A 139902-nucleotide genomic window follows, 5' to 3' on the forward strand; every position below is an offset into this window, starting at 1 on the left:
GTATGTTACTGTTTTATCCTTTGTTACTGTAAATATGATTATTGACGTGTCCCATATCACTGTATGATCAGTTGGACGAAATAAAATACAATACAATACAATACAATACAATTTTCAGGTCAAGCCACTAGGAGCGCCACTTGCGACTTGTCTCCCATTTTAACAAGGCTAAATCCGGAAGTGTCGGGTATTGTCTCTATTTATATTTTTATGTTATCTCACACTGTGGCCACTACCCTTCGAGACGAGAGTATTTTAAAAGGACTTCAAGGAAATCGATATATGCCTAAGGAGTCAAGAAATGTATGTAGGCCTTCATAGTGCGTGTGGAAATTCGGCGGTGATGTAGTGGTTAGTGTGAATAGCTGACGCCCCCGGATGTCCGGTTCGATTCCCGACTCTGCCACGAAATTTGAAAAGTGGTACGAGGGCTGGAGCGTGGTCCACTCAGCCCCGGGAGGTCAAATGAGTAGAGATGGGTTCGATTCCCACCTCAGCCATCCTGGAAGTGGTTTTCCATTGTTTCCCACTTCTCCTCCAGGCAAATGCCCGGATGGTACCTAACTTTAGGCCACGGCCGCTTCCTTCCCTCTTCCTTGTCTATCCCTTCCAGTCTTCCCATCCCCCACAAGGCCCCTTGTCAGCATAGCAGGTGAGGCCGACTGGGCGAGTTACTGGTCGTTCTCCCCAGTTGTATCCCCCGATCCAGAGTCTGAAGCGGTGGAGGTGGGAAGTTTGGAAGGGATATGTAGCCTACCATCCCGGCATTTGCCTGCAGGAGAAGTGGGAAACCACGGAAAACCACTTCCAGGATGGCTGGGGAGGGAATCGAACCCCTCCTCTACTCAGGTGTCCTCCCGAGGCTAGTGGACCCCTTTCCAAATTTCGTGGTAGAGCCGGGAATCGAACCCGGGCCTCCGGGGTGGCAGCAAATCATATAACAAACAGTTCTGATGACATTGTTTTTAACAATGAGATATTTGTTTATACGGAATTGGATGTTCGGTCGAAGGGGTGTTGGGGGAGGGGTTCCGTTTAACCAAATACAGTAGAGTGGTTTAACCACTCGTTTAACGAGTTCTCTCCTTGACTTTGAATTCGACAGAGGTTTGGGGTTGAAGAAGTCAGCCTGCTTAATCTCGCGTCACTGAAGTAATTGGTTCCGGCATTAATTTGGTGATACTGACGATATATCAACAAATCATGAAGTCGTATGCTATAAATAGCTTGTAGAACCACCTCCTAAATGTTGCTTCTCCATGTTAAAACAGTAATGCCAATCTCTGAATTTATTGAAGGATTCAATCAAGAATTATAATTATTGTTTTTTAATTTATTCTGTGTAACGAGTGAGAATAATTTGTTATAAAACCAATCAGGCGAATTTTAAGTTCTGTGTTTTTTAGTACTTTATAGCAGGGGTTGTCGGATTTTTTTTTGTCACTGCATAGCTCGGTTTCCAGTACATTTTCAGTACACATGTACTTAACTTTCGCTGGCGATAGGAAAGGAGGCGTTCACTTAGTGTTGTTTAGCAATGCTGTGAGATGGCTGAATGTGTCGTCGTTAAATTTTCAAGCGAGTCTCTTGGTACGCAGGTTGAAGATTTTAGCAGCAATACACAAGATGAACCGGACAAATCGACAAAGACCCCGATGTTTGGGGTTTACCACATTGTATGCCTAACACTGTCAATAGCCACCTATCTGTTAGATATTGGTTTTGATTCTTGGCTGGCATACTTTTACTACATTCAAGGACAAGGAGCTTATTTTGCGTTGACAATTACCTTCATGATTATTCCAGCCTTAATTACAACAGCTTTTAGCATGAGATGGTTAGTAAATGCTTGTTTGTTTTGCTTAAACTAGAATTTCAGCTGAATGCCAGCTTGAAGTGTCAGATTTTACTCCCTGTTTCTGCTGTTTGCAGTCGTACTTAAACTCAATATTGTTCAGTTCTAATGTTTTAGAATTGATTGTTCTCAGTTTATCCTTCCGCAAGGTCAAGTTTATTAATTCTGTGACTAAATATATGATGCTATCTGTTTGAAAATTAATTTAGGAGTTCCTGTTTGCTGGTAATACCACCTGTCTTACGATATCTAACCAAAGTGTGGAAGTTCCGTTTTGGTTTAGTGCGACAAGAAAATTCTGACCAAGTTGTGAAGTTTGTGTTGTGGATTTTTTTTTTTTGGGGGGGGGGGAGTCTCAACATAATCAGCTACTCCAGATAGGGTATATTATTATTATTATTTTTTTATTTTTTATTTTTACTTGAGAGTATGAATTGCTACTGATTTTGTCACTTTGTTCAGACTGACATCTGGGGATCAGACATTCACATAATGTTTGGTATCAGTAGGAAAAGTTTTGAAAATTCTAAAAACATATTTTCTTGAAATAATTTTGTTAACCAGTTAACCTCTAGGATTATGTGACCTGAAAATACTGGTACCAAAGAAGAAAGCAATATTTCCTCGAATATTCCTTTCCTTCTCCTCCAGTGTGGGGACAGTCTGCTATAGTGACATATAGAAAATTGACTCTGTGGTGGAAAAGACATCAAATGGTGAGAAAAACTTGTTAAAATAAGGCATAAAGCAAATAATTAAGGGAATTGAAGACTGTTTGGTATGAAGTTTGTGAAGTATGCATAGGCCTACAAGGTCATACATCACAATCTGTAACCCAACTTGTTAAAGTTTCCAGCCTTGCTGTTGTACATCAGCACACCAAGCAACAAGTGGGCACTCTTTTTAATCTTCTGCCAGAAGTGTTGTTTGAAGACTGGAGTCATTCTTCAGCTTATCCCAGTTTGTTCTGGGGTCACTGAAGCCACCAGGCTTGTTTTGGAATTTTGGCAGGGGATTTAAGACTGGATACGCTTCCTGATGCCACATGATTTTTTGGGTGAAAATTCCAGGCCATGTTTCACAGAGAATCGAACTCTACCATCCAGGTGGAAAGTTAAAGGCTGCTGAATCACTACGTTAATCACACCCTCTTTTTGAGGACTGGATGACAGTTGGTTTTCTTACAGAGTCTAGCATATATTGTTGGTTTTGAAATAAGTCACTAAGTGCACATTTGGCTGAAGGTTTCAGATCGTAATATTCATTTTTCTGTCTCAAGAGGTCATCAAGTTCATAGGAAGGCTCCATCCCATTTTAGAAGAAATCACCAGTTGCATTTCTGGTTCAGTTATGCCAGGAAAAAATCTACATATCTCAGGACCATGAAAATGTCACTTAGTTTTTACCTCTAATCCAGCAATAAATTATATGGTTCTGTGCATTGTGACCATCCAAGAGGAAACAGAACTAGTCCAAAGGAAAGACTAGGTGAACAACTGGTAGAGTATCTGCCACATCAGGGATAGCATCAAATGTGGATCAGTGGTGCTTGATTTTGATTGATTTATTACTTTTTTTATATAGCATATTTGATACTGATTGATGTGAGTATCCCTGGCATAGTTGAAGAAAGTTGGTCGTATTTTGTCTTTCACGTAGTAGTGCCTGTTCGTTAGTGATAAGCAGGACAAAATTACTTCAGTTGTGTAGTAGTTGACATGGCTTGTAATTGGAGCTCCAGAGGCACCGCATTATTTCAACTATGTAGTCGATTGTACTGTAGGGAAATCGTATGATGCAGTTAAAATCCGTTAAAGATGTGTTTGAGTCATCAGTCCACAGACTGGTTTGATGCAGCTCTCTATGCCACCCTATCCTGTGCTAACCTTTTCATTTCTACGTAAGTACTGCATCCTACATCTGCTCTAATCTGCTTGTCATATTCATACCTTGGTCTACCCGTACCGTTCTTACCACCTACACTTCCTTCAAAAACCAACTGAACAAGTCCTGGGTGTCTCAAGATGTGTCTTATCATTCTATCTCTTCTTCTCATCAAATTTAGCCAAATCGATCTCCTCTCACCAATTCGATTCAGTATCTCTTCATTCGTGATTCGATCTATCCATCTCACCTTCAACATTCTTCTGTAACACCACATTTCAAAAGCTTCGATTCTCTTTCTTTCTGAGCTAGTTATCGTCCATGTTTCACTTCCATACAATGCCACGCTCCACACGAAAGTCTTCAAAAACATCTTTCTAATTCCGATATCAATGTTTGAAGTGAGCAAATTTCTTTTCTTAAGAAAGCTCTTCCTTGCTTGTGCTAGTCTGCATTTTATGTCCTCCTTACTTCTGCCATCGTTAGTTATTTTACTACCCAAGTAACAATATTCATCTACTTTCGTTAAGACTTCATTTCCTAATCTAATATTTCCTACATCACCTGCCTTCGTTCGACTGCACTCCATTACTTTTGTTTTGGACTTATTTATTTTCATCTTGTACTCCTTACCCAAGACTTCATCCATACCATTCAGCAACTTCTCGAGATCTTCTGCAGTCTCAGATAAAATAACAATATCATCGGCAAATCTCAAGGTTTTGATTTCTTCTCCTTGGACTGTGATTCTCTTTCCAAATTTCTCTTTGATTTCCTATACTGCCTGTTCTATGTAAACATTGAAAAGGAAAGGGGACAAACTGCACCCTTGCCTCACTCCTTTCTGGATTGCTGCTTCTTTTTCAAAGCCCTCGATTCTTATCACTGCAAACTGATTTTTATACAGATTGTAGATGATTCTTCGTTCTCTGTATCTGATCCCTATCATCTTCAGAATCATAAATAGCTTGGTCCAATCAACATTATCGAATGCCTTTTCCAAATCTACGAATGCCATGTACGTGGGGTTGTCCTTCTTGATTCGATCCTCTAAGATCAGACTTAAAGTCAGGATTGCTTCACGTGTTCCTACATTTCTTCTGAAGCCAAATTGATCTTCTCCCAACTCAGCTTCAACTTGTTTTTCCATTCTTCTGTAAATAATACGTGTTAAAATTTTGCAGGCATGAGATACTAAACTAATGTTGCGGTAGTTTTCACACCTGTCAGCACCGGTTTTCTTGGGAATAGGTATAACAACATTCTGTCGAAAATCGGATGGGACTTCTCCTGTCTTGTACATCTTGTACACTAAATGAAATAACCTTGCCATGCCGGTTTCTCCTAAGGCAGTCCGTAATTCAGAGGGAATGTCATCAATTCCAGTTGCCTTGTTCCTATTTAGGTCACTCACAGCTCTGTCAAACTCTGACCTCAAAATTGGGTCTCCCATTTCATCAGCATCAACAGCCTCTTCATGTTCCAGAACCAAATTATCTACATCTTTACCTTGATACAACTGTTGGATATGTTCCTGCCATCTTTCTGCTTTGTCTTCTTTCCCTAGAAGTTGCTTTCCATCTGAGCTCATAATATTTTCATACACCTAGATTTCCTTTCTCCAAAGGTTTCCTTGATTTTCCTGTATGCAGCATCTACCTTTCCCAGGACCATACAGCTTTCGACATCCTTGCACTTCTCCTTCAGCCGTTCTTCCTTAGCTATCTTGCACTTTCTATTCACTTGATTCTTTAATCGTCTGTATTCTTTTCTGCCCTCTTCAATTCTAGCATTCTTGTATTTTTGTCGTTCATCCATCAGGTCTAGTGTTTCCTGAGTTATCCACTGATTCTTAGTTTATCTTTTCTTCCTTCCTAACATTTCTTCAGCAGCCCTACTGACTTCATTTTTCATGACTCTCCACTCTTCTTCTATAGTGTTTCCTTCAGCCTTTTCATTTAGTCCTTGTGCAACAATGTTCCTTGAAACAATCCCTCACACTCTTTTCTTTCAACTTGTCTAGATCCCATCTTTTTGCATTCTTCAATTTCTTCAATTTCAAATGGCATTTCATGACCAAAAAGTTGTGGTCAGAGTCCACGTCTGCTCCTGGGAAAGTTTTGCAATCCAACACCTGGTTTCTGAATCTCTGCCTAATCATAATGAAGTCTATTTGATACCTTCCAGTGTCTCCAGGTCTCGTCCACGTATACAGCCGTCGTTTGTGGTGTTTGAACCAAGTATTAGCAAGGACTAAATTATGATCAGTGCAGAATTCAACCAGCCGACTTCCTCTTTCGTTCCTTTGTCCCAATCCAAATTCTCCTACTGTACTACCTTCTCTTCCTTGGCCTACCACTGCATTCCAGTCTCCCATCACAATTAGATTCTCGTCACCTTTTACATATTGTATTAAATCTTCTATCTCCTCATATATTATTTCAATTTCATCATCCGCTGAACTAGTAGGCATATAGACCTGCACTATTGTGGTGGGCATTGGTTTGGTGTCTATCTTGACGACAATAATTCTTTCACTATGCTGGTCGTAGTAGTTTACCCGTTGCCCTATTTTCTTATTCATTATTATACCAACTCCTGCATTTCCTCTGTTTGTTTTGTGTTGATAATTCGGTAGTCGCCTGACCAAAAATCTTGTTCTTCCTGCCAACGTACTTCACTTATACCAACTACATCTAACTTTAGCCTACCCATCTCCCTTTTCAAATTCTCTAACCTACCACAACGATTCAAACTTCTAACATTCCACACTCCGACTCGCAGAATGTCAGTATCCATCTTCCTGATGATCACCCCCTCTCGTGTAGTCCCCACCCGGAGATCCGAATGGGGGACTAATTTACCTCTGGAATATTTTACCCGGGAGGAAGCCATCATCAGTACATCGTTCATACAGAGAGAGCTGCATGTCCTCGGGAAGTAGTTACGGCTGTAGTTTCCCGTTGCTTTCAGCCGTGTAGCAGTATCAACACAGTTAAGCCATGTTGAGTATTATTACAAGGCCGTATCAGTCAATCATCTAGACTGCCGCCCTTGCAACTACCGAAAGGCTGCTACCCCCCTTTCGATGAACCATTCGTTAGTTTGGTCTCTCAACAGATACCCATCAGATATGGTTGAACCTGTGGCTCGGCTATCTGCATCATTGGGACATACAAGCCTCCCCACCACGGCAAGGTCACATGGTTCGCAGAGAGAGATAATCAAAGGTAAAGGTATACAATTTCCCTTCAACATGAAGTACACAGTTTAGGAACGTGAATTTTAGAATTCTTTCCTCGTATAATAGGTAGGAATGAGAGTTGTGTACATTGCCAGTGCTGGGTATCTATCAGCCTGCCCCAGAAATTTGTTTACTTTCATATCAAAATATCAGGAATCGTCCAACATTTTCCAAATATCCAGTGTCGGATTACCCATAGGCAGAGTAGTCTGCCGCTTATGAGCCCCGTGCTGCTAGGAGCCCCAATCCAGCAGGACGAATTTAGACCCCATGGTTGTGTGAACTGCGGATAAGTTTATGAACAAATGTTTGAGTAGTTTCTGAATTACAGTGGTGAGCTGAGTTAAAAAAAAAAGAAAAATTATTGTCGTGTGAATAGCACTGGTCTTTCATGCAGTTCATTGAGTATAGATATGAAAGGTAAGACGCATGTAGTTTGTCACCTATTGCCATGGTTGACACATAAGGATGCCCCTACTAGTCAGTTTTACTGTCCAGATTTCCTTCGGTGTCATATAGCATCCTTGTTTTAAAACAAGGTGCAATCAGTATTTCCATATGTCTTGACATTTAGGAATTGTAGGCGTTTCATGATAAATGCTTCAGCTCAATGGACATTTTTCAATTAAAACTACCTAAGGGCTGTCATCGAACTTCATTGGCCCAAGAACGACTAAATTCTCTTGTCATTATTTCTACTGAATGTGAAACCTTGAAAAAAGAAAAGAGAAAAAGACTACTTTAAAGATAAACTCTATTTCATTGTACAAAACAAGGAAAGAGAATGTTTAAAGTGATGTTAGTTTGTTTAGATTTACCATGTTCGTTTCTTTTTTGTAGTGCTGTATTATATTACATTGCATTACATATATTACATTATCTATATATTAAGAGTTTACTAAAAACAGTTTTGTCAAATCCGTCCGTCCGTTTTTCTAGACCGATTTGCTTCATTTTTGTTTAATTCTCTCTGGAATTATCTGCCGGTGAATCATGTAACATTGTTAGGTCTCTAGTTTACCCAACTTTGAGTAATCATAAAATCAAATCATTAAATGATCATTCCAATAATTGCAGGTGAAGGCTTACCCTAATCTGCAATACATTCTGTACTAGTTTGCTAAGTGACTAACTCTTCCATTAATATTCTGATATATGTGATTTCACCAGGGACTTAGTATTCCGTTGAGTTTCTATGGGTTCAGCCTACTATTGTATTATATTACAATATCTGGTAAGTCGACGTCGACGACGGTCACTACTCGTTTCCGAGTGTATGTTTTCACTTGCAATTCATGTACAGTCCGTTTTGTGTAAATAACGTTGATGACTCATCAGGCCAATTCTTGCATAGAACATGCGATCACATTTGGCACACCTGAGAGAACGGGGTGGACGTGGTTGTGTTTGTCTTCTTCTAAGACTAGCCTCTGTTTGCAGTGTTCGATGCTCAGTTTCAGAATGCAATACAGCAGTGGATGTGATTGCGCGCCAGCGAGGGCGATCTTCAGCAAGTGTGTGCCAATTACTGGGGTCAGTGTTTATGCTCTTCAGCGTTTTTTTTTTTTTTTAGCTGATCCTTGTAGCGTTTCAGAGGTGCACCACATGGCCTCCTGCCACGTCGGGGTAGCCTATTGTCATCCATGTGTTGGACATGACCAATCCATCTAAGCTGGTGACCTATGATGGAAGCTTCTATACTGTTCATCTGTGCCCTTTCAGGTACTACAACATTGGAGACATAATCCTCCCATTTGATATTCATAATGATCCTAAGCTTCTGCTGGTGAAAACGTTCCAATTTTTTTGATGTCACAATGGTATAGAGTCCGCGTTTCACATCCATATGATAAAATTTAGTGGATATATTTAGGTCTTTATTAGAAAAGTCTTTGCAAGATAGACGTCCAAAAGCACTATGAGCAGCTCGTATTCTATTTTTTACATCCATCTCCGAGGTACACCGAGATGAGAGAATACTCCCAAGTAAGGGGAAGAAGTCTACCTGTTCCAGAGATGGATCTGAGATGGTAATGTTGAAGTCGGCAGACTAGTTACTGGAGCAGGTTGTGCTAAAACCTTAGTTTTCTGAATGTTGATAGATGGGTCAAAATGCTCATAAGCAGCCTTAAAGCAATCGACTGACAATTGCATGTCCTCCGGAGAATGAGATGGAGTAGCATTGTCATCTGCATATTGCAGTTCAGTAAGCTGGGTGAGATGGGTAGGTCTTTTATGAGTCTTGACTGATTAAAAATCCCTCATCAAATCTGTAACTAATTTCTATACCTGCATTGTTGCCAGATGTCTCATAAAGCATACATGTCAGGTACAAGGCAAACAGTGTAGGTGCAAGCACACAACCTTGCTTTAGTCCATTAGTAATAGGAAATTCTTCTGACGCATTGTTTTGATAGAGAACCTGACCAATCATATTGTCGTGAAGAGCCCAGACGAGTCCAAAAAAATGTTCGGGGCAGCCAAACTGCCTTAACACCATCCACATAGCATCTCTAGGCATAGTATCGAAGGCCTTTTCCAGGTTATAAAACACCAAGAACAAGGGTTTCTGTTGTTCTCTGCATTTTTCCTGCAACTGTCTTGTACAGATCAAGTCAGTGGTACTCCTGGATGTGCAAAATTCACTCTGCGATTCGGGGAGTAACTTTTCAGATAGAGTTTGAAGCAGACTCAACAGGATCCTGGCTAATATTTTACCTACTATAGACAGCAGGGATATGCCACTGTAATTACCACAAATACTTTGATCGCCCTTTTTGAAGATGGTGACTATGATAGAGTTCTTCATGTTGGCAGGTACGTATTTGGTTTCCCATATCCTTAGGATCAGAGAGAAGAGCCTCGTTTTGAAAGGTAGGCCTCCTTTAAGAATGAGTTCTAGAGGAATATTGTCCGGTCCAGTAGCCTTTCTAGGTTTGAGGCTGAGAAGAGCTTTGTTACATTCATGAAAGTTCGGAGGAAATGACATCCAAGGTTGCATAGGATGTTGTGGGACATGCTGAAGAAAAGTTTCACCAGCAGTGGAACTGCAGTTTAAAAGTAAATTGAGGTTCTCTTTCCAGCATCTCAGAATGTCTTGATTGTCTGTAGGAATGGTGGTGTTGTCGGCAGCTTTCAAATTTCCCGATGAAGCACGGACAGGTCCATAAGTCTGTTTTAGTCCAGCAGAGAAATTTTGCAGGTCCCTGGCATCTGACAAGTTTTGTAGTTCTTTGGCTTTTTGTTACCATCAGTTGTTCTTTATTTCCCTAATTTTGGTCTAACATTTCTGCTTCAGCTCTTGAAAACGTGATCTCTTCAACTGAGAAGATGGATCTTGTACGGAGGATAAAAAGGCATCCCGCTGGCATTGATAATGTTGATTATGGCTTCATTATTATCATCAAACCAGTCTTGTCTTTTCCTTTTCTCAAAGCCAATAGCACATTCTGCTGATTGCTTGATGATTTTTTTGTAGTGTGATCCATTCACAATCTATGTTATTATTGTTAATTGGGTTGTGTGACAAGTGGTTTAAAATTGATTTCTGGTATTCAGAGGCAACAGCCTCATTCTGAAGTTCAAGAGTGTTGAATTTTCTTCTAGAAGGATGCACGAAATGAACACGTGGTTTCTGATGGATAGTAACCCTGAGTCGACTAAGTAGTAGTTTATGGTCTGTCCAACAGTCATCAATGTTTCTAGCAGTCTTTGTAATCAGAATATCTCTTCTGTCGCATTGCCTGGTAATGACATAGTCAGTGAGATGCCAGTGCTTGGATTGAGGTTGCATCCATGTAGTTTTGAAGCGATTGGGAAGTCAGAATTGTGTATTTGTGATAAACAGTTCATGTTCAGCACACAGGCAAAGTAGTAATAGACCATTTAAATTGAGATTCCCAACACCTTGATTTTCCATGACATCTTCCCATAGCCGGTTATCGTTACCCACTCTAGGTTGAAGTCGCCAAGCCATAAGATGTTATCTGTTGCAGGTATCTTGGTGAGAACTGAGTTCAGATGTTGGTAGAACTGATTCTTTGTATCTTCCTCATATTTTAGAGTAGGAGCGTAGGTGGAAATAAATGTAATGGCACTATCCCTAGAAAGAGGCACACGCAGGGTCATAAGGCTTTCATTTACTGCAATTGGTGTGAGTTGATGTTCATAGACTAACTTTGTCTTGACCGCAAAACCAGCACCATGAATACAATTTTCTCCTTCCTCCCTTCCTTTCCAAACGATGGTGTATCCGCTACTTGCCTTACTGATTTGTCCTTCACCAGATAGTCTTGTTTCGCTCAGAGCAGCGATGTCAATATTTAGCCTCGCTAGCTCATGGGTAATAAGAGCTGTCCTTTCGGGCCTAATGTCCTTCAGGTCAAGTAGCATTCTGACATTCCACGTGCTTACAGTTAAAATTGTGTTCTTCATTTTCAATTGATTTCGACCGCATGAATTGGGGCGACTCTCTGATTGCGTTTTCCCAGATGGGTTCGAATGTGACTACAGATATTTAGCCCACATTTTCCAGGGCCTTGTGCCTTCAGGGTTGACAGCGGTGATCCTAAATATGCCTGCCCAGTCATAGATGCAGGACCGGATCCCTAAGTAGTCACAAGGTCTCAGGAAGGCGACCATCACACATCTATCGCCAACGTGCAGGTCCAGACTAGAAGCTCCCAGTTTCACCCAAAACCTGCTCCCACCATCCTTATCCCATCGTCGTTGGACTTTTGAATAGCAAGTGAAATTGCCATCGGCGTGACGTTAAGGTGGACTACAACTTGCCGGGAAGTGGCCCACACACTATGATTCCAGAGCCATTCATCGCAGCACATATAGCATGAGACATGCGGGATCAAGCACCGAAACTGCAATGAGCTGCCGCAGACTCCACAAAGCACAGCCGTTGGGAACCAGGGTTATTATAATGGTTCCTCTTCCGTCTACTTAACCGTTGGGTGATTTTGTACTTGTATTAATCCCCAGTACGTGGGCTGCCTCATCCGTCATCTCCACTGTACCAAAGCACATCTTCTCCACCATAGATGCCGTTGAGGTCTTCACCCATAACCCAGGGCGGGCCCTCCATATTTATGACCCCTGGAGGGAGGGTGTCCCAGTACTGTAAAGTCCCCAGGAACTAGGCTACCTGTTGGTCTGCAGGTTGTATTGGGTATTTCAACCAGATCTATATACTGTAGGGGCCTCCTATCCGCCACCTGGGGACACGCTCTGTAGGGGTCAGGTTCCCCTGGTTACTTATTCAGTAATCGGGAGATAGTGGGTTCAAACCCCACTCTCGGCAGCCCTGAAGATGGTTTTCCGTGGTTTCCCATTTTCACACCAGGCAAATGCTGGGGCTGTACCTTAATTAAGGCCACGGCCTCTTCCTCCCCATTCCTAGGCCTTTCCTGTCCCATCGTCGCCATGAGACATGTGTGGGTGCGACGTAAAGCAAATAGCTAGTAGGTTACTTGTTGGACGTTAACCCCACCTACACTGGCTGAGGTTATTTGCAGTATATATCTGTTAAATTACTTAATTCTATTCCGTTCTTTACAATACTACTACATACAAATATTAGTGTTGAACTGCAGTGTTCTCCCTAGGACCCATTTGTTGGGCTCACCGCTCTGCCGTTTTTACAAACCGCCCGGTTAACATAATCGAGATATGTGCAACTTACGTAATATTACATATTTGAGCCATTGGGTGCTTCAAATTAAAATGTAAATACCCAACAACTGTTTATTTAGATGGTACATTTTCATTATTGTCTGCATAATTGCATCAATTACAAAAGAGTTTAAACGTTAGTTTGACTGTCGCGTAGTGTTGTGTGCAAGCGGTGTTGGATTAGCATAGAATGGTATGCGAGTACTCGATTCCACATGATGTTACAACCCGTATGGCACTCCACAATAACAGAGTGGTAAGTCCCTGTGTTACATGAAGTTCAAAATGCCCTGTCTTGATTGTGATAATAACACTTAAATAGTTCAGTTTTGCATTTAATGTTTACCTGTCTGATATTATTGTTAATGCTCTGAGGGGAATAAATTGAAATTTTATCATAATATATTCATTTTTTACATAGTATTCCCTGCCCAGCTACTCATTCCTGCCACTCAGCTGACGAAAATTTCTGGGGAGAACACTGAACAGTAGAAGTATTGTAAAGAAAGGAATATAATTAGTTAATTTAATAGATATATACTTACCAGATGTTGTAATAGGAGTAATAGGAGTTGAATCATGGCTGAGAAATTATATAATGGATGTAGAAATTTTCTCACGGAACTGGAGTGTTTTACAAATTAAAAACTTCATACTTTGTCCGTATTGAATTTGAGATACCCTAAAATAAAAGATTTGAGGATTTCCACCTTTTCATTACAATACAATGCAGTGATCTTCCCAGAAATTTTCATCAGCCAGGTGGGGAATTCTACTTAAGAAAATGAATATGATAAAAACTCAATTTATCCCCCTCTGGGCATTGAGATTAATATCAGACAGGTAAACATTAACTGCAAAATTGAATTATTTTAGTGTTGTCATGACCAAGACATAAGAGTATTTTGATCTAGTGTTCTACTGTTCGTTCATAATTATGTGACTCCGGTACTTATCACTTGGTTGCTGTGGAGTGCCATATGGCTTTGTAGCGTGATGTGGAATCGAGTGGTCGTATGCGATTCCACGCTAATGCATACACCGCTCGCGCATGACACTACGTGATAGTCAAGCTAAACATTTAAACTCCAAAGTAATTGATGCACTTTTTCTGACAATGAAGATTATTAAATAAACAGTTTTACAGTATTTACGTTTTAATATGTAGCAACCAACAACCCAAATATGTATTAATATTATGTAACTAGCGTATGTCTAGGTTATGTTAGCCGGACGGTCTGTAAAAAAGGCAGGGCGGTGAGCCAGTTAAAAAGGTCCTAGATAGAACACTGCAATACATTCATCTCTAAAGATAATAGGCAACTTGCTTTTTTTTAGTTTACAGACCGCTAAAAAGTGGCGCAGATGCTGATTTGGAATTATTTGATAAGATAATCAGTTATGTGGGACATGATATGGAAAGGAACGTGATTGTTGTGGGTGCTCTCAATTTACCAAATGTCGGTTGGGAAGGTAATGACCAACAGATGGCAAATAAGTTAATCTGGGAAGGACAGCTGAATCAGAAAGTGATATAATCAACTGGAGGGAAGAATATTCTGGATGTGGTGCTGGTAAAACCAGATGAGCTCTATAGAGAATCTGAAGCAGTGGATGGTATTAGTGATCAAAAAGCTGTTTTTGTCGTAGTTAAAAATAAATGTGATAGAAAGGAAGGTCATAAAAGTAGGACCCACCAGGTGAGTTGGCTGTGTGGTTAGGGGTGTGCAGCTGTGAACTTGTATCTGGGAGATAGTGGGTTCGAACCCCACTGTTGGCAGCCTTGAAGATGGTTTCCCATGGTTTCCCATTTTCACACCAAGCAAATGTTGGGGCTGTACCTTAAGGCCATGGTTGCTTCCTTCCTACTCCTAGGCTCTCCTATACCATCATCACCATAAGACCTATCTGTGTTGGTGCGACATAAAGCAAATTACAGAAAAAAATAAAGTAGGACTATTAGGCAGTACCATATAGCTGATAAAACAGGCATAAGGAAGTTTTTAAAAGTAACTAAGATCGTTGAAAAATGGTAAATAAAAATTTAAAATTTAAACAGACTGTGGGAGGGGTTTAAAGCAATTGTTGAGGAATGTGAAAACTGGTGTGTATCTTTAAAGGTGGTAAGGACTGATAAAGACTCTCTACTTTATAACAGAGAAATAGAGTGTCTAAGAATGAGGTGCAGGTTGGAAAGAAATAGTTAGAAATAGCTGTAGAAGTAAAGAGATTTTGAAGGAACTTACTAGGAAATTGAATCTAGCAAAGAAGTCAGCTAGGGATAACATGATGGCAAGCATAATTGGCAGTTATACAAATTTTGGTGAAAAATGGAAGGGTAAGTATAGTTACTTTAAGGTTGAAACATGTTCCAAGAGAATTAATGAATTCAGATGAATTTAGACTTTTGTTGCTTAGTCCATATCAACGCCGAGCATTGTTGACATGGAAATATTGTTCCATTATGTTAATTGGCGATGGATTTTGTCATGATTGTCTTAAGGTGTAAAAACGCATGGTCATCGGTCTATATAGACAAGGACAATTGTGAAGATGATTATAAAAATGAGAAAAAATCATGAAGGGGAACAATCGCCTGAATAATAAAGGAAGATCCTGCGGAGAATACTGGGACCCATAAGAGAAGAGGGAGGCACCTACAGAATTCGGTACAACGATGAGCTATCCAAAAATCAGAAAGACATTGTTACTTGTGTAGGAAAAAGGTGCCTGGTCTTCTATGTGCACCTAACTCGCATAAACCCTTGCAGACTTACCAATAGGATCATTGCTGTGGCAGGTGGAGGGAAGGCATCCAGGAACAAGTGGATCTCTTCGATCAAATCAGATCTGGAACAATTGGGATCCCGCATGAGTCCATACATGACCACGCACAGTTTCGGCATGCTATCCAGCAGGGAATTTTTCCAACGTCACTTACGGGTAGGAAGAACACAGGAACCAGCAGACGTGTGGACGGAGGAAAGAAAGCTGGTTCACAACCAGGAAATGAAGGAATACTGGACGAAGGGAAAACAGAAAGCCCAAGTGACGAGAAGAACCAAGCCCATCATTAGGCCCAAACAAGAAAGAAAGAAAGGCAAGAGGGAGTCATGGAAAAATGTAAGACTCGCTTTACATTAGATGCCCTAATATTACAGTCTGAAGAAAACTAAATATGAAGGCCTACAGTATAGAAAGCTCGTAAAATTGATCAATGATAACATTACACTGACCATTGTTTGTTGTGATGTGCTTTGTGTCCTCTGAGCCCCAGGGGCTCTAAACTTTGGAGCGTGGGTTGGCGACCACGGGGCCCTCAGCTGAGTCCTGGCATTGCTTCCATTTACTTGTGCTAGGCTCCTCACTTTCATCTGTCCTATCCGACTTCTCTTGGTCAACTCTTGTTTTTTTCCGACCCCGACGCTATAGTCCATCTTCGTAGTAAGCGTCTTTCTGGACGACCGGAGGTGTGGCCTAGCCTCGTGTGCGAGGAACTATGGGAGCGTTCGCGCTGGTGGTGGGGGAAGAACTTGAACCTTTCCTCCAGCTGACACAGTCGAGTTCAGGCAGCGGACGTAGCCCTGGGAACTGACTGAAATAGTGTGGAAAGCTTAGGTGCGATACGTTCCCGGGTCGGGGTGGTCATTATGCAATGGCTCATCGGTGTACATACATCACACTAACTCAAAGGTGTAGGAATTACTTAATATGATAAACTAGTGAAAATAAAATAGTACCGTACATTGTACAAATCGAGTCTTATATTTCGATTGTCTGCCTTAAAACCTTGTCACCGGGCGAGTTGGCCGTGCGCGTTGAGGCGCGCGGCTGTGTGCTCGCATCCGGGAGATAGTAGGTTCGAATCCCACTATCGGCAGCCCTGAAGATGGTTTTCCGTGGTTTCCCATTTTCACACCAGGCAAATGCTGGGGCTGTACCTTAATTAAGGCCACGGCCGCTTCCTTCCAACTCCTAGGCCTTTCCCATCCCATCGTCGCCATAAGACCTATCTGTGTCGGTGCGACGTAAAGCCCCTAGCAAAAAAAAAAAAAAAAAAAAAAAAAAAACCTTGTCAATTAACTACACAGGCCTTTGAGCATAACATTCTAAAATTTCAGTTCTATTCCAGTACGGAAATACTTCGTAACTTTCGTCGTAAATGTTGGTGACGTCAAAAAATCAGAGGGTTATGCCTAAAAGAATTCATATCGGATGTTGCTTTCGACACAACGTGAAATAAATCTCAGTGTATAGCAAAAGTGGAGGTCAATATTTTGGCACTCTGTAGCCTTTAATTTATTCTTATACATTCTTACGAATATGAAATCTGTTATATAAAATTGAAAGGTTTGAACCATTTGGTAGAAAATCAATTGAACATAAGACAGTAACTTGCAACTGGTAATACTGCGAATAAAGGAAGTTCGTTTGAAACTGTACTGTACTGTATACCAAGGAAAGGCGCATCGGTACGCGCTATCAGTTCATCAATTGCCTAACGAATAGGAGGAAGTTGTTTCCACTGACAGCCTGGAGATATCATCTACTTAACGTGATTTCTAGTGAAATACGTATAAAAGAGATTAATTAATGCAAATTTGTCGGGAAAATGCAGAGAAGAAGCATTAGTAGAAATACTTCAGCTACTTTCATAATAACATTAACAATGTCTACTTTTCTTGTCCATCAGAAGAAATATAATAATATATAATACTCTTGAATAACCTGCTATTGTTATGACTGAGAGAACAGGTCTCCTACAGCAACAGCAGCAACAAAAACAACAACGAAAACAGCAACAAAATGCTCCGGAACAATAGACAATATAAATCTGTCTCATAAAATCAGAGCAAAAATATTATCGGACTTCTTACGTGTTCTATGGTCACGTTTGTTTAATATTCGGAGTTCAGGGATCGTATTTACAAATTATTCAGAATAACCTTCACTCTCGTCTGAATCAGTGTCATCTGAAGTTTCACCGAGGTTGATGTCGGACTGGTCGAATTCTAATTCCTTATGCATGGTGTTGTCACGCTCCCAGTATTCCTGCTCAGTGTCTTTTACGTGGTCGCAACATTTTTTCCGTTTGTCTTGCGAATACTGTGCAAGCAATATCCGCAAAGAGCTTCCTTTTTGTCGAGTGTGTCTGCTGTCAAGTCACGAGTGATCTATAAGACAGAGAAATATTTCGTACAGAATAAGCATTTTTATTTATATTGGGAGTAGGAGCGCCCCATTTATGAACAGTGAAGGCATTAGAGATGCTATGGCACACATTTTTATGCTAAAAAACTAATTATGCTGTATTACTTTTAATTGAGATATATTCTTTTTTTTTGCTAGGGGCTTTACGTCGCACCGACACAGATAGGTCTTATGGCGACGATGGGATAGGAAAGGCCTAGGAGTTGGAAGGAAGCGGCCGTAGCCTTAATTAAGGTACAGCCCCAGCATTTGCCTGGTGTGAAAATGGGAAACCACGGAAAACCATCTTCAGGGCTGCCGATAGTGGGATTCGGATGCAAGCTCACAGCCACGCGCCTCTACGCGCACGGCCAACTCGCCCGGTGAGATATATTCTTATCACGGACCTCTCCTTTGATATCTCCCCAAACCGACTCAGTGTGATTGAGATCTGGATGATATGTTTCATATGTTCACTCATGGTATAAACACTTTCACGTGCCTAGCCTCGCAGTGGTCTCCCAGATTTAGAAGAGGACCTAGAAGCCATGCTCGTCACTTCAGTAATTTCAACTTAGCTCGCACGTAACAACACGCGCCGCTTGAAAGACGTTTTCACTTCAGCGCTAGCCTGGCGACTGGACCAGCTGTAGGAGTGGGGGGACGATAGCTCCCACCACTGCATGCGCAACCATTTCTCGCGCAGGACGCTTTCAACCAAAACGGACTATATTAGGTTTGCGAGGGCTAGGGAGTCTTTCATTTTCACACCCTTCGTGGCCCTTGTCTTTCTTTGGCCGATACCTTCATTTTTCGAAGCGTCGGATCCCTTCCATATTTTCTCTCTGATTAGTGTTATATAGAGGATGGTTGCCTAGTTGTACTTCCTCTTAAAACAATAATCACCACCACCACCATTTGTGTCTTCTGCCGTCACTCATCTCCGATAGATGAGATTACTGCAGCGTACCGAGTATAACAGCCTGCCTGAATATTGGCTAGAAGTAGCTGTGAAGTTAGATAAATTTCTTCTTTAGCGTGCCATTCCTCTGGTTCATAAATTTTCTGATAGTACTGGTACGTAACACAGGGGTTCATCATGGTATTCCACCTATTCGATTCCTACTCTGAGGCACTGATTGGACTGATCATTATGCACACTTAACAGAATAATAGCAGAGGAGTGTTCACAGCTGCCTGAGGCCTGGTCATTCCACCTGTGGAACTTGGCACTGTTAGAACGGCAGCATAGTACTGTTTGTTAAAAGTGAGAAAATGTGCGGTTTTTCATTTGATAGAGTATTTCATATGAAAGCATTGCTTTTAATTGCATCATTTTTACGGATGTCATTGTAATGACCTATGTTGACAGCTGGGAAAACCACAAAGGCAGTTTTTCTGAGCATGTAAAAACGACAGGTGAAGAGTGTGTGTCTGCTATTATAATGAAAACTGCCCAACTTGATTCTGACTGGCAGTAGGCTAGTGGGCCTGCCATCATAATGAAAACTCCCCAACCTGATAGTGACTGATAGTAGGCAAGAGGGCCTGCCATTAAACTGAAAATTACCGAGCTTGATTGCTGCAGTCGCTTAAGTGCGGCCAGTATCCAGTATTCGGGAGAGTAGGTTTGAACCCCACTATCGGCAACCCTGAAGATGGTTTTCCGTGGTTTCCCATTTTCACACCAGGCAAATGCTGGGGCTATACCTTAAGGCCACGGCCACTTCCTTCCCACTCCTAGCCCTTTCCTGTCCCATCGTCGCCATGAGACCTATGTGTTGGTGCAACGTAAAGCAAAAAAAAAAAAAAAAAAACCTGAAAATTCCCTAACCCAGTCTTCGCATGTGAAAAGACGTATGGTGACTTCCCCATTCTGGGGTATCATTAAGAGTTATGCAGTTTAATACAATCTGACTCCCAACATGTACACTACTTAACCTAGAATTCTGTATACAGTGTAGAATTCCTTAGCAAAGCACGGGTACATCAGCTAGTTTTTATATATAAAATAATAAGAAAATATAAAGGTCCAGTAATACTACCCTGCAGGGTAAACCCCTCTGAATCATTACAGGATCAGATAACACTTCACCTACTCTAATTCTCTGAAATGTAACCACCCATTCAACCACTCTTTTGACTAGTCCAACTAGTCCAACTTTTCCATACTCCTTTGTATATTTAATTTCTACAATATAACTGAAAGTTACTATTCATTTTCTGTGTTTATTTGGTAATGCCGGGTGTCAAATTTCTTTCTGAATGTGTGTGTACAGAATGCATTTAGCCTGATGTTTCGAGACACCTGTATGGTAGGATAAGAGACAAAAGAAACATGAGGGAATTGGGAAGGTTTTCATATCATCGTCATAATGCAGTTTCCAGCTGCTAGCTGAATCTGCTTAGAAGGTTTTCGTGTGATGTTTAAAAAAATTTATGTAAGTGAGATGAGAGTGAAATGAGGAATTTGCATCCAAAGAGTTTGTTGGCTGCAAAGAGTTGAATGTTGGACAGTAGGGTCTTACCACAGTTTAACAATAGTTATTTATTTCATTCTTTTCTCTTAAATTGAGTACACTATTAGTGTCCAAAATTAAAGCACCATATGGAAATTCTTTCCTTCTGTAGGCCTATTATTTTTTTAAATTCTCTGCTGTGCACATGCTACAGGGTGTACACATACAGCTGGTCGCCAACAGTGAAATCCTCTCTGTCTAAGCATTTTGTACACCATTTCCCTCGATTCACCTGTTGTAGTGGCGGTTGTGAGGTCAAATGCCACTGCTGTGTAGTCCTCTTTTGGTCTTTAGGACACAGTTTTGGACTCTTAAGAACTGGTGCCACATCTGAGAAACAACAGGATGATGCACATTAAAAAAAAAATCACAAAATAGTATCGGGTATAGTCAAATATAAAGTATTTACAAAGTAAACACTGTCCATCAGTATGAAATCTGGGCCCACAGCACCTCGAAAAAAGGAACATGAGGTGTCAAGATCTCATCGTGTTCCATGTTCTTGCGAGATGCAAATCCGTTTTGAATCATCCTGAAGATTGAAATGGAATTTATCTCCAAACAGAAAATTGGTCCACTGTTCAGCTGTCCAGGGGACATGTTGACTTCACTAGACATCTTCTGCAAACGTGCGTCAGGGTCAGCTGGTCACCGACATTGTCCTCTCTGCCTAAGCCATCTGTTCACCGTTTGCTTTGATTCAACTGTTGCATTGGCTGCTCTGAGATCAGATGCGACTGCAGTGTAGTCCTATGGTTGTACCGTCTCGCTCTTTTGGCCAAATAACGGTTCTGTTTTTTAGATGTCACTCCTGGTCTTAGGGACACAGTTTCCAACTCTAAAAGCTGGTGCCACATCCGAGAATCGATAGACTAATGCATATTAAGCCATGTGCCCACTTCAGCATGGGATTCTCCATCTTCCGCTCATCCAATTGCCCTCCACCGCAGGAAGTCGTCCAGGCGTCTTCTGTGCCATACCTGAAATCACAGTGAACGTGGAAGTTTGATGAATGTGACGGTACACACTACGTACACAAGCTGATAGGGGCACTGATGTCATCACTTTTCATGATTGGATGAAGAGAAGCATGCCATCTGCCAGGCAGAATACATGTCTAGTATAATTTGTTTACACGTTACTGTCACCTGATTTTATTATGTGGTCAAATGGACACGGGAGAAATAATTTCAGTTTGTTGCTTTAATTTTGGATACTAGTGTACTTCGGGTTCAAAGCAGAACCATTTCCTCAGGAAACTGTTTATTACCATAGTAGTATGTAAAGTTGTATAGGAAAACATAATAATGTAAACACCGTGACACAGTATGTTTGTTCCTTTCCATTACTTGTATGATAGTAGTAGAACGAGTTGATAGACATATAAATTATTTTTTGTGGATTTCTGTTTATACAGTAGTTACTGTACCTAATTGTCTGTGAGAACCATTATATAGAATGAGGATCATTGGCATAAGCAATAATTATAAAGGAACACTCTCGTTTCTGAAGAAATAAGGATGTTCCACTGGAAACTTGGTAACTTTTATGGTGGAAATAAAAAAAGTGACTGTGAAAGGTGAGGTGGGAAACATATACTGAAGAAACTGTGCCAAGGGAATTTGAGTGACTTTCGGTTGCAAGCCCTTAGTGAGATAATGGGACTGATAATCATGTTGTTTTGCCCCTTAAAACAATAATCATTACTACCTTAATCTCAGGAAGATCACCTGTTGCTTAATTTTATCCCATGTTTCTCTTTCAGCTGATGCTGCTTTCTGTTAAAATGAAAATAAGTTGTGTCCTTTGTATAGGTACATCATCGATGGAGATGAGCAGTCAGTGCCTAAACCTCCACTGTGGAAATGGGTCCTAAGGATTGTCATGTTACTTCTACAGTTGGCACCAATCCTCAGGTATTGATATACAGGTCTCAGTTTCACAAATATAAATAACATTTGATCTTTTTTTTTTTTTTTTTTTAAGTTACAAAAAATTCACATTGTATTTTAAGGTGGCCACTCAGTTTGACTGGCAGAAATACCCAGTACTTTAACACTTTTATTTATTTTGACATTATCTTATCGACAATGATGTAAACCTGTCTGGTTTTATTTATTTATTTACAAACCACAAATTAACAAAATAATGTAAACTTTCATAATAAAATATAACAAACATAATAAATTAGTAACAAGATCAGATACACAGCCTACTAATAACTGTCCAAATCAAACACCATGAGAATCCATGTTTATAGCCAAGTCATCGTGGGTCAACCACTACACATAAACTTATTCTGAAGATATTGTTTTACCGGACGAGTTGGCCATGCTGTTAGGGGCGCGCAGCTGTGAACTTGCATCCTGGAGATAGTGGGTTCAGATCCCACTGTCAGCAGCCCTGAAGATGGTTTTTCGTAGTTTCCTATTTTCACACCAGGCAAATACTGGGGCTGTACCGTAATTAAGGCCACAGCCGCTTACTTCCAACTCCTAGCCCTTTCCTATCTCATCGTCGCCATAAGACCTGTGTCGGTGCAGTGTAAAGCCACTAGCAAAAAAAAAGATTGTTTACACCCCTCTGGAATATACTACACTGAAACCCCTCAAATCAGAACTAATTTGGGCTGTGGCCTGTTCGGATTTCAGTTTGTTTGGAATAGCCAAATAATGTTCATAACATAATAACCAGCCCTCGTTACAATACAGGACTGTACATTGAGCAAGTCAGGCTGGATTATAATACCAATATAAATGGTCCGTTATTGGACATTATACATTTTCCAGCTTACTCATTCCGGTTGCCAGCGTTTCACTCCAGTGTGCTAAGTTGGGCTCATCAGTTGGTAAGTAGCACACCCACCAAGACGCATGGCTAGTGCATACCGTGGAGGCCACTGCATAGGCTACTTAGAGCCACCGGCAGTGCCAATGCATACTAGAGACTTTGTCTCATTACCAAAAATTGATGCCTGCCTGGCCATCAGATGATATAGATGTTGATTCCCATAGGGAATCAGAAATATTTGTTCCGAATGAGTAAATTTTATATAAATATAAATGAGTAAATGTTTATAAATATAAATATGGGAATCAACATCTATATCATCAGGCTGGATTGGCATGCGATGAGCGAGGTTAGTGACCTTGACTGGTGGGCATGTAGCCAACTATTGTTGTTTGGCAGGCCTCCGCTAAAAATAGAACACTACCCTTACAGTTTAGTTAAGTCAGCTCCAGTCTGTTGTTCTGTTCGTGTCTGCTGTCATTGCATAATTTATGTTTTTCTTTTTGTTAGAGTTGTGTTGTTGTTGTTGTTGGGATTTTATTTAAGTGAACTGTGTTGATTAATATTTTGATTTTAAGTTCTGGCAAGCAAACGAAAACACAGTTTTTATACTGTAGAGCAAAATCTGAAAGCTTTAATCCTTTGCCGCTCCTGTCTAAGGACGGATGCCTGGCCGTAGTTATCGTGTTTACAGACAGTCCTTTAAATCACAATAGACACAGCAGCATAAATACCACTCTTTAAAAGAAAATAGAAGTCATACGAATAAAGATATAAATGTAATTTCTTTTGCATTTCGTTCTTAAATGATTAGTGCATATAAATGTGTGCTCACCTTAATTTTGAATATTCACATTTTCCTGATGGTATTCCAAAATGCACTCCCTCCTGCACAGTGGTAGATCGCACTGCTTACGTTTCAATGTTGTTTGTTTGCCCCTCCCAGAAGCTGCCTATTTTTCATTTATAAACACAAAGCGCACATGAAATATGTAACCGTTACTGCAGCAGTTACACTAAACAAAACACCAAACACAGTAAAGGGAGGAAAATAAGTGCAATTACACACTACCAAAAACCACTACACACTTAGCGAAACATCGGCTGAAACTATGCGGAGCTCCGCCGATAACAACATTAGTAAATGTCAGTAGGGCAACTAGATAACAATAAACCAGGAAATTGGGAAGGAGCTGGGAACCTACCAAGGCCATGGAGATAGGTTGCAGTTTCCGAAATAATCAACCGTGATCCTTAATTTTCAAAATATTATTTACAAATGGTCTTTACAAATGAATTCTGAACAAATTCAGCCATGCGGAAGGTACAGACACACAACTCGTAAACTACGAATTACATGTTCTGTGATACACACAACTTACACGTTCCTTGATAATAGCTTCCTACAAGTTCAAAGAGTCAAGCCAATACAATATATCTAGTTACCAAACAGTTTGTACAATACAATTTAGAAGGTAGGAATAAACGTAATATGCAATTACAATTTACAGTGAAGTTAAACGTACCTTTCAAAACTCTGGCGTACATCAAGTGACATGGAACTACTTGAGGCAAAACCCCGAGGTAAATATATAAAACTACAATTTACATGTTTAGTGAAACAAGGAAAGGGGAATGCCTTGGAAACAAACAGGCAAGCCCAGCTGAAAAGCTAAGGCATCCAAAATAATTGAGTGGCGAATCTAGGTGAGGTTAGGGCAGACTCCTATATGAAAAAGCAAGCGAACATTATTGGAAATTTAAGGTGGAACGTAAATCAAGAGTGCTTACCCCAAAGTGGCCCATCCCGGTAGCGAGACGACGTCAAAACTTCGGACAACCAGACAGACCGCTCACAGACCACAGACAGACCACGAAATGCTGCCTGGCTCTCTTTAAAAGGGAAACCCTGGCCTTGGAGTAGCCAATCAGAACGCAGGGGCCTGCCTATCGTCACCCAGATTCACCAATCACAACTCTTACTTCAGTCGCAATGTTAAAATACTTTCTCGAATACATACGATCGCGAATCTTCCATTTCCAGAATAGTCAGAAAATACTTTCTAGAATACATAACCAACAAAAGGCAACACACCCTGTTCAAAAATTCATGTGACAACTTTCTGGACATTTCCAGTAAATATAGAAATGAAATCTACTAGTTACCAAAATATTACACTGTACAGGTTAGGTCGTTACCTGGCATACAAATAAAACATTATACCACCACACTTCAGATCATACAGTAAGTACTACGGAAGGTTTACAAATAAAGTCTTCAATAAACACTTTCCACTTCCAATACATTCTACACCTGTGACATCTTCCTCCTCCCGAAAGTCGAGCCACGCTCGATCATTAACATAATTGTACTGGGGAGAAAGCGATCAATTTATAAAACGTTCTCACATAGTATAGATAGGAAAGATACATGACCCTAACAATCGTGATTCCTTGAAGTTGACTTTCCAACAATAAACAAAACAAACTGTCGCTACACTAAAGGTCCTTTTAGTAGCCTGGAGTTTACGGTTTACCAATAATTTTCAAAAATAATAAAGGTGTTCATAGATCCACCTATTCAATAAATATCACATAAAGGTCCACATGGATAGTCACACTACACTTCAAAATGCCTTCAGAACCTTTTACAATTGCTTTGACAATTTCTACTCTGTTCACCAAAGGATGTACACTCATTCCTTTTGCCCATTGTTAATAATCCAGAACCAACTCGCTTTCTAGTCAGACAGTGTTCTAGGCCTCCTTAGTCAAGTTATGGACTAAATATTTTGCACCACTTTTTCACACCAGTCACAGCACAGCTAGCCCACAGGTTCTTGCTGCCGACACGGCCGTTTTGTCGCTAGCCTCCATTCAATTTCAGTCCAACCCAGGTAGCTATGTAAATTGCAGTCCAATGGTATCTTGCACCAAATAAGCAGATGGGTGAGACACCAGACTGCCACCATTAGGACGTTCATCACAGATCGTGGTGCCGGATGGTAGCGCCCAAGGCACAGAGAAACATATCAGATATAAAGCTTTTCAGGCGTTTGCTCTATTAACCAGCGTTTAGTCTTAGGTCTGACACTAGACTCGTCAGAGTGGGATGTGTCAGACCCTACCCACTGACGCTGGGTGTATGCAGGTGATTATTATTATTTTTTTTTTTTTACGGGGGGCCCCCGTAGTCCGCTCCCCCGCCGTGACCATCGACTCAATCTACATGGCCTCCGACATGCTATTAATTTCTAAGTAAAAAAGAGATAGCTGGGTAGAGTGGGAAGTGATACAAGGAGTATCTGCCTGCTTCCATGTCAGACACTTTACCAGGCGAGATTGTGTTAGGTATATGGTGTTGAAGTATGGTATTGAAGGGTCAGGGAAAAACCACATAGGCAGAAAGAAGAAAGAGCCTACATGTAAAACCTGACTTCTTTTGATAGCACATGCAAGGATGTGGGCTGGAGATAGACCAGAGGTTGTGTTAGTTAGGATTATGTGTCATGCAAACATAACCATTTCCTTGCCATTTTCTGTTATTGAGGGGATCAGTCCTTCTTGTCACTGCCTGGTGCAGCTCGGGTCTGGTAGCGTCTGGGCTCTGGGCCACAGGTTCGTCCCATTGCCCAGCAGCCAGCAGTCCCTGGTGCGAAGTCTCCTTTTGGAGAGGGGGGAATTAAAGCCAAGCCTTACGTAATGCAAGGGGCTATCTTCTTCCGCCTGTTGATGTCCCTCTATGCGGTGTTATTGGAACACACTTGTCTCTGCAACAATTTGTACATATATACATTTAAAACTTTAGAGTGCGAGCCGCTCTCTTCCGCTCTCGTGTCCTGTAAAACAAGTACATCGTATAATTAAATGATATTATCAGGGGTATGTTATCTGTCCACTCCCTTGTCGCTGGCAGGGGGCGGGGGTGGATTGGGTCGTCCCTTATTAAGGCTGAGTTGCCTTCGTCTTGATATATTTCTTATCTCAATCCTCCCTCGCTTGATTACCGGTGGTGGCTAGGTCTGTAACATAACATAACAAAAACATAACATAGCATAATAATAGTAGTATTGCTTAATCTAGGATATAGGTGATCAGGTATGTACATATATACAGGTGCTGCAGTGTGGTGTGTGGGCGGAATGTTAAGTGGAGCGGTATAGTGGGTAGGTGTCAGCTTAGGAGCGAGGGCGGCTTTGGCCCCCCGGCCTCCTAACCCTGTAGCTGAACAGAATGTGTTTCGGCGTGGGGTATTTTGTGTATAGGTCGACGTCATAGCGTCCGATTCCACTGACAAGTGGGTTGACCTTACTACCCCATGACTTCTTGTACATTCGGAGTGTTTGTTTTCGTATGTGTTGCCTTATCGAGCTGACTTTCGCAGTAGAGCGTAGATGGCGTATTGGCGTGTCGTACGGGAGTCTAGCCGCTGCTCGAATGCATTTGTTTTGTATTAGCTCCAGCTTATCCAGATTTGTCTTAGCAGTGTAGCCCCAGGCGGGGGCTGCGTACGTTATTATTGGCCTAATTAGGGCCTTGTACATGTTGATTGCTACTCTCTTGTTAATACTGGATCTTTTGTTCAGTATGGGATAGAGCTGTGACAATCGTGCATGTGTTTTCCGCTTGATCTCTTTAATGTGATATAGCATGGTTAGTTTTCTATCTAGGACTACTCCTAGATATTTGACCTTGTCGTGCCATGCTATATCACGATTGAATAGTTTGAGCGGTTTTATATTGGCTGGCCTGTGTGTGCGTCTGTTCTTCCTAGTGAACATTACAGCTTGGCATTTGTCTACATTGACCTTGATACGCCATTTGGTTAGCCAGGGCTCGAGGGTTCGCAGTGCTACTTGTAGTCTCTTTCGGGTGCATGCTAGTTGAAAGTGCTGTACTGTGATAGCAGTGTCATCCGCGTAGAGGTGCGTGGTAGTGAGGTCCGCTGTCGGCATGTCATTCGTAAATAGAATGAACAGGATTGGCCCTATTAGTGACCCTTGGGCTATGCCCGCCCTGATCGGTCGCGTGCTTGACAGTGTGTTATGAACGTCTACTTGGAACTCTCGGCCTTCCAGGTATGATTTAATTATAGGACCCGGGTAAGCAGTTGCGGGGCGGAGTGGCCGTTCCTGAAACCGAATTGTTCATTTCGAATGATTCCTCTTTCCTTGATATGTGCTATTAGCCTTTTCAGCAGTATTTTCTCGAATACTTTGCTGAGGGCGTCCAGGAGACTGATGGGCCTGTAGTTATTAGGGTTAGATTTGTCCTTGCCTGGTTGCCAAATACAAGGATTCTCGCCTTTTTCCACTGTTCTGGATAATACTGCAATTGGAACATTGCGTTGTATATTTTAGTGAGTAGTGCGAGGGCTTTCGGAGTTAGCTTTTTTAATATTATGTTCTGTATCTCGTCTGGGCCGGGTGCCTTCTTCGGGTTAAGGTGGTCTATTATCCACTTAATTTCGTGGATATTAGCCTTCTTAACCTCAGGTTTAGGTGCGTTTGCTAGGAATTCCGCTACCTTGGCCTCTGTTTGCCTAATGAAGGCGGGGTCTGACGGTTCGTCATTGGGCGAAAAGGCCTCTTCCAGTGAGTCGGCTATCACCTCGGCTTTATCTTGGTTTTCGTATACTGGTCCGTTAGGTCCCTTAATTGTTGGGATCACGTGTGGTTCTCGTGTGAAATATCTCGCTAAGTTCCAAACCGGCCTGGTATTAGTGTCAAACGTACTCAGTTTGTTATTCCAGATCTGAGACCTATACTCCATTATTCCGGTTTCGATTTCGACCCTGAGTTCATTTTTACGTATCCGGTCTTCATCGCGGTGGTATCGGGCCCAGTTACGCTTGTGTCTGTTGCGCTGTCGTATTAGATCTTTAATGTGGGCCGGTAATTCAATGTTAGTGTTTTGTCTAGGTTTGTGAACCGGGATGCTCGCAGTTGTGGCTGCCTGGATCGCATTTATGAGTGTTTTTAGGGATTCATCCGTTTGGGCTGGGTTTACTATTTGTATGTCCTCAGTCCCCTGTAGGAGTGAATCGAGTTTTCTTTCAAATTTACCCCATTTGGCTGCTTTATAGTTGAGTCGGCGCTTGGGGTTATTCTCATATTCCTCCGGGTTCGCTGCCAGTGTAAATATTACTGGTTGATGCCTCAACCCTAGGTCGTTAATGACCTTTATGGTGTGTCTTTGAGGAATATTTCGCAGTAGGGCTATGTCTAGAATATCATCGACTTGTTCATTTGGCGCTAGGAACGTGGCTTCACTGGGGGCTGTTACCATATAGTCCTGGGATAGCATGTGGTTGTACAGCCTTGTGCTGTCTGGGTTAGGTTTCAGGCATCCCCAGCTGGCGTGTTTCGAGTTTAGGTCTCCTCCTAGTATCGTGTTTCGATTTAGCCTTAGTACCGATTCGATGTCTTGTGTGTTTAGATGTTTAGGTCTGGAGTATGCCGATATGACATTGACGAGTGTTCCTCGCACTGGCATGGCAATTCCGCATGCCTCCAGCTCGACCAGTTCTGGTAAGTCTATTTCCATATGTTTAATGTCCTTCCTTACCAGAACTGCCACTCCTCCGACTTTGTTTGCCTTATAATACCAATATAATGGTCCGTTATTGGACATTATAAATTTTCCAGCTAACTCATTCTTGGTTGCCTGCGTTTCGCCCTCGTGTGCTAAGTTAGGCTCGTCAGTTGGGACTTAGCACACCACCCAAGACGCAAGGCTAGTGCATACCGTGGAGGCCACTGCATAGGCTATTTGAAGCCACCAGCAGTGCCAATGCACTATGAGAGCTATGTCTCATTTCCAAAAATAGATGCCTGCCTGGCCATCAAATAGGTTCCTTATGGGAATCAACATCTACATTATTTGTTTGCCTTGTCGCTACGGTGTATTTTATAGCCTCTTACGGTGAACTTCTTCCCCGGTGGGAGCAAGGTTTCTGTTAGGAGAGCTATGTGTATGGTGTTCGTGGCTAGGAATGCTTCGAGTTCATATTTCCTAGACCTGACGCCCTGGCAGTTCCATATAAGAACTCGAAGCTCCTGCGTGTTGTTATTATTATTATTATTATTATTATTATTATTATTATTATCTTCGTTGGGTTGTTCAGCCATCCGGGGTTAGGAGTTCGGAGATTGCATTAGCCAGGTCCCTTAGCCAGGGGTAGGGGAGCATGTTGGCCATCATAACACCAGTGGTTATGGCTACCGAGAGGTTCAGGTTCGGAAAGAAGGTTTTCAGGATTTCTTCTATCCTTTCCCTGAACGCCTTCACTGCCATGTTCCCCGCTGGCTGTTGTGCCTGTAACTGTGTAGTTGGTGTGATTGGTGTGGTGGAGAGGGGGTGGCGAGGGGGGGTGGTGGTGGTGCGGATGCTGATCGGCAGGTTCTCTGCGGGGGGCGGAGCTGGCCTGGGGCGGGCCCTCTAGCAGCTCGGGAGGTGCTGGCGTGGACTTAACCTGCCTTTGTTTATTTACATGGGGCTGGGCCTTCTTGTTGTTGTTGTTGTTTGAGGTCTTAGTTCGGATGGTGGTGGAGGCTGGTTGGGCTGAGGGCCCGGGGTTGTGTTTATCTACCGTCCGTATGGGCTTGAAATTTTAAGATGCCTCCACCTGATGGGCGCTGGTTGTCTGAAGGACCTTGTTTTCGGCTCTTTGTGCCTGACGGGCCTGGAGGACCTGAAGGGTCCTTTTTACCTGAGGGGCCTGGGTTCTTTTTGCGTGAAGCGCCTGAGCCTGAAGGGCCTGCTTGGGCCTTAGGGTTGCCACGCTTGTTACCCTTTGGCCCTTTGCCTTGATGGGCGGCTTCGTAGTCCTTGCGGCTAGGATAGTCTTTAAAATTGGCCACGTGTTTTCTCCCGCAGTTAGCACACTTAGAGTACGCTGGGTCGTTGCCGTGGGGGCAGTCGCGGGACAAGTGGGAGGCTGCGCATCTGCGGCATCTGGGCTCCAGTCGGCACGCCGCCCCTGGATGGCCATGCCTCTGACACACTCCACATTGGGGGCCAGTGGCTGGGGGGTGGTATGGCTTGACTGACACCAGCATGTTCGCGAGCATCCGCATTTTGCGCAGATTGTCCGCGTCTGGGGTGTCCGCCACGGCAACTAGGAATAGGTTGCCCTTGGCTGGCCTATTCCCTGCTCTCATCCGCACAACGGAGAATGCGGGGATATCCTGTGCTTTCAATGCAAGCTGGATTTCGTCCGCATTACTTCCGTTAACGGGGGTCCTCACTACGAACCGCTTCATTGTGCTGTTGGGCAATACTTTTACAAAATTAATATTTAGCCCTTTTAGCACGCCGATAGCAGTTTCGTAGCTCTCAAAGGTTTGCATGTGGAGCCGGATCGCTTCGTGCGCGTCAACTCTCGGCCTGGAGAAGTAATACTGTCTCTGGTCATGCGGTAGCCTTTTGAGGAGCTCCGTTTCGAGTGTCTTTGTGTTTGTAGTGTAGACCGTAAGGGGTGGGGGGGTTGACCCCTTACGGGTGACCTGTTTCTTTTGTTGTGGTGGTGGAGGTGGGCTCTGCCGAGTCTGCCTCTTGTGTGTGGAGTGCTGGGGTTGGGTTGAGCCGATAGATGTATCGGTGCTACTATCGACTCGGGTACTTGGCTTATTTCTCCCACCTGCCTGGGCCTTGCGGCTCAGGGGCTGGGTTACTTCCCCTTCCCCCTCCTTCTCCCTTTTGCCTCCCTGAAGCCGTCACCCTGGTTTCCCGGCTGGGTGGCTGGGACCTCGGGTTCGGTCACCCCGTGCTGGCTGAGTCTCTCTCCCTCGGAGCTCTCAGATTCGGCCTCCTGGGATGCGCCTGTAAGGTCGATCACCAGTGAGGCCTCGTCCGACTCCGAGTCCGAGTTTCCCGCTCACCCGGGTGGGGTGGGCTCTGCCGAGTCTGCCTCTTGTGTGTGGAGTGCTGGGGTTGGGTTGAGCCGATAGATGTATCGGTGCTACTATCGACTCGGGTACTTGGCTTATTTCTCCCACCTGCCTGGGCCTTGCAGCTCAGGGGCTGGGTTACTTTCCCTTCCCTCTCCTTCTCCTCTGCGCTCAGGTTGGCGGAACTGGGTCCCGCTTTCCCGGCGTCCGGCTGGCTGACCACTGGGTTGGGTGTGAGGGTTCGGTTCTTGTTAGGGGGAGAGGTAGCCTCCAGTTTGTGTTGGTGTTGCTCCACAGTCACTGACTCAACGGAGGCATGTGACTGTTCCTTCCCGTGCTCGGGTTCCGGCACTTCGGGGCCTAGCTCCGGTTCCCGTTTGACCGAGCACAACGTCACGCACCCCAGCTCGGCTTATATGCAGGTGAGCTTATCAGAAGTCTTATATGAGGCACAGTCTGATAACTGCATAAGGGAGATATATTTCCACAATGGAATTATTGCCCGCCTAGCAATTCCGAATGGAAAATTCTAAATTCCCGTAGAGGGAATTAGATATTTTTCACCAATAGAGCAAAACATATCAGATGTAAGGCTTTTCAGGCATTTGCTCTATTAACCAGCCTTACATCTGATATGTTTTTGACATGCTCTATTGGTGAAAAATATCTAATTCCCTCTACGGGAATTTAGAATTTTCCAAGGCACAGAGTGCGCCTCCCAACTTGACACTTCAGGTTGCCGTCAGAAGAAGCTGGTCACTGCAGCCACTGTAACATAAACCATCCGCAGCAGACAGGGGAATACTCGAGGTAAAAGTATGCTGCTGGGCTCAAAGATCTTGCGTAGTCACCCAATGGGTGGCTTAATGAGTATGCAGTAGGGGCTCTCCCTCGCACACCAGGGATATTAGGGCACTAGCCCCGGGGTAAGCACTATCTATAATTCATTCATTTGACAAGTTTACGGTTGGGGTGAAAGGAAACTACAGGAGTTTGGCCTGAATCTGAAAGTAAGGGGAATAAATTCCAAGCAGTGACCCTAAACTAAAACCTACCTAACTTATAATATTAAATCCATTACACTAGAGGATACCTACAGTATTTACCTACACAATTACTTACAACTAACTTACAACAAAACTTATTATTACCTTATAACTAAAACCTTATAAATACCTTACAATAAACTTATCATTATCTTATAACTAAACTCTTACAAATAGCTTACAACCAAATCTACATGGTCACCAACAGTGGTATTTACCCCTCCCTACCTGACTTAAGGTACCTTCACATGGGAGAGATGGACTCTGCTGATCCTTTTCCTTTCGGGTGCCCTTGTGAAAAGGGCGGAGTACAAGTTAGGTTAGGACTAACGTTAGCCTGCAACGTTACGGCCGCAGACAACCTCATTTGGCAGATTTACCAATCACCATCGATGGAAGCTTGTTTGATCCCGCAGCGTTACTGCAGGTTAAACCTGTAAGATGCAACTGCGTTCATCTTAAAACCTGGCGCAGAAGATTCCTCTTGAGAAGCAAGACTTTTATTGGGAAGGGCTTTAAAGTTCAACACAATCTCGTCTTCAATGTAAATTTACTGTGGTGAATAGTTTCCTTTGTCAAACTACAAGCTCTTTAAGAATATGAATATGAATTCTCTCCCTGTGTATTACAGGAATCAAAACAAGGCATGGATGACTAGTTCTCTTTTTAATGAGTGGTTTGCCACAAGTAGTTTGTTCCTTCGGTGAAAAATTTTAATGAAGAAAATGGACAAACACTTCGAGCCTTACTTCTGACAGACCATACCCCTTCTCACCCACCAGACTTGTGGTTGGTACGCGGGGGGGACATAAAAGCAGTTTTTCTGCCTCTTGATGTGACATCGCTTCTACAGCCTATGGACCAGGTTTTCTACAGAATATAAAACTAAGCTACTGAAAAATGCTCTCATGATATCTTATTGTAGAAAATGGTTCTCTTACTATCCTTGAGAAGCTGAAGAATGTTACAATAAAAGACGTTATTTACTGAGATGCAGAATCTTGGCAAAATACAAGTGTGAACTTACTGTGGAGATCTCGGAAGAAGCTTCGGTCTAGCCTCGAGTTTGAGAAAACACCTACCCCTACACCTGTCACACAAGATGATAACACTGAGCTCCTTCATTTTCTTCAACAAGTACCGGGTTGCGAGGATGCTGGAGAAGGTTGTCTAGAGGAGTGGGCAGTAGTTGATGTTAATGAAGAATGCAGCAAACATGAAATAGTGAGTTTGGTCCAAAGTCACCATGATGGCAATGTAGCTAGTGGCAGTGAGGAAGAAGAAACTTTGACGGACAATGTGACTTATACTGATGCTGCCTCTGCTATTGACATCGCATTGTGCTTCGTAGAACACCATGCAGCAGCCATGCCAAATGATGTCATGCTTATGCGACACTGGCACGCAATTGCCTTTGCGGGAAGGTTTTCGTCACTTTGACAGTTGAAGATAACTGATTCAAAGTGGAAGATTAAGTTATATTTTGTGTGGTTCTATTGTTTTTGCAAAGTGATTAATCTAAAGAATTTCAATAAACAACTTTTCCATTTTTTCAATCCTGGATGACATAAGTACTGTATGTAGGCACATTTACACTTTGTTAGGTATACTAACTGTACTTCTTTGTTAGTTCTGAATGAATAAAATGTATAAACCCAATAATCGCTAAATCACATGAACTTTTTAATCATCGGTTACATGAACATGCATTCAAACTGGTTACGTCACACCTTCAAGAATGGCCGAAAGAATAACAATCAGACACATTTTATAATTATTAACAAATTATGACAAGCCAGTGATTATATAATTTAAACAAGTAAACATCAAACTATGTACAAAGAAAAATTGCAACTATTTATTAGATCTTCCTACTTGAAAACAAACTCTACTCTGCGGCTTCTCTTTACAAAACCATCAATAACTTCATCATAGAAAGAGGACTGTAATCTAATTTTCGCAAGCAATCCTTTTTCAATCGACAACGTAGCTAATGATGATAGCCTCTCTTGACCTTGAGTCGATCTGCAATATGTATTAATGCGTCTCAGTGTTGAGAAAGAACGTTCTGCAGAGGATGTAGTAGCAGGAATTGTTGCTACAAGTTTGATGAGCTTGAAAATTTCTGGCATACCCATGTACAATTTATTAGTACGCATAAAATGCATTAAGTCTGAAACACTTTTCTCTTTAAAATCAGAAGATGAATACATCACACTTAATTCGGTTTTTAAGCGAACAATGTCGAAAAATGACCCATAGGTCTTTTCTAGGGCAGTAACATCACTGTCTGGAAACATATTTCTGTGCTTCTCAAACAAATCACAATCCAACAGCGAGAAGAACACAAATTTCTTTATGCATTTAAAACGCTCTCCTATTTGGACAAGTACATTGTCAATAATTTCATTGAATAGACGTTTGTAATTTGATTTTTCTTGTTCATCACTAATTCTTCGATTTTTAGAGCACGGCTGTCCTCCATAAACATCAATTTCAGTATCAACATGTCCATACAAACTATCAAAATCTTCATCTCTCATAGACTGGATATTTAAAAAGAGCTCCTCAACCTTCTTGCCACAGTACTGAATATCCAGACTTTTTGTTTGTAAAATATTGAACACAGTATCGGAGAATGAAAGAATCTTGGAGAACACTGCCAGCAGAAATCTAGTGTTGAACTTAAGTAAGAAGAACAAAAATCCTTGTGCCTTCAATGTAGTGTCTTCATCCCAGTCGTCTGAAGTATCCTGTACATGTTGAAAGAATTTCACCAGCGTATCATAATATTCCTTTACAGTATTAATAAGACGTGAAGCAAAATTCCATCTCGTTGGTACTACTGTTGGCAACTTCTTCTGAACAAAATCTCGAAGAGCAGCTGTTCTCTTTGTAGACTTTGAAAAAAAAGCAGCAAGTCCTGACATTGTTTGGAAGAAAATTGTACATTCTTTGATTTTTGAAGCAGACTGCTGTAGTGTTAAATTCAATAGGTGGCTATAACAATGCACAAATGTCGCGTATGGATACTGGTCTTGAAGTAGTTTATTAAGCCCATTCACATGACTGGCTAGGACAGCAGCTCCGTCATATGTTTGAGCCACAATCTTTTCCTCACAATTGAACTCTTTTAAAATAGCACGAACATGATTTAAGAGGGCTCCAGCAGTGCGATCTTTACTAACGTCAGCAAAACCAAGAAACCTCTCTTGAATTTCACCACTTTCATCTACAAAACGGAGTAAAGTAGAGAGTTGTGACTTATTAATAATATCGGACGTTTCGTCCAACATTATTGCCACAAAAGTTGCTTGTTTGAGCTCCTCCTTTATTCTTCTCACAATTACTGAACTTATTTCTGCTATTAAATCATTTTGGATTGCAAACGACGTCCCTCTAAAAATGGTGGAGTCTTTCAGATGAGCTGCCAGAAGAGGATCATATTCACTTATCATTTGTAGAAGTTCGATGTAATTCCCTCTGTTTACGGAAGTTGCAGACTCGTCATGTCCGCGAAATGGTAGTTCCTGTTTTGCTAAAAAACACACTGCATCGATCAGTCGTTTAAGTATGTCACGATTTTTCTTTACCTTTTCATTATGAAGTTGGTCACTGATGCGTTTCTGTTCATCCAGCTGGTGGTCGATCCTTGTACGCCCAAAGCTATTTAACTGCAAGAAACACTTCACATGGTTTGCAGATTTCTCATGTCTTGTAATGGACAGTGTCAGGGTGTTCAAATTGTCAAAGCCACTTTTACACCATACACCGTTATCAGCAGAAAATAGTAAACACGGCCAGCAAAACAGTCTATTCAGTTTCTTGGACCCTGTCAACCAGTGCGTATTATTATATTGAGATACAGAGAACGAACGTACATATTCTCTATTTTTCTCCCTGTGCTGTGTCTTTAAATCCGGCAGCGCCGGACAGGGCCTGCCATTCTTAATAATGTCTGTTTTCTCTTGGATATTCCTCCGAGAAAATGGATTTGATAACAAGCTGTCAATAATGCACGGTTCGGAACCCATTGCAGCACGTCAAATCATTCAGAATGGATGATCAGGACTGAAAGTACACTACTCACTGACACAACACACTAGCTCTGTAGCTCTCAGACCAGAGCTTCCAACTACACACTACAAACGTAACAGCTTGCAACCGGCCTTGGAGAGAAGAAACCTGCGCGCGCATACATTTCTCGCTGTGTCGACAGCTCCGCTGAAGCTCTTCAGACACGAGCAAGCCTCGCTGGACTCGCCAAGATATATGCAACATGCGATTTGTATAATGCAGATCTATTACAGATACGGTACATATTGTAATTTTTTTAACTCGCCTGCTTAAAAAAAATATTGCGCTTGCACAGCAAGCATAGCATGCTCGGAGAAATCGCCCCTGATGTTTAGGGCAGTCGCCTGGGTGGCATATTTCCTGCCAGTTGTTTTTTTACCTAGTCTTTTCTTAAATAATTTCGAAGAATTTGGAAATTTATCAAACACCTCCCTTATCAAACACCTCCCTTCGTAAATTATTCCGGTTCCTAATTCCTCTTCCTATAAACATATACACTCGCCGGCAAAAAAAAAAGTGAAACACTATGTACACCCATGTTCATGAAAACCAGAACACCTTGAAAGACTAGAGATAGGAAGTTCACATTCACAGGACATTTGCAATAGTATGTTCTGAAGAAATGATTAGCATTTGAACCATGTCGGCTGCCAGGTTCAAGGTCCACATCGATATCTTGGTATACCACCACCGACTGGTAAAATGTGCCTGCGGCTCTCATTGTCGCTATAAACTGAAGTTAATGGATCAGTGTAACTTGAGCAGACATGCAGGATGCCTCGCAGACGTATGTGAGAACCATACTGTCAAATGAGTGAGTTTGAAAGAGGGCGCATTATTGGCATGAGAGAACGTGATGCATCCATCCGGGAAATTGCTGCTCATGTGGGACGAAGTGTGTCGGCAGTGCAATGGGTGTGTACAGAATTGTTCACAGAAGGCCATAGAACATGACGAGATGGGTCTGGTCGCACCACACAGACCCCCCCCCCCGAGAAGATCGACATCTCATCCGAATAGCATTGCAGGACAGATCTGTGTCCTCCTTGGCTCTGGCGCAACAGTGGAACAGCGGAACATATCGTACACTATAAGGAGTGCCAGTCCGTCGCCGTTCATTATGGTCTGGGTTACCGGTGCATCGTCCACTTCTCCGCCTACCTTTGACTAATGTACATAAAAATGCTGGAATGGAATGGTGTATGGAATGACGTCACTGGGGGCAGGAATCGCAGTAGATAGTGTTTTCGGACTAATCCAGGTTCTGTTTGTTTGAAAATGGTCGCATTTTGATTTGCCGCAGACAGGGGGAGAGGCATCACATTGACTGCATTCACACAAGACATACAGCACCAACTCAAGGCCTTATGGTGTGGGGTGCTATTGGTACAACCACAAATCACAGTTGGTGTTTGTCCAGGGCACTGTGACCAGTTTGACCTATATGAATGACATCTTGCGACCCGTAGCCATACCCTTTCTGCACGACACCCCAGCAGGACAATGCGCGACCACATGTTGCTGCATGAACATGTGCCTTCTTGTTGTCACAGGATGTCAGACTATTGCCCTGGCCCACCCGATCACCGGACTTTTCGCCAACCAAAAATGTGTGGGATATGGTGAAACGACAGGTGTGGCGCTGTAACCCAATGCCGACCATCAAAGATGAACTGTGGAACCAGGTGAATGCAGCATGGATGTCTACACCCCAGGACATCATTCGTGCCTTATACGCGTCGATGCCATCACGTATGGAACAAGTTGTCGGTGCCTATGGAGTACCCAGTGTGTACTAGGCAACAGGACACATGCTGAACCTAGGTGACCAAAATGCTAATCGTTTCTGCAGAACATACTAATGAGCGTGTCCTGTGAATATGAACTTCCTATCTGTGGTCTTTCAAGGTGTTCTGTTCTTTAGGAACATGAGTGTATTTCAGACAAAATTAAATGTTAGTCCATTTGAAACCTTGTTTACCGAGCTCAATAGCTGCAGTCGGTTAAGTGTGGCCAGTATCCAGTAATCGGGAGATAGTGGGTTCGAGCCCCACTGTCGGCAGCCCTGAAGATGCTTTTCCGTGGTTTCCCATTTTCAGACAGGTTTGTAGCTGTGAAGTCTCATGCCGCTTATTTTTGTGGGCATTACAGCTTGTCTAGAACAGTTGGTCTCTTTTCTAAGTCAGGTCATAATGCCTCTTTCACCTGAAAACGCTGCAAGGGCCATGGCATTAGTGGGCGATGGGCACAGTATACGCTGTGTAGCAGATGTCTTGTTGTAATGTGTACAGAACTCTTAAAAGGTACAAAGAGGACAATATCTGCATTAGGAGGCCCAGTTCTGGTCGTAGGAGAAGCACTATTGAGCGCGATGATCGCTTTCTCGTAATGCAAGTTCTTCGTGATCGACACATAACAGCTGTGGAGGCCAGAAATCATTTGCAGCAAGTACGGGGTATGAAGATCGGTGAAAGGACAGTAAGGAGGAGGTTTTACAATGCGGATTTGAAGTTCAAGAAGTCCGCCGCAGGACCTTTGCTTACATGTGAGCACTGCACCTCTTGGATGCAATTTGCCAACGTCCATCAAAACTGGACTGTGGAGCAGTGAAGCTCAGTGCTGTTCACGGATGAATCCAGATTCTGTTTTAGGGCACCAGTTGGAAGGGAGAGAGTACGAATAAGGTCCGAGGATCATTATTCAGCCTGTACCTTCTCTGGAAGAATACCGTTCAATGGATGGTTTGTGTTGGTGCACGGAGCTTGTGTTCATTGTGAATGGAAGTCTGACAGCCCACCGATACATCAGAGATTTTAGTGGATCATATAGTGCCTTTTGCACCTGTCATCGACGAGAACTTTATCCTGATCCATGAAAGTGCTCGCCTACACATTGACGTTTGTGTACATGAGTACCTGGATGAAGTCGGAATCGAGCGCATGGTTTGGCCTGTTTAAAGATAAAAATTTCATAATGTTCCGTATTGAAATGTATCAATTAAATTGAAATAATAAATAAGGTAGTTCAACCTATTCAATACAAATAAATACGTGCTATGCTGCTGCTCAGAAGATTGCGCCTTGCTTCTTTTAAGTGACTTACCTTCTACTTCTTCTGAATTTTACAGTGCCTGTCCCCGTTGTTTTACATTGCCTTTTCAACTGTTTTTTGTGGGGACTTGATCTTTTATTTTCTTTCTTTCCCACCCATGCATTGTTTTTTGCATTTTATTCGGCGGATGATGACCCGGATTGGGGTCGAAACCGGTACCGATTCCACTTATAATTAAATAGGAATGTAACACTACATTTCGTATTTATTTGTATTGAATAGGTTGAACTGTCTTATTTATTATTTCAATTTAATTGGTGTGGCCTGCTCGTAGTCCTGTCCTAATCCTAATAGAGTATGCCTGGTTATGTTTGGGAGACGTGCTAGGAGTCATTCCTCTGACACATTGGCTCAACTTCGGGCTGTACTCCAGGCAGAATGGCAGATCATACCACAAGAGAACATTCGAGATTGCATCCTGAGCATGCCTGATTGAATCACAGCTGTAACTGCAGCTAGGGGTGGTAATACCCGTTACTGAGGCAGTGGAAATGTGTTAAAACATGTGGACAAAAGGACTGCATATGAAACTGTGAAGAGCTCCAGATTTTGACATTTCCAAATTCATGTAGAGGGACTGTTGTGATTGTCACCTTTATCAGTTATTGCACTGAAACTTCTCAAACGGGCTAATTGACTTATAATACGTAGCCATATTGTTGTAATGTCATATTATTTTATTTTTACCATGTTTCAAATGGGCTAACATTAAATTTTGTCTGAAATTCGTAATTTTCCGTTTTTTTTTTTGTTTTTTTTTTTACGGTGAGTGTATTTGCCTCAATTTGTCCTTGTTTGAGTTCCAACTTTATCTTCATATTGTGATCTTTCCTACTTTTGGAGACACCACTCAAGACTTATTAGTCTACTAATGCCATTCCATGCCATCTCTCCACTGATAGCACAGAACGTACTGCTTAGTCGAGCTGCTTATTTCCTTTCTCCCGACCGGGCTGAGTGGCTCAGACGGATGAGGCACTGGCCTTCTGACCCCAACTTAGCTGGTTCTATCCTGGCTCAGTCTGGTGGTATTTGAAGGTGCTAAAATACATCGGCCTCGTGTCAGTAGGTTTACTGGCATGTAAGTGAACTCCTGCAGGACTGAATTCCGGCAACTCAGCGTCTCCAAAAACCATAAAAGTAGTTAGTGGGACGTGAGGCTAGTAACATTTATCTTTTCTCCCGAGCCTTCCCAGCCCAAGCAAAAGCAAAGTCATCTCCCTACAGGCCATGAAGGCTCTTGGAGGGGTGGAAGGTAAAGGCTTTCACTCTTCATAACCTCGGCACTTGTTTGGGTAGAGTGGTTAGCTCTATGCCCGGCCAACTTTGCCGCCAGAAATTAACCTGGTACTCATTTTTGGTGTAGGCTGACTGAAGCTCATGACCATACGCACCTCAAAAAGTTGAAATCTCACTTAAATTTTTCAAATTCCTGACGGGGAATTAAACCCACGTCCTTCCGGGTGGTCCGAGCATGCCTTTACCACCTTGGCTAGGTAGCCGTTTTCCCATCCCAAACTTAGAAACATTTCGGTAACACTACTCTTTTGTTGGAAATCACTCAGAGCAAATCAAGCAGCTTTTCTTTGGAATTTTTCCAGTTCTTGAATACAGTAATCCTGGTAAGGGTCCTGTACGCTGGAGCCAAACTCTGATTGCGATCTTACCAGAGACTTTTATGGCTTCTCTTTTACATCCTTACTACAACCCTTCCATCATAACCATATGAAGAGATCTGTAACCTTTATTTACAATCCCGTGTATATGTGATTACCCCAATGAAGATTTTTCCTTATGTTGACACCTAGATACTTAACAATGATTGGCATAATGTATTTTCAAGCAAGTTGGCTGAATGGTTAAGGTCGCATAGCTTTAAACTTGCTTTCAGGAGATATTGGGTTCTAACCCTACTGTCAGCAGCCCTGAAGGTGGATTTCCGTGGTTTCCATTTTTCACACCAGGCACGCCTTAATTAAGGCCACGGCTGCTTTCTTCCCACTTCAGTCCTTTCCTGTCCCATCGTTGCCGTAATTCCTATCTATATTGGTGCAGCATTAAAAAAGAAAGTAAAGAAGAGAGGGAACTTACACCCCATCAATGCAGTCTGTTTTCTAGAAATTTAGCCACCCATTCCGCAACTCTTTTGTCTGTTCCAATAGCCTTTATTTTCATCAGTAGTCTCCCATGATCTACCCTATCAAAAGTCTTACATAGTTAAAATGCAATACAGTGCATTTGATCACCTGAATCTAAAATACTGTATCGTGTATTAGACCCCCCTGGCTTTTTGAGATGAAGAAAATGGAAAAAAATCTTGCATACAAGACCCTCCCAAGCATAATTCGTCAGAGAAAAACAACGATTCTGCTTCAAAGCGGGTACAAGTCTTACTGCAGCTCTGATGATATCGCACAAATTTGTGAACAGTTTCGACTGTACGACCTATGCAGTGAAAACACGCATTGAAGTAATGCTGTACATCTGTGTTTCGTAGTGAAGAAATGTCCACCCCCATAGCGCAGACCTACTGCAACTCTGATGACGTCGCACAAATAGGTGAATAGTTTCGTGTTCAACCTGCGCATTACAAGCATGCATCAGTCGTGCTATATGTCTGTGTTTTGTAATTAAGAATGCTAACCCTTGCACTGGCGGACACAATTAGCTGCCGTTCTCGGGAGTGTGGGTTCGATTCCTGGTACCATAGTGTCAGAGATTTACAAATGGCAGGAAGGTTGATATGCGGTAAAAATGGTACATATAACTCCTCTTCACTGGGGACATGTCTAAAAAGAGCTGCACCACCTCCGGATGAGAAAACGAGTTTAGTTGAGAAATATTTACGGTTGTTACCGGTACTATTAATATAGCAGGTGAGATCATTAACAAAGTGATTGTTTAATATCTCGTAACTCGGGCCAATATAGGTATTTTATGGAGAGGAGAAGGTTTAAAACATGATAAAATCTACCCAATCATAACCAATTATTTTACTCGCCAATGTACCTAACTAATAATAATAATGACGTGCACAAGCAAGACTTTTTCAGAAAAAACATTGTGACTTTTGGGACTTTCTGACATGCGAAGTGGACAACAGGTGTAAAGTGGTCGGATGAACGCCATCCTCAACACAATGACCTAATATAAACCTACTGGATCAGTCGAAAACCGAGTAAATGCCAGAATGTATAATGTAACCTATCGTGGTCCCTAGTTGGCCGATCAGTGAATAATAATAATATTTTATGTTTCCACTTGCGTCTAGTGATTTTCGGATGCGCCAAACAAAACATACTACCGTAGGGTATGCGTTAATAAGAAAATGGAGACAACGAACGTACAAAGTTAAACACCATGATGATTAAACGCATTACCGCTACACCTGCAGATATCCATAAATGCAGCAAACTTTCCTGTTCTTTATTTTTATTCTTTTTGTTATGGAACTTTCCTGTTATTTATTTTTATTCTTTCTATCGTGAAACTCTTGGCATTATCCGGGCGATAGCATACCTAACCTAAACAATGTCGTCTCTCTTATCTCATTTACAGCTGTTTGGGTAAATCCTGATGTGATAAATGTAGAGAACAAGCATGAAATATACTTAAAAATAAGGGTCTGGTTTTCAACGGCCACAGTTATCAAAGGAATGCTTCCAGTCACTATGTATTACATTCGGAAGTACAATTCATATTGTACGCTAGTTATCAGCTGGTGGTTTAGCACACTTTCTGCACGGCTTTATTAAAAAAGAGTGGCTTCTGCTACACATACACCAACTGGGAAAATCAGAGACTCTCCAGAAGCCATTTGGGAATAGATTCACACTGTTTGGACTCTATAGTCGGGAACGAAACTATTTTTAAAAGATCAAAAAAGACGGGACCTCGAATGCTCTCGATTGTAGTGCCTGGCTGATGAGATAGCGGTGAAGATGACGTCACTTGTAATGATGACACGCCGGTAGCAGGGAAGTTGGCGGCGCAAGACGATAATTCAAATGAAAGCAGTGATCAGATTTCCTGTGTGGTAGGCTACTGCTCAACTCACAGAGACAAATGACTGGCTATTATTTTGTATCAATATTGCATAATATAATAATAAGATACCCTTCTCGTTTTTATCTACGGGGTTGAGTATGAAGTGAGACGAATCTTCGTAGCAAGTTTTTACGGTATGCCCTTCCTGACGTCGACCTCATCAGAGAAATTAATGAGATGAAACAAATGATGTGATATGAGTAACTAAAACAGATTATATTTACTTTATATGTAGGCCTAAAAGTAGTGTTCACCATTTATTGATCTTTTACTGTACATTTAGAAATACTGCTTTCCAATGAAAACAGCCAGTATAACTCAAATACATTCATAGGTTTGTTAAAGAACAGTGCAGAATGTTTACATCTACAATTTATAGCTCTTTATAGCCTAGAAGTCATGTGTTTGCTGCACAAAATTTGAGGTTGTCGTATATTGGACCCTCCTTTACTTATTTTTCTTTCTGTAAAAGTGGGGGGGAAAGGGGTCTAATACGTGAGTAAATATGGTATCTGCTATATCTTGCTGGAATCCTAAAAGTTGAGCTTTAGTGGAATAACTTCGCCTAAACTCGAACTGCCTTCGCAAACCAGTTAGTAATTTCACAAAGATGTCTTAATGTAATCAGAAAGAAAGCTTTCCCAAAGCTTACATGCAACACGTGAAGTTGACTGATCTGTAATTATTGCCTTTATGTTTATCACCCTTTTGTTTGTACACACGGGCTACTATAGCAACCCTCCATCCATTTGGTATAGCTCCTTCATGCAAACAGTAATGAAATAAGTTCTGCAGATAGGTACTATATCCCAACTCATTGCCTTTGATATATCCCAAGAAATGTTATCAATTCCAGCTGCTTTTCTAGTTTTCAACTTTTGTATCTTACTGTAAATGTCTTCACAATAGGTAAATTTCATTAGTATTAGTAGCCTCCTCTACCTGGACATCATCCTATTAACCAACAATCTTTACATACTGCTGAATGAATTAATCAGGTTTGTCCTGTTTTAAAATAATAGGATTAACAGTCTAAAATGAAACTAAGCAAATGTAGTCCCGCTATATACATATTATTATTATTATTATTATTATTATTATTATTATTATTATTATTATTATGTCAAAATGATTACACAAGGATTACGTAGCAAGGCTAAATATGTAGACAGGTTGATGTTGTTGTTTCCTACTGTGCTCTAATAGAAATGAAAGTGAAGTATCAAAAGGATTACAAATGTACCAGGAAAGATACTACCTAATCAAATCTGTACACTACAATTCTCAACTGCACTTAGGCATATCATAATTATAACAGGTTAACCTGAAAATAGAACTGGAGTTAAAACTAAATGCATGATATGTAGATGGATTTTTTCTACGTATGCACTAAAAGAAATTAAAACTGCCCTTAATTGCTGAAATATTGAAAATGAATGAAAATACAGAGTAAGAAATCTAGAACAGTGACTCATTAACTTTTCTCAACTATGCCTGAGAATTGAAATACAGGTGTAGAGTTCCACGAATCAGCAGGTAGGGACCATCCTTGGAGGCAGCCCTGCCCAGGGAGTGACGCCTCTGCCTATATGAGTCCCAGAGCACACTGACCAGGAGTGTATCATCTGGTAAGGGTCCCAACTCAGGGTTACGAGTGAAGACCTCAACGGAAACCATAGTGGAGAAGATGGACTTTGGAGCGGTGGAGATTGTGGAAGAGGCACCCCAGTGTTCAGGCAATAGTATGAGTATACTATTCATCAGCAGCGTTTTTTTTCCCCCCCATTTAAGGAGCGGCTGCAAGGGCATCTGTGCCCCATGTAAGGGGCGGCTTGAATAATTGCTGGCAGTAGCTCTAAAATGCCTTCGGGAGTGGCAACCCCATTGTAACAATAGCCTAAAAATGAGTGATGGTAAATATCAGCTTCAGAAAAGGTTATGGCGTACCCTGCTAAAAGCATCGCACAGTTCTTGTGCTGGGGGAGCTGTGGTAGCTGGGCAACCAGGAACTAATATTGTGAGGGTGGGAATAATAAATGTTATAACCCTAACAGGAAAGTCAGAAGAATTAATTTTCTTTGTGGAGAAAGAGAATGTTGCAATTATGGGACTGAGTGAGGTCAAGTGGAATGGAAAGGGAGTGGAGGAGGCAGGGCAAAGAACGGAGTAGGAGTGGTTCTTAACAAAACCAGGATGAAAATTTGGATAAGGTAGACTATGTTAGTGACAGAATATATATATTTTTTTTTTGCTAGGGGCTTTACGTCACACCGACACAGATAGGTCTTATGGCGACGAAGTGACAGAATAATCAGAGTACGACTGAGGGCAGGAGTGAAGGACTTCATCCAAGTTTATGCACCCCAAACTGAAAACAGTGAGGAAAGTATAGAGGAATTCTTGAAGACACTCGAAGAAGTGATCACTATGTGGAAGTTATAGTAATGGGAGACCTTAATGTGCAGGTTGGAAATGACAGAATTGAGAAAGAAGTGATTGATTGGTCCTTTTGGTTATAGTAAGAAAAAAAAAAAAAAAAAAAAAACAGCGAGGGAGATAAATTGATTGATTTTTGTGAAATGGAATGATTGTGGGTAATACTTGGTTTATAAAGAAGAGTAGTAGAAAGATCACTAGATATGGCTGGAGTAAAAGAACAAAAACAGTTAAATTATTTTTTGGTTGAGAAAACAAATCGTTAACTATTAATGGATATAACAGCACTACCAGATGAGGCATTTGATGGAGACCACAAAGTAGTGGTAGCAAAATTGAAAATGGGTAAAATTGTGAGAGTAAAGAAATAAGACAGAAGAAAATAAAAGTTTGGAAATCTCTCTATATAAAATAACATGCCCTGACTGACTGACTGACTGACCGATCGACCGACCATCGCCGAGCCAAAACTACTGGACATAAAGTAATGAAATTTTATATTGGAGTGTAGGTGCTCGCTAAGGGAGGTTTTTTGGATATTCCGTCACTAAGGGGGGGGGGGGGGGAAAGGGGGATGAATTGTTGAAATGAGTATATCTGTATTTCAATAACTTAAGTTTGCAGACATGAAAATTGATATTTGGAATCTCCTTTTGTTTTTGGAAAATCTATGATGATGATGATGATAGTGGTGATGCTTGTTGTTTAAAGGGGCCTAACATCGAAGGTCATCGGCCCTGGAAAATCCATTTGGTGGATGGGGTGGGGAGAGTAGGATGACAAAGGGGGTGAATTTTTAAATGAATATATCTCAAAATCGTGTCGTTACAGATGTGAAAATTGGTATTTTTAATTTTAAAAATAGAGAAACTTGTATTTTTTGCTTTTGGAAATACCACTTAAGAGGGTAAAAAAGGAATGAAAAAGGAGTTTAATTCTTTTTATTAGGATACTGATATCTCAAACCTGAAGATGTTACAAATGTAGGTGTTTGGAATCTCCTTTAAAAATGAGAAACACATATTTGTTTGTTAAAAGGACTGAAAAAGGGGTTGAATTATTTTTATGTGGATACTTATATCTCAAAAATGGATGCTAAAGACGTTATAATTCATTTTTGGAATCTCCTTTAAAAATAAAGGAACTCGTATCTTTTTGTTTTTGGAATATCCACATAAGGGGGGTGGAAAGAAGTTAAAAATGGAATTGAATTCTTTTTATGAGTGTATATCTCAAAAACTGAAGATTTTACAGACTTGAAAATCTGTATTTGGAATCTCCTTTAAAAATAAACACATTTTTTTGTATTCTTTTGTTTTTGGATAATCCACTTAAGGGGTGGAGGGTGAAATGAAGTGAAGGAGTTGAGTTATTTTTATGGGGATACTTTTGTCTCAAAAACTAAAGAATGGTATTTCGAATCTCCTTTAAAAATAACCATGTATTAATTTTTTGTTTTCGGAAAAGCCACTTACAGGAGAAGGGGGTGGGGGGAGCTGAAAAGGAGCTTGAATTATTTTTATGAGGATACTATCTCAAAAAACTGCAAATATTAGGCATGGAAATTAGTATTTTTTTTTATATTCTTAGAAAAGAAACATTTCTTTTATTTTATTTTGATTTGAGAGTGGTCTGTTTCTCACAAGGACAGTTCTACGGTGCGTGATCCAGAGTTAGCTCTGTCAGTAGTCCGGTCATCTTAGCCCCAAAAGGCAATACCACAAGTGTGGTTTGCACAGCGGTACTGGGGTAAATGAAACTCGGTTTTTCAGAGAGTTTTTATACCTTACGAATTTTCAGAAAATGCCTTAGTGCAGTAGCGAGGAATGATTAATTTTATCAAATTGTGAAATCCACGCGAGTAAAGCTGCGGGTTACAGCTAGTTAGAAGATAAATGAACCCTGGAGGAATTAAAATGGCCTAGCCCTGTATCAAAAATGGAAAGTGTAGATGAAGAATGGACCAAATTTAAAAACACATTTGTAAGTTGTGCTGAAAGATTTGTGGAATAGAGACAGGAGAGAAGGAAGTAGTATTAAGTATCAGCAAATTATAACTAAGTGTAAAAAAAAAAGTGGTAAATGAGGAAAAGAAGAAATGTTGGGAGAGATTCACAAAAGAGTGGGAAAAGGATGTAGATGGTGGAAACAGGATGTTGTATGGATTGATTAAAAATAAGAGAAAAGAAAAATCTACACAAAATAAGTGAAGGAAGAGAGTGGAAAATCCCAGAGGAGATAGAGAACAGGTGAAAAAGGTTATTTCGATAAACTCCTGAATGTGAGAAATAATGCAGGAGAGAGTGTGGGATGACCCAGAAATGGAGAGAGATATTGTAATGGCAGAGGTGGAAATAAATGGCTGTTAAACAAATACAGGAAAAGCAGCAGAGATAGATGAAATACAGTATGTGTGGAAATGATAGAGGCAGCAAGACCTATTGGCCTACGTTGGTTATATAGGCTGCTAAGGTGTATATGGAGGGAAAATAAAGTACCTGATTGGTGTAAAGGTGTAATAATACCAGTATTTAAGAAAGATGACAGGGAGGTATGTGACAATTATCGAGGAATGACATTGTTGCCACAAGTAGCCAAAATATTGGAGAGAATAATAGAAAGGAGGATGAGAGGAAGGCTGGAAAGAAATTTAGAAGAGAAGTATGGATTTGACAGGGCGGGCCAACGATAGACCCTATATTTACCATGAGATTCCTGATGGAAAAGTAGTGGGAATATGGAAAAGATCTGGTGATGGTATTCCTTGATCTAGTGAATTTCGATCAACAGAGGAATACTCATATTCAACGAGCAATCGCTAAATATGAAAGACCGTTAATTACCTTTTACCTTTTTTAAAAAAAAAGTAGGCTCATGTTATGTGGATGAGGAAAGTTAATGTTGGAGAGTAATGGACTCTGCTATAGAGATTTAGTGAAGTAGATTTTATCACCTTATTTTGTCAGCTTATATGTCGGATGTTTTAAAACATCAGGATCTCTTGCTGTGTCCATTGCCAGAACTCTTCCTATAAATGTTTATTCAAAGAACAACACGAGATAGCAGCATCATTTAAGCTTCTAGCATTTCTTGGCCATTATGTCTATAAAGTAGCAGTTATCTTTCAAATAGCTTCTTCCTGTCAAGATAAGGAGTCACTGAACAAAAAACCCCCATATTTCATCTAGCCACGCACCAAGATTACAACAGACTGTGCTGAATATAGTAAGACAGGACAAAGGAGAGAACCCAGCTTTTCTTCTTTCCTGGCCATTATGTATGATCCTTAGAGATTACTCCCTGCAATTGTATGTCTCTGCCACTGGAATGCAGTTTCTATTCAAGGCCTTTTTGACTGTACGCCACCACGTTGCTCTCGGACGTCCGTGTCCACTCCTTGGTTCCTCGATTCCAAGAGCTCGCTTAACGGGATGATCTTCATCTCAACGTTGCACGTGCCCGTACCAGTGCAACTGATGCTCCTCCAAGTAATCACTGATAGGGGCCATTCTAAATGATCCTTCAAGCCGTTTGCGTTGAGATGTGCTACACGGAGTAAAAGTTAATGGGAGATGCCTGCATATAAATTCTACATTTTCTGCTTTAATGTAATCATATAAAGCTTGAGATTAGTTTTTGTCGTGTCGGAAGCACAAAAATTGGCTGCATATTAAAGACAATTTTTTTTAACAAAGACTTACATACATATTAACAACAAAACATAAATTAAAAAGAAAGAAAGAAAGAAAGCCCAACGTGGTGAATCTGGGCAGTGTAAGTGACTCCATATCAACCAGAGCGCTTAGAGAAGATGATGATGCTGCTGCATTCGTGTGTTGACTCCTTAATGTGAGGCCTGCCTTCAGAGGTGTACCATTCTGACAGAACAAATCTAACAAGTGTGACGAACATGGCGGATGAATAATCTTAGAGTTGCCGACCAGAAATGAGTGGCTTTCAGTGTGTCCATTGTTGTATTTGTAAGATCTTCCATAATGCCTGTTGTTGGGCACAATGTGCATTGAAGATGAGGTGTTGCCTGTGACCCAGATTCACATAACATTTGAGTCTTTTGAAAAACCGCACATAACAGATTAGATTTGCATCTCAGAACACCTGAGCACAGTCTTTTGAGTGCTTTCTGTGTCAACTCTCCTTCTGTATGACCAGGAGAAATTTACTCGCTTGGTGTCATCCATTCTTCCAGGACTATTGAGTCTTCCTTGCGATCTACAGTCAGGCTTGATGTGCTGTCCCTCCAGGAGCCTCTGTTATTAGGATATGTTTTCTAGAAGCTAGGCATGGGCATGCTGGCTGGTGTCCATACAGAGGTAAACTTCAGATGTGACAGCATTTTTCTACTCCCTCATTGCTGCTATCTCCTGATGGAAGTCAGAAGGTGTAATTCCAGGAAGGCAGTTAAATTTTTCCAAAGGCGTAGCCTATAGGCAGCCCGTTATGGTGTGGTGCGTCTCATTAAGTGCAACGTCCACCTGTCTTGTATGGCTAGATCTGTATCACACTGGACACGCATACTCAGCAGCAGAATAGCACAGCATGAATGAGAATGTCCTCTCCATTTGGCGCGGTCAGTTTAGTATGGAAACATTATAGCCTTAAGAACAGATAGCAATCCCATACCTTTCCATAAAAATATACATGAGTAGAGTTATGTAACTACCATATTTACTGGACTACTAAGGGTTAATGTCCTTTTAAGGTAAGAAAGGAGACACAAGATGTCATAGTGCTAACTGTGAAGGGGATTAATGTGTGTTACAACCTTCAAAAATTGGTCATTTAAAATAATTTAATCTCAGCCCCAAAGACATATACAATAATGAAACTTTCTAAATATAGAAATGTTATATTCATACAGTTGACTCGTATATTTCATAACTGACAGGGGCATTATCAAATGCACTAAATATTATTCAAAATGGTGGCTTTTTACATGTCAGTATTCACTGCTTCCTTAATTGCTGGGCCATTTATTAATATATTTGCATTCTGCTTCCTTAATTGTGTTGCATTAAGTCACAGCTCCAAAACTGATCACTTCTAGAAATATGTTTCAAAAATTAGAAATTTTTAATTTTGTGTTATTTAATGTAACTTATTTTGGTCAAATTAAGCATGCAGATAATATTTATCCTAACAGCTATCTACCATAAGCACCGACTCTGGTCAGTTTTGTAGATATTGGACCTATGAATACAAGGAACAAAAAACATAAATATACAACTCATAGTTTAGAAGATATGAGGGAAATGGTTTTGAAAAATCTAATTTGTAGGAAGTGAGCGATAACATTTTCTCAGACCTGCACTAACACACTATCCTTTCAGTGATTGTTAGAAGGAATCATCTTACTTTTTAATTCATAACATCAAAACTAATGTTTTATTTATGCAATCATTTCTCCAGAATGTACTGCTATACTTGGGCTGAAAATAAATAAAATAGTTTGAGAAATACAAATTATGAAGGCTTGAACATATACCAGTCCCCTTAATAGAGAAACGTGGAGGCTGTTTTACCATGCAGGAGTTGTAGACTGATTAGTGAAAGGCAGCATGGTCTATAAGAGTATGTTTCTTGTATAAACATTTTCTCATATTAAATTGTAAGAAATGTAAATAGCCTATTCACCACATCAGTTTTATGAGTAAGTAAATGAAGAAATAATGAACCAAATTCTGTAAACACTTCCATTAAATGCAACACTCACATATTGGTGAATTAATTTCATATACATACATATTTTTGAGATATACAGGTATTAGAGAGAAGATTAAGGATTGTTGTGTTGCTGCAGATATTGTGATGCTCTGGCATACGGCTGCCGAAGTCTGGTGGCCGGCAAGGCTGGCAACTCCATCAGGCAGGAGAACCTCTACAGAAAGATGTTGGACGAGGATTCTGATGCATCTCTGCTGAGGTTATTTCACTGCTTTCTTCATGCTGCTCCTCAGGCCATCCTACAGTTGATGATTCTCATTTCACTAGCCAACCACCAGCAGTACAGCTCCATTCAAGGTACTGTTTTGTATTCAGGAATCATTCAAGGCGAATATTTTCGCACTACAAGATGTGTGGTTAAGGTTATTTTTAATATGTATAACTCTTGCTTTCTCAACGATTCATTTGTTTCTATATTTGTCCCTGTTTTTATCTCCTTGCAAGATGTGTATTGTTTAATATAACGCCTTGTGTAATATAAATGTCTACATGCTAGCCTATTTCCCACATTTTGGCTGAAGATGACGCCAAACAGCGTCGAAACTAGTTCCAAATGTAAATATATGTTGTAATAAACTATAACAATTTTGTATTGAAAAGGTGGACCGTTTTAAGTTTCCTACCTCTGAACCATTTAAACATGTCATTATTTGTGTTTCTCGTTGATATTGAATCATGAGTGTCAGTATTGCGCAATCTATCTGTACAGTGTGCAATCTCGTAATTACTGTCTCCCTACATTGGTCTGGATATGTTAGGTCCGGGTAGTGACAAAGTGATTAGTCTCTGAACAAGCAAATGTTAGAAGCTGCGAAGTGGCTTTAGGTCTCTATTTCTTATTAATATTAAATCATAAGTGGACCGGGCGAGTTGGCCGTGCGCGTAGAGGTGCGTGGCTGTGAGCTTGCATCCGGGAGATAGTAGGTTCGAATCCCACTATCGGCAGCCCTGAAGATGGTTTTCCATGGTTTCCCATTTTCACACTAGGCAAATGCTGGGGCTGTACCTTAATTAAGGCCACGGCCGCTTCCTTCCAACTCCTAGGCCTTTCCTATGCCATCGTCGCCATAAGACCTGTCTGTGTCGGTGCAACGTAAAAGCCCTTAGCAAAAAAAAGAAAAAAAAAATCGTAAGTGGCACAATCAATGCTTTACAGTGTTCAGATCCGTAATTACTGCATGGTTAGTGACAAAGCGATTGGTCTGGGTAGGTTAGGTCCGGCTAGTTACAAAATCATTGGTCTGGATTCGTTAGGTCTGGCTAGTGACTAAATCATTGGACTGTGAACAGGCAAACATTAGAAGCCGCTTCTAACCACTGTTTCTTATTAATATTCAGTCATAAGTCGTGCGGCTTTAGGCCTCTATTTCCTATTCATATTAAAGCATAAGTGGTGCAATCTATGCTTTCCATTGTTCAGAATCATAATTACTGCATCGCTACGTCTGAACAGTTTCATCATGTTCTTATTTCTCTTTGGTGTTCATATATAATCATGGCTGGTTGTGGTTTGAATGGACTCTGCCATTGCCTGAAGATTTGCCCTGTGAAACGTCACTTATACCGTGTAAGTTGGTCATAACTTCTCGATCCTGGAGAGCCTTATCGGGAGTTATTCTGTAGTCTTGCACTATTCTTTGTGTATTCAAGGGCGTAGGTACAAATCAAAATTTACAGTCTTGATGAGATGTGGAAATGGGGATATATGCATAGTGTTGTTGTGGTTGAGGAGAAAAAGACTTTTGATATTCTTATCACTGCAAAGCGTAGATACTCTTTAAAATAATTCACAATCTTGATTAGATATAGAATTGAGCATATATGCAAAGTATTTGGTTGGAATGTGAGATGAACAAATATATTATTGCAGTGGAAAGAAAATTCTATATAGTTGTGTATAAAGAAAACAGTGTAAAAAATATTAAAGGTATCCATGGAGATTAATGACTTTAAAAATGAAGGTGAAAAGGCACTTGAAGATAAGAATTGTTTAAAATATTTATTCTTTGTATTAAAATGGTGGAATGTATTCTCATCTAATGTTGATATAAAGAAAGGAAAGATAATTAGAAAAATGTAGGAAATATTGATGAAATTTAAGGAATATAAAATATTAAATGAAAAGAATGAAAGAAATAAAAGAAAAGATAACTCAAAATGTGGCTCGTCTTATGTAACCAAGTGTTGGGGATGTTAGTAAACAAACTTAATAAGAAGTAAATGACAAGAAAAAGAAAAAAGAAAAATAGAGATTATAAGGAAAAATGGTAAGGAATTCAAGAAGGAAATAAAATAAAATTGTGTAAAAAATGAATGTAAAAGTAAAAGTACGAGATGGGAAACAAGACAAAGATGGATAAAATTGAAAGGAATAATGAAATGAAAGGTGAAATGATGAGAATAGAAAAGAAAGGAATTAGCGAAACGTTAAAATTAAATTATGTTGAAAAACAAAGGATGCTTCAATATATGGGCCGCTGAGAGCCAAAGTGGTCTAAGTCAAGAAATGTAATTTTTTGAGTTATACCACTCAATGCACTTATAACGCATGGAAATTTGTTGTGAAGAAGTGGTATAACAATAACTCCCATGGCAGACGCTTGAGAGCACTAGATGTATTCTTCCCATCACGCCAGAGTGGAGGGCATTTACAAGAACAGTGGTATAAGTCAAGCGTCACGGCCACGCGGTTGTGTTGTTCTATGTTCATTATCATTATTTATGTTCTAAAAATCTCTACAAAAGACATAGAGAAAAGTGTAACATTTAGAAAGATGAACATGCAAAATGAAAAGTTCAGTTGGCTTCGTGTTCAATGGCGTCGTTTTCAGAAAGACTCTTCTCGTCTCATTCTCTACAAGGAATCTCTCGTTGAAGGAACCCCTTTCAAAACTTTGGACATTTCTCTTTCACATCGTGTTCGTGGCCGTCCTCATTTTTCTGGTGTTCAACTCATCCCTCTCAACAACGCTGTGCGACCTGTCACCGAGACTAAGAAGACACGATGACCCTTCTCCCATACATCCCTCCGGTACACTGCACTTACTTCAATCAACTGTTACTATGAATTCAGCTGTGAAGTATGGACCTGATGATGTCGACCCATTACAAGAGGAAGATGACGTAAATTGTGAAATTGAGTAAACTGGCATCTTCCATTATAAAGTCTGTTTAAATTTCAGCATGATAATTTAATTTTCAGAAATTTTTACATCTGGGCAAAACAATTTATTTATAATTCATGAGTGTCCGTACTGCTGAACTATTAGACCAGGTTGCGTAGCTAGCATTTAACAACAGAGTAATTATTTTAACTCAGTCTGTGAGAGAAGAAGTTGTAATGGAAGCCGTACGTGCAGCTTCACATCTACTGTACAATACTATGTTTCGTTAAGTTATTGTATAAATACATTGTCATATTAGAGGTTAAAACACAACTTATACATTTTCCTTTTACTCAACTTCACCGAAACATTTTTCAGAAGAGTGGTACAACTCTTGATTTGTACCACTTTACCTTTTACTATGAGTAAACTGAAAGTGGTACTCCAAATTTTAGGAATGATAAAAAGCAATTTAAGGAACAAATAACTAAAATGTCTTTATTAAATATAATTTTAATATATCATCTGCATATTTCATAAAAAAATCATGAATTCTTGCAAAGCCTGAATTTACATGAAACGAAACGTGAAATCTTTAATTTCTCAGAATGGGAAAAAATTGACTTAGACTTCTTTGGCTTTCAGCGGCTCATATCTTCTTTGAGGGGAACGAGAGGAAGTATGAAAGAGGAAAGGATAAGAAATAGAAAAGGAAAATGGAAGAATCGAAAAAAGAAGTGATAAAATACTAAGGTTTAAAAAGTTGAAAAAATACAGTACATAGTTATAATGAAAGGTGTTGTGAATGGAGAGAAAAAACAACTTAAGGTGGGGCTGAAGAATGGGGGAAATGGGGTAAAAGTTTAAGAAAGGTGAAATGAATAGAATGGAAGATTGAATTTAGATGGGTTAAATTAAAAATTTTAAGAATAATGATAAAAATGTCAAAAAGAATGTGTTTTTTTTTTCCACATACTGTATTGTAATTAGAGTTAAAATATTGAACTAAATGTATGAAAAAATTCTCTGGTGTATCAAGTATTGGGCCTTTGTGTAATGTTTTAAGAATTTTTAGGTCTTGTTGAATATCGGTGAAATTGTGGTTATAGTCATGCATATGTTGACCTACAGCCAAAAATTTGTTTTTTATGGCATTCTTATGTTCTGAGTATCTAATGAAGTTTCTCCCTGTTTGTCCAATATAAGAAAAATTGCAGTCATGACATTTGAATCTATAAACACCGTATGTAGAGAAACAGTTACATTTATTAATAGAGGTGGAGTTGTATAATGTCTGAATTCTTATTATTAGTTGTGAATGCTATATTTATATTGTATTTTTTAAAGGTATTGGTGATTTTGTAAACGTCCTTATTAAAAGTAAAGGTTGAGATTATTGAAGTGTTAGGTTTATCTATTATTAAAGTAGTTGAAGGGCGATGTCTCTATTTATTAATTATTCTAATAATGAAAAAATTGTTGAATCCATTTGATTTTGCAATGAAACGAATGGTATTTAATTCACATTTTAGACCTTGTTTGCACATCGGAACAGTGAAAGCTCTATGAACTAAACTGTTGTAAGTAGCCCGTTTGTGGGTTATTGGGTGAGTTAAATAATGACGGATTGTGGAATTAGTTTGAGTAGGTTTTCTGAAGATTTTATTACCTTAAGAGGGAATGAATGTCAAAGTAAAAGTATGAGATGGGAAAAAAGACAAAGATGAATAAAATTGAAAGCAATAATGAAATGAAAAGTGAAATGATGAGAATGGAAAAGAAAGGAATTAGGTTAAATAGTTAATTTCTTGTTTTGAGTTCAGATTCAAGTGTACATTTCATGTGGGAGGAGATTATTATAAAGATTTAGAAGAGTGGACTTCGCACTAGAAATTTTTTCATCCAAAATAACTAGGACATCATTGACATATCTAACCCAAAAGAGGATATTGTTTAAATTTAGGTTATTTTCAATCTTGTTGCATTCCATGAAATCTGGGTAAATTTCAGCTAGTATGCCTGAAGCGGGTGAGCCCATAGCCACACCTTTTTGTTTACAGATGACATTATTCAAAGTGAAGAAATTGTTATCCAGAACTAATTTCAAAACCAAAATGAAATCTTTGATTTCTAATTTACTTAAATGACAGTGTTGATTTAAATTATTTTCAATAATGGGATAGAGTTTGATCTACAGGACCCAACAAACTTAATTGAGGTAGATAAAGTTGATGTTGGATTTAGTAAGATAAAGGTACTTTAAGAACTAAAATTGTCAAAGAGAGAAATTCTAGGTTTTAAGCATGAATGTCAGAAAATGTTAGTGGCAGTTGTGACAAAACTGTTGGATAAGTATCCTTTAAAATATAGATTTGTGAAAGGTCTTAAGAGTTTGAACCCACATATAATATATCAGCAACCAAGTTTTGGTCAGACCCAAATGGAATATGTCTTGGAAGTGTTGGATGAAGCTAACAGTCTGTAAAATGTGACTGATAGGGCTAAAGCACAACACATTTTACTGTGTTGTGAATCAGAGGAAGCTTTGGAAACTAAATTCAAAGAACATATCTCAATCTCTGATGATAGTATGGGTTTAGACATTTTCTTTGCTGACATTATAGCAGAAAACAAACAGTATATAGTGAACTTTGGCAAGTAATAAATCTTTGTCTTATACTGTCTCATGGAAATGCTGCAGTGGAGAGTGGCTTTTCTATAAATAAATCAATGTTGTTAGAAAACATGCATGAGGAGTCAATTATTGCACAAAGACAAGTGTACGATTCCATTTTGTACCATAGAAGCGTCAGATGCATACCAATTAATCGTAGAATGTTGTAATCAGTGAGATGTGCTCATAAGAAATACCAGGATTACTTGCAGAAGACACGCCTGAAGGTCAAGGAAGAGGTCAGAAAAAAGCTGAGAAATGAAGAATCAGTGATGAAATAAGAAAGTTGGAAGGTGAAAAGAAAGTTAAAAGGAATGCAGTCTCAAGAATGTGAAGCCAGAATTGAAGATAAAATATGCCTACTTGAAACCAGAAAAAATAATGAGTGTAATTTTGTTATTGTGCTGCATTTTTTAAAAACATTATTACCAACATTGTGTGTTCATTAGTAATTTTAATAGTAATACTTTCATTATTCATGTATAAATAAAAAGTATTAACATTTATTATTATCTGGCAGATCAATATTAAATTGTACATACTTAACTGTTCAAAATGTTGTATTTCCTGTGTAAGTAATAAATATCGTGTACAGGTGTGTGTTGGACAGCTAATGGGGATGGAGGAGGCTATTAAACATTGTGCAAATGCCAAATTTTAGTCAGGGAAAATTTCGGGGAAATTAGTTTGACTTTCTGGCTGGGAACCCTGTTACAGACTATGAATCTCATTGTTAAATCCGTATTGACGGTTTAACTTCTTAGAAAATTGTACAGAACTATTTTAAACCTCCTTGTCAGTACCATATATTTTTTACGTCCCAATTAAGACGAAACTTCACATATAGACTTTTCGACCTGGCATTTGGTCATCCTTAGTAAGACATGCATGATGAATTAAAAACCTAGGAAAAACACAAAATAAACTATTAGTTAACAAGTTATTTAAAAAGCAAGTTAAAAGTAAAAAAAATGTGAAATGTTGATCGATAAAATAGTCTTAAGCTGGAAATCTTTCTGTCAATGTTTTTTGTTATCCTTTGGTGTGGTTCAACTGGTATCTGTATACTATTGGCTTAATTCTTGTGTTCCAATATGGGCTGATATACTTAAGCATTATTGAAGTTGAGCCGTCTGATTTTAGTCTGTAAAATGGGTAATACAAATCGAATTAAGGTTGAAAAGTTGTGACTAACAGGAACAATATTTAGATTAAGTTATGAAGAATGAGAATTAACTTATGTTACATGGCCCGCTTGTATCACCCGTGTTCTCTGACTATGGAGTCCAGCTCTCGAGTGACTTGCTCCCACAGTCGAGATACAAGACGTGTTGCTACAAGAAAGTGGAGTGGGGAAATGGGGCAGGGCTTGCGGGAGAATGGGAGTGTGCGGAATAATGGCGGCGGTGACTGAAACAGAGTGTGATAATTGTGAGTTCTTATGTTCCTGTTTTTTACTACAGATGATCAGAATATGAATTTCCCATATTACATTCTTTTTTTCATTAGTCTTGTTTAAGTTGAGGGCTGGGTTTTTATATTGATCCATACTGATGTAAAACTTCTCTAAAATGTTGAGTAGTGGACCTTTTCGTTCACGTTGTAGAATTTTTAGATCTTGATCTATTGTTGTATAATTATGATTATAATCTTTGTGATGGTTACTCATGGTAGAGAAAAGGTTATATTTTAAAGCGATGTGATGTTCTGTATATCTTATGAGGAAGTTCCTACCAGTTTGTTCGACGTAACTTGACCCGCTTCCCTGACATTCCAGTTTACATATCCCAGAATTTTTGGTCAGGCGACTACAGGATTATCAACACAAAATCAAACTGGGGAAATGCAGGAGTTGCTTTAATCGTGAATTATTGCTGTCAAGATAGACATCAAAGCAATGCCCACCACAATACTGCAGGTCTATATGCCTACTAGTTCAGTGGATAATGAGGAAATCGAAAGAATGTTATGAAGAGGTAGGAAATTTAATACAGTATGTAAAAGTTGATGAGAATGTTATTGTGGTGGAAGACTGGAATGCAGTAGTAGGCAAAGGAAGACAAGGTAATACAGTAGAAGAATTTGGGTTGGCACAAAGGAATGAAAGAGGAAGTCGGCTGGTGAATTCTGCTCTGATCATAATTTAGTCCTTGCTAATACTTGGTTCAAACACCATAAATGACGGCTGTATACGTGGATGAGACCTGGAGACATTGGAACGTATCAAATAGACTTCATTATGATTAGGCACAGATTCAGAAACCAGTTGTTGGATTGCAAAACTTTCCCAGGACCAGACGTGGACTCTGACCACAACTTGCTGGTCATTAAATGCCATCTGAAGTTGAAGAAATTGAAGAAAGGAAGGAATGCAAGGATATGGGATCTAGACAAGTTGAAAGAAAAGAGTGTGAGGGATTGTTTCAAAGAACATGTTGCACAAAGACAAAATGAAAAGGCTGAAGGAATCATAGTACAGGAAGAATGGACAGTCATGAGAAATGCGGTCAGTAAGGCTGCTGAAGAAATGTTAGGAAGGAAAGATCAGCTAAGAAACAGAGTGGATAACTCAGGAGATACTAGACCTGATTGAACGACAAAAATACAAGAATGCAAGAAGTGAAGAGTGGAGAAAAGAATACAGGCAATTAATGAATTAGAAAGTGCGAGATAGCTAAGGAAGAATGGCTGAAAGAGAAGTGCAAGGCTGTTGAAGGTTGTATGGTCCTAGGAAAGGTAGATGCTGCATACAGGAAAATTAAGGAAACCTTTGGAGAAAGGAAAAGTAGGTGTATGAATATTAAGATCCCAGATGGAAAGCCACTTCTAGGGAAAGAATACAAAGCAGAAAGATGGCAGGAATATATCCAGTAGTTGTATCAAGGTAAAAACGTAGATGATTTGATTCTGGAACAAGAAGAGTCTGTTGATGCTAATGAAATGGGAGACCCAATTTTGAGGTCAGTTTGACAGAGCTGTGAGAGACCCAAAGAGGACCAAGGCACCTGGAATTGATGACATTCCCTCTGAATTACCGACTGCCATAGGAGAAACCAGCATGGCAAGGTTATTCCATCTAGTGTGCAAGATGTATGAGACAGGAGAAGTGCCATCCAATTTTCGGCAGAATGTTGTTATACCTATTTCCAAGAAAGCCGGTGCTGACAAGTGTGAAGACTACCACACCATTAGTTCAGTATTTCATGCCTGCAAAATTATAACACGTATTATTTATAGAAGAATGGAAAAACAAGCTGAAGCTGAGTTGGGAGAATATCAGTTTGGCTTCAGAAGCAATGTCGGTACACGTGAAGCAAACCTGACTTTACGTCTGATCTTAGAGGATTAAATTAAGGAGGACAAGCCCACGTACATGGCATTCGTAGATCTAGAAAAGGTATTCGATAATGTTGATTGGGCCAAGCTACTTGAGATTCTGAAGGTAATTGGGACCTGATACTGAGAATGGAAAATTATCTACAATCGGTATAAAACCGGGCGAGTTGGCCGTGCGGTTACGGGCACACGGCTGTGAGCTTGCATCCGGGAGATAGTGGGTTTGAATCCCATTGTCGGCAGCCCTGAAGGTAGTTTTCCATGGTTTTCCATTTTCACACCAGGCAAATGTTGGGGCTGTACCTTAATTAAGGCAAAGGCTGCTTCCTTCAAACTCCTAGGCCTTTCCAATCCCATCGTCACCATAAGACCTATCTGTGTCAGTGCGATGTAAAGGCACTAGCAAAAATCTGTATAAAAATCAATCTGCAGTGATAAGGATTGAGGGCTTTGAAAAAGAAGTAGCAATCCAGAAAGGAGTGAGTCAAGGCTGCAGTTTGTCCCCCGTCCTTTTCAGTGTTTACATAGGGCAGGCAGTAAAGAAATCAAAGAGGAATTTGGAAAGGGAATCACGATCCAAGGTGAGGAAATGAAAATCTTGACATTTGCCGATATTGATATTGTATCTGAGACTGCAGAAGATCTTGAGAAATTGCTGAATGGTATGGACGAAGTCTTGGGTAAGGGGTATAATATGAAAATAAATAAGTCCAAACCAAAAGTAATAGTGCAGTCGAACAAAGGCAAGTAATGCAGGTAATATTAGATTAGGAAATGAAGTCTTAAATGAAGTAGATGGATGTTGTTACTTGGGTAGTAAAATAACTAATGTGGCAGAAGTAACGAGGACATAAAATGCAGACTAGCACAAGCTATGAAGAGCTTTCTAAGAAAATAAATTTGCTCACTTCAGACATTGGTATAGGAATTAGAAAGATTTTTCTGAAAACTTTCACCTAGAGAATGGCATTGTATGGAAGTGAAACATGGATGGTAACTAGCTCAGAAAGAAAGAGAATAGAAACTTTTGAAATGTGGTGTAACAGAAGAATGCTGAAAGTGAGATAGATCGAATCACGAATGAAGAGATACTGAATCGAATTGGTGAGAGGAGATAGATTTGGCTAAATTTGATGATAAGGAGAGATAGAATGATAGGACACATCTTAAGACACCCAGGACTTGTTCAGTTGATTTTTGAAGAAAGTGTAGGTGGTAAGAACGGTAGGGGTAGACCAAGGTACGAATATGACAAACAGATTAGAGCAGATGTAGGATGCATTAGTTACATAGAAATGTAAAGATTAGCACAGGATAAGGTGGCATGGAGAGCTGCAACAAACCAGTGTATGGACTGATGACGAAAAAAAAAAAAATCTTCAATTTATATTGAAATCAACAGCAAACACCAGTCCCACACAGTCCACACACGAGCCGGCCAGACAACGGAGAGAGAGAGAGAGAGAGAGAGAGAGAGAGAGAGAGAGAGAGAGAGAGAGAGAGAGAGAGAGAGAGAGAGAGAGAGAGAGAGAGAGAGAGAGAGAGAGAGAGAGCTAAACGGGGTGGAGAAAACCTTTCACATACCGATAATATATTGATCGCACGAATTGTCCAACTATATAACAAACATATTGAGTGATTCCACCTAGAAAAACAAGCCCTGTTTAACCAGTCGCATACGTATTCAAGCTTCCAACTTGAGATGACATTGACCTAATTTAAAGATTTAATTCTGATTTTAGAACACTGTGATCATCACATTAATTTTTGAGTATCAAAACTCAATGGGACTTTCATCATTTAGTAATTGGTCTTAAGACAATTTTTAACAACATGAACTGTTTTTATAACTATGTTTACATATGAAAGATTGAGTCATCTTGACTCAAACATTTTAAGGATAAGTCATTGTATTTTAGTGTTAAGAATATCATATGTTTATCATTATAATGTTTTTAGGCTGAAGATGTCTCACTAGGAAGAAACGAAACATGTCCCTTTTTAAAAAGTAAAAAAGGAATAACAGTGTACTGTATTGTAAAGGTGGAGTCACTCAATTATTAAGACTTTCTATCTTGTTGAGGCTGACACTATGGATTAATTATGAAATTTATTTCTTGTGGTATTTGAGATTCTCATTTTCTGAGTTCTTTTCAATCACCTTCAAAGAAATTGTGTCCTGAGCGCACAGTATCCATTCACAAAGGAGATCCACTGGTGGTTGAAGCTTGTGGAAAGGGAAGTTTTCACACAGTGACAAGAATTTGTGCTGAGGTGAAAGAGTCGCTCCAAAAAAGGATTACTCCGGTATTCAGGTCTCCTACAAAGAAATACGACGTGCAGAAGTGTGCCACTTATCTCTGATTTTGAAAAGGATGTTTTGCTTTGGACTTTTTTCCTTGGTATTATGATCAGGGGAATTTCCTGCAGCAAAGAAGCTTACTTTAGAAATGGAACAAACGATTAATTACACAGGCTCAGTGTCTTCTGTGTATTCAGTGCTAAGAAGACAAATGATGGTCGGGAGTTCCTCCTGGAACGTGGGGATGTAGTTACTGCACAAGTTACGTTCTTAAGGGCAGTACATAATATGAGTATCAGGAAATGGACACTCTATATTTTACCCAGATGAAACATGGGTCAACCAGAACCACACACAAAAGAGGAAAAAAATGAAATTTGACGGAAATCGGCTGGGAAGAGAGATCTGAAACTTCCTCTAGGGCAGGGCCTCTGAAACGCCCAAAATCTCACACGTGCAAACTGAGGTGCAGAGGTCGTGTGCACAGTGCATTGGTCCCATTCGGTTCGGCTCGGACCAGTGCGTTGTCTCGGGGCGACTCGGCTAAGCTCGGCTCAACTTGGCTCTGATTTGGAGCGCTACGGAGCAAGTAAGGAAGAGGGAGACGGGCGTGGGGAAACAGAGACAGCGCTATTGTTCCAAATCGAAATCGTGGAGTGGGGGTCTTCACTCTGGTCAACCAAATGAAGTCGTCTTTTGCACCATACACCGTGCAATGCACTGGTGCATGCACCCTGAGAGGCCCTGCTCTAGGGAATGGAAGCAGACTTATTGTGTGTCATGCAGGTTTGGCAAAGACAGATTTCATTAAGTGGAGAAAGTGCATATTTGGTTCTCAACCATACTGTACTTTTGCAGTTCAGACTACCATCCAAAACTAATTCAAAAAGTTTTTAAGAATGATTTCAAAACAGGACTTCTAATAGGGCCTCGTGGTATTCCGACATTCTTGGAATCATTTCGTAACAAATTTAGATTACCTTAATCTTTACAAGACTAAGTTGTCACAGTAGTGCTATAGGAGACGGTTTTCAAATAAAATAAATAATAGAAGTATCCATAATAATAGACAATGCAAGTTATCATTCTGTAGTGTTGTAAAAAATACCCAACCGTATATCAATGTAAAAGATATTCAGGACTGATTTCATGAAATAAATATTGATTTTCACCCCACTGAAACAAAATCAGAATTATTTCTGCACATTGGGCCTTTTTAAACAGCAGGCAAAGTTTACAAAATTGATCAGATAACAGAAGAGATGGACCATCATATCATTTGACTACCTCCCAACCACTGTCAGTACAATCCTGTTGAATTGATATGGGCCAAGGTGAAAGGTGAAGTTGCCGATTGTAATTCTACCTTTCGAGTGGCAGATATTGAAAAATTATTGCACGATGCAATTGGCAGAGTTATGAAGGAAGACTGGGTTTCACGTGTTTATCACGCAGAACAATTGCAAGAGGGGATTCGAAAAAAGAACTTGTCCGAGATGAGACTTTGCATCCATTTATTGTTAATCTGAGCGATGACTGTGACGAGTCAGGTTTAAGTGATATCAGAAGTGAAGGGGAGGGAGAAGACAAGAACGACTTAGCAGTTGCATTATAAATCACATGCACGTGGAATATCTACTAACGCAGTGACAAGCTACGAACAAGATTTACGATAAGCAATGATTTACTGCCTGAATATAACTGTCACATTATGCATGCTGCTGCTACTGCTGTACTGTTTTATTATTTTTGCATATTAACGAACAAACTCTGGTCCAATGCCCACCACTAAGCTAATTAGTGGTAACATTAGTGTGAATTGATCACATGTCTTTTACATAAGGTACTAGTTTAGGCACTTATATCGTGCCATCATCAACCATAGAGGCAAATTAGGCAATCACAAACAATCTTAAAACAATTTAAAACACATTATAACACCTGCATAGATGAATATTAAATAAAATTATGGTACAAGATGATGTTGCACTGTAATATAAAATCCTTTTAGAAATGATGATGACTCTGTTGTTTTATACACATAGTGTATAGTCCGGCTTGTATATGTCTTTAGTCTTGTTGAATATAAGCAGCAGAATTTTATATTGCCATGTGAGGTTGACACTTGTTTATTCTGTGGTTCAGGTGGTTCCAAAAGAATAAACTGTCATGTGATGATCTTAGTTTGACCCAAAAATTACTAATTCGGTTTTTAATTTTGTTCTTCAGGTTCCAAACCACATATTGAAGTGGGAATGTGTTTTAAATTGTTTTAAGATTGTTTGTGATTACGTAATTTGACTATGGTTGATGATGGCACGATACAAGTGCCTAAACTAGAACCTTATGTAATCGACATGTAATCAATTCACACTAATAAATGTCAGTGTATTGAATAGGTGGACCCTTAATAATTTCAATTTATTGTAATCCCACTTCAGTATGGATCAAAATGAAATTTCTAAATATCAGTGAAATTATGAAGGAAGCAAGATGGTATGGTCGTATAATGCAAAGGGGCGGGAAAGAGGCTATTAGAAATGCGTGCAAGTTATCTGTTTTGGGAAATCATCTAAAGAAAGGCAGTGAAGAAGAAGAATTTTAAAGAATTTGTATTGATGAAACTCTGACTTGTAGTTGATCTTAATCACTTTGTAAGCAAATTCTCTTGGAATTATATTTTCATTCTCTATTAGAAACCTCGGTATTCAGAATTTTGCAATCTAGTGAGAGAGTGGGGAGGGTAGCTCAATTTGGAAAATTATCCCACATATTTGGGAAATAGTGAAGGAATTTGACATTGGTCTTGAAAGGTTATTGAATTAGAATAAAGTTTTAAATGTTTAAAAGGGAAAAATGTACCACTGTTCCCAAATACTGTACTGTTGGTTTGTAACGATGTATACTTATGTAGTTTTACAGACTTGGGCTGTAATCTGTTCTGTCGTGTCAGTCGCCTGGTCTCTTACCTCATATCATCGCTCAGTGCGTTTTGCTCGGGATGATAAGGAGAACCTGTCGTGGCAAGGGGCAGTGATGCAGTTCTGTTGGCACCTCATGAGCACAGGTAAGTAGACATATTGCAGACAGAAGAAAAATATATCATAAACTATTAACAAATAAAATGATACGTTTTGTTTTTGCACTTCAGATTTTTATTTCGTACTACTGCTATGTCTTTGTTGTTTTACCTGTGTCTGTGAAGACATAAAGGGAAAAAACAGCTTGATAAAAAAAAATTGGAACAGAGTATTTAAGTTGAGGGTTAGCTGGGTTTTACGCTAGTCTGTACAGTAATTATCACCATTTCAGACTAACAGGGGATGAGACCTAGCTAGAATTTGTGAAAGTCCGAATTATAGAAGTGTCCTATAAAAATTGATCTCTAAAACTATAAGTGTTATAATAATGACTTAAACAGAAACTACTCAATAATTATCTCAGTACAGTATCTAAATAAATAAAATACGGGTTTTTGTAGTTCAGGCATAATTTTTTAAACGGTATTTGTACGTTGGTTATGTGCATAAGAAGGAAATGCAAATTTTAAATTGCAGTTATGTCTGTCCATCCATATGCATTATTGCCTCAAAAGTAACTGGCCCTTGAGCAGTCTCATAAGAAGCTGAAGAGAGAGTCTTCTTACTTAACTTAGCAGGCTGTCCTGTGTCGTTTGCTAATCTCCTTGTTGGATGTCGCCCTACAGTTATCAGAAGTACACTCAGTATCTGCAGCAATTCAAGCTCACAATTTTTTTCACAAGATAACTCACTATATACCATAATTTATTTTGTATGTTAACTACTTGGGATAAATAGTGGGCACGCACACACATACATATATATTGTGGCATGTTGGCTGGGTAGATTAATAAGCACAGAAACTGGTACCGTTCTACTTAAATTTATTAACTAATTATTTGGTCTACACATTAACACTCACAGGCATGCTGAGATCACAACTTATAGTTCTCACTGTTCATTCACAATTCAAAGGTTGATCAAATATAAACGGGACTTTTGTTCCTGAACATCAACAGTTGGTAGGACTGGCCCTGCGCTTCTGCTATGCTTAGGCGGGACCGTTAAGAGTGGGGAGAATGTGCTGTTAGATATTTCCCGCTGGTATTTCAGTAACACTCACTATGTCGGAGCACAGGTGCACCCCTCCACTGTGCAATGCATAATTATAAAATTTCTTGCTCGTGAAGGAGTTACAGTGGCAGAAATTTGTCGGAGATTGACTGCACAGTTCGGTGATCAAATGTTGTCAAGGATGCGTGTGTTTTCCTGGCACGAAAAGTTCAAGGAAGGATGAGAACGTGTGGAAAATCAGCAACACGATTGCCGTCCTCGGACCAGCATTACAGACGAAAACATTTGTGCAGTTAAAGATATTATTGATGACGATCGACGGCGAGAGTATCAGAAATTGCAGAACAAGTTGGAATCAGTTATGGGAGCTGTCAGGTAATTATCACAAACAACCTACACTTCTATAAAGTGTGTTCCAGATGGGTCCCTCACCTTTTGACTGAAAATCTGAAGTTGAGAGACGTTTGGGGGTCTGTCAGAGGCTTACAGCGAGGTTTGCGGAAGAAGGTGGTGTATTTTTGAGTCCGATCGTCACCTGCGACGAAACATGGGTCCACCACTACACTCCCGAATCCAAACAAGCCAGTAAGGAGTTGCAGAGGAAAGGGGAGGCAGCACCAGTGAAAGCCAAGACTCTACTGTCAGCTGGCAAGGTTCTTGCAAAAGTTTTTTTCGATTGGCGAGGCATTTTGCTGATGGATTTTTTTGCATGAGCAATGCACAATCAATGCTGCTTACTACTGCGAGCTGTTGAACAAGGCGATGGTTGCATATCGCCGCAAAAGAAGAGACAAACCGATTCGACAGGTCATCCTCCTCCACGACAATGCGTGGCCCCGTACTGCAGCTCTGTCTTCAAGCTACAGGAAATGCACTGGACTACACTTGATCATCCTCCTTACAGCCCAGACTTAACGCCCTGCGATTTCCATTCGGTTGGACTTCTTAAAGAAGCTCTAGGAGGGCAGCGATTTGAAGATTACGAGAGTGTGGAAGACTGTTCTTTTTACGATGAGGGCATCAAAAAGCTGCTCATATGCTGCGACAAATACATTTCTGAAGCAGGAAAGCATGTGGAAAAATAAATTGTAATTGCCTTGCATTTTTCAATAAATGAATTTGAATAAAAAATAGAATCCCGTTTATATTTGATCCCTCCTGGTAATTCACTAAGTCTAGAAATGAATTTTTCAAAATATATCCTCCTTTCAAAACATAACATAATTCCATCATTAGATGGATTAATAAAATTTAAATATGCTTCGAATCGTTTGGGTCATCTTCAGTGAAATAAGTGGGGTTAAATTTATTTGCATAATACAAGCTAAAAATGTGCAAAAAACATAATGAAGAAAGAAATTAAAAACAAAAGACGCATGACAGAAATAATAAACAATATTTCCATCATTAGACAGAGCAATAAATAACTTGTTGAGACAAATTCAGTGAAAAAAAAGGTTAATACTATACATAATTGAATCTGAAAAATTGTGTTAAACCTAAGAAGAAAAGAAATGAAAACAAATGATACAGACAGAAACAAACAATAAGTGCTTAATACTGAGGTTTGCGGACCTCTTAGTCTAAAAATTTTGCAGTTTGATACAATTCAAAAAACAGGACAATATCACTGTGTTGAAAATTCAGAACTGACAGTCTGTCTTTGTAGAGTCTTGTTTGTCTTATTTTAAATGGTCAGGAGGGCAGCGACAAAATTGAAGCTGTGTTAGAGAAGATAACAGGTGCATGGTAAACTGTCCGGGACCATAGTGGAAACCGTTAATGAAGTTCCAATCTGTAATGGAAGAAATGAGGTTGTGTGAGAAACTTGGGCTGATAAGTAAAAAGTGTAAAATGAGTGTGGAAAAACTTTAAACTTATGGTACTTAATAGGTGGTTGTCCTCTCAAAACAGCCTGGCCTTCTCAAAGTTCACGGTCCCATTCTAGCGATCGTGTCTCTTGTTGGCTTAGCTATGTTTGCGAGGATGGGAGAAGTGGAGGGGGAAGGGGGTGCAAGGCTGGTGGGGAGGGGTGGGGAGTTGGAGAGATGGAGGTGGTGTTTGTTTTTATTATAGAAGTTCTGACAAATATATGGAATGAATGTTTCAAGTAGAACTTTTTATTTTTAATTTTTTTTTATTGATTTGATTTAAATTGTGAGAGGGGTTCATAAACTGATGTAAATCGATGTGGATGCTCTTGAGAACGTTGAGCAAGGTGCCTTTTTGCTCATAATGCAAGATCTTAAGATTTTTATCTATTGATGTGTATTCGTGGCTGGATGCTGTATGATGTTCAGCGTATCTTATGACAGAATTGTGGCCTGTTTGACCTACATAGCTGGCATTACAAGAAAACTTCTCTTTAGGGGCGGAATCTTTTTCTAGGGTAGTCTTGGGTCTGGTCTTTTATCTATTGATGATTCTGTTGATGAAGGATCTTCTGAAACCATTGTGTTCTGCAATATTGTAAATAGTATTAATTTATTTTTTTATAATTCTTGCGAGATAAAGGAACAGTAATGCTCTGAGTACCATGCAGTTGTAAGCTGCTTTCTTATATATGTCTGGGTGCACAGAAGTTTGTTGGATGGTATTGACGGGTCCGTATGGTGTGGGGAGCACGTCTAGGGGCACTGCTTCGACGCCCAGCAATGCTATTGTGGGACAGTTTCCGCAGACACTTGGTGGAAGACACGAAGAAACGTCTTCAGGAAATGAAAACTGATCTCGTAATTCCTGGTGGACTCGCGCATAGTCTACAGCCCTTAGCTGTTTCCATCAACAAGCCCTTCAAGGACAACATACGTGAATTGTACGCCAAATGGATAGCAGGAGGGGAGTATGATCTGACGCCAGCAGGCAAAATAAGAGGCCATCAGTTGAACTCGTGTATGATTGGGTTATGCGGGCATGGGTTATGGTGTTGACAGACGTTATTGTGAAGAGTTTCTTGAAGACGGGCATCGCAAATGTGTTGGACGGAAGTCAGGACGATGCAGTATGGGATGGTGACCAGAATGATGCACGTGAGAATAGCTTGGAGACTGAAGACAGTGACAATGAATAGGGTAAGTATGCCAGTTGTCTTGTTTTAATAGCCTAATGCAAATTCTACAAGTTTTTTCCCTGGGAATACGATTTTTTGCACACAAATCCCCGCATATGTCACGCACCGAAAATGTTCACACTTTTTTTTTTTTTAAAGTGCGAGTTACATGTGCGCAAATATGGTATTTTATGCACCGGGCGAGTTACCTGTGCGGTTAGGGGCGCGCAGCTGTGAGCTTGCATCTGGGAGTACTGGGTACGAATTCTACTATCGGCAGCCATGAAGATGGTTTTCCGTGGTTTCCACTTTTCACACCTGGCAAATGATGGGGCTGTACCTTAAGGCCACGGCCGCTTCCTTCCAACTTCTAGGCCTTTCCGATCCCATAGTTGCCATAAGACCTATCTGTGTCAGTCTGACGTAAAGCTACTAGTAAAAAAAATAATAAATAATGTTATGCAATATTGATACAAATAAACTTAATGGCCAGTCATTTGTCTCTGTCAGTTGAGCAGTAGGCCTACCACCAGTAAACCCGGTCTCTGTTTTCATTTGAATTATTGTCTTGTGCCGCCAACTTCCCTGCTACCGGCGTGTCGTACCAGATGACGTCATCTTCACTGCCATCTTGTCAGCCATGCACTGCAATCGAGAGCATTCGAGGTCCCATATTTTTGAAACTTTTAACCTTTATCGGACGAGTGGTCAAAATATCAACCAGAGAATTACACCTCGAAAAGGACGAGTGGTTGAAATTTCAACCACACCCAAACTCTTCCAAAAGGACGAGCGGTTGATATATCAACCACATAATTTTCCTCGCATTTTGCTGTTAATTCTTGCTTATGAAAATGATCTACTCGATTTGTTACTAATATATGAGTCACTACAATGGCACAATAATGCGCATAAGAATTTGGCGGCTGCTCTTCCTGCTACAAATAAAGCAGTTATTTCCTTATAAGCAGTGAACATGGCTAGACGTGCAGGAATGTTACGTTTCGTTACTTAGGACGAAGTGCGGGAAATTTTTATGGACTCAGATTCCGATGAACTTTTCGGAATACTTCTTGCAGAGACAAACAGTTATGCATTTCAGACTTTAGGTACAAATCATAAACAGCCGGAAATTCAGTTGCATGAACTGTACCATTTCTTGGCCATAATTGTACAGATGGGTCACTGCCAGAGAGACAGTTTGAAGGATTACTGGTCTACGCAAGAGCAGTATTACACGCCTTTCTATTTGAAGACTATGAAGTGTGAATGCTTTCTCCACATTCTTAGAGTTCTACATTTCGAAAACAGTGACAACGCCTGACAAAACTGACCCCATTTATGATCGACTATGGCAAGTACGAAACGTATTCAATTACCTCAATGACAAATTTTCTTCCGTTTACAACCCAACAGAACACCTGGCAGCTGATGAAGTGATAGTCCTATTCAAAGGTAGAGTGATCTTCAAGCAGTACATACGAGGACGGTTTGAAAAGTTCTTGGAATCACTGCTAGATGTCAGTGCTAGAGCAACGAGGTTCCCGCGCAATAATCACACATCCTTTGTGAGTGAGCACATGGCGCGTCAGTGCTGTAGCTGCAGGAGTGTGGTAGTGACGACTCTTTGTTGTTGTTTCTGCGTAGTGATTTGTGACAATGGAAAAAACTGAGATTCGAGCTGTGATTAAATACTTTGTAAAGAAAGGTATGAAAGCAAAGGAAATTCATGCCGACTTTCAGAACACACTGGGGGACTCTGCTCCTTCATTTTCAACTGTTGCCAAGTGGACCAGCGAGTTTAAATTTGGTCGGGAAAGCTTGGATGATGATCCGCATAGTGGACGGCCAAAAAGTGTTACGACCCCAGAATTTATCGCAAAAGTGCATAAAATGGTCATGGAGGATCGTCGACTGAAAGTGCGGGAGATTGCTGAAGCTGTAGGAATGTCTTCTGAATGAGTAAATTATATTTTAACCGAAGAATTGGGTATGAAAAAATTATCCGCAAGATGGGTGCCGCGGCTCATGACATTGGACAATAAACGCACCAGATTGCAAATGCCCGAACAAAGTCTGGCCAGTTTTCAGTGCAACCAACAAGATTTTTTGCGCTGGTTTGTGACTACAGATGAAACTTGGGTCCAGTACTATACCCCAGAGATAAAACAGCAGTCAAAGCAGTGGAAACATGCTGATTCACCACCACCAAAGAAAGCAAAGGCAGTGCGTTCGGCCAGAAAGGTCATGGCCTCAGTTTTCTGGGATGCAAAAGGCATTCTGATGATAGATTATCTTCCTACTGGCCAAACAATTACGGGGCAATACTATGCAAACCTCCTAGACCAACTACAGGAAAAGATACGCGAAACAAGGCCTGGTTTGGCAAGGAAAAAGGTCATCTTTCATCAGGACAACGCTCTGCCGCACACAAGTGTTATTGCCTTGGCAAAACTTCATGAACTGGGGTACGAATTGTTGCCATATCCACCTTATTCACCTGATTTGGCACCATCAAACTTTCATCTATTCCCCAAGCTGAAAATTTTCCTCGGTGGACGGAGATTTTCTACAAGGGAAGAACTGACAGCTGAATTGGAGAGGTATTTTGCAGGTATGGAGGAATCTCATTTTCGAGATGGGATCAAGGCATTGGAACATTGCTGGACCAAATGCATTAGTCTACAGGGAGACTATGTTGAAAAATAAAAGTAGTTCCACCGAGGTAAGATACTTAATTCTAGTACATTCCGAGAACTTTTCAAAGCACCTACGTACAAAAAAAAAAAAAAAAAAAAAAAACATGAGAATTTTGGTGTAAAACTGTACAAGCTCTGCGACAGAAATGGTTATTATAAATTTTACAGCTAACTCATTCCTGGTTGCCAACGTTTTGCTCCAGTGTGCTAAGTTGGGCTCTTCAGTTCGTAAATAGCACACCCAACAATTTGCGTGGTTAGTGCGTACCGTGGAGGCCATTGCGTAGGCTACTTGGAGCCACAGGCTCCACCGGCAGGTCCAATGTCCAATAACGGACCATTTATATTGGTATTATAAATTTACTCATTCGGGACAAATATTTCAGGTTCCCTGTGGCAATCAACATCTATGGTTACACATATGATATGACGGTCTACCTTGGGAAACAACGGCAAAATGCTACAGCAAACATCAATTCAATGCATGGAACATTTTTGCAGCTAACAAGGGAAGTGGAGGGTGTAGGCCATAAATTGTTCATGGACAATTACTTTTCCTCTCCTGCCCTCTTCAATGATTTGCATGGAAGAAAAGTAAACGGCTGTGGCACTGTCCGACATAACCAGAAGGACATGCTGAAAAAATTCAGACCTAAAGATTTGAAACTGAAGAAGGGAGATATTATTAGCAAAGTGAAGAGAAACCTGTGCGCAATAAGTTGGAAAGATAAGATGGAAGTGTATTTGCTAACTAACATGCATAACCCACCACCGTCCTGTCACTTTATTGATGACGATGGAATTGCACCGAAACCTGCAATAATCGAGAGCTAGAATGCACATATGGGTTATTCTGACAAGAGTGATCGTATGGCCAATAGTCACAATATTTTCCGCCGAACGTGGAAGTGGATAAATAAACTGTTTTGCCATCACCTGAACATAGTTATTTTGAATGCCTTAATCATTCACATGTCGTGTGAAGGAAAGCTCTCTCAAAAGGAGTTTCGTGAGCTACTTGTTAGGAATCTGCTCAAGACATGAATCCAGAACTACCATCCACCAACCTTGGCAGACTAGTTACCAGTGTTGCACGTCTCTCTCGCCTTGAAGTGAAAAGTTCTAAACATTGGCATAACAAGGGATCATCCTGCAGATGCAAAGTGTACTCGGTGAAGGGAAAGACATCAAGGTCAAATTTCCATTGGGAGGAATGTGATGTAATGCGTGAATCATAGCTTCAAAATGTACACTGTACATCTGTAACAAGACAGCAGTCCACAATAGTTCACTCCTATGGTGTAAAAGTGTTCACAACTATAAACAGTTCAATGCCATCGTGTGAGGATTACATTCATCATTCCGTGAGAATAATCATTCACAGCAACGCACAAATAACATTTCTTACCATTCACCTACGTTTCAAGCTATTTTAATGGTCATTAAATGTTTTAATAGACATTATATTTTTACTGATCATTTTTATATTGTTGTAATTGGTTTATCATTGTATTATTAGACTTTTTACGTTATATGTACTGGGATCAGGGCCCTGACCTACCTTGAATTAGGTTATTCTGGCTGATGATGCTCACAAAGTATGAGCGAAACATGTCCTAATTTTAATACCTGTTAATGGTTTTATCCTAAATATAAAGTATTACTATGTATTGGGAAGGTGGTTTTTATTAATGTATCAACTTCTTATTCTGAATTCCAATACGGCTCTACAATGAGATTCATAACTTGCAATGTAAGTGGTATGTTCCGAGCTGTCAGTGGAGAGATGATGTGGAATGACATCAGTAGACGAATAAGTTTGAGTGGTGTCTTTAAAAGTAGGAAAGATCACAGTATGATGATAAAGTTGGAATTCAAGAGGACAAATAGGGGCAAATATTTGTTTATAGGAAGGGGAGTTAGGGATTGGAATAACTTACCAAGGAAGATGTTCAATACATTTTCAATTTCTTTGCATTCACTTAAGAAAAGGGTGGATAAGCAACAGATAGGGAATCTGCCACCTGGGCGACTGCCCTAAATGTAGATCAGTTGTGACTGATTGATTGATTATCAGATTATATAATATGCTTCCAAATAAGGTTAAGGATATTAGTCCCTTCAGTTCATTTACAACACCACTAAAAAATTCTCCTGCTGAATAACTTTTTCTATAATACTGAAGAATACATGGAGAAGTGCTGGTAATCATGCTATTATTAAAATTGTAAACATTAATATCTTGTAAATAGCTTTAAAAAGTGTGTTGTCTCACTGGTTATGTACTTATTGTTAATACCGCCTTAATAGATTTATATTCTGTCTCCTGTGAATAGTGATTATTGGTAATTGTGCTATTATTAACTTTTAAACATTCTTAATATCTTGTAAATAGCTTTAAACATGCAGTTGGTGTCTTTTTGGTTATGTTCTTACTGCTAATACATCCTCATAGATGTTTACTTTGTTTCTCGAAAATATTAATAATTATTATGTTCTGTTGTAATGTCAAGATGTTCGTTTATTTACAAAGTATTCATCATTGTACATAGATTATTGTTAATTTTAGGAAATCACTTAATTCGTATACTGTTGGCATATTTCATATGTACCTAATTGTGCGGTCTATGGAAGCTACATAAATGAATACCCTCCTCCCCCCCCCATGGAAGTAAAATTTTTCACAAACTTCCATATATCTTTGCAATAGTTCTAAAATCTGCACATGACAAAACTGGTAGAGAATGCAATTTCTGATCCTTTATTTTTGATACATTTTTACTCTTAAAACCATAACAGAGATATTAACAGATGTATGTTCAGTACCTCAGCCTAAAGGCTGGTTGGATCCTCAGCAGCTCCACCATTAGATGTCATAGATGGTCTAGGCATCGCTGAATAGGTGTACTAGGGAAATGAGGAGTGAAGTAGTTTCCCATTGCTTTCCTCACTGAGCTAGAAGTTGCTATTACATATCAGTCTACCAAACCTACTAAAATGCATGCACCAACTGACCCTGTGAGCAACATTTTCACACCATTCATAGAAGGGCCTGGCTGCATAAGGAATGGCATTACTAGCATCACTCATACCTCAGACTTTTTTTAATGTCAAAACCAAGGGTAAGACTGAGACAGATCAATGAAAGTAACAAAATTACGCTAGCCCATACCAGAAGGCATAGTGCACTGTAAACAATTTAAGATTCATATTGCCAGTCCATCAATGGTAAACATCATTAACATGGAAGAATAGTTGTCAAAACAAGAGAAATTATGAAAGAACTATGGTTCCAAGAATTAGACAGTAAGGAACACAAAGGGGGAGATGTGGATTGCGTGACAAATTAGGTTTCAGATGCCCTAATATCACTGAAGTAGAAGAAATCATAAGTAACCATGGAGGCCAATAGGAAATATGTGAGGAGAAAGCAGAAGCTAAGACATGCTTGTTTGTATCCTTGGGATGAACAGTAACATTACTTTGTTGTTAATTGAGGCATGTTCTTTCTCTCCTCCTCCCACTTATCTCCACTAGATGATGTTACTTCTACAGCTGTACAGAATTTATTCCATCAGCAATAGGTAGTCATAAAAGCTAGCACAAATTTTAGCCAATTTTCCTTAATAAGAAAGAATACATTAGCTCATAAGAAAGGTTATAATATACTCATGAGGAAGAGGTGTGTAGTAATACTCTGCTTGGAAGGTGGTTTCAACGATGGATCACTGTACTGGAAACATTTTTTCAGTCCTTCACCAGCAGTCATAATTTGGGTAATTGTTAATCTTATAACTAACGTAAAAGTTTTAACTATCAGATGAAGTGAATTTTTTGTGATATAGGTATAATTGCTTTTATGTACATACTTTCAACACTTATGCATGATCTTAAGTTATAAAACATTGTGGTGGTTGCTCATAAAGGAGCTCCTTTTTTTGAGTTTTAATTTTCTCAGGTTATCACTGAATATGCCATCAAAGACCTTTCATGTGCTTATAAACATGGTGTGAAAATGGCCTTTTTTGAGCCCTTAAAAAATTCAGCCCAGTAAACATCTTGATAAAGGCAGGCAGAAAGAGATTTTAATAACACACTAGAGAAGTACACAAGGTTGAAATAATTTCTTCCACTAAAAATGAAATATTTGCTTACCAGTTTCAGCAAAGGAATGTAAATAATAATGTATAATGCAGTCAGTTTACATCAGATAGAGCTAAATTGTATATAACCCAGAATGATTTTCTGTTTCAGTATCTCGTGTGTTGGCACTGAGCTTACTCGCTTCACTGTATCCAGCCTGGATGGGGACAATATGTGTTTGTCACTGGGCTGTGATGTCAGCTTGGTTGGCTCTCGGGCATCAGCAGACTGCAGTGTGCACCAGTCGCTGTGAAGAGGTCTTGTTTAGTGCAGTTCTTGGTCTGGCCTATGTGGTGGCATTTATTGCTCCCAGAGATGGTCCTACTCGCTATTCGTATCTCGCATACTACCTCGTCTTTTTTATGGAGAACACGGGTGCTCTTGTTGTGTGGTAAGTGAACATTGTATTCTCAGAACTTATGTTCAACAAAAACAGGCCATGTTAAAAGTCCTACGGTACATGCTGGTAGATAGTATTTGGGTTTCTCTGTTAGTCTATTCGAGAAAATTTTTTTGATATTTTCCACATCATGTAAATGTAACTCTGGCAGACAGAACCTACCCAGACGGAATATCTTTTTTGAAAGTAGAATGATGACAAGGGGATTGTAGAATTACTGTTTGTATTGTCCTTATGCATGTACGGGTACTTCACAGTATTTCTTGTTTATTTCTTCTTATTAATAAAAACATTTTGCCAGAGAACAAAAAACTTATTCCTACCAAAATGTTAAAATGCATCTTTTGTACTGACAAGCTGCTGCTATTCTTCTTGTTCTTCTTTGTGTAGTTTAATAGCTGGGAATTTCTTCCCATTAAACTTGTACCTGATTAAGGACTTATAAGTCTGCTGTATTGTTGGAGCTCATGATCTCTTTGTTACATGTTACTCTTCTCAAATAATTTTCAACTCCTATGTTTTTTCGACTTCTTGTTAAATCATTAAACTACTTTATTTGGATTTTAAGAAAGGAAAGAAGTAAAATTTCCAATTTTTGTTAGAATAATTTTTACTCCTGTGCTCCCCTGTCCAGCCATTCACTCCACGCGCTTCCTCACCTCCGAGGTCTACGATAAATACCTCTAACCACGCTCTGCCATCACTTGTTACAGGGATTTACCATGGACCGCAGAGGTGAGGAAGCGTGTGGGATAAATGGCTAGACTGGGGACCGCTTAGAGTAAAAATTACTCTAACAAAAATTGGAAATTTTACTTCTTTCCTTTCTTAAAATCCGAATAGAGCAGTTTAATGATTTAACAAGAAGCAGGAAAAACATAGGAGTTGAAAATTACTTGAGAATAGTAACATAAACGAAGAGCTCGTCAGCTCCAACAATACAGGGGACTTGGAAGTCCTTAATCAGGTACAAGTTTAATGGGAAGAAATTCCCAGTTATTAAACTATGTATTAGAGAGCACAATTGCTTCTAACAGATACAACATTATAAAGTCTGAGCTCTAATTACATATAGGTTAGCCTAAATAAAGCAATATATCACTTGCTACCTTCTAAATTACACTGGTTAACAAATTTGGTGACACAATTACATAGTGTTCATAAAGCAGTTTGCCCCATGATGGGCTTTACATTTACAAAATTTCTCGAACAGTTGGAGTACAGTTTCCCAAGGGGACCTAAATGTAGACACGGTTAGCCGCAAAACCATAATGCGTATACAGGGGTATATTACCCATCCTACTAGGCCTTACGAAAAAAAAAAAAAAAAAAAAAAAGGCAAAACATCAGCACTCCTTACAAGAATATTCTGGAGAAATCAAGAACCTAAGGGGGCTTAAGGCCCAACGACACAGAGGCTCATCCCATGCTAAAAAGGATGACTAAAAGGGGAACATTTAAAGGCTGAGACTAACTTCCAAATTTAGAGGTTGAAAAACTTCAGTTGCCCCGCTCAAAGGTAGAAGAGGAGAGTTCCGAGGGTAACCACTCATGCTCCCTCACATAGAATAATTTTCCCAGTAGGGAATATAAAGTGAGTTTGAAGACTGCGCAGAAGGTTCTACATTACAGTGAAAAATGAAAAGCTTACATGATATATTTAAAGAAAACTGCTGAAATCTTTTCCTCAGAACACATGCCGGCACAATCACATATTTAGGTTAATTCTGGCCACCCCATGCCTGGTGCCCCCCCTCCAACCTCCGTCAAGTCGCGCACACAATCACCGGAGCAAATCAGACAAGACGGCCTAAATCCACTCGGCTGAAATAGATCCCCAGGGGAAAGTTCTGGACTATATTAGAATCCAGAGCACTGATTGGCTAAATTTCCGTTCACTAATCTGATTTCTGATTGGTTAGAAAACTTCATTACAGGCATATGATAGGCAGATTACATTAACACTGGAACGGCGGGGAATCTGACATTCCTAAACAGCAAGGGGTCATTTTGACCCATCATAAGAAATGCTTGGAAATGTTCACAATAGAACACAGTAAAACATGTATTTTCTTCTACTAGGTTTCTACAACTTTATTTTACACATTAGGACATGACATTAGTGTATGGACCTCTTATATTACTGATGGACACATGAATAATCACAACTGCACCATGTTTCTGTTTCTCTAAGGAGTTTTTGCAAAACCAGTTGAACACATTTTCTTTGTCAGTCATCCACACTGCAACAATTAACATTTTCAGTAATTCTTTAGGGTGCGGCCAGTATCCTGTATTCGGGAGATAGTAGGTTCGAACCCCACTATCGGCCGCCCTGAGGATGGTTTTCCGTGGTTTCCCATTTTCACACCAGGCAAATGCTGGGGCTGTACCTTAATTAAGGTCACAGCTGCTTCCTTCCCACTCCTAGCCCTTTCCTGTCCCATCATCGCCATAAGACCTATCTGTCGGTGCGACGTAAAGCAACTAGCAAAAAGAAAAGAATTCTTTAGGCAAATTAAAAACATGCTAAACACATTTTGCACACGCAACTTCTATTTTTCGTTCACATTTTCCGCACACTGCTTTGAGGCACTTGCTACAGGCATCGCTAGACTTGTTGCCTTTACACAGACCAACATGGCGCTTCTTCCGCTTTTTAGATGGACATGGTCCCGCAGCCTCCTCCTCTTGTTTTTGTTGTTGCCCTTGCTCATCCCACGTTATTTCACTTGCCAGCTGGAGGATGAACTTCTTCCGCTTTATCTTCCTACCTGTTACTTGCTTGTAAATGACCCAAGCATTGATAGCTGTTAGGTCTAGGATATTGTAAAAGACATGCATTGGCGACCTCGTGCGTACACCCTTGGTGGTGTATATACGGGACAGTTGGTTGATCACTCGGGCTTGTTTGTCATAAATTGGGTAAATCTGCACCTGGTTTTGCTGGGAAGTAATTGTTCATCGACTGTAATATTTTCACTTGGGCGATAACAGTGAAGGCAATTTTCCACGAATTTGTCCCAGATTTCAGAGACGAGCGAACTTGTTAGCTTGCAGGCGCTCCGCTCAGGTTGATTTCTCGTCGAAGCGGAGGAATCTGAGAAGCTCTCGAAATCTCTCTCTTGACATTGTGTCCTTCATGAATTACTGTCCACAAGAATGCAACCATAGTTCATCCACAGACACACCTTTCGAACACAGAACACCGCGGGTATACACGAAGGCAATCATAGCTTCCAACTCCTCGAGCGACACAGTCCAGTCCGTGAAGTTCTTTCTGAGCGTTTGATTCTGTGTGTCGTTTCATTAGACGAAGCATCGATTCATCAAAGAGGAGACGAAATACACTAATTGCAGTCGTAAACTCGGTGGTAAGAATATGTTGTGGGACCTCCCTGCTCTCCCTCAGGATGTTCACTGAAGTCCGTCTTCCAGATGAAGAGTTCGAAACCAAGACCTCCCACTCGGTTCTGTCTCAGGCAACCATCTTCACTGATGAAACACCTAACCATGACTGAGACATTTGGGGCGAGTTCGGAGATAGATTAGCATTTTCAACTTCTCCTGCGGATAATTTATCCTCTGTCTCGTTGTGATCTTCATCCTTACTTGTCTCTCTTGTCTCAAGCAAAAAATCACCATCTGAATCAGGTAGTTCACCTTCAGACTCAACGTCTGAATTTTCTAGCATAAGAGACACCACCTCGTCAGCAGAAAGATGATCGTAGCACAACATGACTGTAGGGAAAACACTTTCTAAATGATGAGATGAATACAATAATCCCGCTAACTGGAACACTCATCTGACAGTAATAATGTTATTTGCTTTATGTCCCACTATTGCTGTTTTCGGAGATGCCGAGGTGCCGGAATGTTGTCCCACAGGAGTTCTTCTACGTGTCAGTAAATCTACAGACACAAGGCTGATGTATTTGAGCACCTTCAAATACCACCGGATTGAGCCAGGATCGAACCTGCCAAATTGGGGTCAGAAGGCCAGCGTCTCAACCGTCTGAGCCACTCAGCCCGGCTCATCTGAGAGTAAGAGCTCAACAATACTAATAATAATGGCCAGAAACACACTGTTGTCTGACAATGCAAACTGCTGTAATAAGGAATATCGTACAAGTGTCAAAATGACGCCTCCCGCTGTCCAGGTGTGCCATATCAGAAATCAATAAATATTTTGCAGGGTGCGATCCAGCACCGTGAACGGGACGAAAAACGATGAAAAGTCGAGATATTTGAAGAGAAATGATACAAGAGTGCGCACGTTATTAAAGAAAAATTGAAGGTGTGTGTCATTTTGATCCCTTCTGCTGTTCTAGTGTTAAGGGAGGAACCAGGAAAAATGTTTACAACTTAAGCACATAAAAAGCAATAAGAAGAAAAAAGGTTTACCAACTATAACAAATTAAATTTCTCAGTAGATTCATTGGGGCTTAGCCCGGCAGAGATCACTAGAAAATAGATGCCAGAGCCATCTAACCATTGGAGAAGAAAGTTTTATGAAGTCTAAAGCATTCTTAATCACTGTCAGTGATGGCCGTAGTGGAGAAGGTGTACAATTTAAACACCTGGGGAAGATGTTCCCCTGGTACTATTATTATTATTATTATTTATTTATTTATTTATTTATTTATTTATTTATTTATTTATTTATTCATTCATTCATTCAACTTCGCTAATCGGCCAACTAGGGACCATGATAAACCTCACTTTACATTCTGGCATGTTCATTTTTTGCTTGATCCACACCGTCTTCATTAGCTCCCTGTGTTTAGCACGACGTTCTTCTGTCTATTTAGCACCAGTTGCCCATTTTTTCATCCCGGAAAGTCCCAAAAGTCTTGATGGCTGCTCTGAAAAGATTTTGGTCTTGTGCATCTTCTGCTTGTAGGCCCAGTTCTTTAAGACCTTTCTTGACATTAACGTACCATGGCATTGCCGTTTTTTGTTTTGAGTCAAATATACTGAAGATACGCTTCGTCCATCGAGAGTCATCATCCGTCATATATGACCGTAGAAGTGAACTCTGCCTTTACACATTGTGTCCGTGATTTTCTCTATCTTAGAGTATACTTCTTGCCTGGATTTTCTAATGTAGATGCCATTTTTGTAGTTTAGACCAAGTATGGTGTGTAGGATCTTCCTTTCTTTCCTCTCTAAATCCGCAAGCAAACATTTCTCAGACAGGATAAAGCATTCAGATGCATACAGCGATACTGGTTTGATGACAGTGTTGTAGTGGCGAAATTTTGTGTTCAGGGAAAAGCCCTTTTTGTTGTAAACGTTGCGGGTGGTTTGGAAAGTGACTTCCAATTTCTTGATTCTTGCTGCTATGGCCTCTTTGTCAAGTCCGTTTTGCTGAATCCATTCCCTACAATAAGATACAAAAGTTGAAAACTAGAAAACCGGCTGGAATTGATCAGATTTCTGGGGATATACTGAAGACAATGGGTTGGGATATAGTACCATATCTGAGGTACTTATTTGATTATTGTTTGGTCAGTGGAGCTATACCAGATGAATGGAGAGTTGCTATTGTAGCCCCTGTGTATAAAGGAAAGGGTGATAGACATAAAGCTGAAAATTACAGGCCAGTAAGTTTGACATGCGTTGTATGTAAGCTTTGGGAAGGCATTCTTTCTGATTGTATTAGACATGTTTGTGAAATTAATAACTGGTTTGATAGAAGGCAATTCGGTTTTAGGAAAGGTTATTTCACTGAAGCTCAACTTGTAGGATTCCAGCAAGATATAACAGATATCTTGGATTCTGGAGGTCAAATGGACTGTATCGCGATTGACCTGTCTAAAGCATTTGATAGGGTGGATCATGGGAGACTACTGGCAAAAATGAGTGCAATTGCACTAGACAAAAGAGTGACTGAATGGGTTGCCATATTTCTAGAAAATAGATCTCAGAGAGTTAGAGTAGGTGAAGCTTTGTCTGACCCTGTAATAGTTGAGAGGGGAGTTCCTCAGGGCAGTGTTATCGGACCTTTGTTTTCTTATATATATAAATGATATGAGTAAAGGAGTGGAATCGGAGGTAAGGCTTTACGCGGATGATGTTATTCTCTATAGAGTGATAAATAAGTTACAAGATTGTGAGCAACTGCAACGTGACCTCGAAAATGTGGTGAGATGGACAGCAGGCAATGGTATGTTGATAAACGGGGTTAAAAGTCAGGTTGTGAGTATCACAAATAGGAAAAGTCCTCTCAGTTTTAATTACTGCGTTGATGGGGTGAAAGTTCCTTTTGGGGATCATTGTAAGTATCTAGGTGTTAATATAAGGAAAGATCTTCATTGGGGTAATCACATAAATGGGATTGTAAATAAAGGGTACAGATCGCTGCACATGGTTATGAGGGTGTTTTGGGGTTGTAGTAAGGATGTAAAGGAGAGGGCATATAAGTCTCTGGTAAGACCCCAACTAGAGTATGGTTCCAGTGTATGGGACCCTCACCAGGATTACCTGATTCAAGAATTGGAAAAAATCCAAAGAAAAGCAGCTCGATTTGTTCTGGGAGATTTCCAACAAAAGAGTAGCGTTACAAAAATGTTGCAAAGTTTGGGTTGGGAAGAATTGAGAGAAAGAAGAGGAGCTGCTCGACTAAGTGGTATTCCCTCCATGGGAACTTAGAATTTCCATTTCTAAGTGGTATGTTACATGTAATAAATATCATTTTTGGTCCGTATTGATGATATTTGATTGAAATAATAACATTAAGTTATTTATTAGACCACCTAATCAATACAAAATCGTCTTGGATGATTTACATAAATTTGTTAGCTAATAGTGGTACATGTTTCGCCTTCCCTGAAGGCATCATCAGCCATAGTCTTAACCTTAAATTAAAAATAAGCGTCTAAATAACATGTAGTAATGAAATGAATTTTAAAATCTTGAAGAGATTTGAAGTAAAATAACATTAAAAATAACAATGATGGTTTGAAAATACAGTGTGATGAGATACAATAGTGGAAGTATTAACAAAATTAACATTAGAAGGCTGCTAAAATAAGTACAATGGATAAAACAACAGATTGTTATACAACAAGTAGTAAGATTGCATAAAAGTAAAGTTGATAGTCTGGCGGTTATAATTGGACGATGGCGAAAAATCTTATATAATCAAAGTAAAGAAGAGAGAATAAAAGTCAAAGTTAGTCGAGAGATCCGAAGTTAATCATGATCTTGAAGATAAAAGACGAAGTCAGATGCATATGGTGAAGTTGTAGAATACGTTGAGGATATGAAGTTGGTGAATAGAAGTTGAAGAACAGTTTCAAATAGGATCACTATGGACCATCTCAAAATTTGAAGTGATGTTCAAATGTTGTAAATTGTGAGTTTGTAGATATTCTAGTTGAAAAAGCATATATAAGTGGAATCTGTAAATGGAAGCAAGAAACGTAGAGTTAATTGTGTGAAAATATATTTGAAAAATATTGAAGTAGAATCGTATGCACTTACCATTTGACGGTGACAAAGATAGCTTGTAATATTATGAGTTAGAAGTATTTGCAACAGTAGACTTCTTGCTACGTGTGTTATAACTGAAGTTTTGTGCTGGAGGGGGATCTGTTTGCGTTGACGTAACTATTGGAGGGGGGCTGCTATTGGTGGGAGGGAAGGAAGAGAGTGTATTACTGCGCGTGTTGTAACGGTGTAAGGCTATTGGAGGGAGCGATGTTACGGTGGGTGTGGCTATGGGTTTATTGGTTGTATTTGAATTAGAGGTACTAGCGGCGGGGGGAAGGGAGGGGGGTATATTAGCTGTAGGGGAGGTGGGAACTCTAATTGATGTGAGGTTGAAAACAAATTCTTAAAAATCTTCAACCTCACATCAATTAGAGTTCCCACCTCCCCTACAGCTAATATACCCCCCTCCCTTCCCCCCGCCGCTAGTACCTCTAATTCAAATACAACCAATAAACCCATAGCCACACCCACCGTAACATCGCTCCCTCCAATAGCCTTACACCGTTACAACACGCGCAGTAATACACTCTCTTCCTTCCCTCCCACCAATAGCAGCCCCCCTCCGATAGTTACATCAATGCAAACAGATCCCCCTCCAGCACAAAACTTCAGTTATAACACACGTAGCAAGAAGTCTACTGTTGCAAATACTTCTAACTCATAATATTACAAGCTATCTTTGTCACCGTCAAATGGTAAGTGCATACGATTCTACTTCAATATTTTTCAAATATATTTTCACACAATTAACTCTACGTTTCTTGCTTCCATTTACAGATTCCACTTTTATATGCTTTTTCAACTAGAATATCTACAAACTCACAATTTACAACATTTGAACATCACTTCAAATTTTGAGATGGTCCATAGTGATCCTATTTGAAACTGTTCTTCAACTTCTATTCACCAACTTCATATCCTCAACGTGTTCTACAACTTCACCATATGCATCTGACTTTCGTCTTTTATCTTCAAGATCATGATTAACTTCGGATCTCTCGACTAACTTTGACTTTTATTCTCTCTTCTTTACTTTGATTATATAAGATTTTTCGCCATCGTCCAATTATAACCGCCAGACTATCAACTTTACTTTTATGCAATCTTACTACTTGTTGTATAACAATCTGTTGTTTTATCCATTGTACTTATTTTAGCAGCCTTCTAATATTAATTTTGTTAATACTTCCACTATTGTATCTCATCACATTGTATTTTCAAACCATCATTGTTATTTTTAATGTTATTTTACTTCAAATCTCTTCAAGATTTTAAAATTCATTTCATTACTACATGTTATTTAGACGCTTATTTTTAATTTAAGGTTAAGACTATGGTTGATGATGCCTTCAGGGAAGGCGAAACATGTACCACTATTAGCTAGCAAATTTATGTAAATCATCCAAGACGATTTTGTATTGATTACGTGGTCTAATAAATAACTTAATGTTATTATTTCAATTAAGTGGTATGTTCCGAGCTGTCAGCGGAGAGATGGCGTGGAATGACATTAGTAGACGAATAAGTTTGAGTGGCATTTATAGAAGTAGGAAAAATCACAATATGAAGATAAAGTTGGAATTCAAGAGGACAAACTGGGGCAAATATTCATTTATAGGAAGGGGAGATAAGGATTGGAATAACTTACCAAGGGAGACGTTGAATAAATTTCCAGTTTCTTTGTAATCTAACAGGAAAACAACCGATAGGAAATCTGCCACCTGGGCGACTGCCCTAAATGCAGATCAGTATTGATTGATTGATTGATTGATTGATTGATTGATTGATTGATTGATTGATTTACAAGGTATTTAAATTTACTAACATGGTTTATCGTTCCATATTTGGTGTTTAGTTGTGCCGTATCATCTTTGATATTTGACATTACTTCTGTCTTTTGAAAGGAAATTTGTAAACCTGTTTGTTCTGCTACTTCCTTCGACACATTGATCTGTTCTGTTGCACTTTCAAAATCTTCTGTCATAAGGGCTATATCATCAGCGAACGCTAAGCAATCTATTTCCATTCCATTTTCTTTGTCCCAATCCTTACGGGTTTGTAAAGGTTTCTTTCTTTTAACATCTTTCGCCACTCCTGTATTACCTTCTCAAGTACGCAGTTGAACAAAAGAGGTGACAGCCCATTATTTCTTCTTCTTCTTCTTCCTATTATTATTATTATTATTATTATTATTATTATTATTATTATTATTATTATTATTATTATTATTATTATTATTATTATTATTGCTCCCTGTTAGGATTGGATCTAGTAATAATGGGAAGGGTGCGCAGCAAACAAAAAAGTGATATGAATAATAAGAACCTGGTCTAAAAGACGCAACACGACCTCGTGCGGGTTTAATTTAAAACCTACTAAACAGTAATCCATACAGATGAATTTCAAACAACCAGTGTACAAATTCATGTTTGTAATGTTGTGTGAAATATTACTTTTTAAATTAGTGAAAACCAAAAAATGCCATGTAAACAATAACAATGTATCCGAGAACAGAAAATAAGTAATAAATAATAATGCACTAGTAAATGACAGTAGTACAATAGAGTAATGTTTCATTTCAAACAACCCGGTCCAAGAGACCCTGCGGGACTTCTCGTGGGCTTACCCCCTGTGGGTGGGGGATGCAGACGAAGAATACACCCACTGTATCCCCTGCCTGTGGTAAGAGGCGACTAAAAGGGGCGGCCAAGGGTTGATCAAATTAGAACCATGAAACTACTTTTGATTAGTACCATCATGCAGGGAACACCATGGGTCGCTTTTACTTGCGTGTCGTACCGCTATGTTGGGTACCAAATAGGTTTGTCATTAGTAGCAACCGTGAGCGCGACAGCTTTTACAGTACCTGTGATTGGTAACACTATATGAGCGACACCATGGAATGACGGAACACATGGTTCTGACTTGCCTATGATTAGTACCCACTTTGTGAGGAACACCACGGGATAGTACGAGTCCTTGTGGTTATTACCCTTATGTGATGAAAACCATAGGTTTGTGTTGCCTGTAAATGGTGCCGCAATGTGCGAAACAGCGTACGCCTGTAATACATCTGCAAATTTCATTACCTGTGGGTAGTACCATAATGTGTGGAATACCCCGAGTCTACGCTACTCTTGATTAGTACCGCAACATGACAAATACCATGGTTCTACTTTCCTAGCGATAAGTATCATTGTGAGGGGCCGCTGACTTGGATTTTGGAACCATTTTGACTACCATTATCATCGATTCAGTATTGTGCTATAGAAGCAGTACCTTGGTCAGTAATACTATTGTTCTACGTCAGCTTCTGTGCATGTGAGGCACTGTGGGTCGGTTCCATTGATTGTTTTAAATTCAGATCCATCCATTCATTCTTCGTCTTCTCGTTTTGAATTGTAGTTGGTGGACGTTGTGGGGCTTTTAATTTGTCATTTCATTTCGTCTCATTTTGTACCATTAGGGGCCGATGAACTGGATGTTAGGCCCCTTTAAACAACAAGCATCATCATCATCTCGTGGGTTAGCTGCCTCTGCGGATCAGTGGTAGAGTGTCGGCCTCCGGATCCCAAGATGGCGGGTTGAAACCCGGCAGAGGTAGTCGGATTTTTGAAGGGTGGAAAAAAGTCCATTCTACACTCCATGTCGTACGATGTCGGCATGTAAAAGATCTCTGGTGACACATTTGGTGTTTACCCGACAAAATTCATTAAATCTCAGCCATAGACGCCCAAGAGAGTTTCGGTTTACTCGGTCTGCCATCTAGTGGGCCTAGAGTAAAACGGAACATCGAAATTGATGAGCGGACAGCCAGATTGCGTCAGATTGAAATGTCTGCACACGGTAGCTGAGGCCGTACGATTATTATTATTATTATTATTATTATTATTATTATTATTATTATTATTATTATTATTATTAATATTATTATTATCGAAATTAGAAAGATGTTTTCGTGTGGAGCGTGGCATTGTGTGGAAGTTAAACATGGATGATAACTAGCTCAGAAAGAAAGAGAATAGAAGCTTTTGAAATGTGGTGTTACAGAAGAATGCTGAAGGTGAGATGGATAGATCGAATCACGAATGAAGAGATACTGAATCGAATTGGTGAGAGGAGATCGATTTGGCTAAATTTGACGAGAAGAAGAGAGAGAATGATAGGACACATCTTAAGACACCCAGGACTTGTTCAGTTGGTTTTTGAAGGAAGTGTAGGTGGTAAGAACGGTAGGGCTAGACCAAGGTATGAATATGACAAGCAGATTAGAGCAGATGTAGGATGCAGTAGTTACGTAGAAATGAAAAGGTTAGCACAGGATAGGGTGGCATGGAGCGCTGCATCAAACCAGTCTATGGACTGATGACTTAAACAACAACAACAACAACAACAAAAATTTTAAAGAACAAGAAACTTGATTCTTTCACCATTTGGGGATGATTAACTCTCCTCAGCTACTGCCTGCAAATTTCGTGGCTAGCAGCTGATTCTGCTGTCATCATCTCTGATCTTGGTTGATCATCTTGGGCTAGATTAGGTAATCCTGGGCAGTCCGTTCCCTCATCATCTTAGAAGTATTCCATGGCGACAGGCTTGTTCATATAATGACAAAATACAATTATTATCAGACAGTACATGGTGATGATGTTCTTTAAGTCTTCTAGTTGATTAAATATTAGCCTCTTATAACTTGCTTGCTTTGGTCTCTAGTTTTCCTACAATTGTTTCTTCAAATATCTCTGCGGTGTTTAATGAAATTGATGAAGACTGGATTTGTTTTATGGGCTATTACGATATTAATGCGTAATTCAAATCTTTCTCTTCTTTGGAGGGCTTGATTGAATCCGCGTATAGCGTTCTGGTCTACTTCCGATCCTTTTTAGCAATTTAGGTGAAATTATGTGTTTTCTATCCTTATTTTTCTTTGTCTATCGATAACTTGACAGAATATTATCACTGATATTCTCGTGGATCAATTTTCTTCTTTCCTTGCGAAGTTTCATTATAATATTTTATCCTCTTGGCTTAAGTATTTCTGTACATTGAAACTGCTGATAAAGAAGTCATTCATTTTTCTCTAGTATTGTCTTGTTTCAATAATCCAGATCCCATTTCTTTGTCTTGTGCGCGGACATCGCGATTTTGTGTATTCTGCTATTATGTTAATATGGATTTCTGTGATACATTGTAAGTTCATTTACTCTGTTTAACGTCGCTGCTGGTAATCGCATTTACTCCGGTCTCGTTAGATTTCCACTTTAGGAATAGCATAATGATAGAATATATACAGTAGAAGTCCGCTATAGCGACTACAGTATATAATGAGAACCCCATTATAACGTCAATTTTTGTATGTCCCTTCAAAATTCCTATATTAAACTGTGTGTTATCTTTCGGTTACAGCGAGAGCCTTATCATTGACACATCCGTTATTGCAAGCGATTAAACGCACACGATTTTTTCCGTTACCGATATTGATGCACCCCGGCGATTATATTGCATGCAATTGATCACCTTCGGTATCCTTTCCTCGCTATGTCCAATAGCGAGTTCTCTCATCGACATTGGAAGGCAATGTCGAAGTCTATTATTAATACCTGTCAACTGCTGTTCCATAAAGAAAATTCAAAATGAAAGAGAACTTTTTTCGTAATAAATGCGTGAATAACATGTTCGATTACAGTTGTTAACTCATCAAAAATAAAGGCTGAATAAACGATCACTTAATTTTAATGCAAAATACGGCAATTAAGTAAGAATGGGATACACCTGAAGATATGGCAGAATGCAGAGGTTAATTGATATTTTCTCACATCTGTTATCTTACGGAAAGGCTATTATCACATAAATTTATAATGAGAAGGTTATCATTTCTCTACTGGCTCTTGATGTATGTATAGAACAGTAAAGTTGTATCAGTGACTCTGTTTGAATAAGAAAACTGCCGGGCTGAGTGACGGTTTAGGCGCTGGCCTTCTGACCCCAACTTGGCAGGTTCGATCCTGGCTCAGTCTGGTGGTATTTGAAGGTGCTCAAATACGTCAGCCTCGTGTCGGTAGATTTACTGGCAAGTAAAATAACTCCTGCGGGACTAAATTCTGGCACCTCGGCGTCTCCGAAAACCGTAAAAGTGTAGTTAGTGGGACGTAAAGCAAGTAACATTATTGTTATTATTATTATTATTATTATTATTATTATTATTATTATTATTATTATTATTATAAGAAAACTGAAATGTTGGCCACAACATGTGATAGATCATCTTCGGTACGGACTAGTTTTCTCGCTATGTGCATTTGCAAGCTCTCTCGTCGATATTCGAAAGCGATGTTGGGGTCGGTTAATAATACCAGTTGACTGCTGTTCTCTAAAGAAAATTCGAAATGGAGGATAACATGTTATCGTAATAAATGCATAAATAACATGGCCGACAGCAGTTCTTAACTCATTAAAAATGAAGGCTGAAGTAAACAATCTCTTAATATTAATGTTATATACTGCAATTAAGAATGTGATACACCTCAAGATATGGCAGAGTACACCACTGATTTCAGAGGATAGTTTATATTTTCTCGCATCTAGGTAAATTTTGGAAAGGCTATTCCCATGTAATTTTTTAGCAAGGAGATTATCATTTCTCTACATGTGTTTGAAATATGTTTTAATGATACATATATGGTTAGGTTAGGTGACGCCGTTTGAAGAAGAAAACTGAAATGTTTGCCACAGAAGCCTCTGGATTGATAACATATTTCTCCGAATCCAAGATGACTGTTTTTTCTCAGAATCTAATTTAAATAATCAAGGGTCGCCTTGCATTCACGGCCTAACAGTAATGGCATCTACCGCAGTAACCACGTTGCTTCTTTTCGCCCACCACGCGTGCGCACACAAAACTCGTTGACAATAAACGACCGCCTCTTTATTATACATTGCTAGCTGCAGCAACCAATTGTACAGTGCCTATAAGTAACGTCACTGGATCTCGGGAAATAGTGAAGGGAGAATGACCTTCTATTAGCCTCTATAAAAAGGTTTCTCAAATCTGCAGAATGGCATCAAAATATGCGAGCCTTCGAATTCTTAGAAAGGCCACCTATACTAAGTAGTGGAGTTATAACGCGTCTATATACTGCACCTGACACTTAGTAAAATAAAGTTTTATAGACAGCATGATTATTTTCATAATGGATTGTCATATTGTAAAGAACGTAGAACAGGCATTGCCGGCAAATTTTCAATGGGTTCTCGTCAATGTTTTGATTTTAAGTTAAGTTAATGGTTTGTGGATTACTGTAGTCACGTCCTAGTTCGTGAACCATGGGCAACGGCTGAGTGGTCTAGTAAGTGGTCCTGAGAGTCGGAATACCAGTTACTATGGAATGGGAGTGGGCATCTCGGACATATTCTGAGTCATGGCCCTCCTTATGCTCAGGCGGGTAGGACTATACAATTCACCGGTGGTCCATAACCCGTTAGAGGAGAGATCCTCACTTGGACTATGTGCAAGTAGGGTAGCATCCTGCTTCATGAATTTACCGAGCTCAGAACATTTTAAGCAAGCCTCGGACCTATGGGAGTAATGGAGTCCCACCCCCATTTGACAGGCGAGGGACTCCTTGGAAACAACTTGGCGAACAAAATGGAATTCGATGGGGAGCTATCAATATTAATGGGGCTTATGGAAGAAAGAAGGTAGAACTGGCTGAGTCAGCAAAGAGGATGCATCTGGATGTGCTAGGAGTAAGTGATATTCGGGTAAGATGAGATAATGATGAAGAGATAGGAGAACATAAAGTGTACTTGACGGGGCTTAGAAACGGAAGGACAGAGTCTGGGGTAGGGCTCTTTATCAGGAATAACATTGCACGCAACATAGTTTCTGTTAGGCATGTAAATGAGCGAATGATGTGGGTAGATTTGTCAGTTGGAGGAATTAGGACAAGAATTGTGTCCGTGTATTCACCCTGTGAGGGTGCAGATGAGGATGAAGTTGACAAGTTTTATGAAGCATTGAGTGACATCGTGGTCAGGGTCAACAGCAAGGATAGAATAGTGCTAATGGGTGATTTCAATGCGAGAGTTGGGAATAGAACTGAAGGATACGAAAGGGTGATTGGTAAATGTGGGGAAGATATGGAAGCTAATGGGAATGGAAAGCATTTGCTGGACTTCTGTGCTAGTATGGGTTTAGCTGTTACGAATACATTCTTCAAGCATAAGGTTATTCACCGCTACACATGGGAGGCTAGGGGTACCAGATCCATAATAGACTATATCTTAACAGACTTTGAATTCAGGAAATCTGTTAGGAATGTACGAGTTTTTTGCAGATTTTGCGATGATACAGACCACTATCTGATCTGTAGTGAACTAAGTATCTCTAGGCCTAGGGTAGAGAAAGTGAAATCTGTATGCAAACGAATAAGGGTAGAAAATTTCCAGGACGAGGAAATTAGACAGTAATACGTGGATATGATTAGTGAGAAGTTTCGAACAGTAGACAGTAAGCAGGTTCAGGATATAGAAAGTGAATGGGTGGCATACAGGGATGCTGTAGTAGAAACAGCAAGGGAATGCCTAAGAACAACTGTGTGTAAAGATGGGAAAAGGAGAACATCTTGGTGGAATGATGAAGTGAGAGCAGCCTGTAAACGTAAAAAGAAGGCTTATCAGAAATAGCTCCAAACAAGGGGTGAGGCAGACAGGGATTTGTACGTAGATGAAAAAAACAGAGCGAAACAAACAGTTGTTGAATCCAAAAAGAAGTTATGGGAAGATTTTGGTAATAACCTGGAAAGGCTAGGTCAAGCAGCAGGGAAACCTTTCTGGACAATAATAAAGAATCTTAGGAAGGGAGGGAAAAAGGAAATGAACAGTGTTTTGAGTAATTCAGGTGAACTCATAATAGATCCCAGGGAATCACTGGAGAGGTGGAGGGAATATTTTGAACTTCTTCTCAATGTAAAAGGAAATCATCCTGGTGGTGTTGTAAACAGCCAAGCTCATGGGGAGGAGGAAAATGTTGTTGTTGAAATTATGCTTGAGGAAGTGGAAAGGATGGTAAATAAACTCCATTATCATAAGGCAGCAGGAATAGATGAAATTAGACCTGAAATGGTGAAGTATAGTGGGAAGGCAGGGATGAAATGGCTTCATAGAGTAGTAAAATTAGCGTGGAGTGTTTGTAAGGTACCTTCAGATTGGACAAAAGCAGTAATTGCACCTATCTATAAGCAAGGGAGCAGGAAGGATTGCGACAACTATCGAGGTATCTCATTGATTAGTATACCAGGCAAAGTATTCACTGGCATCTTGGAAGGTAGGGTGCGATCAGTCGTTGAGAGGAAGTTGGATGAAAACGAGTGTGGTTTCAGACCACAGAGAGGCTGTCAGGATCAGATTTTCAGTATGCGCCAGGCAGTTGTGTTTATGTTTCGTAGATCTAGAGAAAGCATATGACAGGTTACAGAGGGAAAAGATGTTCACTATACTGGGGGACTATGGAATTATAGGTAGATTATTAAAATCAATCAAAGGCATTTTTGTTGACAATTGGGCTTCAGTGAGAATTGATGGTAGAATGAGTTCTTGGTTCAGGGTACTTACAGGGGTTAGACAAGGCTGTAATCTTTCACCTTTGCTGTTCATAGTTTACATGGATCATCTGCTGATAGGTATAAAATGGCAGGGCGGGATTCAGTTAGGTGGAAATGTAGTAAGCAGTTTGGCCTATGCTGACGACTTGGTCTTAATGGCAGATTGTGCCGAAAGCCTGCAGTCTAATATCTTGGAGTATGGTATGAACATTAGCCTCTCGAAGACTAAATTGATGTCAGTAGGTAAGAAATTCAACAGAATTGAATGTCAGATTGGTGATACAAAGCTAGAACAGGTCGATAATTTCAAGTATTTAAGTTGTTTGTTCTCCCAGGATGGTAATATAGTAAGTGAGATTGAATCAAGGTGTAGTAAAGCTAATGCAGTGAGCTCACAGTTGCGATCAGTAGTATTCTGTAAGAAGGAAGTCAGCTCCCAGACAAAATTATCTTTACATCGGTCTGTTTTCAGACCAACTTTGCTTTACGGGAGCGAAAGCTGGGTGGACTCAGGATATCTTATTCATAAGTTAGAAGTAACAAACATGAAAGTAGCGAGAATGATTGCTGGTACAAACAGGTTGGAACAATGGCAGAAGGGTACTCAGAATGAGGAGATAAAGGATAATTTAGGAATGACCTTAGTGGATGAAGCTGTACGTATAAACCGGCTTCGGTTGTGGGGTCATGTGAGGCGAATGGAGGAGGATAGGTTACCTAGGAGAAAAATGGACTCTGCTATGGAGGGTAAGAGAAGTAGAGGGAGACCAAGACAACGATGGTTAGACTCAGTTTCTAACGATTTAAAGATAAGAGGTATAGAATTAAACGAGGCCACAACGCTAGTTGCAAATCAAGGATTGTGGCGACGTTTAGTAAATTCTCAGAGGCTTGCAGACTGAACGCTGAAAGGCATAACAGTCTATAATGATTATGTATGTATGTTATTAAACACTCAGAAATGTAGAATTATTGTGCAGCCGCAAGAAAATACAGCATAAGCCTAACTAAAGCCAATATTTGGCGTTAGCATGAAGACAAAGATAGCTTAAAAATGCGTACTGTACACAAAAAAATGCGTTCAGTGGCCCGCAACAAGGACGATTTAAAGAAGTCGGAGATGAAATTGTGAGGTATGTGCACGAAAAACGCTAGTGCGGAATTGCCATACTGCGGTTCAATAAATTCGTTTGTTGACCTTCAACGTCCACGATCAGGCCTACACATCGCTAGTCGCTGAAGTTGACCGAACCCAGCAAGGGAGACGTGCGTGTAGCGGCAGCCAGTTATATCTGAAGCTGAGTTAACAGAATATTTTCCTGATGGATCGTAGTGTTTTAGAGACCCGTGGAATAGGTATTGCCAGCAAATTTTCAACGTGTTCTCTTCTATATTACGATGCCAATTTTAAGTTAATGGTTGTTAAACTCGCTGAAATAAAGAATAATTGTGCAGCCGCAAAAAAATACAGCATAACTAAAGCCAATGTTCGGTGTTTAAAAATAGTCTAAAAATTCGTACTGTATAAGAAAGGCATTCATATAATTTTACAAAGCACTTTTTAAACCTGATTTAAATTTTTTGAAGGAGAAAGTGCGGGTTGTCTTGGATTTGGAGAAATACGGTACTATAATTTTTTTCAGAATGAAATTAAACTCAAACTTTCACGTAGTATTGGATTTCGAAAAAAAACAAGTAAGCCGTGGTGTGGATATTATCCACGAAAATGCAAGTTTTGAACAAACTGATTGCCGTTTCATACTGATTTTTAAAGTGTATGGTGGTTTTCCCGGCTTTTACAAAAAATCGGATATAACGACAACCCGCTATAGCAAGTAAATTTTTCGCTGTTGTGAATTCTTGCTATAACGGACTTCTATTGTCTGTGTATATATCTGCCAAAGCTACACGTGCCAAACAAGCAGACACATCATCTCTGTCAGTGCAACATGCTTCGTGCTGTAATCTTGTTGACACCCTCCCTCTGGAAGGCATGGTGGTTTGCCTGCTGTGGATCTATCAAGGTGGCCCCATCAGTGAGTGTTGAATAATCTGAATATGGGGTGCAGAAATTGGAGCTAAAAAGAAATGTTGGGAGAAGAACTGGGATTTATGAGGAAAAAGCTTGTCTACTTCAAGATGGCACTATATGAAGATGCAAAGATTCTTTGTCCTTTTGTGTTTTCTTGTTTGACTTTGTCTCCTCTCTGTTTCTCCCTCTTCATTGTGTTTATCGTATTTTGTGTTACCATCTTTCTAGATATTATGTAGTTGTAAGAGAAGGTTGTTCTAAATTCTGTGGCTTGGTTCTAAAAGGGCCAATGTCATTTTTTATGGAAATTGAGATATTAACTGATACAAACACGTTATATCCTGGCTTACAACATGTTAAAAGGGCCAATGTCTGTTAAATACTAAACGAACAGTTAACGTTTAATTAAATAAGCCCTTGCAAATGATGTTAGATTACCAATAAAGATTAGAGACCTAGCAATTTTTAAAGAACACGGTAGAAAAAATGAGCGTTTAATCACGTGACTTCCACAAAGAAAGTATAAAGTTGTTTAAAGTTGGTTGTTGAAAAAATAGTTGGAAAATGATAGGCAAAACTTCAAATGCTCATAGCTCAAAAACAAGTTTTTTGACATTGGCCCTTTTAGAACCAAGCCACTGAATTATGCTTGTCTGTGCCTTTGTTAAATTTTAAAGGTTTTTAATTTAATTTTTAGGTGTGTTGCCAGCAGTTCTGTGACCAACCCAGTGTTGTACTATGGAGCTGTGGTGGCTCAGACTACATCTTTCTTCCTGGCTCTGGGCTTCATGCTCTCCTACTACAGGCACTTCCATCCTAGCGGTACCTCTACCACTCTGAGCCGCAGTGTAGACTTGGATCAGGATCTCGGGAAGCAGTTCTCCACAGTCATGTAAAAAATCTTTACCTGTGTAGCTTTCAAGTGGGACCAAGACAAAGCCTTTGACGTCATTTACTCTTGCAGCCGTCCGCTTCCATTGTCTCGAAGTAATTGGTTTATTTTTGTTTTCATTCTTTCAGTTTTTTAAACCAATTTACAATTGCCTCCAGAGGAAGTTAATGTTAGTCATGTCTGGTATTCATTCCAGTTATAAGTGTAAACAGTATTAAACTCTGAGACTGGAAATATCCACACAGGTGATCAGCAGATCAGCATATGAAAGAAAGAGGAGGTCATACATACTGTATCTCCATTAACTATATTAATATTGAAAGATCAGCAAGTCATTGCTGTATTCATTTAATGATAGTCAGTTCATCACATAATGGTTATCATGCATTTTTCTCTCTCATAAACTGCTGTAGGTGACGTGAAAAATGTAACCCAGGGTGGTTGGTGGGAGAGATCGGACTGATGAAAGACCTGCTTCGTAAAGTTCTGGGAAAATCTTCCCTGACATCTGAAGAAGTAATGACTGTTTTATGTGAGTGTGAAGCAGTTATCAGTAGCCGACCCTTGACTGCAGACACAAAAAATCCTGATGACTTGAGACCAATCACACCAGCGAGGGAATTAACATGAAAACAAGAATATATATTCCTCCAAAACCACTTTACTTATGATAACTAAATTCCAAATGGCAGTATTTATTTTAGATCCTGGGTGTAAAATAGGAAATATTTTAAACCATTTCTCCCCTAAGGGGTTAAATAGGGTTAGCTTCGGAAACAAAATGATTTAACCCTCCAAAACAGTTTGATGTTCAAAGTTGTAATTTTAGGAGTTGTTCTTTTATGTTCGAGGTGCCAGGTATCATATGCTTCAAAATACTTCTCCCCAAGGTGTTAGATTGGGGTTGACTCTGAAAATCACAGTATTCATTCTTCTGAAACTGTTGCAAAGCACAGGTATTTTGGTAGTAACCATTATGTGATGAATTTACTATTATTCTCTACTTTCTCACAGGAAGTATTCACTGGCTGATCTTTCTTGACTTCATTTAATATCACACATGAAATTGAGTATAATGCCTGAAGTTGGGTGTCTTGGAAAATGTGCTCCGTAGCATGATTGGTTGGGTTCTCACATAGTGTGCTACAGGCTGCAACATATAATCTTGACTCAGATGATAGAAATTTAAGCAGGCTGACATGAAATACTTCTCAGTAGATTTATTGGTCTGTTAAAAAATCCTTTTAGTACGAAACTGTGGCAACATGTCTTCTCTTAAGATATTTGCCAGTTTAAGCCATAGTTAAGTAAGTATTCTATAGTAGCTGGTAACTACTTCATAAAAAAGACAAGGAGAGACAAAATGAGACTTGTGGTAGTCTACCAACAATTTTGTATAGAAAATTCAGCTAGGTTTACTGTACTATTTTTATTTCATGCCAGAACTTGCTGCGCATTCAATTGTGTTATTTTCTATTGGCAAGGAATAAGATTATACAAGGGTAACCCCAGAAATAAGGCCTATATTTTTATAAATACAGAACTCTGTTCATTTGTCTGTTGGTCACAATATTGTGAAGAGTGTTTCCCGCGCTCACATAAACATGCACACACCGCGCTGAGGCATTCGGTCTTGGCTTGGCAGCCATTGAGAATGGAGCTCCCGTTGGATGTTACCGCCAAGTGCAAAGTGTGTGCAGTTGTCCAGTTTTAAACGCAAAAGATACTGAACCGATTGAAATCCATCGCCAATTGACGGAAGTGCATAGTGAGTCGTGCATGGAAGTAAAAAATGTTCGTAAGTGGTGTAGAGAGTTTGCAGCCGGTCGGACTGAAATTCGCGACGAACGAACAAAGGAGCGGGAGACAGTCAATTTCCATCGAGACAGTCGTGCAGGTTGATCAAATCGTGCGTGAAGATCGGCGGATCACCCTGGATGATCTCTGCACTTTGGTTCCTGAGGTTTCCCGAAGCACCGCTCACAACTTCCTGAACAGCATGGCAGCGAGCTGGTATGACATGGGCATACAAAAACTGTCACAGCGTCTACGAAAGTGCATCAACCAAAATGGTGATTATGTAGAAAAATAGCTAAACATTCAAGCTGTAAAATGATGTAAACCATTGTAGAAATAAACAGTTGTATGTATTTATTTAAAAAAATAAGGGACCTAATTTTTGGGATTACCTTCATACAAATGGCAGAAACTTAAAAGATAAAAGATTGAAATATTGCAAGTTCATATTCAAGATAATAGAGCAATTAACTATTCATTGCAAAGTTTCATGTTTCTTTTTTTTTACATTGACTGACTTAGAACAAACAGCAGAAGAAACATTTTCATTGAAGTCACCATCTAATAATTTGTATTCTCTCATGATGGTCTTTTGTAACTTTCTTTTATAATCAAGTTTGCATAATGTACAGAAAGTATCCTGATCTCAAAGAACATGTTTTCACTGTTTCTGTTATTGATTAGTTCTTTATATAGTGCCTGTATGGCCTTATTAAATCCCTCAGAATTGGTGTTCAGTATGACTACAGTTACACACACTTTACAACAGGAATATTACTTTCTATGTTCAGGTAAGAAAGCTCACTGGAGCATATATATGAAACAGATGGAGATAAATAACACTGTGAAGGACACATGGATAAATTGCATTCTTACATGGCAGATCACTGCTTTCCAAATATGATTTTCTGTTACTCTTTTCATTCTACATACAGGATAAATAATTATCTCTTTGAATGTTACTTTGGTCACTGTTGCATATTTTGTAGACCTGTGGTATTAGAGCAACTGTTAGCTATTGAAAATGATAAATGAATTAAGATTATTTCTTGGCTGTTAGTTAATTATAAGATTCTTATATTAGAAATTATTTCCTTCCTTTATATAGGAAAAAAATTTTAAATGGTAATCGAAATAGCCTTTCAACCTATTAGATTGTCTGGTTGGCCATTTTTGTTCTGTACTTAACATCTCTTCAACACGTACTCCATGTACGTAGCACAACCTAATAGGTTGAAAGTTGATTTTTATTACAATCGTGAAAATTCAAATTCATAAAAGAAAAGTCTTATATTGGAGAAATACAGTAGATGAAAGGAAGTGGTAAAAATATTAACTTTTGTACTGTTGTTTACAGGGAGATAGCTTCTTTAACTACTCCAGAAATTAAGGTATCTAACTAGCAGTAATCCAAAATATACTGCTGTAACAAATTCTTTGCTGTATATGAGAATTCTGAGCCAAACAATACAAATTAACATCTCAGGATTATATTATAAAAACATGGTTGCTACTGCTTGTATGAATTTTCAGAAACTATGTGGAAAGTGTACATCTGTAGTTAAATATTTAAATTGCTAACATGGGATTTGGAGATATTATTTTAGTTATCAAAATTACCATGATACTGAAAGCCAGGGCTGGACAAATATAAAGGGGGAAAATCTAGGAGCTGCGCATAAAATAAAATCACTTTAACCAGTTCAGCCATCAGTACTGCTTCCTTTTTATTTACTCCTCCAATGTGTCCATATCTTTCTGTTTGAAAATACTAGTGTTGTGCTGGTTTTGTTGGTCGAGAATTTTCTAAGCCTGGGTCATTCATATTGATCATCATAAGATGATTCAGCTATCTCTTAACAATGAAGATCTCAACCTATTTTTGAAGATTCATAGCTGTTGAGGTTGGTGGTATTGGAACAATGCTGATGAGTTTCCTGAGAAGAGGAAATCTTTTATTCTTTGGCAAGTGGATCATGTAGTGGTAGCTTCTGTCCAGTTATTCAAAATTCTACCACTTTATAGCTTTCAGCTTTCTTCCTCTTCTTTTGAAGCCAGCTTTGACTTGAAGCAAGTCCAGTAAATTCTGCTCTTCATTACCAAAATTTGTAAGGACACTTCTTATTGGCCAGTGTAAGTGTCTAAGAATCCTCTTGCTTGAACTACCTCATCCCTTTCTTTAATTATTACTTATAAGTCTGTCCTGTAAGTGCTTTATGTCTACTTCAATAATTCCTTCTCTGCCTGCTGCCAAATAAAATGTTATGTTATTATTTTTAGAGTGGCAATAAATCCAGAAAATATTGTGTTGCCCTCAGACTAGAATTCTAAGCAGTCACAATTAGAAAACTTTTAGGTGCCTTCACATTTTTTGTCATCATGGCGACTGGGCACCTGGGATTTTTCTTTTCCCAGGCCTGCTGATGAAAGCTCTTACTGTATTTCATTATAAATTCTCAACTTTTTGTTCTCTTTTATTGAAGATATTTTCAAAGTAGCAATTTATATAATGAATAATGAAGATAGCACTCCAAAATAAGAAAGTGTGGATATTTCCTGACTCAAGTTGTAATAAAATAACTTCCACTTGAAGGTGATAAGATGGTAATCTCCAGTAATATCTCAATTTTATTGTACATATAGTGTTTCTTCTTTTGTACATAGTAATTCTTCCAGATACAGAGCAAGAATATTTTTATCTTGTCCAACAAGTACAAATGTATGATCCCTTTTGAGGCAGGAAGTGTATAAGAGTGATTATTGAACTGTTGCCTTATTAAGATATTTGTGCCAAATTTTGTCATTTTTGAGATCACAGAGTCAGTTGTTCTTTGTGAATGTTGTAAGCTACAAGAGCCTGCTCTCAGACAAGGTGCTTGTGTGACAGTACTTGAGTACTTCATGATTATGTATAAGATGATAATTTCATTAGAGTTAAACTTCAATCTCAGACAATACATCCGAAGTAAGTTTCTGTGTACCTTATGTAGGTTGAGATTTGGTCATATGAAGGTATAGATTTTGTCCTCTTGGGAAGCAATGGAAGGATAAATATGTGCTTTGTTCTTAAAAGGTGTGTGGATCTAGGCTTCCTCTTGGACTTGAATTGTTACTAGCCTTGTTTGTGGCAGAAATTATATTTGAAGCTGTAAGAAAACTGTGAAATATCATCCTAGCTTTTATAAAGTGCAGCAAGAAATATTAAGATCTGTATGAAACATATGTTAGTCAAGAGACTTCGTCCACAGAGAATTTTAGAGAATTCTCTAGACCTTAGCTTTATTTTCAAACCAGTTCAAGGTATGGGAAGATAGTGTCAGACTCAGAGTTTTGGGCTCTAACATGGTGAATGAGGCTTATGTCAATTTCCAAGTCTATTCAGAACAAGTGAATCCATGATATCTATGCTTCATAGGGAATTGTATTGTTTGTGATGAGAATCTTTTATTAGACTGTTGGAATCAGCTGATTGGTAAGAGAAATGTTTTATGTATGTTTTAAAACAGCTGACTCACTGGTAACAGTCCTGCTTCTTAAGAAGTGGAATGGAAAAGAAGCAGCTGGTGTGAAGTTTAAACATCACCTATCAGTCACACTTGAACCTGTTTGGAGGTTTTTTTCTTTTGGAAAGTGCTCATATTGGCCACACACACATACAAAAAAAGAACAAATATTCTTGCAGCTTACATCTTCTAGTGTGATCCTCTTAAGGCATTCATTATATCCAAGGATGTTTAGTAATCTTGAGATCTGCTTGGCAGTGTATTTAATGCACGTAGGATTGGCCTAAATAGGTGTTATCTTAGGTTGAGCCATTTTCCTGTTGCCAACAAAAATGTATGCATTCCATCATTGAGCCTTTACTTGTGTGCTCTTTTGTATAACATGTATATTTTTGTAATTTTTGGTATTAACTTTTTTTTTAAATTAGTGTATCATAGAATATTGTATGCATTGAGATCTACATTTGATTATCTCAGGTAATGTCTTCCTCTGACAGAACAGGATTGGACTTTGTATTCTTTAATGTATTGAGTATGATAACTGCCATGAAATGGGAGCAATCCCTTGATCATCATATGCCAACATCTTCCCCTTTAGCCTGTCTAGTTGTTTCCAGGATGTTAGCTTGCCTCAGGATGAGACATCCCACTATCCATGTCTATTTCTCATACACATCCCATCATCATCATCATCTTACCTTTAGGCTCTTGATGGCACTGCCCACCATTTCGGATGTTTTAGGATGAGTAGGCTTGGTGCGAGGCTTCTTCAGTGTGGAAGCTTTGCTCTTCTTGGACGAAGCCTGGGCTGGAGCCGAGGCATGGCCTCGATTAGTCTCCTCCTTTGCATCTCTCTCTTCTCTATTTTCTTTTAACTTGGATATTAGGAATTCTCACTGTATGAATTCATGTCATATTTTAATGTCTTGCATATCTTTCATAGAAGAAGGTAATGTCATTCGGTTTATAATGTATGTACCCATACCCATTTCTTTTCATTGAATTATTTTGACCTTCGATATATATACCTATTAACCATCTTCAGGTCTTTTATATTTCTGACCTTAGATAACCTATTTGCTCAATGAACCTTACATATTGTGTAATATCGTTTTATAATTTCCTTTATTAGGATATGTACATAGATGTACATAGATTTGTCTAAAGTACAAATATCTGAACAGTATTCCCATTGTGTAGTGTACATAGACTTGTACAGTTTGTGTATATATATATATATATATATATATATATATATATAATTAGCAATTTGAATTCAGAATAATAATTTAGTTAGTAAAGAAATATATTTATTCTGCAGACTTGTAAAATAGGAATAACTCGATGTTACATTCTGTGAAACTTGTCTGCTGAAAAGTTCCTACCTACCTCTAGATTCTCGTCTCCTACAAACTGTTGTCAGCTACCAAAGGCCCCTGTGTTAATTTGACCATTAACAGAAACTGGATCAAATTCATTCCACTGTTACTAAAATTAGGATTTGCTGTTGTAATTACTTTACATAAATCAGTTGTGCAAGGCAGTATATATAAATAATTTCACTTTTATATTCCTTCATCAAACTAATTCCTTCAGTAAAATTATACAGATTATATAAATAAAAAGGTCTTTAATAAGGCCAACAGCTTTGGGCAGAGGAACCCCTTTAGTTGGATGCTTGTCCACCAGGGAAGGAAATACTACCGAAATCCAGCAGGCAGCGTCTGTTCTCCAGGTTAGGGGCGGCCTCATTGGAACCTGGCAGTTAGGTATAAAATGCTTTTAGATGTGGCAAGGTAAAAATATGCAAGAATGTTTAATTTGGTCTGGTGGGTAACAGAATTTGATTTATAAAAACATTATTTTCTTGGAAGCATTTTAAATTTTAGTCTCTCATAACCATGTTTGAATGTAGGCCTTGTCCATGACTGTGAATTCATTCTTTATGAAATAATTAATGCTGTTACCAGTTTCAATTGTTATTTTTTTTCCATAATGCGTTACAGAGCTTATACTCTATACTCTTCTTAAGAATTGGAATGGAAAAGAAGAAATTAGTGTGAAGTTTAAATGTCTTTTCTATCAGTCACACTTGAACTTGTGTGGAGGGGTTTTTCTCTTGTAAAGTGCTCATATTGGCCACACACACAGAAAAACAAATATTCTTGTACCTGATGACAGAGTATAAACTCTGAAACATGTTGTGGAATACAACTTAATAAAAATTGTGCAGTATTAATTATTCCATAAGGAATATATTGAGATGCATTGGTTCTTAATGTAAAAAAAAAAGAGGTGATGTTAAAATGAGTACTCGTTTATGCTAAAGCATCACATGCATAAAGTACTTTTGGTTGAATTATTTTAAATTGAGAAGAGAACCAATGTAATGACCTACCACACGCTTTTTCTAGAAATGTATGCAAATGTTTACCTGTGCTTAGGACTGAGATGGATGCACTAAGATTTGAAACAAGCTATCCCAGCATATATCTGGAGTGAACATCCAAGAAATCCTGAATGACACAACAGCTGTGGCATAGTATCAAACCATCTTTGGTTCGGTTCAGGTAACATGCCCAGGCATACTTAAGACAGAAATTACCCAAATCAGAAATACGTTATTTCAGTGTCATTTTTGTCTGCACTTAATTTTAGGAGAATTGAAAAAATTACCTTTAGGGAGACATTTGATATAAATATGACTAGAGATTCTCAGTTGAATTCTGTAACTACAAACATCCATTATTGATGTGTATCAAAGCTGGGTTGAGGTCACAATCTGCTGATTAGTTCTAACCCTACACCTGATCCATATGGTCTGTTGGATTAGAAAAATCTGCTCTACCTTGTGAAATCCTTCGTGCGTAATGATAGTTGTGGGTTCCTAAGATGATGTTTTTGGGACATCAAATTTCTCAATGGCAGAATTTATCAGTCACTACTACAGGACAATGAGTCATTGGACCATATACTAAAATACTCAACAGCATGACCAGGAATCTTGGAAAATTGTCTTGAAAATTTTATTCAATTGTCCATTCGTTCTTGATAAGGAATGTTTTGTGTTATTCTTGCAGAACGATGAGTAGCAGTACATTTTGTTACCATCAGTAGACTGATCGGTGTGGAAAAGGAAGAAAAATTATAAACCCACATGCTTACTGTATTGTGGGGGATAAAATTTCAATTGCATGGATTTATTTTGAAACAAACATACAACTTGAACACTTAGATTAAATTGTTAAAAAGTAGAGATAAAGAAATTGTCTTACAAACTATCACAAGTCTGCTGAAATTCACAGAGTTATAAGAACTCAACTGTATTATTATTATTATTATTATTATTATTATTATTATTATTATTATTATTATTATTATTATTATACAATCTTCATGCAACAGCTGCAGGTTGCCCAAGGACAGAGTACCTTAACAACAATAATATAGATACAGTAGATAATGCGATCATACGATAAGTGTAGGCAAACGAGTGAGGCACGTCAAACATTTATTTGAGGTCCGCCAGCATGGTTCATGAAGATCATGATGGACTTCTTGAGTGTGGTAATCGCGATGTTATTGCACCCGCCCCCTACCCTATGGTATATGGCGTTAAATCTAGAGGGTAGTTATTGGGTTAAAATCAAGTGGGCATCAAATATAAAAATAACTTAGTGACATAAAAGGTAGGAAGTTATTTGTGATACTTTACATTACATGATTCAAAAATAAAACAATACCATCACAATCACATAAATTGTCCCATGCTGCAGAGCAGCTTGTGAGTGCAAGTACAGGACGACAGTCATTTGGAACGTTTCTCTCGAGCCACACAAGGCAGACTACATGCTTGACCAGTGCGCAGAGTTCAAAAATGTGATGCTCTTACTGCCCTCTAGTGAGGGTAAGAGTTAACTTCAGAAGTATTTTACACTGTTCTCCCTAGTTGGCATCACCCAGTATGTGTGCAAATTTTCAGCACGATCTGCAATTTTCCAGTTCAGATGCTTCCCTCTACAGTTACAATTAGGTCAATAACCTTGTCATCAATAAATAATTAAGAAAGGTATCAAACACATTGTCAAAGCCCTTTTGAATCCCTCTGGTTGACCTGTGATAGGTAGGCTACTTGTTTGTAGTGTTCAGATTGTCACACCACACCCTCTGTAGATTTAGAGGCACTAAATTATCGTATTCATCTTCCTGGATTGCTGACTCTCTTCGTCTAAATCGTCATTCGTAAGAACATGGGATAGCCCAGTCGTAAACTCATGGGGTTCTCCTCCCTACAGGATGAAAATGCGCTCTATGTAGTTTATGCTGCCTTCAGTGTAGGTGGCAGTAGCAGTGTTCTTAATATTTAGATTAGTTCATTGGACGCTGAACAGGTGCAGTTTTACTTTGATGGAATTCACTGATCGATATCAAATTTCCCCCAGTTCCACAGATGGTAAGAGAAGGATAACTTAGAAGATTGAAACTTCACAAAGAATGCGTTTATAGGAGCATTGGCTTATGGCATATAAAGTCTCAATCATTACACTGCTCCAGATGTATGTCGAACTACCAGTATGGGGAGCCAGTGCTGGACGTACAAACTGGCTTAAAGAGTTAATGGAGAAATTTGACATGTCATGTTTTGGTCCCTTTAACCCGTAAGAGGGTGCTTTGAATGTTCGAACGTCAGAGGTTGCTCATGGAGTTTTCCTCTGTGATCATGAAAAAGACAAAATGTATCACAATGATATTTCTTTATAGCTGGAATATTACATTAATATAAATACTCATAGGCATCATACGTAAGCATTTACCAATGTTTTCATACCTTTTTTTCTAAAATTAAACCCAGAATTATTAAAATTTATTCTGACAACAGAATTGTTTTCAAGGTATGCATATTTTACAGAAGTAGTAAGACGTTATTAAAACAGCAAGAAAACACAATAATTACCTACTGTATAAATGCGTTATATAACTGATCATAATTACACTGGCAGTTTTCCACAAATTTCTCTATGTATATTATCAAATCTAAGATCTCGTAGTAAGTAGGCCTACTTGAAATGCTTGAGAGCCATACAGTTTCGAAAGAATTTCACACCAGTACCATCTGATGCCAAATAATCTTCCAAATTCAGAGGGGAAGCTTTCAGAAATCCTGAAAAATACAAAAGACCAAGGATGGCTTGAATTTCTACAGTCGTATTCACAGCGGGTCTTTCCCAAGAGTAATTACTTCGATTTTTCTCTTTCCATATGTTTGTAAATTTGGTTATGTCACTTGCCATATCGTCGGTGAAAAATAGTTTCCACACATTTTTTTTTTTTTTTTTGCTAGTTGTTTTACGTCGCACCGACACAGATAGGTCTTATGGCGACGAATTCCACACATTCAATGGAGTCCATGCTTCAACGGCTTGTCTCCGCAATTGAGGTAAATGGGTTGATATTTTATTGTGAGCTAGAGTCCTAACATTTTTAGGCCATGCATGAACGTTCCGCTGTGTTGTCCCATCTCTTCAAGTATACTTGTGTACACAGGTTGGTTTATTGCATTTACTTCCGTGTCTAGTTCACCTAGTTCCTGTAATTCATAAACAGAAATCTTGGAATAAGAGTCGTCTTCCAACACATCGGCGGCAGCATCATTTACCCCATCAATTTGCGTCTCTTCAGCGAATAACTGTCTTCAAAATGAACCTTCCCCATTTTCATTTAGCAGTTCCTGCTGCTCCTCACGTACCATCATTGTCCAACAATCTCTGAATTCTTTCGTTTCCTTCCTCCATTTAAACCTAAGAATTTCATTTTTTGTCCGTATTGAACTGAGAAGGATGATAGGAAAAACTTAAAACGGTCCACCTTTTCAATACAAAAAGTTATATTTTATTTATAACATGTATTTGTACTTGGAACTAGTTTCGACGCTGTGTTTGCGTCATCATCAGCCAAAATGGGAAACAGGCAAGCATGTAGGCATTTATGTTACACAAGGCGTTACATTAAACAATACACATCTTACAAGGAGATAAAAACAGGGACGAATATAGGAAACAAATGAATCGTTGAGAAAACAAAAGTTATACAAATTAAAAATAACCTTAACCACACATCTTGCAGTGCAAAAGTGTTCTTCTTGAATGATTCCTGAATGTAAAACACACGCGCACACATATTTCTGAGGAGCCAGCAGGCAGGACAAAGTAAAGTGAAACCTTAAGAGTTCTTCTGAGAAGAGTTCATCATTTTTCTATGTTCCGACTAACTAATGAAGTCTCCCTTGAGTTCCTGATAAACATATACAACAGGAAATTCTCCTTCACTCTCCACACTAGCTATAAAGAACAACGGTAAAATTTTAAATATTGCGTAGAGACGTGAAAGCATGATTTTGAACATGATATAACTCCTTCAGATAACCCAGTTTTTACACAAGGTGTTACATTAATTAATACACGTCTTACGAGGAGATAAAAACAGGGACGAATGTGGAAACACATGCATCGTTGAGAAAGCAAAGTTATACATATTAAAAATAAGCTTAACCACACAACTTGCAGTGCGAAAATATTTGCCTTGAATGATTCCTGAATACAAAACGCACGCGCACACACTTCTAAAGAGCCAGCAGGCAGGAAAAAGTAAGGTGAAACCTTGAGAGTTCTTCTGAGAAGAGTTCATCATTCTTTCTATGATCTGACTAACTAATGAAGTCTCCCTTGAGTTCCTGATAAACATACACAACAGGAAAATTAAACAATACACATCTTACAAGGAGATAAAAAACAGGGAAAGTTATACATATTAAAAATAACCTTAACCACATATCTTGTAGTGCGAAAATATTCGTCTTGAATGATTCCTGAATACAAAACACACGCGCATACATTTCTGAAGAGCCAGGAGGCAGGAAAAAGTAAAGTGAAACCTTAAGAGTTCTTCTGAGAAGAGTTCATCATTTTTTCTATGTTCCGACTAACTAATGAAGTCTCCCTTGAGTTCCTGATAAACATACACAACAGGAAATTCTTCTTCACTCTCAACAATAGCTATAAAGATCAACGGTAAATTTCATTTTAAATATTGTGTAGAGACGTGAAGCATGATCTTGAATATAATATAACTCCTTCATTTAACCCAATTTTTTACACAAGGTGTTATATTAAACAATCCACATCTTACGAGGAGATAAAAACAGGGACGAATGTAGAAAAATGCATTTGTTTCTACATTCGTCCCTGTTTTTATCTCCTCGTAAGATGTGGATTGTTTAATATAACACCTTGTGTAAAAAATTGGGTTAAATGAAGGAGTTATATTATATTCAAGATCATGCTTCACGTCTCTACACAATATTTAAAATGAAATTTACCGTTGATCTTTATAGCTATTGTTGAGAGTGAAGAAGAATTTCCTGTTGTGTATGTTTATCAGGAACTCAAGGGAGACTTCATTAGTTAGTCGGAACATAGAAAAAATGATGAACTCTTCTCAGAAGAACTCTTAAGGTTTCACTTTACTTTTTCCTGCCTCCTGGCTCTTCAGAAATGTATGCGCGTGTGTTTTGTATTCAGGAATCATTCAAGACGAATATTTTCGCACTACAAGATATGTGGTTAAGGTTATTTTTAATATGTATAACTTTCCCTGTTTTTTATCTCCTTGTAAGATGTGTATTGTTTAATTTTCCTGTTGTGTATGTTTATCAGGAACTCAAGGGAGACTTCATTAGTTAGTCAGATCATAGAAAGAATGATGAACTCTTCTCAGAAGAACTCTCAAGGTTTCACCTTACTTTTTCCTGCCTGCTGGCTCTTTAGAAGTGTGTGCGCGTGCGTTTTGTATTCAGGAATCATTCAAGGCAAATATTTTCGCACTGCAAGTTGTGTGGTTAAGCTTATTTTTAATATGTATAACTTTGCTTTCTCAACGATGCATGTGTTTCCACATTCGTCCCTGTTTTTATCTCCTCGTAAGACGTGTATTAATTAATGTAACACCTTGTGTAAAAACTGGGTTATCTGAAGGAGTTATATCATGTTCAAAATCATGCTTTCACGTCTCTACGCAATATTTAAAATTTTACCGTTGTTCTTTATAGCTAGTGTGGAGAGTGAAGGAGAATTTCCTGTTGTATATGTTTATCAGGAACTCAAGGGAGACTTCATTAGTTAGTCGGAACATAGAAAAATGATGAACTCTTCTCAGAAGAACTCTTAAGGTTTCACTTTACTTTGTCCTGCCTGCTGGCTCCTCAGAAATGTGTGCGCGTGTGTTTTACATTCAGGAATCATTCAAGAAGAACACTTTTGCACTGCAAGATGTGTGGTTAAGGTTATTTTTAATTTGTATAACTTTTGTTTTCTCAACGATTCATTTGTTTCCTATATTCGTCCCTGTTTTTATCTCCTTGTAAGATGTGTATTGTTTAATGTAACGCCTTGTGTAACATAAATGCCTACATGCTTGCCTGTTTCCCATTTTGGCTGATGATGACGCAAACACAGCGTCGAAACTAGTTCCAAGTACAAATACATGTTATAAATAAAATATAACTTTTTGTATTGAAAAGGTGGACCGTTTTAAGTTTTTCCTATCATCCTTCCTCCATGTCGGCACAGAATTTGAGAAAGTACTTGACTGCTGAAATATTTACACACTGAGCATAAAGTTTGCATAATTTCTGTAACATAAGAGGTCGCACATGGATGAAAACTCTGGCTCTCTGAGAAACGTGTGGGGTCTCACACAGACGAATGCTCCAGGCATTCACGAAAAGCATGCTCACACTGACATAATTGTTGCCTAGCTAAAACTTCCTCCCCTACTAGTCAACAGTTTGAGGAAACTGTATTGAGAGGAACAGCCCATAAGCACAATTCTATAACATTACACATTCATAATTATTTTGAGCCCAGATGAAAACTCTATAAGCGACCTCTCACCGGTTAATGTTACTCTGTTGCTGTAAAGTAATCAATAATACATCTCCTCTCCCTGAACTTAAATACGGGGTTTCGAGAAACCCTTCAAAAGTGTTTCCTTGCCGTGGTGTAAACAAATATCAAACAAAAGCAGTACTAATTGGTTTTGGATGAACAGACTGATCTCTGTATAGTTCCTTTTCCAATAACAAAGGAAAAGGAATATGACGGACTTCCAGTACTGAACTGCTTATCAGTGCACCATGCCTATTTCCAAAGCCCTAATTATCAGTAATACTGTTGAGGACATAGACCCATTGGAGGATGTACTACATGAAAAGGAGTTAAATGGACTTAAGCTTTGTACACAGAAACATATAAAATATTGGTCATTTAAAGTAAAATGACCTAAGTCATAATCTTAGACAAAGTGGTGCAACTGTTCCAGCACAAAGCCTTTAATTCAAATCACTTTTAAAAATGGAAGTTGGTTAAAGGCAGCAATAATGCACCTTCTTAAATTTTAGTTATCTGCAGTACTAAAATATTAAATGTTGATATCCTACATATTTTTTATTTTGAATTCTTCGTATTCTAAATGCAGGTTAATGCGGAGAGACAGACTGCCAATACAAGACTATTGTTCTGATGTCCAACTTACAAATAGTGTGGTTGTATTAGTTTTCAAAGGAGTGGTGTCTCAATATTTCAGTAGGCATCTTAGTACAGTAATTGTTGTATTGTCTTTGACAAAAGCCTTTGATAACCTAACTGCTTGCAGAAGTTTTCAAAGAAGTTGAGTGGGTAGTCAGCCACCAATCACCAAACTTGATACTGTAAAACCATATTGGCCTGAATATAAGAAGATTCTGAATTATTAGAAGATATTAGAAAAAGAATAAATTAAGGTAATTGCAACATATTCAAGCTCTCCTAACTAATTTAATGATTCTGAATTATTAGAAGATATTAGAAGAAGAATAAAATAAGGTAATTGCAACATATTCAAGCTCTCCTAACTTAATAATCTCTAAAGTAAATACAAGAAAAAACAATTTAAAATTTTGTGGCTTTCCTCAATTTTATTATGTAATGCTAATAGGTGCACAAATTTATAGACGTGATCTGCCTGTAGACATTGTGCAGTAGTAGTGTGATGTCATAAATACAGTCCAGAATGCTGCATCTCATTTGTTTATACAATTCCCAGCCTTTTCTTAAATTCAGTCAGACTGATGCATTTTTAAATGTAACCATTTTTATGGAAATGAATGCAGTGTTTTATTCTGTTCACCCCAGCTAGATCACTTGTCAAATAATTCAATTATCTATGCATTAAATGGAGCAGGTTTCCAACCTGCTGACTGCACAATGTATTTTTAATGTAGTTACCTTTGCTCAAGGGCCTCAATAGACTGTTGTGTGCATTTTCAAAGTCATGACAATATTAAGCATAACATCAAAAGCAATTATTGATCAATCTAGTCACTCATACCCTGCGTTAGTTAACACGCATAGCCACTAATAGATGCACCCTTTACCAGAAGATTATGGGCTGTGACGATCCATTTGTCTGCGGTGTGAACTTAAGGACAGCTTTGTACTTCGATATTGTGTGATAACGTCCATAGCGTCTAGCCACGGCATTTATCACACCACTGTGTGCATATTACTTGTGTTATTCAATGGATAACTGTTACATTGAGAAACTTTCCCTGAAAGTTTGCAGTCTTCTTAATTATTACAACATAGAATGACGACTTTATCAATTCACAAAGGCATAAATGAGTCGTTATTAACGACTCATATCACTCGGAGGGTTAATAAACATTCAGTCAATGCTAATTTACGGGGAGAAAGATCTGTTTTCTTACCCATAACCTCACTTTTGCAAGAAGATACAACTTAATTCACCGCTTCAAAAACTCACTAGGAAACAAATTCAAAACCCAACTTTATCCCAAACTTGGATTACACAGACATATATAAACAATATAAAACATCTGGCATAGGAACTCAACACACTATTAGAAAAAGCTATGGAAAACTACATTCAACAATTGCCACATCAGCTGATTTGATAAACAGTATTAGAAACCTCTACAGAGAGGGAAATGATTTTCCCTCAGATATCCCAAAGATCCATCAGTGGACTACATGAGCCAAAGAATACATAAACAGATTGAAACATATTTTTACATTCATATGTATAAAGGTTTTTGTACTAAATGAGGGAAGAAACACAAAATTCATGCATTATTCTAATAATTTGCATATGTCTGTAGGTGTAGATGTATTAGTTACACAGAAATGAAACGGGTAGCACAGATAGCTGCATGAAACCGGTCTATGGATTGATGACTCAACTAGAGTACATAGTGTCCGAACATTCTTTAGTTCATATTCCTGTTGAAATGAAAGTGCAGGATCTCTTATATGAAATGGATCACCTTTCTCTTAATTCACACAGTTGGAACAAGATGTCAAAAGTCCCATACATGGAGAATTTAGCAGTATTTGCAGTATTAAAAAATAGGTGGGAGGCAGAAAATGCACATACATGGCCATCTGTGCACCTTCTCACTGCACCCTTCCTTGCTCCCGTGAATGCATTATATCCTTGGTGATAGTAGTACTCACAGACACGATATTATAAATCCTTAAACTTAACATCTTATTCACACAATAGTTATTTACATTACATTAGAAGGCCAAAAGTGAGGTTTTACTTTTATCTGTCTAACATTTCATACTATGTTCAGTTTTTTTTAAATGTAAATAATATTAAGATGAACACTTCTATACAGCTGGCCCCGTGGTGTAAGGGTAGCGTGCCTGCCTCTTACCCGGAGGCCCCGGGTTCGATTTCTGGCCAGGTCAGGGATATTTACCTGGACCTGAGGGCTGGTTCGAGGTCCACTCAGCCTTCGTGATTAGAATTGAGGAGCTATCTAACGGTGAGATAGCGGCCCCAGTCTAGAAAGCCAAGAATAACGGCCGGGAGGATTTGTTGTGCTGACCACGCGACACTTCGTAATCTGCAGGCCTTCAGGCTGAGCAGCGGTCGCTTGGTAGGCCAAGGCCCTTCAAGGGCTGTGGTGCCATGGGGTTTGGTTTTTTGAACACTTCTATGCCAGGTTCAGGTCTCAATGACATAGAAAACTACTTCCCATACCACACTGGATATGATCTAGTGTAAAGCTTCACATATACAGGGTGGCCCACTTAAACCTTTCACCGCACATATATTTGGAACAACAAGATATTGAAAAATGACTTTCACAGGCATGAAGGCAGGGAAGGGGCTAATTAAAATAAATACTATGAGCCCGTCAAAAACGTAGGAAAATAGTATTTTCAACATCAAATTGCGTCTTTAAATGGACATCCTGTATTATTTCGTGCGCAATCGTTAACATGAAAAATCACATAAGTAATGGCGTTTGTTTCATCGCAATAGGTCAACTACATCCCGAGATATTGCAACGTGAAGTTGACGCTTGAGATAAATGAAACACGCAGCAGTTGCTATTAAAGTTTCTGTTTCATCATTTACAATTAAAGATTGTCATAAGGAATATGCTTATTTAAAAAATTGGAAATTGGATTTTCAAAAATTTCATTGCATTTGTAAGTCTCATTGACCAAAATATGTTGTCATACATATTAAACACCATCAACATTATTCGTTAAAAAGCATCATTATAAATACTCATTTTTCTGCCTGAGATAATCACATGTGTGTTGACAGTTGAATCAAAGCACAGAAGTATACAGTGAAGGATTTATCACTTTAGATTTATTTTTTTATGTGTATATCTTTTTGTAACCATTGTATATGCACAGAAAACTGCAGAAATGCTTTGGCTTCTATCTGTGAAATTAATATATTTTGTTACGTTTGTGTGGAATGTATGATATTTTACCTTACATTTACTGTGACTATATTTGTAAGAAATACAAAAAGTGAATCTCAACAGCAGTTTTCTTTTGTCCCTAGTAGACTGGTAGTGTTTAGAATGGTGACCTGAAAATGTTACTACACTCTGTTAAAATGGCCTATTCTCATTATTTCCAAGGATATGGTAGAATGTAAAGTTTAAATTCTTAGCCAGGCTGAGTAGCTCAGACAGTAACATGCTGACCTTTCCAGCTTTAGTTGTTTGGTTTGATCCTAGGTCAAACCAGTGGTATTTGAAAATGCCTCCTTCATTTTTAACACTCCTATTAATACACATGCAGATGAGACCTTGTCTTTCCCGTGGACGAATGAAAACTTAATACAGGCAGCAGAAATGATTTGGATAAGCACGTTAGAGAAAAGGAGATAATATTGTGAACGCTAACACTCTTCGTTTCAGTTCTCAAGAATTTTAATTTACGGGTCCAGATTTCAATACTTGACTGGCTGATGATGACCACAATAGATCGAAACATGTACCAAAGAAAATATGAACATTTCTCTCTTAAATTGTGTTAGTCTATCAAGTATTGAAAGGTGAACCTATAATTCAAAATTCTTGAGAATGGAAACCAAGAGTTTGTAAGTCATTACAGAACAGTCAGAAGTTTATTGTTTGCAATACAATGTATATGCATATAATCCACACACCCTAATTTTAGGAGAGAATTTTGTTTTTTTAAACCTGAAATATCTTCCCTTACAAGAAATGAATCCTACATAATGATTTACTCCAAAAACTGAATACAGTAATATATAAATTTGTTTTTAGAAGGAATCACCATATGCTGTAGGGTAGGCAACCTTATCAGAATTGTCATGCAGTTTGCTTATCTTCCGCTAATTATTTGTAATTAGCTGGTTTGGTCTATGTTGTTGTAACACGTGTGCTGTCCAGTATTAGTTGTATATGAATGTGGTGCACAAAATGCCCAGCAATTACTATTTGTTTTGTTTAGTTTTTTACCAGTCACGAGTAAAACTTTCTCTGACATCGTACGTTCTTCCTATGTTCTCTACATCTTCAGTAATCCTAAGCTTAACTATAACTGTGAATGAGTGATTGCAAGAACTTATAGCCATACTTAATACGAGGTTCATATTTAATTTCTACTGTGCTACTGATGTCGCACAGACCAAGGACGAACAGCGCTCTGTATAACAGGACCCATTGTTTGAGGTGAAGCAGCACAATCTTATTTCAAATGAGCTCATTCAAAGAAACACAACCTGATAAAGAGTCCTTCCGAGGCTGGAGGAGGGGGAATATCTCTTTCAAGTCACAGAACTATAATATTAAGTTACTACCACCAGACAACATATTCAGTGATCCATCTTGATGTTTTCATACTGAGATCAGATATCAAGGTCAACTGCATAAGATAAAAGGAAGTTCTCTCCAGCCTATTATGACCTTTTAACTTTTTTTTTCTTGCTAGTGGCTTTACGTTGCACCGATACAGATAGGTCTCATGGCGACGATGGGATAGGGAAGGCCTAAGAGTTGGAAGACAGTGGGATTCGAACCCACTATTTCCTGGATGCAAGCTCACAGCTGCATGCCTCTAACTGCACAGCCAACTCACCCGGTGACCTTTTAACTGGCACTGGTTCTGCTTATTATGACACTTTCACACTGTCACCATTGACCAATTTAATTAAGAAGATATACTCAAGATGAAGACACTGTGTGTTTTTTAATGTCTTAAAAAAAATGTAATTTTAATATTTTTATGAATCATAAGACATCTTCCATAATAATTTATTAGCTGAAGATGACCCAATAAGGGTCGAAACATGTACTAATATTAACATGACTCTATAGACCATTTAGATTTAAGTGGGTGATCTAAACTTATATTGAATAGGTGGACTATTGTAAATAAATTCTTATAAAGAATGATTGCCATAAATTGTCAAGTCAATATGGAATCGAATGACATTTATTACTTGTAATATTAATCTTCTGCAGCATTAACCTGACATGCTCGTCTGTAAGTAAATGTTTTCTCCCAAATCCATAGACACAGCACTGATCCTGTTGTTGAAATTTTGCCATTAGCAATAAATTCTTATTATTAACAAAACAGTACACTTTGTTGGAGAAGGTTTCTGGAACTCTTGCTTCATATTAGGCTCACTGCTATGGCCACTTCTGAATAAGAGGAAATAACATACAACAACAACAAAGGACTTCTCACAAATATTCAAGGCCATTATGTTTCTCCTTTCAGCACACCTTTACAAGAAGCAGTGTTCAACTGGAGCTTTATTTTCCTAAGTCTCCCCTGTTATCAACTGTATACAATGTTGCCGAATTCCTGTACACTTCTCTTTCGTCCATACTGTAATATGCCATGGAGATGATAATAATACTAATTTTGTGTGGCTATTTCTAGCCGAGTGCAGCCCTTGTAAGGCAGACACTCCGATGAGGGTGGGCGGCATCTGCCATGTGTAGGTAACTGCGTGTTATTGTGGTGGAGAATAGTGTTGTGTGTGAGTTTCAGGGATGTTGGGGACAGCACAAACACCCAGCCCCCGGGCCATTGGAATTAACCAATGAAGGTTAAAATCCCCGACCCAGCCAGGAATCGAACCCGGGACCCTCTGAACCGAAGGCCAGTACACTTACCATTCAGCCAACGAGTCGGACATGGAGATGATCGAATTGTGATATAGGCATTGGATTTCTATGAGCTAAAAAATGTTCAAAATATGCATGCATTTATGAATTGAAACATTTAAATAAGACCCAAAACAACAAAAACTAGTTCTTAAATTTAATTAATTTATTCGACCTTTTATACTAGCTTATTCACATCTACTGTATTTTCCATCTTTTCACAAGGGGAAATTTTTTTCTCCACCTCTTTAATATAACAGACTGTGACCTGTGTGGAAAATACCATCAGTAAGATAGTTTAGTGAAACTGGGAAAATCATTTACAGGAATAAGATATTCATACTTGGGTTAATTTTGAATTAATCACTACTGATCTGCATTTAAGGCAGTCGCCCACGTGGCAGATTCCCTTTATGTTGTGTCCTAGCCTTTTCTTAAATGATTGCAAAGAATTAGGAAGTTTATTGAACATCTCCCTTGGTAAGTTATTTCAATCTAACTCCCCTTCCTATAGACAAATATTTGCTCCAATTTGTCCTCTTGAATTCCAACTTCATCTTCATATTGTGATCTTTCCTACCTTTCAAGATACCACTCAAACTTATTCGTCTACTGATGTTATTCCACGCCATCTCTCCAATGACAGTTCGGAACATACCACTTATGATAAATTTAAGAAATTTATTTTCCACCTATTCAATACAACTCAAAATGTTAGAGTTAAATCCTCATTAAAATGAGAATTGGGACATGTTTCGCCCTATCGTATGGGGCATCATCAGCCGTATCATTACCTCAAACCATATCAGGTACCTGGTTAAAATGATCTAAAATCTACTACAAAATTGAATACATTAAAAAACTTCCAAACCATATCAGGTACGTTGTATAAAATTGAAGGTGGTTGTTCAGGTGGCCTTCGCCAACTGACCTCCTTCCCGGGGCAAGCCTCGCTTTCATAGAGGTTGGAGGCTTGCGTGTACTGTGGACAGCACTTCCCAGGAAGGACCGTCCGCCTGGTTATCGGCAGAAGCGATGGGCCACCACGAGAGGGTTACCCCTCTCTGTGCTACTAGCTTTATTAGCTCAACATACAAAGAAAGTACATAGTTGTTATCATGGAGGACAGCTCTGCGGCCCGACTGCAAGGTGTATCAGGGCCAAGGAGCTATTGGTATATACATTGTGGCGTTATTAAAAATAAAAACTCTTATTGTGTCATATACTTTGGATCATCTACTGTTATTGGACAGTTATTTAAATTGTCTATTTTTGACACTTCTAATTATTACTCTCTGCTATGGACCTTGGGTTCCCAGCCTAGTAACTGTGTTGAACTATTATATTACCACGTTCATGTGAGGCTGGAGTTCTACTGTACTTAAGTATTAAATTAAGAAAGCCTTCGTATTTCGTGAACTTGGATTATATCTGCCCTAGCAACTTGGACGCTCGACTACTAAGTGCCGACTCTGTGTGTTGTTGTTCTAAACGTGTAATTGCACTGTAGGCCAGCTACAGGGACTGCTACGCTATCTATCTGACTGCATGTAGTACTAATGAGTGTGATGTGACTGTTGCTCGCCAGGGCGCGTATCTAGTCTTCCATGTGTCGCTCCTTGCGGGGAACTTGGAAGCGCTGCATTTTGCGCAGGAAGTCTTGGAGGCTGGTTGTAGCAATGATGGCTGCGGAGACTGTTACCAGAACGATGTGTACTCCAACTGGTGTTGGATGATACACAAAAAAACCACATCGAGTGATGGGAGTTTAAACATTTTATTTTGGTGTATAATATGTGTGTTAATTTGTAAATATGTAATTATATAGGTAGTTTTATTTGTACTTGTGGAGTGATAAATGTTAGGTCAAACTACGAGGTGAGTTTATCTTGGCATAAGACCTGCTTGTAAGTATTTTAACGTATCATTGATTAATATTATTTTACTGTGTGTGTGTTCTATTCGAATTGGTGTGAAATATGAACATTGTGGACATCTAAGTTTTAGTGATGCCGTGTTCTGCTCCAAGTGTACGTGCGGTATATAACGGTAGGCCATCCTTGTGCTAAGATAACATTTTGAAAATTTTTATTGTGTCCTGGTTTTAAATTTGTCATTCTCTTCGCTCGGGCTTAACCTTTCGGTGTTTTTGCTTGTGATTTTCCTGGTAATTCCGGTATGAGTGTGCCGCTTTTCTTTATCCCTTGGCATTTTATTTCTTTTCTTACGCGTTGCTTTGTTGGCGTATATTTGTGTTTCGGCTTTTCTCCTTGTGCGAATTGTGTTGCTTGTCACATGTTTTGGCTATCCTGTGCCCGTATTTTGACCTAACACTGCACCTACATTTCTCTCTATAATTATCTTTAATATTTTATTTACATTATTATTATTATTATTATTATTAGTCACCTTTGGTAAGTTGAATTATGCTTAATTTTCTTAGTGAATACTTGAGTTGAGTCTGGTTTAGTTATATTCTTTCCCTTTGAGGGCTTTAAATTAAATATCACTCCATTATTGGTGTAATATCGTATAAATGTTATCAGTTTCAACAATACAAGTAACGTTTAGTAGGTCGAGGGTTGGACAGCCCTGGAGAAAAGGATGGTTCCTTATCTTATCTTTTCGTGTGGGTATTGTTGTTATTATCTCTTCGTTCCTGACAGTTACGTAACATTATTATTGTGAAGTGAATGTGCATTGTGTCTGCCGCGATGACGTATCGTGGATTCTACTCCATAAATGATACGTTGTTTTGATTTTTCTTCTGAATCTGTTGGTTCTATATTGTGTTCTGGGTTATGCTAAGTGATCTGTTCGTGCTATTTCCTGATGTTACTGTGGCTCATGTTTACGTTGTTTACCACGGTTTGGTGATAGAAAATTAATTGTAACTTGGGATGTATTTCTTTTATTCCGTGCCGTGTGGGCCATTTACTTCTACCGGGTGCTGTCACAGTCCTCAATTTGCTAACCCCTTTCTCCCCTTTCGGGCTTATATGTTAAAGTTTCATTTAATTTTAGAATACCTCAAACATGTGCGTACCATGGTACTTTTTTCCTGATGCATCAGTATATAGGTATATAAATATGGTGGTTTTTAAAGAAATGAATGATTTTATTTATTAGAAATGAATTTCTTTCTACTTACATTATTCATTGGTTTTCTGAATATTTATTTTACCCTAAATGTTGGGTGCTAATTGTAAGTTCAATACTTTTCTCAGTTTATTTAAATTTTATCCAAAGGTTTAAATTGTAGTGTAAAAAGATTTATTTATTATATTTTATTTTAAATTTTTGAATATTTCTGGTGTCATTTCTTGATGTGTTTGCTGAGCAATTTCCTTATCCCGCCCTCTCTCATTAAATGGGTAGGCTCCTGGTCCCTACATGCTTCCTCTTGTCCGTTTCTTTTGGTATGTTTCACTGTCTTAACTTATTTTTTTTGCTCTGCTGAAAATTTATTTGTAAGCGCTTGTCCCTATGACCATCGTCATTTACTCATACCTATTAGGGGCGTTGCAACATGGACATGATTAATAGACAACAAAGGCATATCAGTCAATAAATAAAGAGGTCCAAGGATGGCTGCTGTTGTTTCTGCGACGTTAATCCTTGTCGGTCGAGCGAAGGCAACATAAATAAAAACCTAAATAATGACCAAATAATAATTTTATTTAATAAGTTAAATCTTCAAAACAAAAAATTCTTCAAAGTATTTAAGACAGTGTCAATAAGCACTCCCAAATAAGCCGATAAACGTGTCCCGCCCCTCCTCCTCTCCGAACGCACGCAGCTCCTCCCCATGCACTGGCCACGTGCCCATAGCCCCGCCTTCTCAGGTCCACTTCCCTCCACCAAGACGACACACTTACAATACGAGGAGCAGAACGTTAGTGACTGCCAGTATTTCAAAAACCTCTCACCCAACAAGACAACGGTCCAACAATACTAAAGGTGAGCGTTAACACCAAAGATTCTAAATTTAAACGCAAATCCTCCTCTCTTTTCTATCAGTTTTTCAATCAAATTAATAATGGATTTCTCCTTCCTTTCAGAGCTTGTTTACTTTGGACAACTTAACATTTAACAACTTATACCACATTTTGAATGCCCCTTTCAACTGTAAACAAACATCTAACACTCTAACAACAGAAGCACACCATCAACATAGAATATTGTTCAACAGAAGATAATCAATGGCATTTCAGCAGTCCTCATTAAATTTTTAATTAACTATTCAACATAAGTTCTCGAGTAGAATTATGGCATGAAATTAACATCTTTCTGTGCTAGGCACACTGTCAACACAGAATATTGCTCAACAGATGAAGATGGTCTAATGACATTTCAACAGCCTCATTTAGTTGGTCTCTAATAAACTGTTTAACATAGGTGCTCAAGTAGAACGACGACATAAATATCACTTTCTGGGCTAGATAAATCTAAAAAATAAAAAAAACCTTATTCACTACTCTTGAATAAGACTATATTAAGTACACATGCCAAGGTCGAACATTATGAAAATTGGCACAGTGTTGGAGTGAATTTCCTTATTATTTTGTAAACAATAATTTGCATGTTTTATATACATTTTCATCATTTTGTAACAGTATCCTTAAACTTTCATTTGATATTCAACACTGGCTCTAGGTCATCAATATTGTTAATTCTCTCTTGTACTTAAATCAAGTTAATCATATAAGGACGGTTTCCTTAAGTGAAGTTTTTTAATATATTCAATTTTGTAGTAGATTTTAGATAAATTTTAACCAGGTACCTGATATGGTTTTGAGGTAATGATATGGCTGATGATGCCCCGTAGGAAACGGCAAAACATGTCCTAACTCTCATTTTAATGAGGATTTAACTCTAACTTTAACATTTTTGAGTTGTATTGAATAGGTGGAAGAGAGATAAATATCTTACATTTATCATAAGATACTCTCAATACGATTTTGCAATTATTTTCATTACTTGTAACATACCACTTAGTCAAGCAGCTCGTCTCCTTTCTCCCAAGTCTTCCCAGCCCAAACTTTGCAACATTTTTGTAACGCTACTCTTCTGTCGGAAATCACTCAGAACAAATCGAGCTGCTTTTCTTTGGATTTTTTTCCAGTTCTTGAATCAAGTAATCCTGGTGAGGGTCCCATACACTGGAACCATACTCTAGCTGGGGTCTTACCAGAGACTTATATGCCCTCTCCTTTACATCCTTACTACAACCCCTAAATACCCTCATAACCATGTGCAGAGATCTGTACCCTTTATTTACAATCATATTTATGTGATTACCCCCAATGAAGATCTTTCCTTATATTAAGACCTCAGTACTTACAATGATCCCCAAAGGGAACTTTCAACCCATCAACACAGTAATTAAAACTGATAGGACTTTTCCTATTTGTGAAACTCACAACCTGACTTTTAACCCCGTTTATCATCATACTATTGCCTACTGTCCATCTCAGAACATTATCAAGGTCATTTTGCAGTTGCTCACGATCTTGTAAATTATTTATTACTCTGTACAGAATAACATCATCTGAAAACTTTATCTCTGATTCCACTTCTTTACACATATCATTGATATATATATAAGAAAACATAAAGGTCCAATAATACTGCCTTGAGGAATTCCCCTCTTAATTATTACAGGGACAGATAAAGCTTTGCCTACTCTAATTCTCTGAGTTCTACTTTCTAGAAACATAGCCACCCATTCTGTCACTCTTTTGTCAAGTCCAACTGCACTCATTTTTGCCAGTAGTCTCCCATGATCTACCCTATTAAATGCCTTAGATAGATAAATCGCGATACAGTCCAATTGACTTCCTAATCCAGGATATCTGCTATATCTTGCTGGAATCTTACAAGTTGAGCTTCAGTGGAATAACCTTTCCTAAACCCAAACTGCCTTCTATCAAACCATTTATTAATTTTGCAAACATGTCTAATATAATCAGAGAGAATGCTTTCCCAAAGCTTACATGCAATACATGTCAAACAGACTGGCCTGTAATTTTCAGCTTTATGTCTATCAATCTTTCCTTTATACATATGGGGTACTATAGCAACTCTCCATTCATTTGGTATAGCGCTTTTATGCAAACAATAATCAAATAAGTACTTAAGTACTTCAGATATGGTACTATATCCCACCGCATTGTCTTTAGTATATCCCCTGAAACCTTATCAATTCCAGCTGCTTTTCTAGTTTTCAACTTTTGTATCTTACTGTAAATGTCATTGTTGTCATAGGTAAATTTTAATACTTCTTTAGTATGAAGTCACCTCCTCTATCAGGACATTATCCTTGTAACCAACAATCTTTACATACTGCTGAATGAATACTACTTTTTTTTGAAGATCCTCGCATACACACTCCCCTTGTTCATTAATGATTCCTGGAATACCATCTTGGAACCTGTTTCTGCCTTAAAGTATCTATACATACTCTTCCATTTTTCACTAAAATTTGTATGACCACCAATTATGCTTGCCATCATGTTATCCTTAGCCGACTTCTTTGCTAGATTCAATTTCCTAGTAAGTACTTTCAATTTCTCCGTAATTCCACAGCCATTTCTAACAATTTCTTTCCAACCTGCACATCCTTGTTAGTCTCTTTACTTCTCTGGTATAATATAGTGGATCTTTACCATTCCTTACCACCTTTAAAGGTACAAACCTATTTTCACATTCCTCAACAATTGCTTTAAACCCATCCCAGAATCTGTTTACATTTTTATTTATCATTTTCCACCGATCATAGTTACTTTTTAAAAACTCCCTCATGCCTGTTTTATCAGCCATACAGTACTGCCTAATAGTCCTAATTTTAATACCTTCCTTTCTTTCATATTTATTTTTAACTACCACAAAAATAGCGTCGTGATCACTAATACCATCTATTACGTTGGTTTCTCTATAGAGCTCATCTGGTTTTACCAGCACCACATCCAGAATATTCCTCCCTCTAGTTGGTTTCACCACTTTCTGAATCAGATGCCCTTCCCATATTAACTTATTAGCCATTTGTTGGTCATGCTTCCTGTCATTCGTATTACCTTACCAATTGACATTTGGTAAATTGAGATCACCCACTACAATCATGTTCCTTTCCTTATCATTTCCCACATAGCGGATTATCTTATCAAATAATTCTGAATCAGCATCTGCGTTATCCTTTCCCGGTCTTTCATCGGCAGCAAAGTTAGTCGACAAAGACTTGCATTTTCATGTCGAACTTGAAGTTTCTTCTACTGTCTGACAGGATGCTCTCATGCCTGGAGAATATATGCTAGACATCACACAAGGTTTTGGAAGTAAATATGAAATCAGTTAATTTATCTGGAGAAAATTCTGGCAAAAACTCTGTAAATTTTGCTTCATTTCCACAAAGAATTAGGCCTTGTAGGAGCAAACCTTGGAGGTACAGGAATGCATCTCACAGGCATAAAATTGGTCAGATAACATGCAGATTTTAGGTCCTGGAAGGCAAAACCTCCCAACAAGATGGAACTCTGACCACACTTTGTCAATCATGAAAATTATGACTGAAACTAAAATCATAAAAAAAAGCAAAGAGAAGATCATATAAATATGCACTGAAAAGATAGAAACACTATATATATGAAGGAGACATGGTGGCAGAGTTGCACAGTTGTCTTCTCTCCAAGATTATGATTCAACAAAGCATGTAGGATTTTCGGAATTAAAATTCAAGACTCAGTAATTTGGATTGCATTTAAAACTACAAACATGACGAATATAAGAACATGTGTGAGGGTTCCTCGTGTTGAAGTGCACCCCGCCAGGCAGTGCTAGAGCGGGCAAGCTCCACAGTACCGATCAGGTGGTCTTAGGAATGATGCCAGAGGAAACGTATTACTCGTAACTGTCTTTTAAAAAAAACAATGAACCATTACAATTAAAATACCATGGCAGGGTACAAAGGAAAAATATCGTACATGGAAATAAGAGCTATGACCTTCATCACATGTTGCGGATAGCACAGGTTACTGGACTGTACGCTAGAATGACCCAAATTTCGATCAACATCAGACTGACTTTTAATTCCACATTCGCTGCTGCACTCCCATCTTTAATCTTCTTTTCCTGATAGTGTCAATGGTTCTTTTTCCTGTTGGGAGTTTTACGGGACTTAATCTCACTTGAAAGGTGATTCGGCAAATTAGGGATAATTTGAGGCACTGCTCCTGGACGTAATTTCCATCTCACACGAGATATCCACTTTTTACATCATTCGCTATATTACTGTATTATCTGATTTTACTATCAAATCATCAGAGAAATGAACATGACAAATTCTGCTATTGCAAGTAATCAGCTTCATTTTCCGTATCAAAATCTAATCACAGAGAGTTACAATAATTGAAAATCTTCCACCTTTTTGATACTTTTTATTTGCTTATTTGCCTCCCTGAAAGGAGGAGCAAACAACGGAACACACACACCATTACTATACTAGACGTAAAGCAGGGTCACAGTAGAATTGGAGTCTAACAACAGCAAGGTAAAGAACCATTATGTAAAGACACATGTTTTCATTACAAAAACAAATTCCTATTTCCTCATTTCATTTCATTTCAGAAATTGAGACGAAGCTCCCTTCCCAAAATTGACCAGCAATCAGCTTCAAAGTTCCGCATTAGACTCAATTTAGGGCACTTTAAGCAAGCTCATAATAAATAACAGCTTACCTGGAAGGAGTGAAAGAAAAAACATTCAACAACAATTTGAACAGTGTCATGAAGCCAATAATTTTTAAAACCTTTTAACTGGAAGACAGACATTTTTAAAGTAACAAAGTGAAACTTTTAACAACTATTCTAATGAATATAGTTTTTAAGCTGACCAACTATGTAATCATCCAGTCTCATTTCATTAATCCATTAACCCCCACATTGTTTTAACATCATTTTAATTTAATCTGTATTCTAGTAGTCTTTAAGGGAATCAATGTACTTGCAAATAACTTGTTAAAAAACTTAGCGATCCACCTAAGCTTAACAACAGCTGAAGAGTTCCCAAGTGAGAATGAAACATGTACTGTTTACAAATAAAAATTTGCTAAAAAGCAAATAAAAAGTATCAAAAAAGTGGAAGATTTTCAATTATTGTAACTCTCTGAAATTCTGCTATCACTTGTTAACTCAATATCCTTCCGTGGAATAGTGTAGGTCTGGCCCATTTTTCAAATTTATTTCTATGCTTCGATGGTGAAAAAAATTGCATATCATCAACTAGTACCAGTGTGACTTACATACAGCCGGGCACAATACAGTACGACATGCTGAACTATTAAATTAATCAAACTACATAAGATACATGCTTGAAGTACGCAGCACACAATGAACTGAGTTTGGGAACTGAAAGCAAAGAAAATTCAACTTATTCACTGAAATTTCTCGCGCAGTAACATTTCTCGCACTTTTCTATACCCGGCTTTCCGGAACTACTGGAGCACGTGTTGGATATAACAGTAGCAGGACCACAAACTACCACGCGATAATGGCTGAGTCATTACACTTGTTCTTATATTCATCAGCTACAAGCTTAATGTTACTAAAGATTAACAGGGGACATTCCTGTAAGATGACAAGTGATATAGTACTGAAGGTAAGTTTAAAGGAAAATAGCATACAAAGATGCTTTGGAAACTGAAAGGAGAGGATAGTTCTTTTTCAAGTGGTATGATTGGGGGAAAGACAAGATCTCAGTGAAATTAATGTACAACTTAGAAACATGAACAGTTTCCTGCCTTTATCCAGGTTTGTTGTTGATTCTGGAGTAAAGTTTTACAACCCCATACCCTTGCTGACACCAACCTGAAATTATCAAACCTAACTGACAGATATGGAAGTAAAACAATCCAGAAAATCCACGCTAAAAGAGAGTGCAGATAATTGCCATTTGAGCAGGCGTAACATCAAGGTCATTACCCTCAATTTAAAAATGAGATGGACAAGCCATGTATAGCATTGAAAAAGTTGAGAAATACCTTGTACAAACGGTATACTGACCCATTTTGCACCATCATCTGGTAAGAAAATGCTTCTATATCTGAACTGTAGAAGGTCTCAATGGAGATTGAATGAGATGCTTGGTTGCTTCGCCTATTACATGTTATAAACTTCATATTGGTCCATAAAACTCAACTAACAAGTTAAAAAATTCCTCCTTTCCACCATTTAAGTAATCTTTGATTATTCTTACATTAAAAGAACATTAATCTATTTAAAAACGGTACACGTTTCATTTTCTTCTGAAAACAACTTCAGTCGTATTCATAGTTCAAGATTAAAATATACACAAAGCTAGTCGATGACCTAGATGTTAGGCCCCTTTACAACAGGCATCATCATCAGTGATGATAGGACGGCAGCTGTGAATGCAGCAGGTAATCAGGTGTGAGTCAGCTGGAAATGACATGGGATTTGGATGCACACAAAGATTCTCTTTTAATTCAATTGGTCCATTTCCTTCGGAAGTCACACGTCATTATTTATTATCTGAATTAAGAAATTTTCCCTTTCCACTCTCAGCAAGTAACCTGCTAAACTCTCTTTTCCTGTATAATTGTATATAGTTGTAATTCCTCATTCTTCAGAAGGTTACTAAAATAAGTTTTAAGATAAACAATTAAGTGGATTTCACGTGTAACGTGCCTTTACGAACAAGATATATCACATGCTCCAAAACTCTTAGTTTTTTACGCCTTTCCTGCGATTAGGACAAGGTGTACTTAACAATGTGTTGTTAATTGTATCTATGAAACCTGTACTTTGTGTGTATTTTAATCTTGAACTATGAACACTGCTGAAGATGTTCCAAAAGGAAACTAAACATGTACTGTTTTTAAATAGATCAATGTTCTTTTAATGTAAGAATAATCGAAGATTATTATTGAAGTGGTGGAAAGGTGGATTTTTTTTAACTTGTTACTTGAGTTTTTAACATGCTTCATATTAATCAAAATCCTTCTAGACAATGGAGAAAATTGTTCAATGGATATTTATGCTTGGCTTTCAAGAATTCTAACAAGAGAATTGAGTGATTAATGCTTCTTGTGAATTAATGAATAAACAGTGTGAACTGAGTGCAGTGTCAAGATTTGGTATGTACAATATCAACATTTACTTTGATCCAGGGGGGTGTCTTCCCACATAGCGCTCACTTGTTTCTCTCCCTGGCCGCCTTCGGCATGACGCCATGTGATATGAAGACAGCACTCGCCGTCCTGCTGGCGAAACACGTGTTTCTACTGCCAATCTTTTCAGTTAGTTCTGCTTTGTGCTTTGGTCTGGTGTGAACCTGTGCAGTGTAATGATGAGTAGAGACGTTAAAAGTTGTGCTGTGGCGCAGTGTCATAATTATGGATTTAAATGTACCAGTATTATGTATCACAAGTTTCCAAAAAATGACTAGTTGAAGCGTTTGTGGATTTCTTGCTGTAAGCGAACTGATCAGTTAAATCCGGACAATTCTCGCGTATGTTCTGCTCATTTCCTTACAACAGATTACAATCGAGATATGAAGAATGAGCTTTTAGGTTTGCCCACCAAGAAAATACTATGCCCAGATGCGGTACCATCTCAATAACTGGCTTGGAGGGCCTAGTACAAGTGAAACTACGTCACAGGTATGTATTCTTTACTTCCATATCTGTCCTCTAATCTATTGGTATAAGCTGCTTTGAGAATTTTGGTCTAATGGTGTCCAAAACATTGTTCTAAAGCACGTATGTATTGTTATTCCACAGGTCTCCATTGAACGAGATATACGGCGTGAAGCTCGAAATATCAGGAAACAGGTGATGTGTACTCTGACTACATTATCCCCTAAGAAGAGGAAACTCGACCAGTCAACTATTACAGACACAACTGAAGATAATAAGGACAAGGAGATGGAAAAATTTCAAAGACAAGTCGAAACATTAAAAAGGAAGCATGCTGCTACGTTGGTGATGCTGAAAGCCAAAAAAGACGTGTTTAAAAAAATGTAGAGGTCCAAGGTATGTCATATCGGTCAAAAGACGACCGTCACCACCCTAAGTGACAACATGTTATTAAAAAAAAGTAGAGAAAATACTATCAAAATGTTTTACACTGGGACAGATATGATGCCTTGTAAGCGCGAAGAAAAGAGTGAAATGGTCCTCAGAAGACATTGCGAGTGCTCTTACATTAAGGGCACTTTCTAAGAAGGCTTATGCATACCGTAGAAAGAGAAACATGCCTTTACCTGCTAGATCAACATTGCAGAAGTGGATACGGAAACTGAAATGCAGACCTGGTATTTTGAGAGGAAGGGCACCATTCATTAAAGTCTTGTGCAGTAAATTTTCAAGGCCTAGAAAAATATGCTGTTTTGAGTTTTGATGAAGTATTTGTTATGATTCAACGGATGATGTAATACTGGGTCCGTACAGGAACGTCCTTGTTGTCGTGGTTCGAGGTTTGTTTTCTCAATGGAAACAACCTGTGTATTTTATGACGTTGACAAGACCATGACAGCAGAACTTCTGCAGGACATTATAACAAACACTGAAGCTTGGCACATTATTGTGGTTGCCGTAACATGTGATATGGGAGGGGAAAACACTGAAGTGTGGAAAGAGCTGCATGTAAATATAACCAATTTTTTTTTTTTTTTAATAATCCCGTGTACAAATTAAGAAAAATGTGGGTTTTCTGTGATGTGCCTCATCTTTTAAAGCTTTTGAGGAATCATTTCTTAGATGAAGGTCTTGTGCTGCCCGACGGAACTGAATTATGTAGTGGTATGATACCAGAATTGTTAGCATAACAAAGTGGTGTAACGGTTCAAATCCCGTTACAAGATGATATCTGTATTTTTATTATTTTATCTGTATTATTATTATTATGATGTCCGTATTATTATTATTTTATCTGTGAGATTACTATTATTTTGTTATAATTATTATTCAATTCGATTTTACAATGCTTGTCGCTTGCAGGATTGTACTTAGATGTATGCATATATACGTATATGTAGATTAACATTAAATACCTGTACAGTGAGAGTTTCGATGTATCAGATGTTGGATATGACGTTGTTATATTTTGCACTACTGGCGATTCTGCCAAGTCATTGCTACGTCATCGTGAGCTTTTAGAAATTCGCTCAGAGAGTCGGCCGCCCCAGGGGATTTCACCATTACATGCAACGGTTTGAGGCGTTGTGGGAGTATGTCATTGTTATTTCTGGAGATTACGTAGCTGTGTCAACCAACATCTATATAAGGTGGATGCATATTGTAGCGTCAGTCATTAGTTAAACGGAAGCTGAACAGTGAAGTAGTCTACTAGATGAAGAGGCCTCAGTCGGTCAGTCAACGAGTGTGAACGAGAGATGGAGAAGACTCAGTGAGCCATTAATCATTGGTCATTGAGAGAGTGAGGCCAAAGGTTGGTCGGTCACTTAGTTGAAGACACAGATGCAAGGGCTTACCATGGAGTCAGAGAGGGCAACCCTGGACCTGCCATGAAGTGATACCATATTGACTTACAAAGAAGTCAGATGATATGGAGAAGAAGCAGTCACAAGGATGTATCACCAAGTTAGGCGTGACACATCTACAGTAAACACCAGATCAAAGGAATACGTCGTAATTACACTAAAAGTGTTGAAGGTACAGTCAAGTGAATCAGTGAGGGAAATATTTCGTATAAATTGTTAAATGTCCGGTCAAGAAGAATTCAAATTCATGCCTAGTTTCTTTCAGTTGCAATGTCATAATTTCATATTCGCATCTGTTTTATTGCAACAAGACTCTCTATTTTCTATATATATTATTTAAAGAATATATATTGTTCTATCAAACGAATTCATAGTTTTATTTCATTGACAGTAAAATATCTTAACCTCAAAATTAATGGGGAAACCGAACGCCAATCTCCTTTTCCCAGAATTTATATGGTATGTTGTCAAAAGTAAGCTTATTACCCCACACCCTAGAGATAGTCAAGAGTCTCATTCTATTATTGCTGCACTGAGTGGTAGCTGGCGCCCTTCAAATAACGTATGTGTAAGTAAGCAGGTAACAAGCAAGTGTGAGTACAAGGTCCGACGAGTGTGTATTTTATTTAATGAATGTTAATTTTCATAATTTCATTTTAAATGCAGATATTCAGATTTTTCAAATTAAATGCAGATTTATATAATATTTGTAAAATCAGTCAGCGACTTAGGAACATTACAGTGGAGACTTAACACCAACATATCAGTGATGTTCACCTGAGTGTAACTGGATGATATGAAAATGTACGATTAGCTACACAGCTGTTTTCTCGGCGTACTGCTAAGGCAGTCAAATACTTTCTGTATAAGGACCATGAAAGCGAGTTCTTCCAGTTGGTTAATGACATATTCGATGTATTAAATTCTAGAATCCCCAAGGACCATAAAACTCCACTCAGAAGTGGCTACGAACTTAACTCTTTCGCTGCGGAAGTCGACTTTTGTGACTTACTTCCCTATAGCATTCACTGCAGTAATCGACTTTTGTCGACTTGGTACTTTCCTGCTATAGTTTCCGCGCGCTTCTTTAATAAAGGCGCATTTAATAATACAAACAACTATAGTCATGTATTGACTATGTACTAGGCATTGTTTAAAAACTTTGCCGCAAATACCGGACCTATGTTTATTTGTTATCTTTCACCCGCCCGCCCACCTGCCAACATTCCCGTCAGCTGTCTGGCCGATAGCAGGCTTCACTCAGCAGCTATGAGCGCGCGGAACAACATTAGTAATGACTAGAGACGGGAATTTGCCTATTTGCCTATTTTATTCCTGTGTTCAGAAACGTAGGCTTTTGAGATATAAATCCGTTTTAGGGTCTTTTAAGCTAGATTTCGTTGGTTTGATTGTGCCTATAAATGCCTATTTCAGGGGTCTGTGCCTATTTGGACTATAATTGCCTATTTGATGCCTTTTGAATCTATTTTAAAGCCGATTTTCTTCCAGTGCATTATACTCTAACTGATCTGCTCAACAGTATTACCTTCTCATTTCTCAAGATCTGTTTACCCCACGACAAAAATGGGAATTCTTGGAAGTCACCAGAAATAGTTCTTGGGAAATTTCCGTCAGGAGAAACAAGGAACAATTTGACCTCGAAGCCTTCAACCCCTCCAACCTTCTAAGATATATGCCAGAACCAATCAATGTCGAACCCTTATACCTCCTTCTCGATGTGAACTGTTGTACGCGTACGCTTTATCTTCAGAACGTGTTGTGATTTATTGTGAAGAAGTGTGTCTATGGCAATGCCCAAAGAAAAATCACCAGGCGAGTTGGCTGTGCACTTAGCGGCGCACAGCTGTGACCTTGCTTTCGGAAGATAGTGGGTTCGAGCCCCACTGTCGGCAGCCCTGAAGATGGTTTTCCATAGTTTCCCATTTTTACACCAGGGAAATGCTGGGGCTGTACCTTAATTAAGGCCACGGTCGCTTCCTTCCCACTCCTAGGCCTTTCCCATCCTATCGTCCCCATAAAACCTATCTGTGTCGGCGTGACGTAAAAAAATGTAATTGCAAAGAAAAATTGTCGATGTCCTACTGGCTGAAGCCGTGGATCACAGGGGATCCCAATTATTTCACTACGGATGGAAAGGTAGTCTTCTGCCAAGCTTGCTGTAAGGAGGTAAGTTCGTTTGATCCTTTTATCTTTTTTAGTGACTAAACTACGATCGCATCTCATTGTAGCATTCATAGGCCTATTAATTTACGTATTGTGGAAGTTGTTTTGTTGCAATGCTGTATGTTGTGAACTTTCAATAATTTATATTGCTAAAATGTAAATAATCATTTAATTACTGAACGAGGAGTTAGAACACCGGTGGTCGCTTGTGACAGAGTGGATGAAAATTAAAAATCGGTATTTTGAACTCTGATTCAATTCCCGTGAAAATAGAGATTTACAACGGAAATATTTTCTTTCTTTCTTTCTTAATCTGTTTACCATCCAGGGTAGGTTTTTCCCTCACACTCAGCGAAGGATCCCACCGCTACCTCCTCACGGGCAGTGTCCTGGAGCGTGAGACTTGGATTGGGGGATACAACTGGGGAGGAGGACTAGTACCTTGTCCAAACAGCCTCACCTTCTATGCTGAACAGGGGCCTAGTGAAGGCCTGGGAAAACTGGAAAGGACAGGCAAAGAAGAGGGAAGGAAGTGGCCACGTCTGTAAGTTAGGTACCATCCCGGCATTTTCCTGAAGTGGGAAACCACAGAAAACCACTTCGAGGATGGCTGAAGTGGGAATCGAACCCACCTCTACTCACATGACCTCCCAAGGCTGAGTGGACCCCGTTCCAGCTATCGTGCCACTTTTCAAATTTCGTGGCAGAGCCGGGGGTAGAACCCGGGCCTCCGTGGTTGGCGGCTAATCACGCTAACTACTACACCACAGAAGCGGACTACAACTGAAATGTATTTTTTTTTAAATCGTGAGTAAGTTTCACCAGCGCTATGTGTAGGCTCTAGTGAACTCTATTACGCTTCTGCTAAACCTTCGCGAAACATAGGGCGAGTTGGCTGTGCGGTTAGGAGCTTGCATCCGGGAGATAGTGGGTTCGAATCCCACTGTCGGCAGCCCTGAAGATGGTTTACCATGGTTTCCCATTTTCACATTAGGCAAATGTTGAGACTGTACCTTAATTAAGGCCACGGCCGCTTCCTTCCAACTCCTAGGCCTTTCCTATCCCATCGTCGCCATAAGACCTATCTGTGTCGGTGCGACGCAAAGCTACTAGCAAAAAAAAAAAAAAAAAAAACATAGGTTGAAGATCAAATGTGGTGCAGCTAGAACGATGTCACAGCGTGTTTAACAAGGCTATCTTTACAAGACCAGGCAGTGAGAAGACCGTTGGCGAGGTCCGGTTAGTAACCGTTATGCTGGCGGGGAGGGCAAGCAAAGAGAGTCTGGGGTGCATAAGCTCTAGTATCCTATCTAGAGTTTTGCTAAATTGTGACAAAAATAAGTTTATGGGCGCATGCCACGACAATTTCAAATCACGCGGTTTTCTAATTTTCAACGAGGGTGCCAGCCTTGTGGGCACACATGATGCAGGATATATTGCAGGCAACAGAAAATAGTCTTCATGACAGCTGACTTGGCTGACCAAAGCTGGCGAATAGCAACATATAAAAAGAAGAGGGACGGAAGTGGCCGCGTCTTTAAGTTAGTTACCATCCCGGCATTTTCCTGAAGGAGAAGTCATCAAGTAGTTGACAACTTCTGAGTTTTATAGTGCCTCCGTTTTTATTCCTCTATGTAAGTAAGAATAATGCTAGGGGCAGGTTGGTGAGTCCCTGGCAAGCATATAGGAAGGATCTCTCCTCTACGCTACTCAGGTATCGCTTCAAGTCATTTTTATTATTTTTTTAGCCGGTGAACTCGACAGGAAACTGCCAGATTATAACTGAACCTTTTTTTGAGGATATATTTCCATGTAAATGACGAATTCTCTTGTTCCTACTTTAAAGTTTTGTACTTCTAGAAACATCACCTCTAATAGTCTCTTTTTTTTTTTTAATGAAACAAATGCATGTTTATACTGTCAGACTCATTGACTGAAATGTCAGCGTACTGGCCTTCGGTTCAGAGGGTCCCAGGTTTGATTCCTGGCCGGGTCGGAGATTTTAACCTTAAGTGGTTAATTCCAATGGGCCGGGGCTGGGTATTTGTGCTGTCCCCAACATTCCTGCAACTCACACACCACACTTAACACTATCCTCCACCACAATAACACACAGTTACCTACACATGGCAAATGCCACCCACCCTCATTGGAGGGTCTGCCTTACAAGGGCTGCACTCTGCTAGAAATAGCCACACGAAATTATCATTATTTTACTGTGAACAGCGACCAACAACAATTTTCTATAGACCTGTGCACTGCAATGGTGGAAGCTAATATCCTCCTGCATAAACTGGAGCATCTTCAAACTTCACAAGCTGCCAGGAGCAATCACCGAGTTGGAGACGAGTGGCTTTCCCCCGGTGGAGTCATTTAGGGTTGTGGAAGAAGTCAGGAGAAATTTTGACCGAACCTCTGGGAAGGTTGCTGCTGTCAGCAAAAAAGTTCCATAAGAGTCCTGCAGCAGAATCCATGATGGAAAACGACGGTAAAAGTAGCCAGGGTGCTGCGAGGTGAGGTAGATGAAGCAGTTGAACTAAAACCAGATGAAGTGGCTTCATTGAAATTTTGTAAAATCACTTCCTGTGATGTTGAGAGATTTCTCTCAGAACAAAACATTCTGCCCGACAGGAGAATAAGATTGTTACCGGGAAGCAATGAAACGTTGCTTGTGGTAAATTCCTTTTATAGTAATTGAGCGTGTTATTAAATTACAAGTATTTTTCTTGCCTATTTTGTTGCCTATTTTACACGTTAGTGCCAATTTTGGCTAGTTTAAGAGCCTATATGCCTGCCTATTTTAACTGTTTTTAGTGCCTATACTTCTCGTCTCTAGTAATGACTAATGACAGTGAATAAATCTTCAATCTTTTAGTGGCCGATTCTGATTCAGACTGTTCAGTAAATTTGGGCAATGAAACAAGTGATGATGTGCATAGTGACTGTTCGGAAGAAAGTGCCAACAAGAAAGATCTTCATTTTGTATCGAAATAGCGGGATATTAGTGATGACATCGAAACTCCACTAATGAATTGGAGAATGTTGTACAATAAGCTTCAAAAAAGGGCAATTACTGCTCCTGACTTCAGAAACTCTGTCATAATGGGACTTCTACGAGAGTATAAGTGCAGACCGCCAGCAAAACGACGGCCTTCTGATTACATACCTCAAATGCGCCTGACAGAGAGGCATTTTCTTGGAGAGCAGCAGGACAAGAGTCAATAACCAAACTGTGTTGTTTGTTGCAAATTAACAGCAAAATGTTCAAAGAAAGGACAGGGACTATGCAAGAGAAAACAGACAGTATTTTTTTTTTTTTTTTTTTTTGTAAGAATTGCCCAATACAGCCTGCAATGTGTCCAGTTCATGTTCAGAGATGTATCACAGTAATGTGTGTTTCAAGGTCAAATGTCACAGTTAGTTTGCCAAAGTTAGGTTAAAAATGGTGCAGTTGGTGTTGAATGTCACTAACCTAAAAAATTAAGTTTCAGTTCATTTGGAAAATACGAAAAAATTACATTTTTCTGTAAGTGTTCTGTTTAAAAATAGCTCAGCGAAAGAGAACTTCACAGCCAAGAAAGTACCCTGAAAAGATTTCTGGACATGATCTCCCAAATAAGGGTGGGCAAAAGAAACAGTCTACTACCTTTTCAGAAAGGATTTGTAATTTCAATTAAGTCCTTACTGAAAGAACCTGAAAGGTCAAGGTATTTCTTACATACTAACATCGCGCCTAAACCGGGATTGTTTGAACTTTATCTCTCGTGTTTGTGGGTTGGGAGCTTTTTATAACAACCCAACTCCATTTAAAGTGAGAAATAGAATTAGGCTGCTGTTATTATCGGGAAATGCAAATTCGACTGCTTTATCTGGAAGCATGTCGGTCGGAGAAGACTCGATGGCCCATCAACAAGTATTGTGGAACCCGAGCCCAAAGAAAATTTAATGCTCTTTGTCACAAATGAGCTGTGCATTGACATTGTTGACGAGTCTTCAGAGGCTAAAATGTTCGTTGAGGACGTCGAAACCGAGTTGGTAAGGGAGGAGAGTTTATGTCAGTCAGTAGGAGAGGAGGATGTCACCCAAGATTCCCTAAAATACCTCGCGGGTTATGTAGCTTTCAAGTGTTGCTCGACTGACGAAACTCTTAGTGCCTCAAAAGAAAACTGTTCACTGCCGCGAGAAGAGATCTGTAACTGAATCTCTGTTATTTCAAAAGGGAGCCTCACACGTCCCAGTCATGAGTGGTTAAAAAACATAGCCCAGTTCAAAATTACATTTGGTGTGTTTCACGGTCAGAATGTATCCAGATGCAAAAACGTAATGAAAACTCGTATTTCTATTATTAAGTCAAAATTTCCAGTATTCCATGACAAAATAATTTGTCTCTATGTAAGGACCTGGACATTTATTAGGATACGGCATTTAAATGCCAAGAGTAAGGAGCTAGCACTGAGAAAATATGCCAATAAGAAGGCTAAGCTTTGGGCTGGTTCATCAACTAATTAAGTCTCCTAACAGGTAAGTTTTAATACTTTAATATAATTCCATAATGATGTCGATATGATGCATATTTTTCTATGCCATTTATATCTAAATATTTACTTCATCAGGAAAGAAATTAATCATTTTACGTTGCATGGCAATATTTTATTTCTTATCATGTTATATGTCATGTATTTGATAGCTGATGTTTTACCTGCTCAGCATGTGACGAAATTAAACACATTTTCACTCATCTTATTTTTAAAATCTATTGGAAGTACAGTTACTTATCGAATTGGACTAAACCAGATTATTATTTGATGAAAGATTGGGAAAATATTTCACAGGCGCTAGAACCGACAGGCTTGCTGTACTGCGACTGTGTACCTTACTCGCTATCGTTCATATCGCGTGACGTCATAGCGCTCCAGCCAATGGGAGCTTCAACTGCAGGAGTAGCCTACCTAGTAGTGTAGTTACCTTGACTTTGACAATTACAGACTTCAAATGAACTGGCAGTAATTTTAAATGGAAAGCATATCAAAATCTCATGCAATTTAAAATCA

The 139902-nt window shown here is 39.0% G+C and overlaps 1 protein-coding gene across 1 annotated transcript; it reads left to right on the forward strand.

Annotated features, from left to right (window-relative positions):
• Positions 1-1509: 1509 nt before the first annotated feature.
• LOC136876434 (XK-related protein 4) lies at positions 1510-104871 on the forward strand. The gene is made up of 6 exons (XM_067150406.2): positions 1510-1837; positions 22189-22290; positions 52591-52811; positions 66845-66997; positions 78027-78306; positions 98144-104871. The coding sequence occupies exons 1-6, from the start codon at positions 1548-1550 to the stop codon at positions 98340-98342; spliced, it is 1245 nt and encodes a 414-aa protein (XP_067006507.2). The 5' UTR covers positions 1510-1547; the 3' UTR covers positions 98343-104871.
• The last annotated feature ends 35031 nt before the right edge of the window (positions 104872-139902 follow it).

Source organism: Anabrus simplex, chromosome 6, assembly GCF_040414725.1.
Source record: "Anabrus simplex isolate iqAnaSimp1 chromosome 6, ASM4041472v1, whole genome shotgun sequence".
Lineage (NCBI taxonomy): Eukaryota > Metazoa > Arthropoda > Insecta > Orthoptera > Tettigoniidae > Anabrus > Anabrus simplex.

What these genes read in the sequence shown, in the direction of transcription:
- LOC136876434 (XM_067150406.2), top strand. Translation starts at nt 1,548, where the DNA reads ATGGCTGAATGTGTCGTCGTTAAATTTTCAAGCGAGTCTCTTGGTACG. An exon ending in ACAGCTTTTAGCATGAGATG is followed by an intron (nt 1,838 to 22,188) that starts GTTAGTAAATGC and finishes TCCTTTGTATAG; the next exon opens with GTACATCATCGATGGAGATG. An exon ending in CAGTTGGCACCAATCCTCAG is followed by an intron (nt 22,291 to 52,590) that starts GTATTGATATAC and finishes GTGTTGCTGCAG; the next exon opens with ATATTGTGATGCTCTGGCAT.